Raw genomic sequence first — 135,165 nt, 5'->3', positions numbered from 1 at the left:
ATGAGAAATTCTGTTTTTCCATCGGACCCAAGCTTATATGCAACTATACATACAATACATATCAGCACATTTCAGGGCGGTAGCGTAGCATAGTGGTTAGAGCGTTGGACTAGTAACCGCGAGCTGACAAGGTACAACTCTGTCGTTCAGCCTCTGAACCCACCGTCATTGAAAATAAGATTTTTTATTTAACTGACTTGCCGAATAAAAATGGCCCGTATGCCTAAAATTAACGCAATAAACAAATAAAAATGAAATTAAATATCTATTCATGTTTATTTTCCCCCATTAAAAACACTTACATATCTGTCTAGGTTGGAACTGTTAAAATACAGTAAATCATTTAAATTCTGAACTGGAATAAACGGATTGATCACATCACACAGATGTATAACAGAAAACACACACACACAGTCCTAATGAGAGCATGTCTATTCTGGGCTTTGTTTTTGACAGTACAACACTGACTTCATGCTCAGCCTTGAAACTGTTTCTGTTCTTGTTTTCTAAGTATGTCAGAGTTGAGAACCCTGACTCACATAGGTATGTGGTGCCAAACTGGACCAGAACATCTCCTGCTTTCTCAGTCAGGTAGGAGACCACTTCCTGCTGTAGATGAGCAACCCAGAACTGTGTGAGTGTGTTTGCCTCAAAAAGCATCTTGCTTCAATCAGTTTGTTCCAGTTAAGGATAACTATTATTGTTGTATTTTAACAGCAAAATTGAGAGCATCCTGTTGAGCTGTATCACCGCCTGGTACGACAACTGCAACGCCCACAACCGCAGGACTTTCCAGAAGGTGGTGAGGTCTGCACGACGCAACACCGGGGGCAAACTACCAGCCCTCCAGGACACCTACAGCCCCCGATGTCACAGGAAGGTTCAAAATTATCATCCAGGACAACAACCAACCAAGCCACTGCCTGTTTACCCCGCTATCATCCAGAAGGCAAGGTCAGTACAGGTGCATCAAAGCTGGGACAGAGAGACTGAAAAGCAGCTTCTATCTCAAGGCCATCAGACTGTTAAACAGCCATCACTAACTGAGAGAGGCTGTTGCCTACATACAGACTTGGAATCATTGGCCACTTTAATAAATGGATCACTAGTCACTTTAATAATGCCATTTTAATCATGTTTACATATCTTGCATTACTCATCTCATATGTATATACTGTATTTTATACCATCTATTGCATCTTTGCAACAACATCTCCACCCCGCTGATCGTCAACACTGGGGCCCCACAAGGGTGCGTTCTGAGCCCTCTCCTGTACTCCCTGTTCACCCACGACTGCGTGGCCACGCACGCCTCCAACTCAATCATCAAGTTTGCGGACGACACAACAGTGTTAGGCTTGATTACCAACAACGACGAGACGGCCTACAGGGAGGAGGTGAGGGCCCTCGGAGTGTGGTGTCAGGAAAATAACCTCACACTCAACGTCAACAAAACTAAGGAGATGATTGTGGACTTCAGGAAACAGCAGAGGGAACACCCCCCTATCCACATCAATGGAACAGTAGTGGAGAGGGTAGTAAGTTTTAAGTTCCTTGGCGTACACATCACAGACAAACTGAATTGGTCCACCCACACAGACAGCATCGTGAAGAAGGCGCAGCAGCGGCTTGTCACCAAAAGCACTCACAAACTTCTACAGATGCACAATCGAGAGCATCGTGTCGGGCTGTATCACCGCCTGGTACGGCAACTGCTCCGCCCACAACCGTAAGGCTCTCCAGAGGGTAGTGAGGTCTGCACAACGCATCACCGGGGGCAAACTACCTGCCCTCCAGGACACCTACACCACCCGATGTCACAGGAAGGCCATAAAGATCATCAAGGACAACAACCACCCGAGCCACTGCCTGTTCCCCCCGCTATCATCCAGAAGGCGAGGTCAGTACAGGTGCATCAAAGCTGGGACCGAGAGACTGAAAAACAGCTTCTATCTGCCAACACACTGACTCAACTCCAGCCACTTTAATAATGAGAATTGATGTAAAATATATCACTAGCCACTTTAAACAATGCTACCTAATATAATGTTTACATACCCTACATTATTCATCTCATATGTATACGTATATACTGTACTCTATATCATCTACTGCATCCTTATGTAATACATGTATCACTAGCCACTTTAACTATGTCACTTTGTTTACATACTCATCTCATATGTATATACTGCACTCAATACCATCTACTGTATCTTGCCTTTGCCGCTCTGTACCATCACTCATTCATATATCTTATGTACATATTCTTTATCCCCTTACACTTGTGTCTATAAGGTAGTAGTTTTGGAATTGTTAGCTAGATTACTTGTTGGTTATTACTGCATTGTCGGAACTAGAAGCACAAGCATTTCGCTACACTCGCACTAACATCTGCTAACCATGTGTATGTGACAAATAAAATTTGATTTGATATCTTGTCTATGCCCGTTGTTCATCACTCATCCATATATTTATATGTATGTATACTTATTCCATCCCTTTACATAGATTTGTGTGTATTAGGTAGTTGTAGAATTGTTAAGATTACTTGTTAGATATTACTGCACTGTCTGAACTAGAAGCACAAGCATTTCGCAACACTCGCAATAACATCTGCTAACCATGTGTATGTGACCAATAAAATTGATTAGATTTGATTTGATTTGAAGCTGTAAAACTTTTTGAGGATCTGAGGACCCATGCCAAATATTTTTAGTCTCCTGAGTGGGAATAGACTTTGTCGTGCCCTCTTCACGACTGTCTTGGTGTGTTTGGACCATGATAGTTTGTTGGTGATGTGGACACCAAGGAACTTGAAGCGGTGTATTTATCTCTGTGTTTCCTGTCTCTCTGTGCCAATTCGTCTTGTATGTTTAGCCAAGTGAACCAGCGTGTTTTTCCCGTACTCCTTTTGCTATTCTCCTTTTTCTAGTCCTCCCAGTTTTGACCCTTGCCTGTTTCTGACTCTGTACCCGCCTGCCTGACCTTTCTGCCTGCCTTGACCACGAGCCTGTCTGCCACTCTGTACCTGCCTGCCTGACCTTTCTGCCTGCCTTGACCACGAGCCTGTCTGCCACTCTGGATTATTAAACATTGTAAGACTCCAACCATCTGCCTCCTGTGTCTGCATCTGGGTCTAGCCTTGTGCCCTGATAGTACAAACTGGCCATGACAGACCCAGCAGACTTGGACCAGCACCGCCACGCTGTCTCCCTGCAGGGAGCCACCATTAGGAGACATGAGGAGTTGGTACAGGGCCTTTTGGAAGGGCTCAGGTCCTTGATGGAACGCCACGACCATGGGTTAAAGGCTATTATGGAGCAAATCAGGGAGTTAGCTCAGAGACTACCTTCCACCTCTGAAAAACCCAATCACCCAGTAAGTTTTCCCCTATCTGTGTTTGTACAGCCTATCCCGGCTCCCAGAGAACCCCGCTTACCACCTCCGGAGCGATATTCGGGGAATCTTGGTACCTGCCGGGGTTTTCTTTCTCAGTGCTCGCTTATTTTTGAGCTACTGCCATCTTCGTTGCCATCAGACAGATCGAAGATAGCGTATATTATTACACTAATGTCGGGAAGGGCGCTCTCCTGGGCTACGGCAGTTTGGGAGAAACAATCTGCCATTTGTGGTCATCTGGAGGAATTCATGGCAGAAGTGAGAAAGGTATTTGAGCTTGGTATTCCCACGCAGCCTCTCTCTGTGCCCATGGATGCTAGGGCACTGGACAGCCTCTCTATAGGCCAAGTCACCCATAGTACTGTGCCCGTTCAATTACGGGTTTCTGGTAACCACAGTGAGACAATACAGTTCCTCCTCATTTCATCTCCCCATGGTCTGTTTTTGGGGGGGATTTTCCTGGCCTCTAAAGCACAATCCAATGATTGATTGGACCACAAGCTCCATCCTGGGTTGTAGCCCATTTTGCCATTCCCACTGCCCTCAAGCAGCACAGATTTCCTCAAGTTGTCTTCCTCTGGATGTTAGCAAGACTGTGGATGTCTCTGCTATCCCCACAGACTACCATGACCTCCTGGAAGTGTTCAGTAAGGCACGTGCTACTTCCCTTCCCCCACACCGTCTTTAGGATTGTGCCATTGATCTTCTCCCAGGCACTACACCAACTCGGGGTCGATTCTATTCTCTGTCTGGCCCGGAGACCAAAGCTATGGAGGAGTACATAGAGGAGTCTCTGGCCACAATGGCCCCCCTCTCGGCTCTCACCTCTCCCAAGGTACCGTTCAAATGGTCTCCAGCTGTCGACAAAGCCTTTGTGGACCTGAAGCATCGGTTCACAACAGCAGTCATCCATCTGGACCCCTAGCGTCAATTTGTGGTGGAAGTGGATGCTTCGGATGTTGGAGTTGGGCCACTACTGAAAGGAACTACGATGTTGGCAACCCGAGAACTCCTGGCGGTGAAGATGTCGTTGGAGGAGTGGAGGCACTAGCTGGAAGGAGTAGAACAGCCATTCCTGGTCTGGACTGAGTACAGCCAAGTGCCTCAACTCCAGGCAGGCACGGTGGGCCCTCCTGTTCACCAGATTTAACTTCACCATCTTCTACCACCCAGGGTCAAAGAATGTGAAGCCTGACGGCCTCTCCCGCCTATACAGTTCCTCTGCCACACCTTCGACCTCTGAAACCATTTTCCCTACCTCATGCCTTGCTGCCACTGTGGATTGAGGTATTGAGAACCTGGTCCGTGAGGCACAACGCTCCCGACCTGGACCTGAAGGGGGCCCGGCTAACCGGCTGTTAGTCCCTAATCCAGTCCGGTCCCGGGTCCTGGAATGTGCTCATTCCTCCAAGCTGACCTGTCACCCAGGGTTCGGTCGTACACTAGCCTTCCTCCGACAATGTTTCTGGTGGCCCACAATGGTCCCTAATGTCTCTGCCTTCGTCGCCGCATGTACAGTATGCTCAGAACAGGACTACACGGCAAGCTCCTTCTGGCTTCCTTCAGTCACTACCGGTCCCTCATCGTCCCTGGTCTCATATATCTCTGGACTTTGTCACTGGGCTCCCTCCATCTGATGGTAACGCTGTCATTCTGACGGTAGTCGATCGGTTCTCCAAGGCCACCCATTTCATCCCTCTCCCCAAACTACCTTCTGCCAAGGAGACGGCCCAGCTTATAGTGCAGCATGTCTTCTGGATCCATGGACTCTCGGTAGACATGGTCTCAGATCGGGGTTCTTGTCTCAGTTCTGGAAGGCGTTCTGCACCCTTATTGGGTCGTCGGCCAGTCTCTCATCCGGATTCCATCCCCAAACTAACGGTCAGTCGGAGCGAGCCAACCAAGACCTGGAGACCACCTTAAGGTACCTGGTTTCAACCAACCCCACTACCTGCAGCCGTCAACTGGTCTGGGTGGAGTATGCCCGGAACACCATTCCCAGTTCTGCCACGGGACTCACCCCATGGAGCACTTCTTTGCGAGGCATTGGAAATCCTCCCTGGTCTTTGTGGTTGAATCTGTGTTCGAAATTTACTGATCGACTTGCAGATCATTGTATGTGTGGGGTACGAAGATGTCATGTTAAACACTATTATTGTACACAGTGAGTCCATGCAACTTACTGTGACTTGTTAAGTACATTTTTACTCCTGAAATTAAATAGGCTTGCCATAATAGAGGGGTTGCGTACTTATTGACTCAAAACATTTCAGCTCTTCATTTTTAATTCATTTGTAAACAATTCCTGAAAACATAATTTCACTTTGACATTATGGGGTATTATGTGTAGGCCAGTGACACAAAATCATATTTTAATCAATTTAAAACTCCCCCTGCAGCAAGTTGTGGCAATTTTCAAACAGGTTGTGGCAAGGAGGAAACCGACGCCTTTGCAGCCTGAAGGGAGGATGTTTCATGTACTTCTTGGTCGCAGGGGGACACAAGTGTTCTGCTGATTGGGCTGAGTGCTTTGGGACGCTAGAGATTAAATGACGTTGGGGCTAGAAGTCCAGTAGAATGGTAGCCTGACTATCCATCCACACTAGTGTTTCTTATGGAGCCATTAAAAGCGCAGAGGAATTCAATTCAGGATGAGTTGTCAGGCAAGTAGAATGGAAGGAAAACAGCAGTGGGAGTATTGTAGACATGATTGTGTAGCAGCATTGGAGTCCATTCGAATTAAAGACATTCAATTCAGGAAGTGATTTGAATGAAAAATCTCAAGACTAAACAACATTAGGAAGAACTTTGCTTTTGTGGTGGAAACTTAGGTTGACAAGATTGCGGATGACTCACTTTATTATAAGCATACAAAGACACACACATACACACCGCGTGCAAACGGCTTGCGCAGTACGGGTTACAGGTTCATGTGAAACAAACCAACCCTCTTTCTATTAAATTCAAAGATCTCGGTAAACCACTCTTAAGGTGGCACTAGGAGCAGTTGAAACTCACATTAAACATGACAGGATAGGAGAAAAATATAAACTGAACTAACTGACACTTTGTGACAGTTCCTTTCCTTTTTTCTCTGACTTTGTAGCGGATTTTATTGTTGTGAAACTAAAGGTCCAACAACAACATCCCTGTCCAATAATACTTTTGTCAGTTTGTCAAAGGACTCATTTGCTGGTTATGCCTATTTGTAAACTACCTTCATCTAGTTGGACTAGACAATCTCTTTCTAAAATGATCCACCGCAATTGTTGCAACCATATTACTAGCCTGTGCAACCTCTCATATCGTCTGAGATCCCTAAAGATTGGAAAGCTGCCACGGACATCCCCTCTTCAAAGGGGGAGACACTGTAGACCCAAACTGTTACAGGCCTATATCTATCCTACCCTGCCTTTCTAAGGTCTTCGAAAGCCAAGTTAACAAACAGATCACCGGTCATTTTGAATCCCACCGTACCTTCTCCGCTATGCAATCTGGTTTCCGAGCTGGTCATGGGTGCACCTCAGCCACACTCAAGGTCCTAAATTATATCATAACCACCATCGATAAAAGACAGTACTGTGCAGTCGTCTTCATTGACCTGGCCAAGGCTTTCGACTCTCTCAATCACCACATTCTTTTCGGGAGACTCAACAGCCTTGGTTTCTCAAATGACTGCCTCGCCTGGTTCACCAACTACTTCTCAGAGTTCAGTGTGTCAAATCGGAGGGCATATGTTGTCCAGACCTCTGGCAGTCTCTATGGGGGTGCCACAGGGTTCAATTCTCAGGCTGACTCTTTTCTATGTATAAGTCAATGATGTTGCTCTTGCTACTGGTAATTCTCTGATCCACCTCTACGCAGACGACTCCGTTCTGTATACTTCTGGCCCTTCTTTGGACACTGTGCTAACAAACTTCCAGATGAGCTTCAATGGCATACAACACTCCTTCCGTGGCCTCCGACTGCACTTAAATGCAAGTAAAACTAAATGCATGCTCTTCAATCGATCGCTACCCGCCCGTCTAGCATCACTACTCTGGACGGTTCTGACTTAGAAAATGTGGACAACTACAAATACCTAGGTGTCTGGTTAGACTGTAAACTCTCCTTCCAGACTCACGTTAAGCATCTCCAATCCAATATTATATCTAGAATCGCCTTCCTACTTCGTAACAAAAACCCCTTCACTCATGCTGCTAAACATACCCTCGTAAAACTGACTATCCTACCGATCCTTGACTTCGGTGATGTCATTTATAAAATAGCCTCCAACACTCTACTTAGCAAATTGGATGTAGTCTATCACAGTGCCATCCGTTTTGACACCAAAGCCCCATATACTACCCACCATTGCGACCTGTATGCTCTTGTTGGTTGGCCCTCAGTACATATTCGTTGCCAAACCCACTGGCTCCAGGTCATCTAAGTCTTTGCTAGGTAAAGCCCCACCTTTATCTCAGCTCACTGGTCACCATAGGAGCACCCACCCGTAGCACATGCTCCAGCAGGTATATTTCACTGGTCATCCCCAAAGCCAACTCCCCCTTTGGCTGCCTTTCCTTCCAGTTCTCTGCTGCGAATGACTGGAACGAATTGCAAAAATCACTGAAGCTGGAGACTTATGTCTCCCTCACTAACTTTAAGTATCAGCTGTCAGAGCAGCTTACAAATCATTGCACCTGTACACAGCCCATCTGTAAATAGCCCACCCAACTACCTCATCCCCATGTTATTTTTTGCACCCCAGTATCTCTACTCGCAAATCTATCACTCCAGTGTTAATGTTAAATTGTAAGTATTTCCCCACTATGGCCTATTTATTGCCTTACCTCCCTAATCTTATATTTGCACACACTGTATATAGATGTTTCTATTGTTATTGACTGTATGTTTGTTTATCCCGTGTGTAACTCTGTGTTTGTGTCGCGCTGCTTTGCTTTATCTTGGCCAGGTCGCAGTTGTAAATGATGAAATAGTGAAATCAAATAAAAAAGTGAACACGCTAAATGCTGGCCTATAAATCAGTATAGTGGAATTATAAATCGATAGGTGATTATCATACTATTCCGTGGCTTGACAGTAGTTATGATTGAAATTCAGGTCACAACATCTATTACTGTTTGAAGGTCAGGGGTAGCTGTGCAGAAGCCTGTCCTAAAAGGCCATAGTGTGTGCAGGCTTTTATAGGGTGCAGCCAAGCATTAACAAACCCGATTAACTAGTTGTGAACACCATGATAAGTTGTTTATTTTTTAAATATTTTTTAAAAGTATTTCCTTCTGAAAATGATCTACATCTTGAGTGTGGGTGCAAGATGTATGGGTTGTCTGTTTCACATGAAATTGTGAATTACTTGGCACCACCATGTGGCTACTTTGTTTGACAAATACAATCATGTTTCATTCCACGCAAATCACAGGCAACTGTGTCAAGAAAGTAATAATTTACTGCATAAATCATAAAAGCAGCATTTATTCTGTTGCATTTGAAGAGCCTGTATAATTAGATAACTGAATGTAATCTGTAGCCCAATTCCAATTCTAAGCAGAAGAATTTTGTGAGGAATGGGTTGGAGAAAGGAATAGAATTGAGGCTCCCTCAAGACAAATGCATACACCAATGGTTTGAAATCCTTGAGGGGGACTGAATGCGTGCATACTCGATGAGGGAGAAACAGAATTGGGCTTGTATCACGTTCACTCCCACTCCACGGGTGGAACCTGATTTGAGCAACAAACAGACCAAAGGCTCAATGCTAGACATAAAAAATATTTGAGAAAGTAAGAATGGGTCAGACTATTCCTGTTTTTACACCACTTACAAAAACAACATTGTAAAGTGTGATCTGAAAAGGACACATACTTTACCATGAATAGCACAGTGAATGTGTCCTCAATAAATGAAAAAGCATTGTTCAATGACAGTATGGCTAAGAAAGGCAATGCACTTGTAAGAGAACTGTAGGTACATTTTGTATCATGCTAACCTACGTTTCAAAAAAAGTCATTGTAACAAACATTTAACAAGCAAACACTGTTCCAAGGTCAAACTGATGAGTCGTACCAAAAACAACTAAGGAAAGTAAAATGAGTAGTATATGAATATTCAAATAAAATGTTTAAAAACACCAGTTTTAGATCATGGAAATATCACATTAAATCCTGCTTACTGCTTTGTTATTAAAAACAAAGTAGCACTATCTTATGAAGGAAATATTACAAAGAACATTACAAAGAATCTAGTAATTACTGGAAAATATGCTATACTATGAATCAAGTGCGGTAAGTGCATTGAAAACAAAAACTGTAGGTAGTGCATAGTCTTAAGCAGGGGTTCCCAAACTCGTTCCCGGGGGCCACATTTTGGTTTACACAGCTGATTAAAATAACCAACTCGAGGTCACGCTTTGATTACTTGAATCAGCTGTGTAGTGCCCGGGCAAAAACCAAAACATGCCCCCAGGACCGAGCTTGGGAAACTCTGTTCTAAACTACAGTAGCATATAAAAACTGATACAATTCTAGATTGACAGGGAGAGCAAATCCGCTTTACACCTTTTCAGGTATTATTTATTTCACTTACACTAGATCTAGGAGCACATACTTCTTAATGAAAGCCAACATTTATTTAAAAATATTTCATTTCTTTAAAAGGTTTATAATCACTAGCTCTTGATTTAACATGGCAGAGAACCAGGACCCGTATTCACAAATAGTGCTGATCTAGGCGATATACAGTACCAGTCAAAAGTTTGGACACACCTACTCAATCAAGGGTTTTCTTTTTTTAAACTATTTTCTACACTGTAGAATAATAGTGAAGACATCAAAACTATGAAATAACACATATGGAATCATGTAGTAACCAAAATCCAGATATTTTATATTTGATATTCTTCAAATAGCCACCCTTTGCCTTGATGACAGCTTGGCACACACTTGGCATTCTCTCAATCAGTTTCATAAAGTAGTCACCTGGAATGCATTTAAATTAACAGGTGTGCCTTGTAAAAAGTGCATTTGTGGAATTTCTTTCCTTCTTAATGCGTTTGAGCCAATCAGTTGTGTTGTGACAAGGTAGGGGTGGCATACAGAAGATAGCCCTATTTGGTAAAAGACCAAGTCCATATTATGGCAAGAACAGCTCAAATAAGCGAAGAGAAACGACAGTCCATTATTACTTTAAGACATGAAGGTCAGTCAATATGAAACATTTCAAGAACTTTGAAAGTTTCTTCAAGTGCAGTCGCAAAAAACATAATGCGCTATGATGAAACTGGCTTTCATGAGGACCGCCACAGGAAAGGAAGACCCAGTTACCTCTGCTGCAGAGGATAAGTTCATTAGAGTTAACTGCACCTCAGAAATAGCAGCCAAAGTAAATGCTTCACACATCTCAACATCAACTGTTCAGAGGAGACGTGAATCAGGCCTTCATGGTTGAATTGCTGCAAATAAACCACTACTAAAGGAGACCAATAAGAAGAAGAGACGTGCTTAGGCCAAGAAACATGAGCAATGGACGGACATTAGACTGGTGGAAATCTGTCCTTTGGTCTGGAGTCCAAATTTGAGATTTTTGGTTCCAACCGCAGTGTCTTTGTGAGACGAAGAGTAGGTGAACGGATGATCTCCACATGTGGTTCCCACCGTGAAGCATGGAGGAGGTGTGATGGTGCTTTGCTGGTGACACGGTCTGTGATTTATTTAGAATTTAAGGCACACTTAACCAGCATGGCTAATGCAGCATTCTGCAGTGATACGCCATCCCATCTGGTTTTCGCTTATAGCACAATGACCCAACACACCTCCAGGCTGTGTAAGGGCTATTTGACCAAGAAGGAGAGTGATGAGCGCTGCATCAGATGACCTGGCCTCCACAATCACCCGACCTCAACCCAATTGAGATGGTTTGGGATGAATTGGACCGCAAAGTGAAGGAAATATGTGTATATGTGGGGACTCCTTCAAGACTGTTGGAAAAGCATTCCAGGCGAAGCAGTTTGAGAGAATGCCAAGAGTGGTCAAAGCTGTCATCAAGGCAAATGGTGGCTACTTTGAAGAAGCTAAAATCTAAGTTTTGGTTACTACATGATTCCATATGCGTCATTTCATCGTTTTGACATCTTCACTATTATTCTACAATGTAGAAAATAGTCTAAATAAAGACCCTTGAATGAGTAGGTGTGTCTAAACATTTGAGTGGTACTGTATGTATCATCTTATTCATTATTTTCTAAAGGGCAAAACTTGATCCTACAAAACTGATCCTAGCTCAGCCCTCCTACTCTGAGACACTTTAAATACGGGCCCAGGCCTGCATCGCAACAGTCTAAAGTCATACTGGGAATTTGCTTTCCACCCTGTCCAGTTCTTTCAGACCAGATGAAGGAAAGGAGACGAGGAAGACACTTTAGTCTATTGAGATGCTTATTTAACCTTTAGCTCACTTGGGAGCGACAGTCCTTGGCTTGTTGTAGACAAGGAAGTCTGAGATATCGTGCCACACGTTGCTGTCGTGGTAGAGGTAGTTCATGGAGGACTGCAGTGAAGGCTGCAGGGTGTGGGGGTGGTACTCGAACAGCCATAGCACGATGCCCCACACCAGGGTAGCAAACAGGGGGAAGGGGTCCCGCTTGGGCTGTGGTACAATGCCTTTCTCCACAGCCAGGCGAGACAAGGCAAACAGGATCCTAGACAGCAGGTACATGTTGATCTAGAGACGTAACAAGAAAGATCCTTTCATTAGACAAGACAACAAGGAAGTACATTTCATTAGAAATACAGTAAGGTAGAATATTGGCTAGCCTACATAAGAACAAGCTTTCTTTCGACCACTATTTTCTCTCGTAACCACTTTGAAGACTTGACATTGTGCAACAAGGTGATAACCTATCCAGATATTTTATTGGGCATGTATTGGCACTAGTAACCCAGGTTGAGTGCAGCCCTCGTGACATAAGTATTGTCAATTTATCTGGCTATTAATCTCTTGTGGAAAGACAAATATAACAAATGGGATGGGACGACTACCGAGGAACAAAATGTTCCAGTGTGCTGGTTTTGTGTCACTGGTTATTTGGACAGTTCACAACTCACCTGCACATTTAAAATTTCAGGAGTGGACATTTGGCCCATAGACTTACCTGAGACTTCAGGGAGAGGGGGAATAGAACTACCAATGAGGTTCTGGCACTTGTGCTAGTTTCATCTCTCATAACTCTTCCCCTAGATCATCATAGAGCAGTTTATGCCATGTTTTAGTTCTGGATTACCTGGCTATTGATGTTGTTGTTTTCCCCAAACACCAACCAGCCACCGAGGCAGGCGGCGAAGAAGGACTGAGATGGTAGACTCTTCCCCTGGATCCTCTCCTGTAGGGCTTGCAGTCCTTTGTACGTGAACACAAAGTAGGCGAGGTTGCGCGAGTGTTGGTACGTGGCCTTCACAATGGCTCGCAGCTTATCTTTCAGGCTGTGCATATGAAAAAGGGTGGTGGGGGGTGGGGAGCCATTGTCCATTGTTAATAGACCATTATCAATGTTTGATGCAGTTTTGATTTATTTTAGCGCTAGCTAAGGGATTTGGGAGAGTGCTTAAATGTCTTCTTACCTTCCACTTCTGAAAAGAAACGTCATGACAAGAGCATGGGGTGCCCGGATTTTTGCCCCATAACTGGAAATGAGAAATATCAGGTTCAAGGTCAGTGTCAACTGATTTACACGTGTGTGATATGGCAGGTCATCCAAACTGTATGAATCTTGAGAAAGGTCAAACCACGGAGAAAGGTCAAACCACAGTTAGGCTAACTAATGTCAAGTGTTTCAGGGTTTGATAGATAGCTACTAACTTTAGTTAACTAACAACAGCGCTAGGTCCATCTATTTGACTTTGCTTGACCATCATCATTAGCTACATAGCGAATGCTCAAAGGGCAGCTAGCTACTGTACGTTGGATAGCAATCTGTAAAATAATAGCTAACGTAGATAAGATTCTAACGAAGTGGACAAGCTAGCTAGCTGGAAATAAGCAAAGTAAGTTAGCAAGCTAGAAAGTAAGTAGCTAAGTAAACAACTCACACAGCACCATTTCGGAATCCTTTAACAACTGCAAGTGCAGCTTTATACTTTTCTTGCTGTAATATATTATTAATCGTGTACACCACAGTTTTGACTAAATCTGGACCTGCCATTTTGGGTGTCTTGAATGAATGTGACACAAACCCAAGCGTTTTAGTGCCGCGCAAATATTTTCCGTCACGGGACGAGGAATCTGCATGAAGGTTCCTATTTAAGCCTGAGGACAGCCACCAAGTTACAGTAACTGTCCAGTGTTGCCAGAGATCTATGAAATATGACCTATTTACAATATGAGAAAAATAGTTTTCCTTACAAAAAATGGTAGTTAAGTATGTTTTAAGAGCAGCTTTTCTGTGTTGGAATGTTGTGAGAGTACTCCAATAACAGAATTGTGTGGGCATATACCTGTCATTAAAAATATGAATGAGAGTACTTCTTCTCCATTTGGGTTTAATGGCGGTTGGCATCCAATACAACTGTGTTTTTCCGACTTCAAATGCGAAACTTTTTTTCCCCTCACAAATAAAAAAGAAACATCCCAAACTACACCACCCACCCCTAGCCAACTATCCATACTAGAGTTCAGGTAAATTAATCCCTTCTTGGCCCACAGGCCTGGGAGGGCGGCACTCCTTCTCCCAACATCTTCTGTAGATCCTCTGCAGTTATGTCTCGAGCATCCAGAAAACATCCTGCCGCTTTCACAATAATGGCAATTCTCTGACCTGCTTTCTACTTGCGCAGCACAATTCACGACCATTACCATGAAGGCCAAAAACCTGGATTTGTCAATGCACAGTAACATTAACTTTTTTCTGTAGATCCTCTGCAGTTATGTCTCGAGCATCCAGAAAACATCCTGCCGCTTTCACAATAATGGCAATTCTCTGACCTGCTTTCTACTTGCGCAGCACAATTCACGACCATTACCATGAAGGCCAAAAACCTGGATTTGTCAATGCACAGTAACATTAACTTTTTTCATTGGCCCTGTTATCACAGCGACAGCAGAAGCATTCCCTTTCTCTCCACCCTTCTCACTGCATATGTAACACCCGGTCCTACTCTGACTTTAGCTACCTATCTGTTTCACTTTAACCAGGATTTCTGTATTCTTGGCTTAATGACTGACTATCTTCACAGTTACTACACTGTCAGGGCTCCTCCTTCAGACATGTCTCCACTAAATGGAAACCTCCACCCCTACCACATCTCAGCTGAACCTTCCTACACACTGACCATGCCCATACTTCTGGCAGCGGAAACCCTGAAAAACATTAGGCACAAATGCTCTAACCAAATAACTCATATCCTAACATCACCCTATCAGGGAGAACCTCCAACTCAAAGCACAGCATCACGGCCAGACTTTCCTCCCTCCAGCCGCCTCGATTTCTGTTTAATCGTTGGGCTTCACACACGCCAAGAACCTTCTTTAGTTGCTAATCCTCTACACTTAGAGGCATGGTTATCACCCCCTTGAGAGGAGCTCTGCTCCGTAGACTAAAACACATTACCTCTCATTCCCTGCAGTCGACCCAAGCACAATCCCTCAGATATAAACTCAGCAAAAAAAAGAAACGTCCTTTTTTCAGGACCTTGTCTTTCAAAGATAACTCGTAAAAATCCAAATAATAGATCTTCATTTGTAAAGGGTTTAAAAACTGTTTCCCATGTTTGCTCAATGAACCATAAACAATGAATGAACATGCACCTGTTTAAGAGTATTTAAGACATCCAGCCCTGAGTAGTGAAAAGAGGTGAGGTAGACAGGTGAGGTAGACAAGCTAACTCATTCAAGGGAGTAGACCGCTGATTGGCCAGCCTATCCTCCTAAGGATGACATCATCCTCTAAGAGGAAATAGCAAGTTTGAGTTTTTTTGTCATTTCTCTAATTTGTGTTTTGGCCACAAATACGAGTATAGGAAGAGTCAACAACATTATTTGGGTATGAGTTAACAGAATATGAACTTTTAAGTGAGATTTTCACCAGACAGTTACTAAATTAATTTCAGTGTCAGATATTTGATAGCGTCTGAATTGAGGTTTTGCGGGACTTAAATCTAAAAAAAAGAAATATCACGCAAGATTGAAGTTCCAGTTGCCCATTGTTTATTTAGATTTTTTTTTCTTTACATGATAAAGATCCTTCATCTTCACATAAGAAAAAATAACTAGTATCCAACCATTAACTCACATTTATTAAAATGTTAGAGAGCTTTAACAATGAAAAATACTATCAACATGATTAGTTAACACCAACACATTTCTGTACATTTGATTCCTTTATGATCTGGGAACATGGCAATACTTTAAAAAAGAACAATAATTTAAAGTGGTTAATAAGCCGAGTAAGGCGCTATCACTTGTTATTTGTTAATAACAGCAATCTCTTCATGGCAGTGCACTATGAGGTGGTGAGCCAGAATGAGTGTGTGGTCAAGAAGTCTTGAGGATGCAGTGAAGCAATGGGATGTTGAATCGCCCTGACTTTACACCCAGTTATAAAGTGGCATCAGAGACGAGACAGCCACGGCACACAATACATGACGTTTTGAAAATATTTGTTTTTAAATGAAAAATGTGTTTCTTAATGGAAGTTCAAGGAGTCTTTCTAAAACAACCCAGACACTCACAGCTAAGACAGCCACTAGGCTGGGGTTAACACTATTTTTGTCATTCGGAAAGTATTCAGGACCCTTGACTTTTTCCAAATTTTGTTAAGTTACAGCCTTCATTTAAAATGGATTAAATTGCTTTCTCCCCCTTCATCAATCTACACACAATACCCCATAACGACAAAGCAAAAATTGGTTTAGACATTTTTTTAAATTTACAACACCCCGCCCCCCGGAAATATAACATTTACATAAGTATTCAGACCTTTTACTCAGTACTTTGTTGAAGCGCCTTTGGCAGTGATTACAGCCTCAAATCTTATTGGGTATGACGCTATACGCTTGGCACACCTGTATTTGGGGAGTTCCCCCCATTCTTCTCTGCAGATCCTCTCAAGCGGTCAGGTAGGATGGGGAGCGTCGCTGCACAGCTATTTTAAAGTCTCTCCAGAGATGTTCGATCAGGTTCAAACCCAGGCTCTGGTTAGTTCATTCAGAGACTTGTGCCCAAGTCACTCCTGCGTTGTCTTGGACCCCATTCTGAGGTCCTGAGCACTCTGGAGTAGGTTTTCATCAAGGATCTCTCTGTACTTTGCTGCATTCTTCTTTCCCTAATCCTGAAGAGTGGCTTGCATCTGGCCACTCTACGATAAAGGCCTGATTGGTGGAGTGCTGCAGAGATAGAAGAACCTTCCAGAAGGACAGCCATCTCCACAGAAGAACTCTGGAGCTCTGTCAGTGACCATCAGGTTCTTGGTCACCTCCCTTCTCCCACGATTGCTCAGTTTGGATGGGCGGCCAGCTCCAGGAAGAGTCTTGGTGGTTCCAAACTTCTGCCATTGAAGAATGATGGAGGCCACTATGTTCTTGGGGAACTTCAATGCTGCAGAATGTTTTTGGTACCCTTCCCCAAATATGTGTCAAGGCACAATCCTGTCTCAGGGCTCTACAGACAATTCCTTTGACCTCATGGCTTGGTTTTTGCTCTGATATCCACTGTCAACTCTGGGATCTTATATAGACAGTTGCGTCTCTTACCAAACCATGTCAAATCAATTGAATTTTACCACAGGTGGACTCCAATCAAGTTGTTGAAACATCTCAAAGATGATCAATGGAAACCGGATATAGCCAAGCTCAATTCCCGAGTCATAGCAAAGTGTCTGAATACTTATGTAAATAAGGTATCCGTTTATAATTTTTGTATACATTTGCTAAAATAAAAAATAAATAAAAAAGTTTTTGCTTTGTCATTATGGGGTATTGTGTGTAGATGAGAAAAATATTATTTAAACCATTTTAGAATAAGGCTGTAATGTTAGAAAATGTGGAAAAAGGGAACGGGTCTGAATACTTTCCATATGCACTGTATGTAAATTGGTGTCAAATGAATTCAAATACCAGTCACTCACGACAAGGATATTACGTGTGTCACTTGGATGCTTGATTTGACTGCAAATACACATATGTGACCTAAACATTTCTTGAAAGAAAGCTATATTTAATCTAACTTGATTATACTGCCACTGTTCTTGCGAAGAAATGCTACCGAGAGGCATGTTGAAGAAATGCCTGAGAAGCAGAGTTCACAAAAGGTCAGAAGTGGTAGATCTCATTCAATGCCAATCAACATGGTGATGTTCATCAGGTCACACGAAGGAAAAAGTTATGGAACATTTTGCGATGTGTAAAAAATCTAGAATGACAAAACTGAACCCTATAAAACTAGGGCCGCTATATATATTTCTTAGGGCTATGGGCCTGGGACATACATATAAGCACTCAGCGTCCAGTTTATTAGGTACACCCATCTAGTACCGGGTTGGACCCCTCTTTGCCACCAGAACACCCTGACTTCTCCGGGGAATTGATCCTACAAGGTGTTGGAAATGTTCAAACGTTGCTCAATTGGTATCAAGGTACCTAAGGTGTGCCTGAAAAACATTCCCCACAACATTACACCACCAGCCTGTACCGTTGACACCAGGCAGGATGGGGCCATAAACTCATGCTGCTTATGCCAAATCCTGGCTGCTATCAGCATGACGGAAAAGGAACCGGGATTCATCGGACCAGCCAATGTTTTTCCACTCCTCAATTGTCCAGTGTTGGTAATCGCTTCTCGTGTTTAGCTGATAGGAGTGGAACCCGGTGCCGTTGTCGGCTGCAATAGCCCATCCGCGACAAGGACCGACAAGTTGCGAGTTCCGAGATGCCGTTCTGTGCCATTATTTGCCTGTTTGTGGCCGGCCTGTTAGCTTGCACAATTCTTGCCATTCTCCTTCGGGCCTCTTATTAACGAGCCGTTTAGCCCACAGGACTGCCACTGACTTAATGTTCTTTATCGCACCATTCTATGTAAACCCTAGACACTGTCGTGCGTGAAAAGCCCAATCGGCACGAATGGCACCGAGGATCATACCACCCTCAAAGTCGCTGAGGTAACTCCTTTTGCCAATTCTGACGTCAAATCATTGAGCAGCTGCTCTTTAACATGGTCTCTAAGCCACACCCCTTCCACCTGTGTTAGAAGCTCAGAACAGGAAAGTCTAGGCTATATAGAAATAATGATGCTCAAATTGAAAATCAATTAACAAAATAATAAGGATTTATATCATCCTAATCGATGTGTAGATTACATCACAGATGCCAGTGTTTGGGAATTGTAACACAGCTGCATGGGATTTCTGTTAATGTGACATCCAATGGCAATGTCTGCTTCAGGTAAAACCCCATCAGCCGCTTGTGGATTTGACAGCTCCAACACAGTTCCACCTCAGACACCACCAAAACAACAGCTATGCGGGTGTCAGCTAGCACAGATATGATTTAAACTAGTCCTTAATCATTAGATCTTGGAGTTGATGATAATTCTCTATACAACAAAAAAAAGGTTTACCTTTCAGTGGGAGTGATTTTCACAAGCAGTTGTCTTATTTCTAATTCCTAAATTTACTCTTTCCTTATCGGTTGTCCTTACATTAACTTTTGACACACTGCTGACACTCCCACGTCATTAGTAACTCATTCGGTTTGCCTTAAAAATTAAAACAATGCTATTATTGTAGACAAGTACGGTCCTAATGCCGACTGTTTGGGAAAGAAAGGGTCAAATCACACAACAAACCAGGGTCATGGTCAGAAGGCACAAAAACATTCAAAGTTTTTAAAAAAAGATCAATGTTCTCCCATTCGGTGAAATATGAATACGACCCTGTTTTGCTACAACAATTTCAGGCTATACATTTTTTAAATAAAAACCTTTTCAATATTCAGGGTTGAAATCAATATGTAGATTTGATTACAACTGACTTTATAAACAAAAACTTTGGATTGAGGTAATTAATGAACGTCTGGTTTATCTATATAAAGGGCATAAACATCTGACTGTAAAACTATTGCACGCCAAAAATAAAGCTTTTCATAATGACATTCACAAAAACCCTTACCACCACAACCGTGGTGTACCAGCAAAGTAAATGTCTTAAGATTCAATATTTCATCTGGAAAGCAACGTGTTAAATCAACTAAAACACGCTAAAATGTCACAAATTGACAAGGGGACTTTTTTGAAAGAGTCAGCAGCACACAATTCTAGCATTCATTCATACACTCAACAGTCTCAGGGAGACGAAGGGGAAGAAATGAAACAGCTGACATTGTCGTGAATATCTTCCGTGATTATTAACTACTGTGGTGAAGAGGTGACAGGCAGATGTGACATGGGGAGGGAACATCCCCTCCCCTTCCTCTCTCTCTTCCCGGACACGTGGTCTGATTAGGCAGAATAAGGCAAGCTTCAACAGGGTTACACAGGTCAGGGGGTGAAAGCGGAATCATTCAGTATGAAGGGTCGTCACCATGGAGACAGTGATTCCACCTCAGGTTTGGGGGTCTGTATAACGTGGCAGAAAGGGACGCGTCTGTTAGTGCCTGTCCATCTCAAGAGAGCCAGGACCTGGGGGAAAAAGTGCAGCTGCCTGAAACCTAGACAGATCAAAGTGCGTGGAGAATGGCTCCTCATGGTGGCCATTTAGGCTGCCGTGTGTTACTACTCCTGTCCGAAGCCCTCAGTTTCCTCGATGGCAAACATCAGCTTCTCCTTCAGTTGCTCGTAGCTCTTGTAGGGGGGCAGGTCCAGTCGATTAAAGCTGGGATTACAAAATAAAACAATTACATTGTAGATAGACACATACATGGAATTAGGTCCTGTGTGGCTCAGTTGGTAAGAGCATGGCACGATTAACACCAACAAATTATGTTCTCACTGTACAGAGTTGCTTTGGATAAAAGTGTCTTAAGTGGCAGGGTAGCCTAGTGGTTAGAGTGTTGGACTAGTAACCGGAAGGTTGCAAGTTCAAACCCCTGAGCTGACAAGGTACAAATCTGTCGTTCTGCCCCTGAACAGGCAGTTAACCCACTGTTCCTAGGCCGTCATTGAAAATAAGAATTTGCTCTTAACTGACTTGCCTAGTTAAATAAAGGTAAAATAACATTTATATTTGATAACAAAATCAATAGTTCAAATACCAAGAGGAAAGGTTATTAATGACTTAATTGAAAATGACAAAGTATTGTGTGCCAGGGTCAGTTTAATGCAGACTGAGTTGACATTGAGAGGTGAACTGGCATAAACCCTCAGATATGACAGGAATTGTATGTTGATGTTCAGACAGTGAGCGTTTAGAAACGACTGCAGAGTAACTCCACTAATGAACTTACCAAGTGTGACTTCTTGGAAGCCAGTTCTCTTTGCCCACCTTCTCTATGCAGAACTTCTGTGGTCCATTACTCCCTGTAAACACAAAATGACGACATGAAAACTCTCCTCACAAATACCAAAATTCTCAATTTCTGTGACTAGAGCTGGTCCATCGATCTCTTTCAATGTCTATATCTTTCAAAATAAAAGTCCCAAAAAACATTTGTATCCTCGACTTCCATGGATTATTTGCTAGTTATCCTCCATACACTGCTCGCACTTAAACAACACAATGTAACTCCAAGTCAATCACACTTCTGTGAAATCAAACTGTCCACTTAGGAAGCAACACTGATTGACAATAAATTTCACATGCTGTTGTGCAAATGGAATAGAAAACAGGTGGAAATTATAGGCAATTAGCAAGTCACCCCCAATAAATGAGTGGTTCTGCAGGTGGTGACCACAGACCACTTCTCAGTTCCTATGCTTCCTGGCTGATGTTTTGGTCACTTTTGAATGCTGGCGGTGCTTTCACTCTAGTGGTAGCATGAGACGGAGTCTACAACCCACACAAGTGGCTCAGGTAGTGCAGCTCATCCAGGATGGCACATCAATGCGAGCTGTGGCAAGAAGGTTTGCTGTGTCGTATCCAGAGCATGGAGGCGCTACCAGGAGACAGGCCAGTACATCAGGAGACGTGGAGGAGGCCGTAGGAGGGCAACAACCCAGCAGCAGGACTGCTACCTCCTCCTTTGTGCAAGGAGGAGCACTGCCAGAGCCCTGCAAAATGACCTCCAGCAGGCCACAAATGTGCATGTGTCTGCTCAAACAGTCAGAAACAGAATCCATGAGGGTGGTATGAGGGCCCGACGTCCACAGGTGGGGGTTGTGCTTACAGCCCAACACCGTGCAGGACATTTGGCATTTGCCAGAGAACACCAATATTGGCAAATTCGCCACTGGCGCCCTGTGCTTTTCACAGATGAAAGCAGGTTCACACTGAGCACATGTGACAGACGTCACAGAGTCTGGAGACGCCGTGGAGAACGTTCTGCTGCCTGCAACATCCTCCAGCATGACCGGTTTGGCGGTGGGTCAGTCATGGTGTGGGGTGGCATTTCTTTGGGGGGCCGCACAGCCCTCCATGTGCTCGCCAGAGGTAGCCTGACTGCCATTAGGTACCGAGATGAGACCCCTTGTGAGACCATATGCTGGTGCGGTTGGCCCTGGGTTCCTCCTAATGCAAGACAATGCTAGACCTCATGTGGCTGGAGTGTGTCAGCAGTTCCTGCAAGAGGAAGGCATTGATGCTATGGACTGGGTCGCCCGTTCCCCAGACCTGAATCCAATTGAGCACATCTGGGACATCATGTCTCGCTCCATCCACCAACACAAACAGGATGCTTTAGTCCAGGTCTGGGAGGAGATCCCTCAGGAGACCATCCACCACCTCATCAAGAGCATGCCCAGGCGTTGTAGGGAGGTCATACAGGCACATGGAGGCCACACACACTACTGAGCCTCATTTTGACTTGTTTTAAGGACATTACATCAAAGTTGGATCAGCCTGTAGTGTGGTTTTCCACTCCAAATCCAGACCTCCATGGGTTGATAAATTTGATTTCCATTGATCATTTTTGTGTGATTTTGTTGTCAGCACATTCAACTATGCAAAGAAAAAAGTATTTAATAAAAATATTTCATTCATTCAGATCTAGGATGTGTTATTTTAGTGTTCCCTTTATTTTTTTGAGAAGTGTATAAAAAAAACATATGGTATATATGCGTGCTTCTACACCTGCATTGCTTGCTGTTTGGGGTTTTAGGCTGGGTTTCTGTACAGCACTTTGAGATATCAGCTGATGTACGAAGGGCTATATAAAATAAATAAATTTGAATTTGAAATAAATTTGATATGGATAGCAGAAACGGTTCTCTTACGTACCCATGAGGTCAGCGAAGCCACCCATGGGGAGCCGACAGGTGCCAGTGACAAACTGTAGCAGCCTCATGCGTTTCTCGTTGTCCATCTCCTTCACAAACTGTAAGAAGCATGTTCACATCAGAACATTTAATTGTCAAAATACGCCAAACAGTAAACACCCCTTCACGATATATCATAATTGATGAATGAAACAGTAGAGGCCTGCTGACCTGCCAGAACCAGAGGATCTGCTTGCTGCTGCGAGCATAGTGTCTGTAGATGGTGTGCCTCTGCCAGTCCACCAGGTCTATCTCCTGCATGCCACACAGCATCACCTAGTGGGGGGACCAGATATTATGTTACACCACTCTCAATGGGGAAGAATGACCAGTGAAGTCTGGGATAGAGGTTGGTCCATGCCATTTTCTGTGTAGCCACCATACGTTGCGATAAAACAGATTGAGTAAGCATGAAGTTGTGTGAGTGGTTTTCACATCTAATTTCTTCATTACAGTAACTCATTTGATCTGTGCATGAATAAACCCATGGTGTACCTCCAGTTCCTTAGCGTCAAAGTACTGCAGGTACTGCTGGGGGAGGACCTCGTTGAAGCCCTCGAAGAAGGCCTGGGTCTGCTCCTCCACACCTCTGGACAACCTCCACTCTGCCACCAGCCTGGAGGAAGCACACACACCCACACACAACACAGAATGTATCAGATAATATGCTTTCTTCTGTTGGGCAAGAAATATGTACCCACTAATTTCTAGTTGGTTTTCAAGCCTACCTGATGTATTCCTCTTTGTTCTCCTCAGTGACCAGTACGTTGCCTCCGTCCGGCTTCAGCTCGTGAGTAGTAACCTCCCCCAGGATCTCCTTGTCCACAGAGAAGAACATCTCCAGACCACACTCCTCCAGGTTGTTATCCCTGGGAGCAACCACAAGAGGGTAGATGTCATCCTCACCAGCCCCTCACCTCATCAGTTACTATCATCATCATCATCATCATTTTCTTCTCCTCTTCATCATCATTTCCTCATAGTTATAATCATCACCATCATCACTAGGATCCTCAATATTATTTGTTCATCATATTCAACATCATTATAACCCTTACCATCATCATCATCATCATCATCATATCCTAACCGACACCACCACTAAACCACCATTATAAGGGAATGCTCTCCAAATTCCCATTCCTACTTCCCATTCCCAGACTCACTTGATCCAGATGAGGGAGTTGTAGAATTCCGTGTCAATGGATTCCAGGTCCTTTAGGGCCAGGGGCTTGTTCAGGATGCGCTTGTAGAAGGGCAGGGAGAATCCCGTATCGATGAACTTCCCGTGGAACAAGGACTGTAGAGAAACATCAAGAACCAGGGATGTGATCAGCAACTAGAGTGGCATCATGAACCAGGGATGTGATCAGCAACTACAGAGTGGCATCATGAACCAGGGATGTGATCAGCAACTACAGAGTGGCATCATGAACCAGGGATGTGATCAGCAACTACAGAGTGGCATCATGAACCAGGGATGTCATCAGCAACTACAGAGTGACATCATGAACCAGGGATGTGATCAGCAACTACAGAGTGACATCATGAACCAGGGATGTAATCAGCAACTACAGTCGGCGCTGAACAAACTGAAACAGGGAGGCTCATTTTCTGTTACAACATGTTATGTTACTAGCCCTTATGAACTTGGCCCAGGCTAGTGAAGGGCCGCATTCGAATTCCCACTGAAGTCAATTTCACTTAGTCTCCCATTGACATCAATGCATGACTTAGTGAAAATTAGACTAAAGGTGGAGGTTGGTATTCACCCCATAGATAGCATTGAGGTAGGTACCATGGCGATGAAGCGTCCGATGAACTTGAAGTATTTGAGGTGGTCGGGGTTGATGTAAGAGGCAGGGTTGATCTGGAGACAGTAGTTATCCTTCCCAGCGTACTCAAACAGGCAGTACATGGGGTTCAGCACCTCATGAGACAGCAGGAAGAACCACTCCCTGACAACACACACACAATGTTTAAAAAAAATATGTTGAAAAGACTGACACACACACACACTCCTAATATGAGCTCATACTTAACCTATCAAAATAGTTAAGTTACCTTGCTACTCCTCCGTAGTCCAAGCCTTCCTCTCCAGGGAATATTATCCACAGCCTCCGTCTGAGATCTTGTGGATGAAAGCTCATTATCTTTGATGGACAAAGAGAGAGAATTGGAAACATTACAACGTTTGACTATTTTTTAACACAGCCCCAGTATTCATCCACCTTTCTGTATCACTGGTGCAAAAATAGAGTACTCAAAGTTGCTCAAAAGAAATGACAAACTATTCCTGGAAGACTAACAACTTTTTAATTAGTGTTATTTTTGTATTTATTCACAGGGCTACAAAGAGCGCAAGTTTAGTGGTGTGCCAATTCTTTTTTAAATAATATATATATATATATTATTTTTAAATCTGATATATATATATATATATATTTTTAAATAGACTCACTTGCTGGAATGAATCCTCAAAGAGGGTTTTGCGGGTGACGGTGATCTTGATGTGCTGTGGCATTGACAGTTGCTGAAAGACAAAGACTCACATTAATGGTCCCAGGAACAACAGGATTAACTCGGGGTCTTCCCTTTTGGCCAAAATGGGGAATCGTAAATTCCAATTAAGTCAAATTTTCACTTAGTTTCCCATTGACATCAATGAATCACTAAGTGAAAATTGGACCTAAGTGGGAATCACGAAGTGTCCTTAAGTGTGCACATGTTCACTTGTCTTCGTCCTTAAAAGGAAATGACGACTGGAAGAAGCCAGACCTGGGTTCAAGTACTATTTGAAAAGTCAAACACGTTAGCTGTGCTTGATTGAGCTTGACTGTTTACATTGACATGTTAGTCATTTAACAGACGCTCTTACCCAGAGACACTGACAGTTAGTGCATTCATCTTAAGATAGCTAGGTGGGATAATCACATATGCCAAGAGTGTGAAAAGCTGCCAAGAGTGTGAAAAGCTGTCATCAGGGTAAAGGGTGGCTATTTGAAGAATCTCAAATGTAAAATATATTTTGAATTGTTTAACACTTTTTTGGTTACTACATGATTCCATATGTGTTATTTCATAATTTTGATGTGTTCAATATTATTCTACCATTTAGAAAAAGTAGAAATAACTGAAAACCCTTGAGTAGGTGTTCTAAAACTGTTGACCGGTAGTGGATAAAAATATTTTTTTGGGGGGGGCTTTCCTGTTTTGCATGTTATTTTGGCATTACATGTCACATATCAGTTGGAAAACAATGTAAAAAATCGATCATTGAGTTAATAAAGCCAAATACACACATGGTCTCTTTTTTGTTTTCTTGAGTGAGGCAGCTCCAAAATGCAGACGTTTCAGCCTAGCTCAGTGCTTTCTGTGGTGGTGGGGCGAGCCAGCAGAAAATAGGAGCATTGCGCCGTGATTGGCTCAGTGTTCTGTCACTCATGGGGACACTACGTCATCGGCAAGTTTAAGTCCTTCGTTTGGGTAGATATCCAAAATGTAAGCCCTTTGGTCCTGCCAGAGTGTTAAATTACAAGTGCAGTTCCAAGAAGGCTCAAGGTCATTAGCCACAGGTAAAATGATGTCAAATCACGTTATATGTACAGTAGCTTTGATTGGACTGATCATGTCAACATTTTAGCTAGCAGTCATCATCATGAATCAAGTCAACAATCTACTGGCAAATCCCTTTTAATCCTTGTCATATGAAGAGAAATAACTAAGATAAATGATAGATAAAACGTATCGGTGCTCATTTGGCCATAAAGATTACACAAGTTGGAAATTGCAAATTCAACAATGAGTCGTTTGGAAGGAATCAGTGGCTAACTGCAACCACTAGCCTGCTATTCAATGGAGTGCCTGTGTGTGCCCCCCCCCCCCCCCCCCCCCGTTCCCACCATAAATCTAGAGAATGCTTTTATGACAAAATTTGCCCACAATTGACCGCCGTTGGACCCAAGTGAGCAAAAGTCCAAAATGTCTTGTATGCTGCTGCATAATGAAGTACTATGCAAGGGACATACAGTGAGCACCATAATTCATTGGACAGTGACAATGGTTTCATTATTTTGGTTCTGTCCTCTAGCACTTTGAGTTTGAAAGGATACAATGACAATGAGGGTGAAGTGCAGCCTGTCAGCTTTAATTTGAGTGTATTTTCATACATATCTGATGAACCGTTTAGAAATTACAGCACCTTTTGTACATGGTCCCCCCATTTTAAAGTAATACAAGTATTTGTTGAATTGGCTTCACAGATGTGTGTCGTTAGGGAGGTGTATTCATTTGTGTCATTAGTGAATGCAGTAGAGCTGTTGATGAATAGTATTGATTCTAGACTTTGCTATTGCCTTTGGAGGTTGTTGTTGGGATGTGACAACATGAGGAAGACAGCAGTGTCGATGCAAATTAAGCTGGCCGTCATAAGGCTCAGAAATGAAAATCAATCAATCAGGAACATTGCAAAAACCCTAGGCATGCCCAGGTCAACAGTTTGGTTCATCATTAACAAGAAAAAAACAACCGGTGAACTCAATTATGTCAAAAGACCCGGTAGACTCAGAAAGCACCTAAAAGAGCCCCAAGAGTTCTGGTAAAAAAGTATTGTGGACAGATGAGACAAAGAATAACATGTACCAGAGTGATGGAAAGAGGAAAGTGTGGAGAGAAAAAAGACATGCCCATGATCCAAAGCATACCGCCTCATCCATGAAACATGGTGGAGGGTGTGTTATGGCTTGGGCCTGTATGACTGCCAGTGGAACAGGCTCACTTGTCTTCATCGATGATGTGACTGCAGACAGAAGTAGAACAATGAATTCTGAAGTCTACAGAAATATTTTATCTGCTCAGATAAAACCAAATGCCTACAAACTCATTGGACGGCACATCATCATGCAACAAGACATTGACCCTAAACATACTGCTGGAGCAACGAAGGGGTTTTTGACTGGCCGAGTCAATCGGATCTGAATCCAATTGAACATGCATTTTACATGCTGAAGAAGAGACTCAAGGCAATAAGTCCCTGAAACAAGCAGGAACTGAAGATGGCTGCAGTACAGGCCTGGCAGAGCATCACCAGGGAAGATATCCAGCGTCTGGTGATGTTGATGCATCGCAGACTTCAAGCAGTCATTACATGCAAAGGATATGCAACCAAATATTAACAATGATTACTTCATTCTACATTATGTTAAACTGTCCAATGTTTTTTGATGCCCAGGAGGGGGGGGAACTATGTACAAAATATTCTATCATTTCTAAACGGTTCATCCGATATGTATGAAAATACCCTCAAATTAAAGCTGACAGTCTGCACTCCACCCTCATTGTATACTTTCAAACTCATTGCTAGAGTACAGAACCAAAATAACAAAACAAATGGTCACTGTCCAATGCATTAAGGTGCTCACTGTATGTATACTGTAGCTAAGAAAGTAATAGTAAGTGTATATTGTGTAGTAAGCTGTTAGTAGCCCATGTGCATCACCCTAATAATTTGGTATATTTTCACCTCTTAAATTCACCTAACGCTACTGTTCTGACTAAGTGGTGCACATGTAGCCTATAACCTGTTTTTGAGAAATGTTATCATCTAATATTGTAAGAGGTTTCATTGTCGGCTTAAATGCCTCTTTTATTGATCCTACGGTTCAGACTTGATGTACAGGGAAAATACTGTAAGAGCAACCCATGTTCTGCATTCTGTCGCTGTACATTTTAAAAGTGCTGAACAAACAGTTATTGACTTTGTACGTCTTAACTCGCTCATTAATGTCTTAATCGAAATTACGGAATGCCTCTTACCCGCTCATCACTCCCTTATGCCATAGTTTGTACATTTCAATTATCAGTAGAAACCACATTTGTTTAAGCAAGTCAGCCATATCAGCTATGTTCTTTAAAAAGACAATAAACAAGGCTGAATGAACTGTTTCGCTGCCAGACAAAGCCTCACTGATAGTCAGGTGTAGCGGTGGTAAGGATTCACTCCATTGTGCTGGAAAGAAAGCTCAGCTGTTGGGACAGTTTTATGTTGGCCCGAACAGTTTGTGGGCACCACTTGTCACCATTATAGTGCAATTAAAGTATTGTTTAGTGTTGTGTAGAGGCTTTGCTGGCATGCATCTAAACATTTTTTTTTCGGTTTGCCCCACCAAAATGTACCTGCTAGAATAGCCACTGCATTCCTCAATCCTCCTTTTAAATGCGGAAAGAATGCACTTGGAAGTGTATACTTCAGGGGAATTAGGACAGATAAGACTGCATTTTCAAAAGGCAGAGGTGGTTCTCAGGACATAGTGTACAACACAAAGCTAGGGTACAGGGTGTGTAGGGTACGTACCTGACACCAGAACCTGAAGTACTGCACTTTGGCTTTGAAGTCCCTGACGTAGGTGATCTGAGGCCCATTTTCACTGAGAAGAAAGCATGAAATACATGAGTTTGTTGACAATGACATTTGTTTATGTGCTTATCTGATGGGTCTCACTGGAGTAAATAACATTCAACATATTTTGAGTGATACAATTAGGTGGGTGAGTGGATGGCACAATGGTGTGTGTGTCTGTGCACCTGGGATATATATATCTTTTTTTAATCCTTTGGACTGTAAGCGTACGTGCAAGAGTGAGTTAGCGCGTAAGTGAGATAGTGAGTGAGTAGTGGGCTGGAGGGCCAGCAACCAAAGGGTCACTGGGAGTCAGTGAGTGAGTGCACACGACTCACAGGGAGGATTTGCCTGTGCGAGGGTCGATGTAGGTGGTGGTTCTCCTGTTGTGGTCCACAAAGTAGGGGATGCCGTCCACAGTGAACCTCATCTCCCAGCCTTCAGGTAGAGGCTTGTCATTAAGCAGCCTACACCAACACACACACACACACACACACTTATTTACAGGGCACCGACAGTCATACAAGAGCCGTTATTTACAGTCAGTATTTGGGTTGTTTGTTTGGAAGTGAAACTGACCCTTGCGTCCGTGGGTCCTCCCACTGGGTCATCCGCGATGTGTGGTGAACAAAATATACCCTGCCGTTGGTGTCTGTTCGCTTCTCTGCAGTAGACATCAAAACAAACCGCAAGAACGAGACTTAGAATCCTGCATCATGCCACACAAAGATTCCATTACAGTTATACATTTACAAAGTGGATTAAGAGCCTCCCGAGTGGCACAGCGGTCAAAGGCACAGATGGCAGCTTCCCTACAGATCCGGGTTTGATCCCGGGCTGTGTCGCAGCCGGCCGCGTCCAGGAGACGGCGTATAAATGGCCCAGCGTCGTACGAGTTAAGGGTGGGTTTGGCCAGCTGGGTAGTCCTTGTCCCATCGTGCTCTAGTGACTCCTTGTGGCGGCCAGGCACATGCACGCTGACACGGTGGCCAGGTGTACGGTGTTTCCTCAGACAGATTGGTGCGGCTGGCTTCCGGGTTAAGTGGGCATTGTGTCAAAAAGCAGTGTGGATTGGTGGAATCGTATTTCGGAAGAGCCATGGCTCTCAACCTTCGCCTCTCCCGAGTCGGTACGGGAGTTGCAGCGTTGAGACAAGACTAACTACCAATTGGATATCATGAAATTGGGGAGAAGAAAAACTGATAAAAAGTACCGTAGCAAAGTTGCAAAACATTATTTTATTTTTTGCTTCGGAAATTAGAGTTTCTATTGGCCAAATTCTGATAGGTCTCTCGCCATTTCATTGCGGTTGGTTTCTAGTAGCCTCTGCAGAGTCCCTAACAACCAGATGTTCCGGTTTTCAGGGGAAATGGTAGACTTCCGCTTTTGGATGTTTACAAGGTGACACTTCATCCAAACTCCTCCTCCACATTTACTGGATTGGTTGAAGAGTGCAGAACCTCACAACAGTTTATTTTTCTTCTGGTCTTGACCAGTATGTAGGGGATCTAGTTTCAGGAGTTTATTTTACGCCTGTTACGTTAGGTTGGTTTTCTAGTGAATCCACCTCTGGAGACACCTCATAATTTTTGTACATGTGACACCAGTGTTACAGTAAAGCCAAAGAGTGTAGGAGCAGTTGCTAACTAACTGGAAGTCATTGTAGCTAGTAAGCTAACTAACCTGGCTAACTGTGGGGGAAAATAAATTACTTATACAGTAGCTGTGTCATGACGTGGCCCTTTCTGGGTATAGATCGTGGCATCCCCCTCTCTCCCCTACACCCAGGTTCTGTTATCTCATGTCGTAAATTCCTGGAGCAGACCCATGCAGTATAGAGAGAGAGTAGAACAAAGGAACTTCTTCTACATCACAGAACTTGAGAACTGAACAATATCCATGTTTTGGACAATGTGTTTCCGTTTTGTTTCATGTGTGACCCAGCCACATTACCATAACTGTTTATACAGGTGCCTCCGTTATGAGGATTGTGTCTAATTATTCCATAAAATGAATGAGTAAAGATGAAACTATTTGTGAAATGGTGTAATGTGATGTTAAACCGTTAATGTGAGAATTGTATTCCCTTAAAGTTTAACTAAGTCATTGGCCCGCTCCCATGAGCACAGACATGATCTGGCTCATTGGACAGCCCTTTTCTAATGTTACGAATAAAAACCCCTCCTGAAGAAATCCTCTTTAGACCACGTGTACCTCGATGGACACCGAGGGGGCACAGGTTGAGTTCAGACAACGAAAACATCAGTATAAGCTAAGGTTGTAATGGGTGTTGAATTCCTAACCAAACCACGTGGAGCATTGGCTACACGGCGGGAAATGGTTCACCTCTGAGACTATCGATCCTGACAGAATAAGAGCAAATCTTAGATACTAATTACTAGTCTGCAGCTAGAAATTATGTCAACCTGTGATGCGAAGACTGACATCCGCCAAAACATTTATCCTATAACAACATTTCTGAATGGTACTCTGAAGTATCCATTCTAACCAGGAAAGGCTTCAAGGAAGCAGAGAGAGAGACGCTCGGATGAACTTTCCAACAGAAAGATGGACGATTCCAACAGAGATCCCGACGACACACTGAGCGTAAATATATATTGATTACAATTATTCACGAATAAGTCAGCGTTCATGTGCAAAGGATTAGCATTTCAATTAATATAATTATCAACTGTGTAGTGACTCCTTTTGTCTTTCCCAACCTTTTCAGTCCACATCTACTTCCCTTTGTCCACCAAGCCGTCATATTGGCATAGCCCACCTCCCCTATCATTTCCTTGTAACCATATCTGCTGTTTGTTTATGCATTTCTGTGATAATTTAGTTAGAAAATAAATGATTAATACAAATGATGTATGGATGATTTCATAGCAAAGGCTGGGTTCGTGCAGATAACCAACAATTTACAACGTTTGGAATGAGACTAATGTGAGGTAAAGAATAATTAATTAATTAGAAGACTAATTGATCAGATGTTAAAATATCTGAAGAGTTATATTAGGAAAATTATAACTTTGTAATCTGAAGATTTTCCTTGGTGCCCCGACTTCCTAGTTAATTACATTTACATGATTAGTTTAATCACGTAATAATAATTACAGAGAATTGATTTGATAAAATAACAGTCTTCACTTTAATGATGCCAAAGACACGACATTAGTTATCTAATCACACATGACGCTGCCACAAACTGGCAAGACGTTTCTACAAATGTTTACATTGTGACGTCTCCACTTTCGGAGCGTATTGACAGTGGAAAACGCGTTGTGGTGGATCGTGCTACTTACCCCAGCCATGTGGCAGCGGCCCAAGCGGGTCAAACTCTTTGTTTGCTGCGGCTATTTGCTGATCCTGGAGCTACAATGGAGAAACAAGGAGGTTAAATGAACTGCGCTTACGTGTGTTGAATAATGCTTCTTTACAATGATATACAGTGGTCTTATAAGGTAGCTAATCACAGATTAATAAGTGATTAGATAGCTGAAAGCAAGGTCACCATGCTAGAACTTCCACCAACCCAACCAGTTCAGAACTGTGATTCCTTCAAGGGAGGATTCATTTCTGTTGGACTACTTATTTTAAGTATTCCAAGGAGGCATGGGCTAGAGGGAGTATCCACAATATATCTTATACCAGTCATTACTTTTCAAATCAGTGGCCCATTCCCAAAAATATAGACCCTACGCCTCCGTCCCTAGAGCATACTCCCTCCTATACACTTGTGGAGATCTGAGATGATGTAACAGCTGTAGGCAATTTGTTAATAGTTCCAATTTGCCAATCTGTTAGGCCAGGTGGATCTAAGGCAAGGTTGTTCTAAGGCCAGGTAATTCTAAGGCCAGGTAATTCTAAGGCCAGGTAATTCTAAGGCCAGGTAATTCTAAGGCCAGGTAGTTCTAAGGCCAGGTTGTTCTAAGGCCAGGTTGTTCTAAGGCCAGGTTGTTCTAAGGCCAGGTTGTTCTAAGGCCAGGTTGTTCTAAGGCCAGGTTGTTCTAAGGCCAGGTTGTTCTAAGGCCAAGTTTCACCATATTGCTTATACCTGTCAAATCATCTCACATCTCCACAAGTGCATAGAGACTAGGGGTCAATATGGGATTAGACTAGTGCAGTTTGGGAGGAAGGGGAGAGAATTGGGACGTAGCCCATGTCTTACCCCGAATATGAACCTCTGGTTGAACTGCTGCATGGCCCCCTGCAGCTGGCTGCGCTGGTGCTGCCACTCCTCAAAGTTACGCACCGACTCCTGCGTAGGGCGCTGCCACGTGGTGGTCCGGCTGATGTGGTCCACGAAGTACACCCTGCCCATTGGGTCCACTCGCCGCTCCCACCTACATGGGACAGAAGAGGGAAGGTTCTACTTCTCCATGATGATTGATGACGGCCCTGTGTGAATACTTTAAAAAGGAATCATTTCTCACAAAAAAAACTAAAAGATCTGAACTGGTGAGAATGGTGAAAGTAATAGGGTGGTAACCTTGCTTATACCTATCCAATCACATATATATCTACACTTCTCTTGAGGAAACAGCAGGAGGCATTTCTGCACTATTTCAATAGGGCCGATATTCCTCTAGGGGAGGCAGCGTGTAGTGTAAAGAAATCCAGGGCCTTCGGTCTTCAGAAGGATGTGCACAAAAATGGCACGGTTAAGTTTGATGTCACGTATCACTCGGTCCGAGAGAACAGGTACCGTGCAGGGTTTCTCGTGACAGCAAACTATAGTGACATCAACTTTGTGCAGGTGCTCTCATTGAAACCCATTTAACACAAAGAATTTGACATTGTACCATGTAAAACTATAATACAGAGTATGATACGCATTAGTTAACATATTCCAAAACACATTGGTTCATTTTTAAAGAGTAGAATTAGTGATAAACTACTGACATATGAAAACAAAACATATAGTATATGAATTACGAACTAAGGATTTGATGAATAAATTATTTTGTTACCCAGAGGGGAGAGAATCGGGTCGGTTCCATGACGTCCTCTTTTCAATGTGATCCACGTAATACATGCGCCCATTCTGGTCCACCCTCTGCTCCCAGCTTCAGACAAAACACAGAACAGTCAGCAACTACATTTGAAGGGCACCAGTCTTGCACAAATGTTATCTTAACACCTAAATAAATGTTAAGTTCCTCATTAAAATAATTGCAAGTACATTAATTGAATTGATTCAATTACACAGAATATTTCTACTAGTAACTAATGTGCACCAAGTTTTACTATTAATACGAACTATTAGTAACTACCCACCGTAGGTATTCTACAATAGACATACTGACCCTTATGTAACAGACTAACACTGCCTAGACTAACGCTGCCTAGAATAACAGAGTAATGCCGACTAGACTAATGCTGCCTAGACTAACAGAGTAATGCCGACTAACGCTGCCTAGACTAACAGAGTAATGCCGACTAGACTAACACTGCCTAGACTAACGCTGCCTAGACTAACGCTGCCTAGACTAACGCTGCCTAGACTAACGCTGCCTAGACTAACGCTGCCTAGACTAACGCTGCCTAGACTAACAGAGTAATGCCGACTAGACTAACAGAGTAATGCTGACTAAACTAACACTGCCTAGACTAACCGAGTAATGCCGACCGGACAAATGCCGACTAGACTAACACTGCCTAGACTAACAGAGTAATGCCGACCAGACAAATGCAGACTAGACGAACACTGCCTAGACTAACTCTGCCTAGACTAACAGAGTAATGCCGACTAGACTAACTCTGCCTAGACTAACAGAGTAATGCCGACCAGACTAATGCAGACTAGACGAACACTGCCTAGACTAACACTGCCTAGACTAACAGATAAATGCCGACTAGACTAACACTGCCTAGACTAACAGAGTAATGCCGACTAGACTAACACTGCCTAGACTAACTCTGCCTAGACTAACAGAGTAATGCCGACCAGACAAATGCAGACTAGACGAACACTGCCTAGACTAACAACAGACTAATGCCGACTAGACTAACAGTGCCTAGACTAACAGCCTAACATTGCCTAAGACTCGGGATGAGGAGGGCTTTTAGAGGGTGGAATAGTGGGGACCAATTGGAGGTTTACTTAGTAGCAATGCAAATATCATGGTACAGCTATATAGGCACTCAATCATCATGTTACTTTTTAAAATGGTACGTTTACAAACATATATTTTTGATAAATAGAATTGAAAGTTGTGTCTCAGTTTGGTAAGTGGTGAAATAAGTATAGCCAGTTACAATTGTAATGGCCTAGCAGATAATAAGAAAAGACGATCAGTATTTACCTGGCTAAAACAAAAGGAATAAAATATCTATTGTTTACAGGAAACCCATTCAACAATTTTAGATGAAGTTTTGTGGAAAAAGGACTGGGGGGTGGGATATATTTATCCCATGGGCAAAGAAATTCAAAAGGAGTGATGGTTTTAATTGACAGTAATCTTGATCCAAATGTGCAAATTGTCCAAACAGATCCTCAAGGTAGATGGATTATTTTAAACATGTTATTGGACAATAAACAGATATGGCTTATTAACCTATACGGTCTGAATAATGATGATCCAAGCTTCTTTGACAATATATCTAAGAATTTATCAACTCTACAAGCAACACTAGACTATTATTATGGTGGGAGATATTAATACGGTCTTAAATACCTCTATGGACCGGAAAGGAAATCACACTACAAACTATCACCCTCAGGCACTTAAGGAAATCATGAATGTCATGGATATATTGGAATTAGTGGATATATGGAGACTTAACTACCCTGACCTAGTGAGATATACATGGTGGAGGCTTAATCAAGCTAGTCGTCTTGACTGCTTTCTTATGCCATTCTCTCTATTCCATTCTCTCTGGCACCAAAAGTTTAAAACGTGTTGATAGGGGACAGAATGCGGTCGGATCATCACATAATTGGCATATATATTACTCTTACAAAATTTCCACGTAGGCAAGGATATTGGAAATTTAAATCAAAGTCTACTAGATGATACATTGTTTAGAACTAGAACTGAAGAATTTATAACTGACTTTTCAGACATAACAGGTACAGCAGATTACCTTATTGTATGGGACACTTAAGTGTGCCTTTAGAGGCCATGCAATTCAGTACTCATCTATAAAACAAAAGCAATTTAGATCAAAAGATTCCATATTAACAAAGGAAATTGAAGGACTAACAGTACAGTTAGATAGCAACAAAAACTGTACCATAGAGGCACAGAATAAGTTAGAGGAAAAACACAAAGAAATGGAGGAACTTATTCAAGAAAGATCCAGTGTAATATATTATAAAAATAAAGCGAACTGGATGGAATATGAGGAAAAATGCACCAAATTATTTTTCAATCTTCAATATAGAAATGCTACCAAAAAAATTATTAAAACTTGTTACAAATGATGGAGTCACGCATGATTCACCAAATGAATGATGGAGTCTGGCATGATTCACCAAATGAATGATGGAGTCACGCATGATTCACCAAATGAATGATGGAGTCTGGCATGATTCACCAAATGAATGATGGAGTCTGGCATGATTCACCAAATGAATGATGGAGTCTGGCATGATTCACCAAATGAATGATGGAGTCTGGCATGATTCACCAAATGAATGATGGAGTCTGGCATGATTCACCAAATGAATGATGGAGTCTGGCATGATTCACCAAATGAATGATGGAGTCTGGCATGATTCACCAAATGAATGATGGAGTCTGGCATGATTCACCAAATGAATGATGGAGTCTGGCATGATTCACCAAATGAATGATGGAGTCTGGCATGATTCACCAAATGAATGATGGAGTCTGGCATGATTCACCAAATGAATGATGGAGTCTGGCATGATTCACCAAATGAATGATGGAGTCTGGCATGATTCACCAAATGAATGATGGAGTCTGGCATGATTCACCAAATGAATGATGGAGTCTGGCATGATTCACCAAATGAATGATGGAGTCTGGCATGATTCACCAAATGAATGATGGAGTCTGGCATGATTCACCAAATGAATGATGGAGTCTGGCATGATTCACCAAATGAATGATGGAGTCTGGCATGATTCACCAAATGAATGATGGAGTCTGGCATGATTCACCAAATGAATGATGGAGTCTGCGTCCATGAATGATGGAGTCTGGCATGATTCACCAAATGAATGATGGAGTCTGGCATGATTCACCAAATGAATGATGGAGTCTGGCATGATTCACCAAATGAATGATGGAGTCTGGCATGATTCACCAAATGAATGATGGAGTCTGGCATGATTCACCAAATGAATGATGGAGTCTGGCATGATTCACCAAATGAATGATGGAGTCTGGCATGATTCACCAAATGAATGATGGAGTCTGGCATGATTCACCAAATGAATGATGGAGTCTGGCATGATTCACCAAATGAATGATGGAGTCTGGCATGATTCACCAAATGAATGATGGAGTCTGGCATGATTCACCAAATGAATGATGGAGTCTGGCATGATTCACCAAATGAATGATGGAGTCTGGCATGATTCACCAAATGAATGATGGAGTCTGGCATGATTCACCAAATGAATGATGGAGTCTGGCATGATTCACCAAATGAATGATGGAGTCTGGCATGATTCACCAAATGAATGATGGAGTCTGGCATGATTCACCAAATGAATGATGGAGTCTGGCATGATTCACCAAATGAATGATGGAGTCTGGCATGATTCACCAAATGAATGATGGAGTCTGGCATGATTCACCAAATGAATGATGGAGTCTGGCATGATTCACCAAATGAATGATGGAGTCTGGCATGATTCACCAAATGAATGATGGAGTCTGGCATGATTCACCAAATGAATGATGGAGTCTGGCATGATTCACCAAATGAATGATGGAGTCTGGCATGATTCACCAAATGAATGATGGAGTCTGGCATGATTCACCAAATGAATGATGGAGTCTGGCATGATTCACCAAATGAATGATGGAGTCTGCATGATTCACCAATGAATGATGGAGTCTGGCATGATTCACCAAATGGAATGATGGAGTCTGGCATGATTCACCAAATGAATGATGGAGTCTGGCATGATTCACCAAAGAATGATGGAGTCTGGCATGATTTCACCATGAATGATGGTCTGGCATGATTCACCAAATGAATGATGGAGTCTGGCATGATTCACCAAAATGAATGATGGAGTCTGGCATGATTCACCAAATGAATGATGGAGTCTGGCATGATTCACCAAATGAATGATGGAGTCCTGGCTAGTCTGGCATGATTCACCAAATGAATGATGGAGTCTGGCATGATTCACCAAATGAATGATGGAGTCTGGCATGATTCACCAATGAATGATGGAGTCTGGCATGATTCACCAAATGAATGATGGAGTCTGGCATGATTCACCAAATGAATGATGGAGTCTGGCATGATTCACCAAATGAATGATGGAGTCTGGCATGATTCACCAAATGAATGATGGAGTCTGGCATGATTCACCAAATGAATGATGGAGTCTGGCATGATTCACCAAATGAATGATGGAGTCTGGCATGATTCACCAAATGAATGGATGGAGTCTGGCATGATTCACCAAAATGAATGATGGAGTCTGTCGGCCTGATTCACCAATGAATGATGGAGTCTGGCATGATTCACCAAATGAATGATGGAGTCTGGCATGATTCACCAAATGAATGATGGAGTCTGGCATGATTCACCAAATGAATGATGGAGTCTGGCATGATTCACCAAATGAATGATGGAGTCTGGCATGATTCACCAAATGAATGATGGAGTCTGGCATGATTCACCAAATGAATGATGGAGTCTGGCATGATTCACCAAATGAATGATGGAGTCTGGCATGATTCACCAAATGAATGATGGAGTCTGGCATGATTCACCAAATGAATGATGGAGTCTGGCATGATTCACCAAATGAATGATGGAGTCTGGCATGATTCACCAAATGAATGATGGAGTCTGGCATGATTCACCAAATGAATGATGGAGTCTGGCATGATTCACCAAATGAATGATGGAGTCTGGCATGATTCACCAAATGAATGATGGAGTCTGGCATGATTCACCAAATGAATGATGGAGTCTGGCATGATTCACCAAATGAATGATGGAGTCTGGCATGATTCACCAAATGAATGATGGAGTCTGGCATGATTCACCAAATGAATGATGGAGTCTGGCATGATTCACCAAATGAATGATGGAGTCTGGCATGATTCACCAAATGAATGATGGAGTCTGGCATGATTCACCAAATGAATGATGGAGTCTGGCATGATTCACCAAATGAATGATGGAGTCTGGCATGATTCACCAAATGAATGATGGAGTCTGGCATGATTCACCAAATGAATGATGGAGTCTGGCATGATTCACCAAATGAATGATGGAGTCTGGCATGATTCACCAAATGAATGATGGAGTCTGGCATGATTCACCAAATGAATGATGGAGTCTGGCATGATTCACCAAATGAATGATGGAGTCTGGCATGATTCACCAAATGAATGATGGAGTCTGGCATGATTCACCAAATGAATGATGGAGTCTGGCATGATTCACCAAATGAATGATGGAGTCTGGCATGATTCACCAAATGAATGATGGAGTCTGGCATGATTCACCAAATGAATGATGGAGTCTGGCATGATTCACCAAATGAATGATGGAGTCTGGCATGATTCACCAAATGAATGATGGAGTCTGGCATGATTCACCAAATGAATGATGGAGTCTGGCATGATTCACCAAATGATATTTTGAAAGAGGAAGTAAAGTACTTTGGGAATATGTTTTCATTTCAGACTCCTCCATCTCCACTAACTGAAACTAATTGTATGTTTTTTTCTCCTAATAATAATGTCAAATTAATATCTGTACAGAAAGACTCAAGTGAAGGCCAAATTACAGAGGAGGAACTTCTTGGTGCAATTTAAGCCTTTAAGGATGGGAAAACTCCAGGGCTGGATGGCATACCAGTGGAAGTATACAAAACCTTTTTTTGATGTACTCAAAGGACCATTATTAGCATGTTTAACCACTCCTATATACATGGTAGATTATCAGACACGCAACAAGAAGGTCTGATATCATTATTACCGAAACAGGACCCAAATGGTATATATAAAGATCCAGTCCATTTAAAAAAATGGAGACCTCTTACACTTCAGTGTTGCAATGCAGAAATCCTAGCAAAGTGCATAGCGCTTAGAATTAAAAAGGTATTGTCATATTATTCATCCTAATCAGACAGGTTTTTTGCATGGACAATACATTGGAGATAATATAAGACTGGAAGTACTGGAAACAATAGAATACTATGAAATATCAGGGACACCAGGCCTGGTTTTCATAGCTGATTTTGAAAAGGCTTTTGATAAAGTACAACTGGAGTTTATATACAAATGCCTAGAATATTTTAATTTTGGGGAATCTCTTATAAAATAGGTTAAAATTATGTATAGTAAACCTAGGTGTAAAATAGTAAATAATGGCTACATCTCAGAAAGTTTAAAACTATCTAGAGGATTAAAACAAGGTTGTCCACTATCGGCATATCTATTCATTATTGGCATCGAAATGTTAGCTGTTAAAATTAGATTAAACAATAATATTAAGGGATTAGAAATCCATGTCTTAAAAACGAAGGTGTCATTGTACGCTGATGATTCATGTTTTCTTTTAAAACCACAATTAGAATCTCTCCACAGCCTCATAGAGGATCTAGATACTTTTGCTATCCTCTCTGGATTAAAACCACACAAAAAAAATTGCTAATTTCACATTACCATGTAGTTTACCAATTAAGTGGTCTGATGGAGATGTGGACATACTCAGTATACCAATCCCAAAAGAAAGAAATTCTCACTCCAGTAAATTTGTATAGAAATTTAGCAAAAATAGATAAGCTCTTGCTACCATGGAAAGGAAAATACCTGTCTATTTGTAGAAAAATCACCCTGATGAACTCTTTAGTCATATCACAGTTGACCTATTTGCTTATGGTTTTGCCTACACCTAGTGACCTGTTTTTTAAAAATGTTATGAACAAAAAAGATTATATTTGATTTAGAATGGCAAGCCAGACAAAATTAAAAGGGCCTATTTGTATAACGAATATGAATTTGGAGGGCAGAAATGATTAAATATTAAAGCATTAGACCTCTCACTAAAGGCATCAGTCATACAACAGTTATACTTAAATCCAAACTGGTTCTCTAGTAAATTGGTAAGAATGTCTCATCCTGTGTTCAAGAAGGGCCTTTTCCCCTTTATTCAGATTACACCTGCTCACTTTCAGTTGTTTGAAAAGGAAATCATCTCCAAATCATGATTATTTTTTAAACAAGCCTCAGAAAGTTGGTTGCAATTTCAGTTTAATCCACCTGAAAAGGCAGAACAAATAATACAACAAATAGTGGTTAAACTCAAATACTAATTTATTTAAAAAAAACATTTTTTGAGGGAATTTAAAAAAAAAAAGGTATAATTTTAGTGAATGATATCATAAATAGGACTGGTGGAGTTGTCACACATACAGCTAACACAGACATATGGAAATGAGGAGGCAGTCATTAGATAATTTATTTTGGTATTGTCCATATGTAGCTCATTTTTGGTCACAGGTCCAGGAATGGCTTAAGAATTGCAACATTTGCCTAGAACTAACGCTGCAGATCGCAATACTAGGTGATTTGAAAAGCCATAGTTAATCAATCAATAATATAATAATTATTTATTTATTTATAATTTACAATCTGTAAAAGCTATGAGAATAGAAAAGGTTCAATTATTTTGTGAAGCACCACAGCACAGTTGAAAAATATATGGCCAATAGAAACCCAAAATGGATGATGTTGAGAGATAGCTGGGAGGGGTTGAATGGAGCTGAAGGGTCTAATAGCAAGATAACCAATGCAAAACATACAGGGTCTGTAAAATGTTTATAGATTCAGAACTGTTGTGAAATAGCACAGTTACAAATAGAAATCAAACTGGATGGACATCAGAAATAGAGGAAGGACTAAAAACAAACAAAATATAACTATTGTAAAATAGATTGTGTCTGTAAAATGTGTAAAAGATGTATAAACTGAAGGTAGAAGCCTAAGTGTTATAGTTTATTAGTTTACTCCAATTGGGGGAAGGGTGGTAGAGTTTGGGGGGAATAATAAAGGTATATTCTTAAAAAAGTATGTATATCTATATAGGTATGTGTATGTATATATACAGTGAGGGGAAAATAGTATTTGATCCCCTGATGATTTTGTACATTTGCCCACAAACAAAAGAATTATCCGTCTATAATTTTAATGGTAGGTGTGGCCAATGGCACGGTTGTAGAGGCCCTCTTGGCCACAGAAAGAGAATGTTACAGTTTTATAGCTAATGTCATGTGGCTGAGAGAAATTGCAGTTTCAAAGCTAATCTCCTTCAATTCTACACATTTTGCCATGTCTAATGCTATCTGAGTGATTAAAACATTAAAAGAACATAACAATTACATTGTTTGAATTTCAGATTATCCCTGACTGTCTAGTTTTTATTTTGGTGATTGTTAATTCTCAGATCTTATTTAAAAATATATTGCTTCAGTATCTTTTCTACATACTTTATATCTGGTTTTAGTTTAAGTTTGCATCCTGTTTAACCATCCTGAAAATGTACATAAAATATAAATACAAGTGATTCCATACATTGAAACTCGTTAGGTGGAGTTTGCCTTCTCCCCCTCTCTCTCCAGTCTAGTTATGGCTTTAAAAAGTTCAGGAGGAAAGATTTGCTTAACAAGTCACAAAATAAGTTGCATGGACTCACTGTGTGTGCAATGATAATTGTTTAACATGATTTTTGAATGACTACCTCATGGTGACGTTATAAATTACACTTTGGATGGTGTATCAATACACCCAGTCACTACAAAGATACAGGCGTTGTTTCTAACTCAGATGCCAGAGATCTGCTCAGGGATTTAATGGCTGTGATGGGAGAGAACTGAGGATGAATCATCAACATTGTAGTTACTCCACAATATTAACCTAACTATTAACCTAACCTAACTGAAGCCTGTACGGAATACAAATATTCCAAAACATACATCCTGTTTGCAACAGGGCACTAAATACTGCAATAAATGCGGCAAAGCAATGAACATTTTGTCCTGAATACAAAGTGTTATGTTTGGGGCAAATCCAAAACATCACCGAGTACCAATCTCCATATTTTCAACCATAGTGGTGGCTGCATTGTGTTATGGTTAAGCACTGGGCAGTTGCGCTGCTAAATGCATACAGGGGAAAACACTGCAACCTTAAAGCTCACATTAGCACAATGCAGGATATACAGCATGGGGATATATTGTAGGATACATACAGAAGGCTATATAGGGCATACAGTCAACTCCACACACATTAAAACCCATGAATGACACCAAAGACCCCCTACCTACATACACATGACGCTAAAGACCTAACCAAACCGACATGTACATATTACCTCATTCAATCACCCCAACTACCTCACATCCCAGTACACTGACTCAATACTCCTTGTATATAGCCTGTATAAAGTATATTATTGTGTTACTAGTTTCTGTTGATCTAATTGTTCATTGTCATACTTTAACTGCATTGTTGGGAAAGGGCTCGTAAGTCAGCATTTCACAGTAAAGTCTACACTTGTTGTATTCGGCGCATGTAACAAATACAATTGGATATGAAGACAAACACATGCGCACATTTTCAATGGACAGGCTGGTCAGGGCTCTGTCGGATTGATTGGGAGCGTTCTTTTTTTACTTGCTCATGATACACATCTGGTTAGGAGCCTAGTCCACTTACCCCGGTGGCAGTGGGCCGTTGCTGACAGGGCCGAGTTGGGGGAGCCCTCCGGCTGGGGGTGCCCCAATGGCTTCCGGTCCGCTGGTTGCCTGTGGGGGCGAGCCCCCGCCTGAAGCCGGGGGCTCGCTCACGTCGCTGGGAGTGGAGCTGCTAGAGGACGCTGGAGGAGAAAAGGTTAGCTATGGTCTTGGGGTGGAGCTGCTGGAGGAGGTTCGACGAGACAGAGGAGAATAGTTAGCTGCGGTTGCTAGTTGAAGACGGTATAGACGAAGGAGAGCTTAGCTGTGGTCGCTAGTAGGAGATGCTAATGAGAAGCTGCTAAATAAGGCGAATGCTTTTAGACTGCATATCTGTGTTGAATAGCATATCTGTGTTGAATAGCATATCTGTGTTGAATAGCATATCTGTGTTGCATAGCATATCTGTGTTGCATAGCATATCTGTGTTGAATAGCATATCTGGATGGCACTTCATTACATTCCACAAAATGGCTTGAAAACATGAACGGTTCATTACATGAAGGCAATAGATGGACCTGGCATTAGCACATCAACACACGAAAGGAATGTCTTTCAATAGTTCTGTCAGAGACCTCTATGGTTATCTATTGTATTACTATAGTATTGTGGTATTTTATATTGTATTATTATGGAATTGCTAGGTTATGTCTAGGGCCTTTCTTAGCGTGGTGCCCACCTGGGGAGGCGGCTGGTCTGCGAGGGGTGGGTGGAGGAGGACGAGCAGGTCTGGGGGGGCGTGTGGACTTGGTGCCCCCTGGGGATGGGGCAGGAGACCCCGTGCAGTTGATCTCGTGGCCACTGGGGATGATCACCCAGTCCTCTGTAGAGTCACTGGAAGGTGACGTGTCTCTGCTGGACCTGGCGGGTATGACATCACCAAAAGTCTAAATAAATTGCATGCAGCACACAGTCAATTACTTTTTGTTTGCCGTTTTGGTTGTAGGTAGTGCCTCCTACTTTTTGGTGGTCAAAACGTTTTATCTACTACTGCTACCACTGCTACCACCATCATTACTACTACTGCTACCACTGCTACCATCATCATTACTACTACTGCTACCACTACTACCATCATCATTACTACTACTACCACCCCCACTAGTACTTTTATTTTACAATACACACATACCGGAGGATCACATCACTGACATCAGCAAACATGACACTACAAAACTTAATCTGATCAAAAAACATTTATGAACACAATATAAGTATTTACATACTGTCAAGAGTTATCATGAAAAATAAAAAATGTTCACCCCCTTCTTCCTTACCAAGAAAGTACATTGCTTAGGATCAATAATTGATCCTAAAGTCCTTTGATAAGATCTTTGCAATCAGCAAGCAGTTCTCTGGACATCCCAGTGCCGAGACAGTTGCAATGTTTTTTGTAAAACGATATATTAATAAAAATCGGGAAAAATGCAATTAACATCGATTTAAACTTGACATATCGGTGCCCGTCTCTAGTATTCACAATGGACAGAAGATATGCTAGTGTGACTGAGTAATATCATAAAAGTATTTTGCCTACTCACACTAAATCTCCCCCCCCAAAAAAAAGTAAAGTATTCACTCAGAGAACTTACAGAAGACATACAATATAGTATTAATAAAACATGATACCTGTTGCCTCCATCTTCGTTCTGCCTCACGTCCCTGTTGGGAGCAGTAGCTGCTGAAAAAGAAAACCATCAAGCATTCAAACCCAAACAGAATACAACTCATCTAGTGAAATGTATTAATCACATCATCCTCAATTGGGATCGGCGCGACTACTTGAGTACTCAAAGGTTTGTACTCAAAATGTACAAATGCAACTATTTAGCAGGTTACATTTATAAGCATTGACAAAATGAACAACAACAAAAAATGTGCTTATTGCTTGTGGAGTACGTCAAGTGCAGTAGTAAAATGATGTACAATGTCCCTTTCAGTTGCATCCGAAAAAAACTGTAATTGGAATAACCAATAGTATACACCAAACATTTTTGCCTCAAACACAGACACTTTACCCTGCCCATCCCTAATCCTCACCATGGTCTCTCTCTGCAGAGGCAAAGGTCTCTGGGTCCACCTGCACGCCATCCAGACAGATGGACAGGTCTCCCACCACATCTGTGTTGTCCTGGTCTGAACACAGCTGTAAGATCTGCACCACCTCAGAGACTGACAGACATACAGACACACAGAAAGACAGACACACGCATAGATGCTAGTTTATAAACAAAGAGTGTAAACATGGATGGATCAGCTTGAATTCTAGCCTTGGTGTATCCCGTCTAATATCAGAAATATAACTTGTGTTCCTGAAAAGCGATGGCTGGGATAACATGCACGATATGCATGTATTGACCATCTACACAGAGTATAGCAAACATTAGCAACACCTTCCTAATATTGAGTTGCACCCCCTTTTGCCCTCAGAACAGCCTCAATTCGTTGAGGCATAGACTCTACAAGGTGTCAAAATAGTTTTACAGGGATGCTGGCCCATGTTGACTCCAATGTTTCCCAGTTAGCTGCATATCCTTTGGGTGGTGGGCCATTCTTGATAAACACGGGAAATGGTGGAGTGTGACAAACCGGTGCGCCTGGCACCTATTACCATATCCTGTTCAAAGGCACTTCAATCTTTTGTCTTGCCCATTGACCCTCTGAATGGCACACAATCCATGTCTCAATAGTATCAAGACTTAAAAATCCTTCTTTAACCTCTCTGATTGAAGTGGATTTAACAAGTGACATCAATAAGGGATCAAAGCTTTCACCTGGTCAGTCTTTTATCGAAAGAGCAGGTGTTCCTAATGATTTGTACACTCAGTGAATATTATTATTTAAATCAGTAGCATATTTGGTCACCCTCATAGGAGGTGCACTTCTGTGTGTCTTTGACCCCTGATTGTAGTGCAGGAATTCATGAATATATCTTTGAGGGTCACATGGGCAGCACGTCGACCATGACTGAAAGGACTCATTCTATTGGCAAAGTAAGCCCATTCACATGCTTGAGTTAAAAGTCAAGAGCCGCCTCTAAGTCCAGCTGAGGCGAGAGCCGCCTCTAAGTCCAGCTGAGGCGAGAGCCGCCTCTAAGTCCAGCTGAGGCGAGAGCCGCCTCTAATTCCAGCTGAGGCGAGAGCCGCCTCTAATTCCAGCTGAGGCGAGAGCCGCCTCTAATTCCAGCTGAGGCGAGAGCCGTCTCACAAAGAATACCAGACATGAAGTAGTGGATTAGAGCAGGAGTGTTAAACTCTTCCGTGGAGGGCAGAGTGTCCTGGTTGTTGTTAGTTATTTTCAATGCGTGTCCAATTAAGACCTAGGTGAGAGGAGTTCTTAACTTTAGAAAACTTTGTGATCAAATGCACATCCTTAAAGAAACGTAGGTGCTGGGCTAAGGAAGTACTGCAACAAAAAACAGGTTGAGGACCTGGTGAAGATCGAAACGTTGTCAATAAACTGCTTACTGGGCGCTGTACTGCGGCTACCCTCTGCTCCAGCCTCTACAACCTAGTGTGTGTTTTTATATATATATATATATATATATATATATATATATATATATATATATATATATATATATATATATATATATATATATATATATATATATATATATATATATATTTAAGCAACAAGACCCGAGGGGGTGTGGTATATGGCCAACATACCACGGCTAAGGGCTGTTCTTAAGCACGACGCAAAGCAGAGTGCCCATACACAGCCCTTAGCCGTGGTATATTGGCCATATACCACAAACCCCTGAGGTGCCTTATTGCTATTATAAACTGGTTACCAACATAATTAGAGCAGGAAAAACAAATGGTTGTGTCATACCCTGGGTATACCACAGCTGTCAGTCAATCAGCATTCATGGTTCAAACCACCCAGTTTATAAATATATATTCAAACCACCCAGGGATTGGGAAAAAAGCAGAAGACACATTTCTATCTAGTATGGATTAATAAAGTATACCTTATCTACCTGTATCTTAAAGGTGATAATTGGGAGCAAATTCAGAGCGCGGGACACTTGTGGAATATTCTATTCAAGTGAGAGAGACTGTCATTTCTTCAAACAATTATCTTTAAACAATATCGATTAATTATGGCACTAATGAAACCAGTCAGCCCAACAGCTGAGCAACCTAACTGAAAATGAAAAAGAAAACTGATACTATATAGGCCCGAAAAATGCTTAGTCCGACTGGTTCCATCTCCCACAAGCCACCTTGGTTATCTACACAGGATGGTGTTTTACCCCCAACCCGGCTTATTTTCCCAGATGCCAGGAAGAAGAGACAATGAGGCATTGTTCTAAACTCTTCCAGGCTCTCTATCGCGGGTCACACACACACACACACACACACATCATCTTGTCTATGGAACGCCCGTATTTAGGTTTTTATCACCATCTCTAGCAGACTAACTGCAGGAAGATAGTGGAAAGCATCTCTTTACAGAAACACAGAATTAAACAGAACAGAAATGTCTTCCTATTAATATCAAACAAACCAGGTAAACACGTAATTTTTCTATCACACACTCGTGTTACCTATATTCAGTTAGCAGCCACTGCTAAATCGCCGCTGCTATTTTTCTACTATTTCTTCAACTTCCTTCAAATTGAAATAACAAAATTGCACTATCCCTTTAAGATTAGAGTAACAGTACAACATACACAAAAGTATGTGGACATCCCATCAAATTAGTGGATTAAGCTATTTCAGCCACACCCATTGCTGGCAGGTGTATACAATCGAGCACACAGTCATGCAATCTCCATAGACAAACATTGGCAGTAGAATGGCCTCGCTGAAGAGCTCAGTGACTTTCAAAGTGGCACCGTCATAGGATGCCACATTTCCAACAAGACAGTTCTTCAAATTTCTGCCCTGCTAGAGCTGCCCTGGTCAACTGTAAGTGCTGTTATTATGAATTGGAAATGTCTAGGAGCAACAACGGCACAGCCTGAAGTGGTAGGCTACACAAACTCACAGAATGGGACCGTCGAGTGCTGAAGGGCGGAAAAATAGTCTGTCCTCCGTTGCAAAACTTACTACAGAGTTCCAAACTTTCTCTGGAAACAACGTCAGCACAATAACGGTTTGTCAGCAGCTTCATGAAATGGGATTCCATGGCACGGCAAGCCTAAGATCACCAATGCACAATGCCAAGCGTCAGCTGGAGTGGTGTAAAGCGCGCCGCCATTGGACTCTGGAGCAGTGGAAACAAACTCCATATCAATGACCATGATTTTGGAATGAGATGTTCGACGAGCAAGTGTCCACATACTTTTGGCCATGTAGTGTATAGTAAAAAGTGGCGTGAATGAGAGCCAACGCTTGCTCTTCATCTCCCTGCAGTGCAGTGGCACGCATCAGTTATATTTCAGAGGACTATTTGTAAATATGATAACCACTTACTGCAAAGCTCTTGTATATGTTGTTATACACTTTTCCGCTATCAAAAAGGTCACAGAGATTTCATATAATCACATTTAATACTACCTGCTCCGTGCCTCATCAGGAGAAGAAAATGAACTCACGTTTCATATTATTGGACTTGAGGGTTTCACTCATGTCCAATGTGGCCACGCCCAATAGGAAGTCGGCCTTCAGCGTCTGATGACTCCATACCCGGAAAATGAGCTTACTGAAAGGTGTGACAATTCTGTGTAGAGGGTGGAAAACATTTGTTTATGGTTTCACTACTGTACTTAGTAGGCTATACAACAATAGAGGAGACGACGACATGCAATTCTTGGTGACAGGGCTAAACAATTACACTATTATAAAGGAATGAGTTAATCACATAAACAATAACGAGATCACCGTGGGCCAGTTTCCCAGATACGGATTACACCTACGGACTAAGAAGCACTTTCCATGGAGAATCTCTGAGCATGCGTATTAGTCCAAGACTATGAATGAGAAATGCACTATAGGCCTATATGCAAAATAAATATACATGCGAATATAAATTTGTCAGAGGAAGGCGGTGTCAGAGGTAGGCCTTAAAAATAGTCAAAAACTCCAGCCAGCCAAGTCAAAGTATGTTCTCTCTGCTACCGCACGGCAAGAAGTCCCAGAGCGCCAAGTTGGGACCTGAACAGCTTCTACCCCCAAGCCTTAAGACTGCTGAACAGTTCATCAAAATGTCTACCCGGACTATCTGCATTGACCTCCGGAATTGTGTTATATCTATATATTATTTTGCATTGACATTCTTGCACTGGCTCTATACACACACACACTGGACCCCACCCACACACACTACATAAACTCACACATAAAGACATGCATATTGACGACACCACACACACACACACACACACACACACCACACACACACACCAGTTTATTATGTATCCCATTGCCTTGTCACTTTATCCCTACCTACATGTACATATTACCTCAACTACCTTGTACCCCTGCACAGTGACTCAATTACTGGTACTCCTTGTATATAGCCTCATTACTGTTATTTTATTATGTTAATACTTCGATTTTGTTAGCTAATCTCTTTTTACTACATTGTTGGGAAAGGGCTCATAATTAAGCATTTCACGGTCAAGTCCACACCTGTTGTATTCGGCGCAAGTGACAAATAACATTTGACTTGAAATGTAAATAGGTATTACCGTAGCTACTTACACTGTGAGTGACTGCTTCCATTTGGGGGTGTGGGTGTTGTTGCATTTCTCCGTCTTCTTCGATTGGTCGTCCACAGCCACCTCCACGTACGGACTGGGGCCAAACCAGTTCTTTTTGTTCTCCTTCAGTTTGGCCGACAGAACTGCATGCCATAATATACACAAATCACGTCATGGTAAGAGATTCTAGTTAACACTGTTATAAGTCACGGAAGTTAGCCATAGAAATAAACCACAGAACGGAAATGTGAGATCCATGTTCACATTGCCTCATTGACCCATCACTGTAGCCTAAGCACTACCTCTGTTTAGAATGATTCTTTAGCCTAGTTGGTTTACTGTACATCCTACTATGTTTGTTATTGATATATATTTCAACCACTGAAAAAATAAGAAAATAAAGTTATTCTATTCCATCTATTCCATTCATACTCTATAAATACTTGATGAATTCGCAGTCTGTACCATCAGCTAGGCCTATAGAGAACAAGCACCCGCCAGTCCCATTAAAAAGCGCATTCTACAGCTTCGGGTGTCAGTGGCTTATTATTTAATTTAGGATTATTAGTAGAATCCCGATTATCTGAAGCCATGATGACAGCTTCTTCCTGAGGTCCGCCACATAATGAAAAAGACAAAATAGTAAGGTCAAAACTCACCAGTGACTTGAAGTTGTGCCTTCATAGTTCAGCCATTAACAATGCAGCATGCTTTGGCTATGACATGAACTGCAAAGAAAGAAAAACATGACATCACATGTAAACATTAAGAGACAAGAAACAAGGCTATAGCACAGGTGTCCTGGTTTACATAAGGGTTTATCTATAGTACAAGTTTCCTGGTTTACATCCTACTGTACCCAATGGAATGTTTAAATAGACTCCTGCACTTATGCCTATAACACTATAACAAACCCATGGAGACTTAAGCAAAACAAGGAAGTAAAATGCTAACACTGAGCATTTTGCTGTACAGAGAGTAGCCTTGGCATACAAATATGGCTACTCAACTGCCTTGTTGTTGTTCTACAATAGAGCTGGGATACTGGTTGAGAAGCCATGTGGTGGTAACAGCTAAATCAGAAGGACAGGAAAAATGTAATCCCTCCTGGATTACCAGATTACATAAACTGGTACATCATGAGTCAGCGATAGTTTCAGACCCTGGTTGGTGTCAATGGTTAGCAGTTAGACCTAGGGGCTCATAGGTAACTGAGTTACAGACTATGGGTCCCTGTATAAAAAAATAAAAATAAATAAATAAATAAATAAATAAACTATGCCATTTGGGATTATAGATGACATTATAGCCTAGATTATGTAAACATAGGCATATGTAGGTAGCCTAATGTTGTTGAGCAGTCTAAAAGCTATTCAAGTATTTTAGCTAGATTACTAACATCTCCTCTGTCTACTCACTAAGCAGAGTTGTGTGCAAAACAGAGCAAAGATAATTCAAAGAAGTAGATTTAATTTAGGTTCAGGAAACCTGTTTTTTTTTACATAATAAGAAATGAAAATGTAGGTAGTTCCTCGGCATACACATCACAGACAAACTGAATTGGTCCACCCACACAGACAGCATCGTGAAGAAGGCGCAGCAGCGCCTCTTCAACCTCAGGAGGCTAAAGAAATTCACAAACTTCTACAGATGCACAATCGAGAGCATCCTGTCGGGCTGGATCACCGCCTGGTACGGCAACTGCTCCGCCCACAACCGTAAGGTTCTCCAGAGGGTAGTGAGGTCTGCACAACGCATCACCGGGGGCAAACTACCTGCCCTCCAGGACACCTACACCACCCGATGTCACAGGAAGGCCATAAAGATCATCAAGGACAACAACCACCCGAGCCATTGCCTGTTCACCCCGCTATCATCCAGAAGGCGAGGTCAGTACAGGTGCATCAAAGCAGGGACCGAGAGACTGAAAAACAGCTTCTATCTCAAGGCCATCAGACTGTTAAACCACCACCACTAACATTGAGTGGCTGCTGCCAACACACGGACTCAACTCCAGCCACTTTAATAATGGCAATTGATGGGAATTTATGTAAAATATATCACTGGTCACTTTAAACAATGCTACTTAATATAATGTGTACATACCCTACATTATTCATCTCATATGTATATACTGTACTCTATATCATCTACTGCATCTTTATGTAATACATGTATCACTAGCCACTTTAACACTTTAAACTATGCCACTTTGTTTACATACTCATCTCATATGTATATACTGTACTCGATACCATCTACTGCATCTTTCCTATGCCGTTCTGTACCATCACTCATTCATATCTTTATGTACATAATCTTTATCCCTTTACACTTGTGTGTATAAGGTAGTAGTTTTGGAATTGTTAGGTTCGATTACTTGTTGGTTATTACTGCATTGTCGGAACTAGAAGCACAAGCATTTCGCTACACTCGCATTAACATCTGCTAACCATGTGTATGTGACAAATACATTAGATTTGAAATGCATGCGCATGCGACTTTCTAAGGCAATTGTCAGATTTAGCCTAAAGTAGCCTTGTCATCGAGGGTTGGCCAGTTTGGTCATCTGCATGGCGTAACCATGTAAAACCAGTGTAAACTTGCAATCTGCTAACTGTGTCAACAAGTTAATTAATGTCTAATAATATAGCATGGGTACTGTCCACACCACTGAAACAATCATTGCAAAGTAAAAAAAAAATATATATATATATTTTACCTTTATTTAACCAGGCAGGCCAGTTGAGAACAAGTTCTCATTTACAACTGCAACTTGGCCAAGATAAAGCAAAGCAGTGCGACAAAACAACACAGAGTAACAAACAAATGTACTGTCAATAACACAATAGAAACATCTATGTACAGTGTGTGCAAATGTAGAAGAGTAGGGAGGTAAGGCAATAAATAGGCCATAGAGGCAAAATAATTACAATTTAGCATTTACACTGGAGTGACAGACATGCAGATGATGTGCAAGTAGAGCTACTGGGGTGCAAAAGAGCAAGATGATAAGTAACAATATGGGGATGAGGTAGTTGGGTGTGCCATTTACACATTGGCTGTGTAGAGGTACAGTATAACGTAATTATACTGGTGCATAGAGTTGTATGGTTTGTTTAACTTTGCAATCATTCGTTTTTGATTGGCATACATTTTAAAGTAAAAAATCTGAGTCTGCATCTGTTACAATGGAATTGCCCTAAAGCAGGTTGGAGCAGTCTAAAAAAATCCTATATCTGTTAATCATCAATGCAGTGATCGCGAATTGAAAATAATGTAGGAAAACAATGACAAATGTATAGGATATTGCAATAAAACCGAAATGCTTTAGACTAAATGTTAATGCCTGTTTGATAACATGTTTGGAATGACAATGGGTCCCACAGGGACCAGAACAAGATTGTCTCAAAATAGGGCTGTCCCCCTCACCTCATTTATTTACTAGCTACTGTAACCTGATTAATTGCTTGATTCAAGGCAATGACTCTTCCCTTGGTTTCTTAACTACCCCACAACCACGGTCAATTAAGTCAAGCTCAGAAGCTACCACAAATTCCATAACTGCAAACAGTAAATCTGACATTACATAAATCAGCTAGCTACTGCTCTTAACCACTCAAACGCTGACTAGTAAATTTGCTAGGTATTGTTTGTTTTAGGGAATAGGTAGCTAGCTTGCTAGCTAATCCATGTTTGTGTGCAAGGTCTAATATGTTTGTATTTTGCTAGCTAGCTAATGTTAGCTATCTACGTTTAGTAGTAAAAGTATTTTAGCTACCTAGCTGCCCTGTACGTAGCTAGCTATTCTTTCAATACATTCAAAAATCATAAAAGGTAGCTAACACAATTTATAAATTACTTCTACATGGAAAGGGAGCGACATAAATGGGAAATGGCAAGAGAAAATTGACAGGGAAGATTTCAATAACAATCCCAGGACGCTGAAAGGAGGCCAAACAACAAGCTAGTAACTTACCTAGCTAAATCCACATAGCAGCTAACTGTAACAACTCTGGTAGCTATCTAGCTGTTAGCTTCACAACATAAAACAATCACTAGTTAACTACACTCTTGATGTGCATAACTATCTTAATAATTAACTACTTGGTCAGTAGGATGTGTCGTGAAGGTTTTCTCGCTTTGAATATCGATGTCACTTAGGGTAGCTAACGTTAGCTAGCTCACCTATCTAACCATCTACGGATATCTTTGAAAATGGACAATTCCTCCATATAAAACGAGTGGATTACATCTTACCCATATCCGAGGGCAACAAATGTTTCTGTAAATGTCCTTCTTACGCCCACCAAGGAATGTGGATGGTAAAAAACGTCTCAGAAAAACTAAAAAGCTGTATAACAAGTACCACTCGGTCTGTATTTCTTCCTGACCGTGTCATGTGACTAACGTCACAGGCTGCGTCTAGAAACCACAGACAGAAGGGGTAAACCCATATACGTCACGGTTGCTATAAAACGGAAGGTTCCGTTTAGAAAGTTTTCTCATCACCAAATATGGTACTGAGAGGAAGTCTTGTCGAGAGAACTGGTAAACAGAGGATGGAACTAGGTGATACTGGGTGACATTCTGCTAATTTTCTCATCTATGAAACATTTGATCTCAATGCACAGTGCACTACGTTTTATAGACATGACACTTTGCCAAAGTTTGAAAATATTGCGTTGTTTGGAGTGCAACGTCGAATTGAGTTTCTGCACATGCGAACTTCACAGATAAAGCGTTCCCCTTCTGAAATATGCAAATACCTAATTCAACGAGACAATGGGATCTCGCTAGCGTGTGCTTGGCCTGTTTCCCCCACAAATGCTTCATTTGCTTCCACTGTAAACGACACAGGTTAACTATCTTGGGTCAGTTATAAATATCTTTGACGTAGTAGGCCAAGTATATAGACAGGAATAGTAATGGCGTCTTTTTGTAGGCACTTACTCCGCTATGGTTCTTTGGACAATGCCTATGAATACAATTTATGGTGATTTTGTAATGTTTTTAGATAAACGCCGAAAATAAGGTATGTGGTAAACACAGGCTTATGAGAGTTTATACGTTTTGTTCTATGAGATTATCTTCATCAGCTAACTACACTTTCAGAATTTGTAAGATGTTTTTGTAATAATAAAAACAAACGATAAAGCCTTCATAATTCACAAAGGTAATGTTAACTGACTGCTATTATCTCATAGAACAAAACGTATAAGATCTCCTAAGCCTGTGTTCACCTCAGACCTTATTTTCAGCCTATGGTAATTTATTTCAGGGTTTTAGGAGTACAAGCTGGCCTGCTCTATTGCATTTTATGTAAGGGGCCGTTCGACATCGCAGCCGACTTTAAAGGAGAGTTGGGACTGAAAGATCTACAGATCTTGCACCCTAAATAACTATTCAATATTTTTGCCGATTAGTCAGTCACAATTTACCCATGATACATCAAGGTTGTGATGCACCCGAGCACCAATCATTTCAAGAAATTTGAAATTCCCTCCCAAAATATAAATACCCCAAAATATTTTGATACATTGAAACAAAATGTGGGAGATTTTAAAAAGTGTGTGAGTGTGTGACAGGGCACAGACCATAATTTAGTTAGTGTTTCCCCTGGGACTAGGGGTGAACATGTAAAATGTATAAAATAGCTTTTGTCACCAAAAGTCCAGTGCAGAGTTTGTGAGGTGTTTGCTGTGCAAGTGTATTTGTGTGAGAGCAACCATTTTAAGGGCTGTCTTGAAGAAAATTGTTTGGTGATCAATTGTACTAAGAATGTAGGCTATGTGTTGAGCTTAATCACCAATGTTAGTTTATTAAAGTTTGACAGTATTCACTGTTATCTATATTAAACACTTTTTTTCTCTTTTATCTTCCCATTGTTATGTAGCGACCATTAACCTAACAGCTAGTGACCTTGTCAAGAGGTTCGGACCTCTTGGTGTAGCAGTTGAGGTGTTGGCTAGAAAGTTACTTGACCTGGGTTTGAGTCCAGGTTGGGGCTACCTCCTGAATTCATTACATTGGAAGCAGAAGCAGGATGGTGCCTGTGACATCATTAGAGAGGCTTATTGACGAGAAGGATTTGGTATAGAGAAGAGTGGGGATATGTTCTGCCAAAGGAAGGGGGTAATGTTTTTAATGTAAACTTTATTTAACTAGGCAAGTCAGTTAAGAACAAATTCTTATTTACAATGACGGCCTACCCCGGCCAAACCTAGGCGACGCTGGGCCAATTGTGTGCCGCCCTATAATAGGACTCCCAATCACGGTCGGATGCGATACACTGAGATGCAGTGCCTTAGACCGCTGCTCCACTCAGGAGCCTGAGTAATGTAGCAACCTTAATCCAAAACATAGGACCTCATCATGAGGTCAGGACCTTTTGGTTTAAAAGGTTAAGGTGTTAGCTTGAGAGTTTCCGGACCTGGGTTTGAATAACAGCCGGGGCTACCCCCGAATTTGCTGCAGTATTATTAGCTACCCTTACAAAAAAGATTGCAGTCAGAGTCCTGCAAATTACTGCGTCCAAAATAATGCAATGTAACTGCACTTCAACTGCAGTTATTCTGAAAGAACTGCATCCAAAAAGACCACAGTTACTGCACCTTTACTGCTGTTTCAAAACTGCCATCTTTTTTAAGGGTATAGCAAAGATTTTTTATAACTAACCAAAGATAGCCTGTTGTTTCCAATGGGAACAAATGAGATCCTATTGCCGCGTTCTAGCATATATTTGCATATTTCCGTTAGGGAACGCCTACTCTGTGAAGTGCGCGTGTAGTATAACTAAATTCGCCCCTTCTAAACAATGCAATTCTTTTTTTTACTTTGGCAAAGTGTAACATCTGCAAAACTTTCTCCACTCTGTTTGTAACAAATTTTTGTTTGGGGTAACAGAAAACTGTATTGAGATCAAGGTTGCTGGATCAAATCTGTCGTTCTGCCCCTGAGCAAGGCAGTTAACCCACTGTTTCCTAGTAGGCCGTCATTGTATATAAGCATTTTTTCATAACTGATTTGCGTAGTTAAATAAAGGTAAAACAAATAATTAATCAAAGAGAACATTTAAAAAACCAAAATCCTTCTCGCTCCATTTTATACTCTCGGCCATCGGGCTTCCTCTTATCACCAAATTTGGTAGTGAGTGGAAATGTCAACCGGATGCTTACATTTTTACGTCCGGTGAAATATCTGTCTCATTGTTCTGTGGGCATAGTCTATCATCACCAGCAGATGGCAATGTCAGGCACAATACATGGCTGATACACCTTTATAAGGGGAAGTGAAATAAATGTACATGCATTTCCTTTATTTTCAAGAAAATCTGTGTTTTGAGGTGAAATATGCAATTCATATTTAAATAAATGTAACCTATATGTAGAAGTAGTCCTAATTGTAATCCCATCCAACATCTGCATTGTAGGTTTATCAATTGTATTCTCTAATTTAGTTTGATATCGCCTGATTCTACTATTTTATAAGATGTATCTTGTAAAATGATGTTAATGCGCCACTTGGTATTTTTTCCTTCTCTTGCCTAGGAGGGATGCTCAACGAAGACACTGACCAATCAGCTCTCGAGAAGGTGGGTTACCTACCGCAGAAAGTTGCAGAGCGACATCACTGTTGGAGCACGATTGCTTCGGTTTGACTACACAGGGCGACACTTTTGAACACCCCCCCCCAAAAACGGCATTTTCGAGCTATTAAAAGAAGCAGGTGTGTACAAGTTGGCTATACAACATCTTCCAAAATATTCAGAGATGTTGGCGTGCACGGAGATGATCACCATGTGCCTTCAGTCGGCAAAACAGAAGCACCTTCGCGCTCAGCAGCAGCCACTGCGTAGCCACGTTAATGGACTTCCAATTTTCAAAGATGTAAGTAATCTCGTCTTCGCGCTGATTGTTTCTGATAGCAGTGCGCGGATCTATCAAGAAATTGAAATGATTTATTTACCTTTGAATGGTGTATATTCATTTAGGCTACAAGCATCTATATTTAGAAAGAAGGTAGCTAAATATGTATAGTTTCCCATTTCACATACACAATACAGAGCAATATTGTAAGCATGCATAACAACTATTGGGAATATTTTAAGTGTGTGTGTGTGTGTGTGTGTGTGTGTGAGAGAGAGAGAGACTGTGTGTGTTTGAGGGATATAGGGAGAGGTACAGCTGCTGCCTCTGCATGATAAATTAAGCCTTCTCAGCTGGAGTGATTTTGGGACACACACACACACACACACACACACACCCTGTGGTAGGACAGAAAAGACTTGAGGCCAGTGTGTACAGTACAGTACTTTGCTGCAGAGATACTACTGGTGCGCGGGTCAGCTGTTTGTTCAGGCACCCGCACCTGCATTTGCTAATAGCACCTGCATTTGCTAATAACCCATCCGCAACCCCCGACAATATGTGATAAAGGGAAAATCTGAGGCCCACACCTGACCCTAAACCGCTAATATAGAAAATCAGCTGAAGGCTACAGTCAGAGACAATATTTTGACGGGGGGTGCAGGATTTTGTGTTGTTGCCTGATTTAGATGCGTTTCTGCTTATACTGTAATTTCCAACATTTTGGTAAGCTATTTGTTAGTCAACTTGTCTATAATTATATACTTGCAGCTTCTCTTCTGTCAATATATGTTGCCCTAGAACAGCATTTCCCAAACTCAGTCCTGACCTAGAATACTAAATAAACCCTTGCTCAACAGAATAATGTCATAAATTGATAGAACGAATGCTTCAATCAAAGGTGCTTCTTTAGGAACCGGGGATAAAATGCACTAATAAAAAAAAAAAAACGGGAAATGTTCAACAGACGTCATTTTGACCCGGTTGTAAGGAAATAGAAAGCTGTGAAAACGACCCAACGTGTTTCTAAGCTTTCAGTTGGGCTTGGGTGCATATTTTATGTGGTTGAAATACTATCAGTTGGGCTTGGGTGCATATTCTATGTGGTTGAAATACTATCAGTTGGGCTTGGGTGCATATTTTATGTGGTTGAAATACTATCAGTTGGGCTTGGGTGCATATTTTATGTGGTTGAAATACTATCAGTTGGGCTTGGGTGCATATTTTATGTGGTTGAAATACTGTCAGCTTTTATGATGCTGATAAAACCACCTCTACAGACGGTCTCAAACTGCACATTCACATTCTCTCAAGATGCTGAAAGAAATAAATCATATTTCTCCACTCCTGTTCCTGTGTCAAAATGTTGCCTACATTTGGTGTAGGCCTATCATTTCACTGCAATAACTGCTTAATTCTGCAGGAGTTAATATTAAGGCTGTGAGAGGTTATAGGACTACATGTTGGACAGGGAGCGTCGCTGCACAGAAATGTTCAGGTCTCTCCAGAGATGTTCGATCGGGTTCAAGTCCGGGCTCTGGCTGGGCCACTCAAGGACATTCAGAGACTTGTCACGAAGTCACTCCTGCGTTGTCTTGGCTGTGTGCTTAGGATCGTTGTCCTGTTGGAAAGTGAACCTTCGCCCCAGTCTGAGGTCTTGAGCACTCTGGAGGAGGTTTTCATCAAGGATCTCTCTGCACTTTGCTCCTTTCATCTTTCCCTCGATTCTGACTAGTTTCCCAGCCCATGCCGCTGAAAAACATCCCCACAGCATAATTCTGCCACCACCATGCTTCACTGTAGGGATGGTGTCAGGTTTCCTCCAGATGTGATGCTTGGCATTCTGACCAAAGAGTTCAATCTTGGTTTCATCAGACCAGAGAATATTGTTTCTCATGCTCGTGAGAGTCCTTTAGGTGCCGTTTGTAAAACTCCAAGCAGGCTGTCATGTGCCTTTTACTGAGGAGTTTCTTCCGTCTGGCCACTCTACAATAAAGGCCTGATTGGTGGAGTGCTGCAGAGATGGTTGTCCTTCTGGAAGGTTCTCACATCTCCACAGAGGAACTCCGGAGCTCTGTCAGTGACCATCAGGTTCTTGGTCACCTCTTTGACCAAGACCATTCCCCGATTGCTCAGTTTGGCTGGGCGGCCAGCTCTAGGAAGAGTCTTGGTGGTTCCAAACTTATTCCATTTAAGAATGATGGAGGCCACTGTGTTCTTTCCAAATCAATTGAATTTACCACAGGTAGACTCCGATCAAGTTGTAGAAACATCTCAAGGATGATCAATGGAAACAGAATGCTATGAGACTTGAAATTGAGCTCAGGTGCAAAGGATCTGAATACTTATGTAAATAAAGTACAGTTGAAGTGGGAAGTTTACATACACCTTAGCCAAATACATTTAAACTCAGTTTTTCACAATTCCTGACATTTAATCCCAGTAAAAATCCCCTGTCTTGTCAGTTAGGATCACCACTTTATTTTAAGAAGGAGAAATGTCAGAATAATAGTAGAGAGAATTATTTATTTCAGCTTTTATTTCTTTCATCACATTCCCAGTGGGTCAGAAGTTTACATACACTCAATTAGTATTTGGTAGCATTGCCTTTAAATTGTTTAACTTGGGTCAAATGTTTCAGTTAGCCTTCCGCAAGCTTTTGGTCCATTCCTCCTGACAGAGCTGGTGTAACTGAGTCAGGTTTGTAGGCCTCCTTGCTCACACATGCTTTTTCAGTTCTATGGGATTAAGATCAGGGCTTTGTGATGGCCACTCCAATACCTTGACTTTGTTATCCTTAAGCCATTTTGCCACAACGTTGGAAGTATGCTTGGGGTCATTGTCCATTTGGAGGACCCATGTGCGATCAAGCTTTAACTTCCTGACTGATGTCTTGAGATGTTGCTTCAATATATCCACATAATTTTCCAACCTCATGATGCCATCTATTTCTGTGAAGTGCACCAGTCCCTCCTGTAGCAAAGCACCCACACAACATGATGCTGCCACCCCCTGTGCTTCACGGTTGGGATGGTGTTCTTCGGGTTGCAAGCATCCCCCTTTTTCTTCCAAACATAACAATGGTCAATATGGCCAAACAGTTATTTTTTTGTTTCATCAGACCAGAGGACATTTGTCCAAAAAGTAAAAGCTTTGTCCCCATGTACAGTTGCAAACCGTAGTCTGGCTTTTTTATGGCGGTTTTGGAGCAGTGGCTTCTTCCTTGCTGAGCAGCCTTTCAGGTTATGTCGATTTAGGACTCGTTTTACTGTGGATATAGATACTTTTTTACTTGTTTCCTCCAGCATCTTCACAAGGTCATTTGCTGCTGTTCTGGGATTGATTTGTACTTTTCGCACCAATGTACGTTCATCTCTAGGAGACAGGACACATCTCCTTCCTGAGCGGTATGACAGCTGCGTGGTCCCATGGTGTTTATACTTGCGTACTATCGTTTGTACAGATGAACGTGGTACCTTCAGGCATTTAGAAATTGCTCCCAAGGATGAACCAGACTTGTGGAGGTCTACATTTTTTTTTCTGAGGTCTTGGCTGATTTCCTTTGATTTTCCCCATGATTTTCCAGTCTAGCAAGAGTCACTGAGTTTGAAGGTATGCCTTCATCCACAGGTACACCTTCAATTAACTCAAATGATGTAAATTAGCCTGCCAGAAGCTTCTAAAGCCATGACATCATTTTCTGGAATTTTCCAAGCTGTTTAAAGATACAGTGCCTTACGAAAGTATTCGGCCCCCTTGAACTTTGCGACCTTTTGCCACATTTCAGGCTTCAAACATAAAGATATTAAACTGTATTTTTTTTGTGAAGAATCAACAAGTGGGACACAATCATGAAGTGGAACGACATTTATTGTATATTTCAAACTTTAACAAATCAAAAACTGAAATTGGGAGTGCAAAATTATTCAGCCCCCTTAAGTTAATACTTTGTAGCGCCACCTTTTGCTGCGATTACAGCTGTAAGTCGCTTGGGGTATGTCTCTATCAGTTTTGCACATCGAGAGACTGAAATTCTTTCCCATTCCTCCTTGCAAAACAGCTCGAGCTCAGTGAGGTTGGATGGAGAGCATTTGTGAACAGCAGTTTTCAGTTCTTTCCACAGATTCTCGATTGGATTCAGGTCTGGACTTTGACTTGGCCATTCTAACACCTGGATATGTTTATTTTTGAACCCTTCCATTGTAGATTTTGCTTTATGTTTTGGATCATTGTCTTGTTGGAAGACAAATCTCCGTCCCAGTCTCAGGTCTTTTGCAGACTCCATCAGGTTTTCTTCCAGAATGGTCCTGTATTTGGCTCCATCCATTTTCCCATCAATTTTAACCATGTTCCCTGTCCCTGCTGAAGAAAAGCAGGCCCAAACCATGGTGCTGCCACCACCATGTTTGACAGTGGGGATGGTGTGTTCAGGGTGATGAGCTGTGTTGCTTTTACGCCAAACATAATGTTTTGCATTGTTGCCAAAAAGTTCAATTTTGGTTTCATCTGACCAGAGCACCTTCTTCCACATGTTTGGTGTGTCTCCCAGGTGGCTTGTGGCAAACTTTAAACGACACTTTTTATGGATATCTTCAAGAAATGGCTTTCTTCTTGCCACTCTTCCATAAAGGCCAGATGTGCAATATACGACTGATTGTTGTCCTATGGACAGAGTCTCCCACCTCAGCTGTAGATCTCTGCAGTTCATCCAGAGTGATCATGGGCCTCTTGGCTGCATCTCTGATCAGTCTTCTCCTTGTATGAGCTGAAAGTTTAGAGGGATGGCCAGGTTTTGGTAGATTTGCAGTGGTCTGATACTCCTTCCATTTCAATATTATCGCTTGCACAGTGCTCCTTGGGATGTTTAAAGCTTGGGAAATCTTTTTGTATCCAAATCCGGCTTTAAACTTCTTCACAACAGTATCTCGGACCTGCCTGGTGGGTTCCTTGTTCTTCATGATGCTCTCTGAGCTTTTAACAGACCTCTGAGACTATCACAGTGCAGGTGCATTTATACGGAGACTTGATTACACACAGGTGGATTGTATTTATCATCATTAGTCATTTAGGTCAACATTGGATCATTCAGAGATCCTCACTGAACTTCTGGAGAGAGTTTGCTGCACTGAAGGTAAATCAGTTTTTGATTTGTTAAAAAAGTTTGAAATATCCAATAAATGTCTTTCCACTTCATGATTGTGTCCCACTTGTTGTTGATTCTTCACAAAAAAATACAGTTTTATATCTTTATGTTTTGAAGCCTGAAATGTGGCAAAAGGTCGCAAAGTTCAAGGGGGCCGAATACTTTCGCAAGGCACTGTACATTAAGTTGACTGTATATAAACTTCTGACCTACTGGAATTGTGATACAGTCAATTATAAGTGAAATAATTTGTCTGTAAACAATTGTTGGAAAAATTACTTGCCAAAACTATAATTTGTTAACAAGAAATTTGTAGGGTGGTTGAAAAACGAGTTTTAATGACTCCAACCAAAGTGTATGTAAACTTCCGACTTCAACTGTATTTCAGTTTTACATTTTTTATAAATCTGTAGAAATTTATAAAAAACAGTTTTTCGCCTATTATGGGGTATTGTGTGTAGATTGATGATGACAATTTTTATTTAATCAATTTTAGAATAAGGCTGTAACGAAATGTGCAAAAAGGGAAGGGGTCTGAATACTTTCCGAATGCGCTGTATATATGTTGTTTTTGAAGGATCACTGCTTCCGTTGAGTGTCAACAACTCTGACAATCCCTTTGTACCTACTGTAGGCATGCACGAAAAGCTGTTTCAGGCAGAGCTTGACGCAATCAGAGATTTGAAGCAATTATGCAAAAGCTCCCTAGGAAGACTGCTAACATCCCAAAGTATCCCTTTAAATACTAACAAACTGAAGCATCATGGGGTTTTCTATTGTCTGACAATCATGCATCCCTTGTTGGTTTGATTGTGAAAAGCTGTTTCTGCAGAGCTTGACGCAATCAGAGATTTGAAGCAATTATGGAAAAGCTCCCTTGAAAGACTTCTGTTTACATCGGCTTGTAGAGTAACCTTGAGTACTAACACACTGAAGCTCGTTGTTTCTATTGTCGATTGTACTGCATTGTTGGGTTGGATGTTGTTGTTTTTTTTTTTTTGGTTGGTTGGTTTATTTGTTTGTTTGTTTCATGATCATTACAGTGAGTCAGCATCTGTTCATTTGTGGATATCTCATTGATATACTGTAACACACTGACGTTCTGAGGTTTCTAACGTCTAGTTTTTATTGGATTCCTTGTTAGTTTCTTTGTTTCATCACAGTGAGTTGGGATCGGTTCATCGTGGATCATATCTTATTTATGTGACAGCAGCAATGCACTAACCTCAGGGAGAATAATGCATGCAGATAAATAAAAATCTATTACCTTTGCCATCATCTCCTTGTTTAAATTGCAGCTCAGAAGAGATTTATAGAGATGCGTGCACTCCTGAGTCCTACCTGACAATACATACAGATGAACTTAGTGAATGGGAAATAGATTTTCTATCACCCTCGAGAGATAAACAACCCAAACAGCGTGAGAGAATGTTTGGCTAATTAATTAGGTTGATACGTGGGTGAGCTGATATGAATATATTACAAGTCTAAATCGTTCTGAGATATTTTGCCCTTGGAAATGTGTCATCTTATATGGCATTAGAAAATGTTAGCCTGTAACGAAGCCAAGGTTTATAAGTGGCGAAGCGAGCTACAATATGAAGTATTACAGTAACAAGCTAAATAGTTTCAAGATATGCTGGCATATACTGTATTTTTCCCTTGGCAACATACAAAAGTCACAGTCTATGATAGCAATTGAAATTCATGCGAGTGTGAAGCTGTGCATAATGAAATTCTTATTTGTTATCTGAACACAACACTGCAGGCCAGACATAATCACGGTCTAAACTCCAATCTGAACACAGTAGGATACACCCTCAGATCTCAACTGCTTAAATTAAGCAGAAGTAGATGGAGAAGGATGACGCTTCAAAAGATTTCTCATCTGAAGGTTGATGTCTTCTTCATTGACTGTGTATAGAATATGGGAGGTGTGGGTGTGTGTGTGTTTCCTTCCACTGAAAAACCATATGAGACAGTGAAGGTGATTATCCTCAGTCACTTACGGTGAAGGAGATCATCCTCAAGTCACTTGGGCACCTATTTAGACTATTTCAACCTGAGGTCTGACCTGAGGCCGGTCTCCTTCTCCCAACCTGAGGCCGGTCTCCTTCTCCCAACCTGAGGCCGGTCTCCTTCTCCCAACCTGAGGCCGGTCTCCTTCTCCTTATTGAAAACCGTGTCAAAAGGACACCTGGTTCTTACTGGCTTAACACCTGCTGACATGCCATCTGAAACAGAGACGCTCTGGGAAGCAAGGCTGACCTTTTATCTGCACATTGTAAATGATGCATTATCCTCTCAGAACACTGGAGTAAAATACTGGGCCGTGCAACTTAGACAATCTCAGAGCTGTCTAGGAGCAAATGCCAAGTAGATCATGTTTAGACAGATAGGAGAATGTGTGCGGCCAGTTATATTTAATAGGCTTCTTTCATACATTTTCTTTCAATCCTGAGGTAGTAGACAGGAAAGCGCATTTCAGCTGACGGCAATATACACGTGTTCCTTTCACTATCAAGTTTTCATTGAAGTGTAAAAAATATGTCTTCAGATCCCAATTTCTTGTGTCATCTTTCATTCAGACAAGCAAAATGAATAATGGGAATGTATTTCGATCATAGTAAACACAGGAGTACGACTTATCGGCCAGTCAAATCTAATCAAACCAAATTTCATTTGTCAGATGCGCCGAATACAACAGGTGTTTTATTTATTTTTATTTTACCTTTATTTAATTAGGCAAGATCAGTTAAGAACAAATTCTTATTTTCAATGACGGCCTAGGAACAGTGGGTTAACTGCCTGTTCAGGGGCAGAACGACAGATTTGTACCTTGTCAGCTCGGGGGTTTGAACTTGTAACCTTCCGGTTACTAGTCCACCGCTCTAACCACTAGGCTACCCTGCTGTACCAGGAATTTCTTACTTACAAGCCCATAATCTTGATTCTAGCCATCCCGGATCCGGGATCGTGAATACAGCCTCAAGCTCATTACCATAACGCAACGTTAACTATTCATGAAAATCGCAAATGAAATTAAATAAGCATAGCCTTTTGTTAACAACACTGTCATCTCAGATTTTCAAAATATGCTTTTCAACCATAGCAAAACAAGCATTTGTGTAAGATTACTGATAGCTAGCGTAGCATTTAGCGTAGCATTCAGCATGCAACATTTTCACAAAAACAAGAAAAGCATTCAAATAAAATCATTTACTTATGAAGAACTTCAGATGTTTTCAATGAGGAGACTCTCAGTTAGATATCAAATGTTCAGTTTGTCCAAAAAGATTCTTTGTGTAGGAGAAATCGCTCCGTTTTGTACATCACGTTTGGCTACCAAAAAAAAAAAACGCCAAACTTTTTCCAAATTAATTCCATAATATCGACTGAAACATGGTAAACGTTGTTTAGAATCAAACCTCAAGGTGTTTTTCACATCTCTTCGATGATATATCGTTCGTGGAAGTCTCCTCTCTCCCCTGAATCACATGGATGAATGCGTGCAGCTTGGAGATTACGCACCAATTTCGACAAAGGACACCGGGCGTACACCTGGTAAATGTAGTCTCTTATGGCCAATCTTCCAATGATATGCCTACAAATATGTCACAATGCTGCAGACACCTTGGGCAAACGGCAGAAAGCGTAGGCTCGTTCAGGGCACATTCACAGCCATATAAGGAGACAATGGAAAACAGAGCCTCAAATTCTGCTCATTTCCTGTTTGAAGTTTCATCTTGGTTTCGCCTGTAGCATCAGTTCTGTGGCACTCACAGATAATATCTTTGCAGTTTTGCAAACGTCAGAGTTTTCTTTCCAAAGCTGTCAATTATATGCATAGTCGAGCATCTTTTCGTGACAAAATATCTTGTTTAAAATGGGAACGTTTTTTTATCCATAAATTAAAAGAGCGCCCCCTATATCCAAGAAGTTAACTCTTAAAGATCTCCACAGATTGGTGTCCCACCTACTGGATGGTTGAGCAAATGTGCGCTAATGTGATTAGTATGACGTTGTAACGAAGGAAGGAACAGTGATGCCAAAACATTGGTAAATACCCATTAAATTGCTGGGAGATTATATATGGAGTGTGCGACTTTCTTTATTTTGATAGTTTATAGTTGTAAGTAACAAGGACATTTCCCAGGATATAGAGACATCTTCTGTGGGCAGAAAGCTTACATTCTTGTTAATCTAACTGCACTGTCCAATTTACAGTAGCTATTACAGTGAAAACATACCATGCTATTGTTTGAGGAGAGTCCACAGTTATGTACTTGAAAATGTGTATATATAGACCAATTAGTCATATTTGGGCAGACTTGATACAACATTTTGAACAGAAATGCAATGGTTCATTGGATCAGTCTAACACCTTGCACATACACTGCTGCCATCTAGTGTCCATAATATAAATTGCACCTAGAGTCCTAAGTCAGATAATGGCCTTTCTTTTGCATTTCAAAGATGATGGAACAAAAAAATGCTTTTTTTCTTTGTATTATCTTTTACCAGATCTAATGTCTTATGTTTTCCTACATTAATTCCACATACTTCAAAGTGTTTCCTTTCAAATGGTATCAAGAATATGCATTTTATGTGAAAATTTAAAAAAATGTGTCCGATCCTTAAGAGGTTTTAACCAACAATGCAGGTTTAAGAAAATATTTACAAAATAAACTAAAAGTTTTTTTATTTTATTAAAGTAACGCAATAAAATAACAATAACGAGGCAATATACAGGGAGTACCGGTACAGAGTCAATTTCCGGGGGTACAGGTTAGTCGAGGTAATTTGTACATGTAGGTAGGGGTAAATTGATAAGACAATAAATAGCGAGTAGTAACAGTGTAAAAACAAAGGGTTGGGGGGGTGGGTGTCAGTGCAAATAGTCCAGGTGGCCATTTTGATAGATTTTTCAGCAGTCTTATGGCTTGGGGGTAGAAACTGTTAAGGAGCCTTTTGGACCTAGACTTGGCGCTCCAGTATTGCTTGCCGTGCGGTAGCAGAGAGAACAGTCTGACTTGGGTGACTGGGATCTTTGACCATTTTTTGGGGCCTTCCTCTAACATCGCCTAGAATAGAAGTCCTGGATGGCAGGAAGCTTTGCCCCAGTGAAATACTGGGCTGTACGCACTACCCCCTGTAGCGCCTTACGATTGGATGCCGAGCAGTTGCCATACCAGGCGGTGATGCAACCGGTCAGGATGCTCTCGATGGTGCAGCTGTATAATTTTTTTTAGGATTTGGGGACCCATGCCAAATCCTTTCAGTCTCCTGAGGGGGAAAAGGCGTTGTCGTGCCCTCTTCACGACTGTCTTAGGGTGTTTGGACCATGATAGTTTGTTGTTGATGTGGATACCAAGGAACTTGAAACTCTCGACCCCCTACAATATAGCCCCGTCAATGTGAATGGGGGCGTGTTCTGATCCACTTACAGAGGGAGGTGTTTAGTTCCAGGGTCCTTAGCTTAGTAATGAACTTCGTGGGCACTATGGTGTTGAACGCTGAGCTGTAGTCAATGAACAGCATTCTCACATAGGTGTTCCTTTTGTCCAGGTGGGAAAGGGCAGTGTGGAGTGCGATTGAGATTGCATCATCTGTGGATCTGTTGGGGCGGTATGCGAATTGGAGTGGGTCTAGCGTTTCCGGGATGATGGTGTTGATGTGAGCCCTGACCAGCCTTTCAAAGCACTTCATGGCTATTGACGTGAGTGCTAAGCTTTCTTGGGTGCAGGGACTATGGTGGTCCACTTGAAACATGTACGGTACCAGTCACACCTACTCATTTCAGGGTTTTTCTTTATTCTTACTATTTTCTACATTGTAGAATGATAGGTAAAACATCAAAACTATGAAATAACACATATGGAATCAAAATATTTTATGTTTGAGATTCTTCAAAGTAGCCACCCTTTGCCTTGATGATTTTTTTGCACACTCTTGGCATTCTCTTGGCATTCTCTCTTGCTCACATCGGCTACGGACAGAGTGATCACACAGTCGTCCGGAACAGCTGGTGCTCTCATGCATGCTTCAGTGTAGCTTGCCTCGAAGCGAACATAAAAGGCATTTAGCCGTTCTGGTAGGCTCGCGTCACTGGGCTGCTCGCGGCTGGGTTTCCCTTTGTAGCCAGTAGTAGTTTTCAAGCCCTGCCACATCCGACGAGCATCAGAGCCGGTGTAGTAGGATTCAACCTTAATCCTGTATTGACGCTTTGACTGTTTGATGGTTTGTCTGAGGGCATAGAGGGATTACTTATAAGTGTCTGGATTAGAGTCCCGCTCCTTGAAAGCGGCAGCTCTAGCCTTTAGCTCGGTGAGAATGTTTCCTGTAATCCATGGCTTCTGGATTGGATATGTACATATGGTCACTGAGGGGACGACATCGTCGATGTACTTATTGATGAAGCCGTTGACTGAGGTGGTTTACTCCTCAATGCCATTGTATGAATCCAAGAACATATTCCAGTCTGCGCTAGCAAAACAGTCCTGTAGTTTAGCATCCTCGTCATCTGACCACTTCTGTATTGAGCGAGTCACTGGTACTTCCTGATTTTAGTTTTTGCTTGTTAGCAGGAATCAGGAGGATAGCATTATGGTCAGATTTGCCAAATGGAGTGTGAGGGAGAGCTTTATGCGTCTCTGTGTGTGGAGTAAAGGTGGTCTAAAGTGTTTCCCTCTTGTTGCACATGTGAGATGCTGGTGTAAATTAGGTGAAACTGATTTAAGTTTGCCTGCATTACAGTGCCGCTTCTGAATGAACATTTTCTTGTTTGCTTATGGCCTTATACAGCTCATTGAGTGCGGTCTTAGTGCCAGCATCGGTTTGTGGTGGTAAATAGACGGCTACTAAAAATACAGATGAAAACCCTCTTGGTAGATAGTGTGGTCTACAGCTTATCATAAGGTACTCTACCTCAGGCGAGCATTACCTTGAGACTTCCTTAATATTAGAGATTGCGCACCAGCTGTTATTGACAAACACCACCACCTCTCATCTTACCCGACGTAGCTGTTCTGTCCTGCCAATGCACGGAAAACCCTACCAACTTCCACGACAATGTGAAACATAAGATATTACAGTTTTTAATGTCCCGTTGGTAGGATAGTCTCGAACGGATCTCATCCACTTTATTTTTCATTGATTGCATGTTGGCTAATCGAACGGATGGGTTACACACTCTCTAACGAGTTCTCACAAAGCACCCGGATCTCAGCCCCCTGTATCTTTTGTCTTTTCATCATGCGAATGTCGGGAATTTGGCCCTGGCATAGGAGAAACGGTATATCCTTCGCATCAGACTCATTAAAGAAAAAGTATTTGTCCAGTTCGAGGTGAGTCATCGCTGTTCTGACATCCAGAACCTATTTTTGGTCATAAGAGACGGTAGCAGCAACATTATGTACAAAATAAGTTACAATGTGAAAAAACACACAAAATAGCACAATTGGTTTTGTAACAGTAAAACAGCAGCCATCCCCTCCAGCGCCATTATGATCAGACATCCGTCCAAAGTAGAACAAATTAGTGTTTGATTATTGTTCATACTATTTGACACGGTCAACTGGTCTGGGGCTATATACGTTACAAATGGACATTGACAGCATTTTTTTTTTACAACGTCATATTTTGCTCCAAATCAATAACTTGAAGTAGCATGATATAGGTTAATTAAGTAATTGAAAGAAAAATATGTGATTATTTAGTAGCCCAGTGGTTATAAGCATGGCTATTTGGGCATATCATGTGAAATCAGGCCTCATGTGAAATCATTGTCAAAAGCGCAAGAGAAACTGTTGCATGTACAGATGTCGGATCTTAATTTGAGCCAGTTTGGAAATGTGAATTATTATGTGGATTATAGTTCATGGACATTTTTTGTAGGGGTTGACACATTTGACACAAGTTGGAAATGTCAGAGTGGAAATTACAAACTTCAGAAGCCTTTTTAAACCTCAAATACACTACATGTTTTAAATGTCCTGCATTTCAGGAAAGTTCTCCTGCAACAGTGGTGCAAGTCACTTTGCTGTTAACTCTTAACTGGTTAGGAGGTGCTCTAAGTGTCTGTTGACAAGGACTATTATGCTTAAAATGGCTTCATGCATAGCTTTTATTTCTACCCATAGGAGTAGAATGTCTCTACTCTTAGCGCTTATGATCAATTGTCTACTCTGAGGCGCTTTGTGGACACAGCCCCTGATGTCTAAGGCCATTAGTCTTCACTTATCCCAAGTGATGGAGAAATCAGTTTGAGGATGAGCAATTGCTTGCCAAATGTAATAGATTGAGTTAGTTTTGATTTGTTCACAAGGTAATCCTATGACTATGACTAAATGCCCAGACAAGTGGATGTACACATTTCTCTGTATGCTTGTTTCCTTGTTATGTTACCTCATTCAAAAAGGATTAGAATAGCCTGCCTATGAAATGCTCTATGGGCATAAAAGATGACCAGAGCTCCTGGGAACTGTCTTTTTGATGAATTACCCTGATTTGAAATAGCTTTTAGAGAAAGCCTATTGTGACGCTTTGTTAAAAGCTCTACCTAAAATGTTTCCCTTTTTATTTCAGATTTTCCGCCGTGCTGACAAGAATGGTGAGTAGACAACAACTCTACTTGTCAAGCGATGATTCATTTTGTCTCATGCGAATTTGTCGTTTTCTCATTCACCCTATTCCATTTCTAAAGTATCGTCCTCACACAGGATACCATTTATGGGGGAATATGCAGTTGTTGTTATGTTTTGTTCAATCAAAAAGCCAAATGACTCGCATGAAGGAAACAAGTGAGCCTCAAGTGAGGCTTTTCTCTCTTCACACTTCAGTGCGTCCCACTTTCCTTGCCCAATTAAAACCCTGGCAAGGAGGAGGAATATTGCTTTGACTGCAGAAAATGTGTCTTGGAAACAATGTAGGCTACAGTAGCTTACTATCAGACATTCTGTTGAGTTGGTACAGAAACCAATCAATTGGAATGGAAGTCTATTCTCATGATGGCATTTGAATAAAGGTTTGAATTTCATATGTAGAGCCAACTTCTCTCCATGAAATACTGATTGGTGAACAATTACTGGTAATCCAATCAAAGCTAGTCCAATCACAGCTAATCCATTCATAACACAGGAGTGTTTCCTGGCCAGGTCACATGATCAGGGAAAAAACGTCTGGGCTCTATCTCAATTTGTCTTTCCACAATTCCTCACATCATATCTCCTAACCTCCTTCTCAGCCATATGGAAAAGAAGGTTCAAGTCCCCCCCTCAAACCTTCTTCAATATGTTTTGAAATTTGATAGTTTGGTCTGGGATGCTATTGAATATATTGATGCTGCAGTATTAACTGTGGTATATGGGCAATGAATATTGGTTAAAGGGGCAATCTGGGATTGGTACATACAGTACCAGTCAAAAGTTTGGACACACATACTCATTCAAGGGTTTTTCTTTATTTTTACTATTTTCTGCATTGTAGAATACTAGTGAAGACATCAAAACTATGAAATAACACATGGAATCATCTAGTAACCAAAAAAGTGTTAAACAAATCAACATATATTTTATATTATACCTTGATGACAGCATTGCACATTTTTGGCATTCTCTCAACCAGCTTTTCCAACTGTCTTGAAGGAGTTCCCACATATGCTGAGCACTTGTTGGATACATTTCCTTCACTCTGTGGTCCAACTCATCCCAAACCATCTCCAAGGTCAGGTGATTGTGGAGGCCAGGTCATCTGATGCAGCGCTCATCACTCTCCTTATTGGTCAAATAGCCCTTACACAGCCTGGAGGTTGAAAAACAAATGATAGTGGGACTAAGTGCAAACCAGATGGGATGGTGTATCACTGCAGAATGCTGTGGTAGCCATGCTGGTTAAGTTCGCCTTGAATTCTAAATAAATCACTGACAGTGTCACCAGCAAAGCACCCCCACACCATCACACCTCCTCCTCTATGCTTCACTGTGGAAACCACACATGCGGAGATCATCAGCTCACCAACTCTGTGTCTCACAAAGACACTGCGGTTGGAACCAAAATCTCACATTTGGACTCATCAGACCAAAAGACAGATTTCCACCAGTCTAATGTCCATTGCTCGTGTTTCTTGGCCCTTGCACATCTCTTCTTCATATTGGTGCCCTTTTGTACTGGTTTCTTTGCAGCAATTTGACCATGAAGGCCTGATTTATGCAGTCTTCTCTAACAGTTGATGTTGAGATGTGTCTGTTACTTGAACTATGTGAAGCATTTATTTGGGCTGCAATTTCTGAGGCTGGTAACTCTAATGAACTTATCCTCTGCAACAGAGGTAGGTCTTCCTTTACTGTGGTGGTCCTCATGAGAGCCAGTTTCATTATAGCGCTTGATGGTTTTTGCAACTGCACAAGTTCTTGACATTTTCCAGATTGAGTGGCCTTCATGTCTTAAAGTAATAATGGACTGTTGTTTCTCTTTGCTTATTTGAGCTGTTCTTGCCATAATAAGGACTTGGTATTTTACCAAATAGGGATATCTTCTGTATACCACCCCTACCTTGTCACAACACAACTGATTGACTCAAACGCATTAAGAAGGAATGAAATTCCGCTATTTAACTTTTAACAAGGTACACCTGTTAATTGAAATGCATTCCAGGTGACTACCTCATGAAGCTGGTTGAGAGAATGCCAAGCGTGCCATAAAATATATTTTCATGTGTTAGTATGTTTGAGTGCACATTTAGCCCACTGCTTAAATAATTTGTTCGTAACACTTACATTTCACTCAGAATGCCGAATATTCAATCAATTAATAACATTTGTTTTATAACGTCCTCTTTACATCAGCAGTTGTCACAAAGTGCTATACAGATACCCAGCATAAAACCCCAAAGGGAAAGCAATGCAGAAGCACAGTGGCTAGGAAATACTCCCTAGAAGGCAGGAACCTAGGAAGAAACCTAGAAAGGAACCAGGCTCGAGGGGTGGCAAGTCCTCTTCTGGCTGTGCAGGGTGGAGATTTGTCTGTTCGAGTGAGTGTCGTCGAAATGTATCATTATTTCTCACTGTCAGAGGATGAATGTCTTATGGACTCTGCAACAGTGGCGCTCTCGGCTTGGCCTTGAAGACTGTTGTCTGTAGGAGTATGCTGAGGTTACACCTAGTCGCTGTTTTAACATTGTGTCTGTTTTAACATTTTAGAATTGGGGTAGGGAAGCTGCTCCTAGATCAGTACGTAGGGGAAACTTCACACCCGACGTGTTGAATGTATGTCTCCCATAGGTTTTATTACATAACACCAACAGCTGTGTCAACTAATAGCTGTCATCCGCCTATTCGATTGATGTCTTTTCATCAATAAAATTACAACAACATGTCAATCTGGATGTCCTTATGAAGACTTTCCCTCACATCTCCAAGCATAGCAATAATGTAATATAATTACATATGAGTAAATTGACGAGTAAATTGAATGGTGGGAGGAATGAGTCAGGACAATATTATTCGAAAGCTACTTCTCTGCTATGCCACATGTTCCTGCTCTGCAAAATGACATCTTATTACTTTGGCCAGATTCAACAGTCCACCAGATGCTAACCTCAACTCAATCTCTGTATCTGTCTCTCTCCCCTTCTCTCTCTCGCTCTCTCCCCTTCCTTCCTTCCTTCCTTCCTCTCTCTCTCTCCATTCTACATGTTCCCATCCCTTTCGCTCCCTCTCTCTTATCCCCCTCTTTCTTTGTCAACTGTGGAAAGAGAGAGGAAAGAGACAGACTTTCAGCGAGGCTTACTGGTACTGTTGTTGTGCACGCTTTGTGGGCATCTGTTGATGTAATCTGACAGGGCAGATTGGAGGGAGGGTGAATGTATGGCCATTGGAAAGTAGTGAGAGGAGGAGAGTGGCCAGGCTTGATAGGCATCGTTCTGACTAAGATGGAGCTTGAGTCACTCCCTGATTTAGCTGGAGGCTAAAATGACAGGACAGTTAAATCATAGCTTATGTAGGACCAGGATTTTTTCCCTAACCATATTTAGGGCCAGGAGGTTTTCCTAACCGTAGTCAGGTCATCATGTATACTGTAGGTTTCATAAATTGACAAGCAGGGCACTGTTAATTTAAGCACAATCAAGCCATGACAGGTGTAATATTATCATCTTACAATGAGTGTTACACAATGTTCCAAAGGCCTTGTGTTAGTTCCTGTATCACTGATATAATTAAATATAATGAAAGTTGAAATGGTGCCAAGTCAGAGTAAGAGAGTATGAACTGCACAATACAGTGAAAGATAAGGCAATGATCTACAGATCCAGTCACAAGGGATTGCGGTCTTCTGTCAAGTAAGGTACATTCCCATTGAGGACTTTCATCCCACAACAGGCGACTCAATCGCTTTTCCTTCATTCTGACACATCAGTAATAATGGATGAAATAAGCCGTAGGCATGGCAATAATATGCTCCTCTAGGTCGTCCTGGAACGACCTAGAAGAGCAACACATTTTAGTAAGCCATTTGAACTCAGAACTGTCAGAGAAGTGAACAAGCTCCCAGTAGACACCATTAGGCTACCAAAGAGCAAGGCATCAAATCTGGTGGCTTGACAGCGAAACTTGGGAGGTCTCCAATCCCCTCATCGAAATGAAAGAAGGTCAGAGTCAGATGATGAAGGCACGTACAGTGGGGCAAAAAAGTATTTAGTCAGCCACCAATTGAGCAAGTTATCTCACTTAAAAAGATAAGAGAGGCCTGTAATTTTCATCATAGGTACACTTCAACTATGACAGACAAAATGAGAAAAGAAATCCAGAAAATCACATTTTAGGATTTTTTTAATGAATTTATTTGCAAATTATGGTGTAAAAAAGGTATTTGGTCAATAACAAAAGTTTATCTCAATACCTTGTTATATACCCTTTGTTGGCAATGACAGAGGTCAAACGTTTTCTGTAAGTCTTCACGTGGTTTTCACACACTGTTGCTGGTATTTTGGCCCATTCCTCCATGCAGATCTCCTCTAGAGCAGTGATGTTTTGGGGCTGTTGCTGGGCAACACGGACTTTCAACTCCCTCCAAAGATTTTCTATGGGGTTGAGATCTGGAGACTGGCTAGGCCACTCCAGGACCTTGAAATGCTTCTTACGAAGCCACTCCTTTGTGGCCCGGGCGGTGTGTTTGGGATCATTGTCATGCTGAAAGACCCAGCCACGTATCATCTTCAATGCCCTTGCTGATGGAAGGAGGTTTTCACTCAAAATCTCACGATACATGGCCCCAATCATTCTTTCCTTTACACGGATCAGTCGTCCTGGTCCCTTTGCAGAAAAACAGCCCCAAAGCATGATGTTTCCACCCCCATGCTTCACAGTAGGTATGGCGTTCTTTGGATGCAACTCAGCATTCTTTGTCCTCCAAACACGACAAGTTTTTACCAAAAGGTTATATTTTGGTTTCATCTGACCATATGACATTCTCCCAATCTTCTTCTGGATCATCCAAATGCTCTCTAGCAAACTTCAGACGGGCCTGGACATGTACTGGCTTAAGCAGGGGGACACATCTGGCACTGCAGTCCCTGGCGGCGTAGTGTGTTACTGATGGTAGGCTTTGTTACTTTGGTCCCAGCTCTCTGCAGGTCATTCACTAGGTTCCCCCGTGTGGTTCTGGGATTTTTGCTCACCGTTCTTTTGATCATTTTGACCACATGGGGTGAGATCTTGCGTGGAGCCCCAGATCGAGGGAGATTATCAGTTGTCTTGCATGTCTTCCATTTCCTAATAATTGCTCCCACAGTTGATTTCTTCAAACCAAGCTGCTTACCTATTGCAGATTCAGTCTTCCCAGCCTGGTGCAGGTCTACAATTTGGTTTCTGGTGTCCTTTGACAGCTCTTTGGTCTTGGCCATAGTGGAGTTTGGAGTGTGACTGTTTGAGGTTGTGGACAGGTGTCTTTTTATACTGATAACAAGTTCAAACAGGTGCCATTAATACAGGTAACGAGTGGAGGACAGAGGAGCCTCTTAAAGAATAAGTTACAGGTCTGTGAGAGCCAGAAATCTTGCTTGTTTGTAGGTGACCAAATACTTATTTTCCACCATAATTTGCAAATAAATTCATAAAAAATCCTACAATGTGATTTTCTGGATTTTTCTTTCTCATTTTGTCTGTCATAGTTGAAGTGTACCTATGATGAAAATTACAGGCCTCATCTTTTTAAGTGGGAGAACTTGCACAATTGGTGGCTGACTAAATACTTTTTTGCCCCACTGTATATTATCTACAACAACATGTACGAGAACAAGCTCTCCTAGAACAACAGGTACTAGAACAGCATCTCCTAGAACAGCATCTCCTAGAACAGCATCTCCTAGAACAGCATCTCCTAGAACAGCATCTCCTAGAACAGCATCTCCTAGAACAGCATCTCCTAGAACAGCATCTCCTAGAACAGCATCTCCTAGAACAGCATCTCCTGGAACAGCATGTCCTGGAACAACATGTCCTGGAACAACATGTCCTGGAACAATATCTCCATGAACAACATGTACTGGAACAACATCTCCTAGAACATCATGTGCTGGAACAACATCTCCTAGAAGATCATGTGCTGGAACAACATCTACTAGAACAACATGTACTGGAACAACATGTACTGGAACAACATCTCATGGAACAACCTCTACTAGAACAACATCTCATGGAACAACCTCTACTAGAACAACATGTACTGGTACTGCAACAACCTCTCTCATGGAACAACCTCTACTAGAACAACATGTACTGGTACTGGAACAACATGTACTGGAACAACATGTACTGGAACAACATCTCATGGAACAACCTCTACTAGAACAACATGTACTGCAACAACATGTACTGGTACTGCAACAACATGTACTGGTACTGCAACAACATGTACTGGTACTGCAACAACATGTACTGCAACAACATCTCCTGCAACAACATCTCCTGCAACAACATGTACTAGAACAACATCTACTAAAACATCATGTACTGGAACTGGAACAACATCTACTGGAACAACCTCTACTAGAACAACATGTACTGGTACTGCAACAACATGTACTGCAACAACATGTACTGCAACAACATGTACTGCAACACCATGTACTGCAACAACATGTACTGCAACACCATGTACTGCAACACCATGTACTGCAACACCATGTACTGCAACACCATGTACTGCAACACCATGTACTGCAACACCATGTACTGCAACAACATGTACTGCAACACCATGTACTGCAACACCATGTACTGCAACACCATGTACTGCAACACCATGTACTGCAACACCATGTACTGCAACAACATGTACTAGAACAACATGTACTGCAACAACATGTACTAGAACAACATGTACTGCAACAACATGTACTGCAACAACATGTACTGCAACAACATGTACTGCAACAACATGTACTAGAACAACATGTACTGCAACAACATGTACTGCAACAACATGTACTGCAACAACATGTACTAGAACAACATGTACTGCAACAACATGTACTAGAACAACATGTACTGCAACATGTACTGCAACAACATGTACTAGAACAACATGTACTGCAACAACATGTACTGCAACATGTACTAGAACAACATGTACTGCAACAACATGTACTGCAACAACATGTACTGCAACAACATGTACTGCAACAACATGTACTGCAACAACATGTACTGCAACAACATGTACTAGAACAACATGTACTGCAACAACATGTACTGCAACAACATGTACTAGAACAACATGTACTGCAACAACATGTACTGCAACAACATGTACTAGAACAACATGTACTGCAACAACATGTACTGCAACAACATGTACTGCAACAACATGTACTGCAACAACATGTACTAGAACAACATGTACTGCAACAACATGTACTAGAACAACATCTACTAGAACATCATGTACTGGAACTGGAACAACATGTACAAGAACAACATGTACTGGAACAACATGTACTAGAACAACATCTACTAGAACATCATGTACTGGAATTGGAACAACATGTACTGGAACAACACTTACTGGAACAACATGTACTAGATTAAGTGTGTTTCCTATTATTTGATCCTGTTTTTGAAACGTAGCCACCTGTGGCTGACATTTTGAAAAAAATAACTATAAAAAAGTGCAGACAGCCTCCCATTGTTTTCTAGATCAAGCATCACAATGTTGTACCATATTTCCTGCATATCTACTTCGTATTATAACCCTAAGCCTGGTCTTCTTACTGCTGATCTGCACAAAGCCACTGACTGCATCAGGTAGGACCGCTTTGAACAAAGAACCTTTTCATTATGTAAAAATGTCCCTCTTCCTATTACCACAACGAAGTTGTAAGCGATGTCTTTGGATCTGTTTGATGCAGCTTGTATATAAGTGTATTAGCCGTTTGGTTGGGTCATCGTTAGCTATTTCAGGTGAAAGGAGGTCGCGGTAAAGGCCTTGCATCATCCTCCCAGCCAGCGCATTACAAATTCAGAACAGCCATGATGAGGTCTGAGACAGATCCTAGCCAAACAGATGGTCCTCAAATTTGCCCTTGAAATGAGGCGAATCAACTGTCTGGAACTTCTGGCATATTGAATTATATTCATTGTTACCTTGTCGTGTGCAATTTGTCCAGATTGGCCTGATTATTTGGGCAGTTTGCTGGAAAGCAGCTCTGACAGTTATTTTTGATTGTTTGGATCATAGACATAGAATCATTCTGACTTCTATGGTTTGTGTATGGTTTGCCCTTTCAGATTTTGAGTCACAAATGGCACCATATTCCCTATATAGTGCACTACTTTTAACCAGAGCTTCATAGGCCCTGGTCAAACGTAGTGCACTATATAGGGAACCGGATGCCATTTTGGGACATAGCCAAAGTGTTATAAATCCGCTGATGACTTCCTTCTGTCCTTCAGCACGCCAGGTCTGGCTAACCGGCTGCTGGCTCCAACGTTTGTCTGTCTAGTTCTCCTGCCAAGCGACAGATTGACACCAGGAATATGTTTGTCACAAATCAGACAACTAAGGGCACTAAGGCAACTAAGGGCACTGAGCTCTTCCTGTACCTTATGCTAGTGCTTAGTACAAAATGTAACAAACATCAACAACTGCCACTTGTGGTTGTATTCAGCAAAGTCATCGAATGCGTTCCAAATGGCACCCTATTCTCACTTTAGTGCACTACTTTTGACCAGTGCCCATATGACTGGGTGCCATTTGGTACAAAGCATTTGAAGCTATGATGTAGGCCAGTTCTATTTCTTCCAGACCTGGGTTCAAATAGTATTTGTTTTATATCAAATACTTTAAGCTGCTCTTGATTGAGCTTGCATGTATGCAACCAATGGGAACCCAAACCATCTGGCTCTCAATGCAGGTCAATTAAACAGTCAAAAAGGTTTGATTTCCTTTTGGCCATGTGTCTCAGTCAAGGATGCACAGTAAACTGTGGTCTTGTGTTGTCTTTTCAGATGACGGAAAACTGTCATTTGATGAGTTCAATGCTTATTTTGCCGACGGGATTCTCACCACTGAGGAGTTGCAGGAGCTCTTCTACTCCATAGACGGAAGGCAGAATAAGTATGTTCCCTCTCTGCAACATACATGGTTTCTAATATGGTTTGTAACATGGTTTGTAACATGGTTTGTATAACATGGTTTGTATAACATTGATTAGATTAAAGGAACACATAGCACAGGCACATTTACAATTCCTGAACATGCAGACTCCTTGTATGCTCGAAGTGTTTTGCAGAACTAAGCAACAACAGAGTAGATGGTGGATAATCAGAATCATTACGATTTTGTGTAATTTACCATGCATAGACCACATTTTTTTATGCTGTGTTATACTTCCCACGATAAAAGAAATCCCTCACTTGGTAATGACAACATGTAAAAGACTGTTGAGCATCAGTGTAATATAGCAACAACAACAGAGACAGTTTTTTAAAAACAACTGAACCATGAATTACAGTTTCTCCTGGCCTACAGAGTACTTTTAGGGTGAGGAACCACCTAATATCAAGTTATAAATCCTGAACTTCCCCTTTAAAAGCCTTTCTCTCCTGAAGTGGCAAAAGTTTAAAGTTCCATTGTTTAAGCCTGTTGACTTGATTGCCTTTGGCAGTATGGAAATGTAGATTCATTGAGCACTTTACAACTTGCTCCCCCAACGTGAACAATTTCACATTATAACATTTAAAGTCCAAGCAAGCCCTTGTTATGGAGATGAGCTTGTCCTTCAAAGTCCCTGCAGCTTAGCTGAACAAATAGAGAAACACACACAGAGCACTCCTCGCAAACGCCGCAGGCCAGGATTCTCCCAGACTTCTCTCAAAGTAATGAATACTTCTGAACATTCTGTTCAATTTTGGGATTATGTTAATGCTTATGTTAATGAACACACAGCTGGAATGCCAAGGACATCTTCCTGCCACAGTGAAGATCAGTGTTACTCTTCTAGTGAAAACACATTAGCAGCTACAAGCTAATTCCCTTGAAGTGACAAAGGGCATCGCAGCTTTCAAAAGGGGGGATTTTAGCATCAACAATGATAAATTACAGTGGAAGGTAATAGGTGCAATGCAGGTTGCACATTCCAATTACACAAGTCATTAACCAGGTTTACTTTTGCTCTTAATTTGGCCGTCCAAGCCGAGCCAATAAAAGGCTAGCAAATGCCAGCAGGGAAGATGCTTTTATAGGTGCATATATTAGGCTAATATTAATGACAGCATGTTAAGTGGTTATCTTTTAGGCGGTTGTTTCTGCCCAGCCATCCATTTCAGCCTAGAGAATTCTGACTTCAAAAGTTCAAATATTGTTCAACAATGTTGGCTCCAATTAACATGGAAATTGCATTTCCAGAGAGGGGTTCAAATCAAATAGATTTATATAGCCCTTCGTACATCAGCTGATATCTCAAAGTGCTGTACAGAAACCCAGCCTAAAACCCCAAATAGCAAGCAATGCAGGTGTAGAAGCACGGTGGCTAGGAAAAACTCCCTAGAAAGGCCAAAACCAAGGAAGAAACCTAGAGAGGAACCAGGCTATGAGGGGTGGCCAGTCCTCTTCTGACTGTGCCGGGTGGAGATTATAACAGAACATGGCCAAGATGTTCAAATGTTCATAAATTACCAGCATGGTCAAGTAATAATAATCACATTAGTTGTCGAGGGTGCAGCAAGTCAGCACCTCAGGAGTAAATGTCAGTTGGCTTTTCATAGCCGATCATTAAGAGTATCTCTACCACTCCTGCTGTCTCTAGAGAGTTGAAAACAGCATGTCTGGGACAGGTAGCACGTCCGGTGAACAGGTCAGGATTCCATAGCCGCAGGCAGAACAGTTGAAACTGGAGCAGCAGCACGGCCAGGTGGACTGGGGACAGCAAGGAGTCCTCATGCTAGGTAGTCCTGAGGCATGGTCCTAAGGTTCAGGTCCTCCGAGAGAGAGAAAGAAAGAGAGAATTAGAGAGAGCATCCTTAAATTCGCACAGGACACCGGATAAGACAGGAGAAGTACTCCAGATATAACAAACTGACCCTAGCCCCCCGACACATAAACTATTGCAGCATAAATACTGGAGGCTGAGACAGGAGTGGTCAGGAGACACTGTGGCCCCATCTGATGATTCCCCCGGACAGGGCCAAACAGGAAGGATATAACCCCACCCACTTTGCCAAAACACAGCCCCCACACCACTAGAGGGGTATCTTCAACCACCAACTTAACATCCTGAGACAAGGCCGAGTATAGCCCACAAAGATCTCCGCCACGGCACAACCCAAGGGGGGAGCGCCAACCCAGACAGGAAGATCACATCAGTGACTCAACCCACTCAAGTGACGCACCCTTCCTAGGGACGGCATGAAAGAGCACCAGTAAGCCAGTGACTCAGCCCCTGTAATAGGGTTAGAGGCAGAGAATCCCAGTGGAAAGAGGGGAACCGGCCAGGCAGAGACAGCAAGGGCGGTTCGTTTCTCCAGAGCCTTTCCGTTCACCTTCACACCTTCCGTTCACCTGGGCCAGACTACACTCAATCATAGGACTTACTGAAGAGTCTGCGTCTCTCACATGGGTAGGCAGACCATTCCATAAAAATTTAGCTCTATAGGAGAAAGCCCTGCCTCCAGCTGTTTGCTTAGAAATTCTAGGGACAATTAGGAGGCCTGTGTCTTGTGACCGTAGCGTACATGTAGGTATGTACGGCAGGACCAAATCAGAGAGATGGGTAGGAGCAAGCCCATGTAATGCTTTGTAGGTTAGCAGTAAAACCTTGAAATCAGCCCTTAACAGGAGCCAGTGTAGGGAGGCTAGCACTGGAGTAATATAATCAATTTTTGGGGTTTTAGTCAGGATTCTAGCAGCCGTATTTAGTACTAACTGAAGTTTATTTAGTGCCTTATCCGGGTAGCCGGAAAGTAGAGCATTGCAGTAGTCTAACCTAGAAGTAACAAAAGCGTGGATAAATTTTTCTGCATAATTTTTGGACAGAAAGTTTCTGATTTTTGCAATGTTACGTAGATGGAAAAAAGCTGTCCTTGAAACAGTCTTGATATGTTCGTCAAAAGAGAGATCAGGGTCCAGAGTAACGCCGAGGTCCTTCACAGTTTTATTTGAGACGACTGTACAACCATTAAGATTAATTATCAGATTCAACAGAAGATCTCTTTGTTTCTTTGGACCTAGAACAAGCATCTTTGTTTTGTCCAAGTTTAAAAGTAGAACGTTTGCAGCCACCCACTTCCTTATGTCTGAAATACACACTTCTAGCGAGGGCAATTTTGGGGCTTCACCATGTTTCATTGAAATGTACAGCTGTGTGTCATCCGCATAGCAGTGAAAGTTAACATTGTTTTCGAATGACATCCCCAAGAGGTAAAATATATAGTGAAAACAATAGTGGTCCTAAAACGGAACCTTGAGGAACACCGAAAATTACAGTTGATTTGTCAGAGGACAAACCGTTCACAGAGACAAACTGATATCTTTCCAACAGATAAGATCTAAACCAGGCCGTGTAGACCAATTTGGGTTGCCAATCTCTCCAAAAGAATGTGCTGATCGATGGTGTCAAAAGCAGCACTAAGGTCTAGGAGCACTAAGGTCTAGGAGCACGAGAACAGATGTAGAGCCTCAGTCTGATGCCATTAAAAGGTCATCTCCCACCTTCATAAGGGCAGTCTCAGTGCTATGATGGGGTCTAAAACCAGACTGAAGCATTTCGTATACATTGTTTGTCTTCAGGAAGGCAGTGAGTTGCTGCTAACAGCCTTTTCTAAATATTTTGAGAGGAATGGAAGATTCGCTATAGGCCGATAGTTTTTTATATTTTCTGGGTCAAGGTTTGGCTTTTTCAAGAGAGGCTTTATTACTGCCACTTTTAGTGAGTTTGGTACACATCCGGTGGATAGAGAGACGTTTATTATGGTCATCATAGGAGGCCCAAGCACAGGAAGTAGCTCTTTCAGTAGTTTAGTTGGAATAGGGTCCAGTATGCAGCTTGAAGGATTAGAGGCCATGATTATTTTCATCATTGTGTCAAGAGATATAGTACTAATAGATATAGTTCACATTTCTTTAATCAAAGTCTGTAGGCTTCAATCAGACACTATGAGTGAAAAAGTGTGAGGTGAATTCATCGTACTCCTACGATGAACAAGGATTCTGTTTTTCCAAGATGATTAGGAAGAAAGCATTGTAACTGGCACATTTTATTAACTTTTATTGAGCTTATTAATTCCTGAAAGTTTTACAGTACATGGGGTTTATGGCACCCGACGTGCTTCCATGACATAAATGATTCAATTAACTCTCTTTCTTTCCCCTCTTTTTCTTTTCTGCTACATTGTAGCAACCTAGACACTGACAAGCTTTCAGGTGAGTGTTGGGCCTACTGTCTGTGTTAATGTGGCCTATCCTTTCTTCACATTAACCCTGCAATCTACCCAATGTACTTCCAGTTAAGCATTGGTCTTACCTGTGGAGCTTTTGTGCTCAACCATGCTATGTCAGTATTTTATTGTTGTGATAGGCTGTCAAACATTAGCATAATCTTCCTCGTTATTGTCATCACATCACCATTCTCATCTTCAACATCCGCATCATCGCTGATCATCATCTGTTATTATCAGTCTGGGTATAAACTGTAACCTGACAGACATCTAGATCTCCAGCATATGGAGGTGAGTGGCAGATGGTCTGGAAAGCCAAGGAATAGTACAAAGACATGTAAACACTCACTTCCGAGAATAAATCTGCTGCATAATTTATTGAATGGCAAAAGCGTCAGTCGTGCAGCAGCTTGACGTCAGGTTGAAGTTAACTATCTCTCATCACTGTAAGTGCCTTCGCTGCGTCATCTTGGAGTTAGTCCAATGGACATCGGTCAATGTCTGCTTCATAGGTGAAGGAAATCCAGGACACTCTTTGATTGGTGAAAGTTAAAATGTCCTGATTCATTTGACATTACCATGGTCACGTATGACTACAGTTGCATTACTATGGTCAAGTGTGACTACAGTTGACATTATCATGGTCAAGTGTGACTACAGATGACATTATCATGGTCAAGTGTGACTACAGTTGACATTATCATGGTCAAGTGTGACTACAGTTGGCACACTGACACACTTCATTAAGCGTTTTGGCTTAAAGGTCGACTTTGGGCAAAAATGCAAAAAATAAACTGCATGACTGATCAGTGCACCATAATACCAGGTCATTTAATGCTTAAAAACGAATTATATGAATAAGATATTTGGCTACAGAAGTTCCATTTCTTACCAATCTCTACAGCTTCTGTCCAAAATCAAATCAGGTGACAGGACATCAACACATATTTTTATTTAACTAGGCAAGTCGGTTGAGAACAAATTCTTATTTACAATGATGGACGACACTGGGCCATTTGTGCGCCGCCCTATGGGACTCCCAATAAAGGCCGGATGTGATGCCTCTAGCCTGAGATGCAGTGCTTTAGACCACTGCACCGCCTGGGAGCCCAATGTTTTAATGTCACATACACAAGTACAGTGAAATGTCTTTCTTGCATATTCAAATCCCAACAATGCAATAATCAATAACAATGTATTACTAGAAAAAAAAACACGAGAAATGTGAAGATGTATTAAGAACACAATAACTAAGTAAGCATACTATATACAGGTTCAGTTCCAATACTATATTAACAATGTGCATGGATACTGAAGTGATGGAGGTAGATATGTATTGAATAAGGGGACTAGGCATCAGGATATAAGATAAACACATACGCTGAGCTTGTATGTAAGTGGGTGTTTGTAGTCAGTATAAATGTATGTACATGTTATGTGTGAGTGAGTAAATGATAGAGTATGAGTGTGTAGGGACCTGTGAGTGTAGGAACCTGTGAGTGTGCATAGAGACAAAAATGAAAATGTCAATAAGGATACAAGATTGATTTAGGTAGTTCGTGTAGCTATTTTGTTAGCTCTTTATCAGTGTTATTGCTTGGGATAGAAGCTGTTCAAGAGCCTGTTGGTGCCAGACTTGATGCACCGGTACCGCTTGCCGTGCGGAAGCAGAGGGAATAGTCTGACTTGAGTGGTTGTCTAATGATTTTCCGGGCCTTCCTACCACACCGCCTGATATAGATGTCCTGGATGGCAGGGAGCTCGGCCCCAGTAATGTACTGGTCTGTCCCCACCACACTCTCTAGCGCCCTGCGATCAAAGACGGTGCTATCGCCGCACTAGGCAGTGATGCAGCCAGTCAATATGCTCTCAATGGTGCAGCTGTAGAACCTTTTAAAGATTTGAGGGCCCATGCCAAACTTTTTCAACCTCCTGAGGGGAAGAGGTCTTCTTCGCGACTGTGTGCGTATTTAGACCATTTTAAGTCTTTAGTGTTTTGGACACCGAGGAACTTGAAGCGGTCTACCTGCTCCACTGCAGCCCCGTCGATGTGGATTGTGGCGTGCTTGCTCCTTTGTTTCCTGTAGTACACAATCAGCTCTTTGGTCTTGCTGACGTTGAGGGAGAGGTTGAAGCACACACCCCTGTGGAGCCCCTGTGTTAAGGGTCAGCGTGCCGGAGGTGATTTTATCTACCCTCACCACCTGGGGGCGGCCCGTCAGGAAGTCCAGGAACCAGTTGCAGAGGGAGGTGTTCAGACCTAGAGTCCTATACTTGGTGATGAGTTTTGAAGGGAACATGGTGTTGAACGCTGAGCTGTAGTCCATGAACAGCACTCTCACATAGGTATTCCTCTTATCTAGGTAGGTGAGGGCAGTGTGGATAGCAATTGAGATTGCGTCATCTATGGATCTGTTGGGGCGGTATGCAAATTGGAGTGGATCTAGGGTGTCTGGGATGATGGAGTTAATGTGTGCCATAACCAGCCTCTCAAAGCACTTCATGATTACAGATGTGAGTGCTACAGGGCAATAGTCATTGTGGCATGAAGCCTTAGATTTCTTGGGAACAGGAATGATGATGGTCATCTTAAACATGTAGAGATTACAGACTGGGACAAGGAGAGGTTGTTCTGCAGCTGTTCTGCATATCCTCTGAGAACGGCCCCGCGGCCTTGCGTGGGTTGACCTGATTTAAAGATCTTTTTCATCTCGGCCTCGAAGAGCGAGATGACCAAATCATCTGGGTCGGTGACGGTACTCACACCCAGCATGCTGTTGTTGTCAATGCATAAAATGCATTGACTTTGTCTGGTAGAGCGGCATCATTGGGCAGATCAAAGTTGGGTCTTCCTTTTTGTAATCCGTAATGGACTGTAGCCCCTGCCACTTGAGGCAGGCGTCAGAGACTGTGTAATATGATACCACTTTATTCCTATATTGTCCTTTTGCTCGTTTGATGACTCTGCAGAGTTATAGCGGGACTTCTTGTGCTTATTCCTGTCCTTGGCCATAGCCTCAGGGTTGTCTACGAAAGCTCTGTATGTGGTATTCCTGTCCTTGGCCATAGCCTCAGGGTTGTCTACGAAAGCTCTGTATGTGGTATTCCTGTCCTTGGCCATAGCCTCAGGGTTGTCTACGAAAGCTCTGTATGTGGTATTCCTGTCCTTGGCCATAGCCTCAGGGTTGTCTACGAAAGCTCTGTATGTGGTAGTCCTGTCCTTGGCCATATCCCCAGGGTTGTCTACGATGGCTCTGTATGTGGTAGTCCTGTCCTTTTAATTTAGCTCCAACCTCAGTGTTAATCCAGGGCTTTTGATTGGGGAAGCAGCTAACCCTCACGGCTGGGACAACGTCGTCGATACTGGATAGCTAAAGTGGCTAGCTTTGCTAATGAACTGACTACGTCGGCAGTGGCGCCCATGACCACACATTGACGAACCACCAACGGCACACCACATTTCTGTTTGAAAATGTAGATGAGGGGTGAGCTTGGACAGTTTTTCGGGACCAAAGTCGACCTTTAATTACTTTTCCGACTTTATAAGTGGTTATAACAGTTTATCCAATCAATGTCTACTCTTGTGTTTCAGAATGTACCATTCTATTTGGTTCTTTGATCAGTCAATACATTTTTCAGAGACAGATCAAAGATGTCATTATCAGGGAAAACTCTTGCGATATCATGCACATTAGATATCCAACTGAATTTTTATGTTTATACCTTACTGTACAGTATAAGAAACTGGTGAGTCTATGTTAAATAAACAAATGTTTGCTTATTTCAGATTACTTTGCTCAACACTTGGGGGAGTATATGAATGTCCTCTCTGCTCTGGAAACCCTAAACGTCGCCATCTTGAAGGCCATGGACAAAACTAAAGAGGTAAACCTTTGTGTGAACTATTTTGAGACATCATACCCATCCATGCTCAAGGGTTACTGTCAAATAGATGAGTGAATTCAAAAATACTTAGAAAATATACCCTTCTTTCCTCTGCACCTTGAAGTAATCACTGATGTAACAGGATTGCATAGGTGAAAGCAAGAGTTCACAGCTTGGTAACTGTGGGCCACAGAATATACTCTATACCTACAGTGCTTAGTGAAAGTCTACCCCGTATCTTTTCAAGTACTGTGGTGGCAGCATCACGTTATCGGTATGCTTGTCACCGGCAGGTACTGGGGACTTTGTCAGGACTTTGTCAGGACTTTGTCAGGTTCAAAATAAATATGAAAGGAGCATAGCCCAGATAAAAAGTGAGAGAGAATCCTACCTCAGTCTTCTGAATACCTGACGATGGGATAGTTTTTTATTTTTCAGAGGGACAATACACACATTGTTATGCCAAAGACACACCAGAATGGCTTTCCAAGAGGTGTTGAGTGTTCCTGAATAGTCTCAGACCCGACTTAAATTTGTGTGAAAATCAGTGAGGTTTGAATATTGCTGTCCATCAATGATTCCCAACCAAATGTACTAATCTTGAGCAATTTTGACAAAAACAATGGATTCCTGTCCTTATGTTGCCCTAAGATTTGTGCAAATTTGGTAGAATCTTATTCAAAATTATTGACAGCTGTAATGGCTTCCAAAGGTGCCGCTACCAAGTATTAACTCATGGGTGTGAAGACATACTCAATTAAGATATCTCCGTTTTTTTTTTCTCATAAATGTTCTATAATTTGGCTTTTACTTTGGAAGTGTGCAGTAGCTTGTGTAGATCAATACATTTAAAAAATGAATTTAATAAAAATAAAATAAACTCAAATTGAAGGCAGCAAAATATGAAAACTGTGCAAAGGGTGTGTAGACTTTCACTAGGTACTGTATGTTTTGTATTATGAACTGTAAATGCTACACAGTCCATTGAATGGGAGCTATATAATATATTCTATAGGGTATAGATAAAGCCAGCTGAATATACCTTACGATATAGGTTACAGAATATACCTTATGTAGAATATACAGTGCATTTGGAAAGTATTCAGACCCCTCCCCTTTTTACACATTTTGTTACGTTACAGCCTTATTCTAGAATGTATAAATAAAACCTTTTCCTCATACAGTTTTGCAAATTTATTAAACAAAAACTGAAATACCTTATTTATAGAAGTATTCAGACCCTTTGCTATGAGACTCGAAATTGAGCTCAGGCGCATCCTATTTCCATTGATCATGCTTGAGATGTTCCTACAATTTGATTGGAGTCCACCTGTGGTAAATTCAATTGATTGGACATGATTTGGAAAGGCACACACCTGGCTATATACTGTACCTTACGATATAGGCTACAAAATGTACCCTACCTATGTTTTGTATTAGCATTAAACACTCCACAGTCCATGGACTGAGGGCTAGTTTCCCTCCATTCAGCTGATTCATGACTTTGAGACGAAACGGCTCCCCAGCACAGATGGAGGCAATCTAGTGTGCCTCATAAAAATGATGAGTCAAGCAACAATATTGGTGTAGGAATAGTCCAGCCACGCAGATCTGCATTCATTAGCATCATATTATGGTCTATATAATGCTTTTTTTTATAGCTGAGACATTTTATCGAGCTTCCCAGAGCCCATACAGGAACATTGGGAAGCTGGCTAGCTAACTGTAGAGTTTTGCAGTGCACAGTCAGCCCTTCCCATTGTGGCTAAAGAGGGAAGATGTAAAAGGAATTGTATGGCCAAGTGCTTGATGGGATTCCTAAGTCACCCATTGTAGCAAATGTACAGTATATACACTGAATAAAAATATAAACGCCACATGCAAAAATGTCAAAGATTTTACTAAGTTACAGTTCATATAAGGTAATCAGTCAATTGAACTAAATTCATTAGACACTAATCTATGGATTTCACGTGACCGGGAAAACAGATATACAGTGCCTTGCGAAAGTATTCGGCCCCCTTGAACTTTGCGACCTTTTGCCACGTTTCAGGCTTCAAACATAAAGATATAAAACTGTATTTTTTTGTGAAGATTCAACAACAAGTGGGACACAATCATGAAGTGGAACGACATTTATTGGATATTTCAAACTTTTTTAACAAATCAAAAACTTAAAAATTGGGCGTGCAAAATTATTCAGCCCCTTTACTTTCAGTGCAGCAAACTCTCTCCAGAAGTTCAGTGAGGATCTCTGAATGATCCAATGTTGACCTAAATGACTAATGATGATAAATACAATCCACCTGTGTGTAATCAAGTCTCCGTATAAATGCACCTGCACTGTGATAGTCTCAGAGGTCCGTTAAAAGCGCAGAGAGCATCATGAAGAACAAGGAACACACCAGGCAGGTCCGAGATACTGTTGTGAAGAAGTTTAAAGCCGGATTTGGATACAAAAAGATTTCCCAAGCTTTAAACATCCCAAGGAGCACTGTGCAAGCGATAATATTGAAATGGAAGGAGTATCAAACCACTGCAAATCTACCAAGACCTGGCCGTCCCTCTAAACTTTCAGCTCATACAAGGAGAAGACTGATCAGAGATGCAGCCAAGAGGCCCATGATCACTCTGGATGAACTGCAGAGATCTACAGCTGAGGTGGGAGACTCTGTCCATAGGACAACAATCAGTCGTATATTGCACAAATCTGGCCTTTATGGAAGAGTGGCAAGAAGAAAGCCATTTCTTAAAGATATCCATAAAAAGTGTCGGTTAAAGTTTGCCACAAGCCACCTGGGAGACACACCAAACATGTGGAAGAAGGTGCTCTGGTCAGATGAAACCAAAATTGAACTTTTTGGCAACAATGCAAAACGTTATGTTTGGCGTAAAAGCAACACAGCGCATCACCCTGAACACACCATCCCCACTGTCAAACATGGTGGTGGCAGCATCATGGTTTGGGCCTGATTTTCTTCAGCAGGGACAGGGAAGATGGTTAAAATTGATGGGAAGATGGATGGAGCCAAATACAGGACCATTCTGGAAGAACCTGATGGAGTCTGCAAAAGACCTGAGATTGGGATGGAGATTTGTCTTCCAACAAGACAATGATCCAAAACATAAAGCAAAATCTACAATGGAATGGTTAAAAAATAAACATATCCAGGTGTTAGAATGGCCAAGTCAAAGTCCAGACCTGAATCCAATTGAGAATCTGTGGAAAGAACTGAAAACTGCTGTTCACAAATGCTCTCCATCCAACCTCACTGAGCTCGAGCTGTTTTGCAAGGAGGAATGGGAAAAGATTTCAGTCTCTCGATGTGCAAAACTGATAGAGACATACCCCAAATGACTTACAGCTGTAATCGCAGCAAAAGGTGTCGCTACAAAGTATTAACTTAAGGGGGCTGAATAATTTTGCACGCCCAATTTTTCAGTTTTTGATTTGTTAAAAAAGTTTGAAATATCCAATAAATGTCGTTCCACTTCATGATTGTGTCCCACTTGTTGTTGAATCTTCACAAAAAAATACAGTTTTATATCTTTATGTTTGAAGCCTGAAATGTGGTAAAAGGTCGCAAAGTTCAAGGGGGCCGAATACTTTCGCAAGGCACTGTATCTGTTGGTCACAGGTATCTTTAAAAAAAGGTAGGGGTGTGGATCAGAAAATCAGTCAGTACCTGGTGTGACCACCATTTGCCTCATGCAGCGCGACACATCTCCTTCACATAGAGTTGATCAGGCTGTTGATTGTGGCCTGTGGAATGTTGTCCCACTCCTCTTCAATGGTTATGCGGAGTTGCTAGATATTTGCGGGAACAGGAACAAGGTGTCATACAGGTCGATCCAGATCGTCACAAACATGCGCCATGGAAGAACTGGTACATTTTCAGCTTTCGGGAATTGTGTACAGATCCTTGAGACATGGCCGTGCATTATGATGCTGAAACATGAGGTGATGGCGGCGGATGAATGGCACGACAATGGGTCTCGTGATCTTGTCACGGTATCTCTGTGCATTCAAATTGCCATCGATAAAATTCAATTGTGTCTGTAGCTTATGCCTGCCTATACCATAACCCTACTGTAACCATGGGTCACTCTGTTCATGATGCCATACATGCTGTCTGCCATCTGCCCGGTACAGTTAACTGGGATTCATCCATGAAGAGCACACTGCTCCAGCATGCCAGTGGCCCTCTAAGGTGAGTATTTGCCCACTGATGTCGGTTACGACGCCGAACTGCAGTCAGGTCAAGACCCTGGTGATTACGCCGAGCACGTAGATGAGCTTCCCTGAGACGTTTCTGACAGTTTTGCAAACCCACAGTATCATCAGCTGTCCAGGTGGCTGGTCTGAGACAATCCCGCAGGTGAATAAGGTGGATGTGGAGGTCCTGGGCTGGTATGGTTACACGTGGTCTGTGTTTGAGGCCGGTTGGACATACTGCCAAATTCTCTAAAACGATGTTGGAGGTGGCTTATGGTAGAGAAATTAACGTTCAATTCTCTGGCAACAGCTCTGGTAGACATTCCTGCAATTAGCATGCCAATTGCACTCTCCCTCAACTTGAGACATTTGTTTTATTGTGATGTGAAAAAAACTGCACTTTTTGGAGTGGCTGTTTATTGACCCCCAGCACAAGGTGCACTTCCGGCGCCGACAGAGATGGAAACTATGCAGTTTTTTGTTTTTTTACGTGTTATTTCTTACACTAGTACCCCAGGTCATCTTAGGTTTCATCACATACAGCCGAGAAGAACTACTGAATATAAGATCAGCGTCAACTCACCACCAGTACGACCAAGAATATGTTTTTCGCGATGCGGATCCTGTGTTCTGTCCTACAACCAGCGCCACGGGATGGTTCCCATGCAGCGACCCAAAAAAACGACTCAGAAAAAGAGGGAAACGAAGCGGTCTTCTGGTCAGACTCCGGAGACGGGCACATCGTGCACCACTCCCTAGCATTCTTCCTGCCAATGTCCAGTCTCTTGACAACAAGGTTGATGAAATCCGAGCAAGGGTAGCATTCCAGAGGGACATCAGAGACTGTAACGTTCTCTGTTTCACGGAAACGTGGCTCACTGGAGAGACGCAATCCGAAGCGGTGCAGCCAGCGGGTTTCTCCACGCATCGCGCGGACAGAAACGAACATCTTTCTGGTAAGAAGAGGGGCGGGGGCGTATGCCTTATGGCCAACGTGACATGGTGTGATGAAAGAAACATACAGGAACTCAAATCCTTCTGTTAACCTGATTTTAGAATTCCTCACAATCAAATGTAGACCGCATTATCTACCAAGAGAATTCTCTTCGATTATAATCACAGCCGTATATATCCCCCCCCAAGCAGACACATCGATGGCTCTGAACGAACTTTATTTAACTCTCTGCAAACTGGAAACGATTTATCCGGAGGCTGCATTCATTGTAGCTGGGGATTTTAACAAGGCTAATCTGAAAACAAGACTCCCTAAATTTTATCAGCATATCGATTGCGCAACCAGGGGTGGAAAGACCCTGGATCATTGTTACTCTAACTTCCGCGACGCATATAAGGCCCTGCCCCGCCCCCCTTTCGGAAAAGCTGACCACGACTCCATTTTGTTGATCCCTGCCTACAGACAGAAACTAAAACAAGAAGCTCCCACGCTGAGGTCTGTCCAACGCTGGTCCGACCAAGCTGACTCCACACTCCAAGACTGCTTCCATCACGTGGACTGGGAGATGTTTCGTATTGCGTCAGCCAACAACATTGACGAATACGCTGATTCGGTGTGCGAGTTCATTAGAACGTGCGTTGAAGATGTCGTTCCCATAGCAACGATTAAAACATTCCCCAACCAGAAACCGTGGATTGATGGCAGCATTCGTGTGGAACTGAAGGCGCGAACCACTGCTTTTAATCAGGGCAAGGTGTCTGGTAACATGACTGAATACAAACAGTGCAGCTATTCCCTCCGCAAGGCTATCAAACAAGCTAAGCGCCAGTACAGAGACAAAGTAGAATCTCAATTCAACGGCTCAGACACAAGAGGCATGTGGCAGGGTCTACAGTCAATCACGGACTACAGGAAGAAACCCAGCCCAGTCACGGACCAGGATGTCTTGCTCCCAGGCAGACTAAACAACCTTTTTGCCCGCTTTGAGGACAATACAGTGCCACTGACACGGCCTGCAACGAAAACATGCGGTCTCTCCTTCACTGCAGCCGAAGTGAGTAAGACATTTAAACGTGTTAACCCTCGCAAGGCTGCAGGCCCAGACGGCATCCCCAGCCGCGCCCTCAGAGCATGCGCAGACCAGCTGGCCGGTGTGTTTACGGACATATTCAACCAATCCCTATACCAGTCTGCTGTTCCCACATGCTCCAAGAGGGCCACCATTGTTCCTGTTCCCAAGAAAGCTAAGGTACCTGAGCTAAACGACTACCGCCCCGTAGCACTCACATCCGTCATCATGAAGTGCTTTGAGAGACTAGTCAAGGACCATATCACCTCCACCCTACCTGACACCCTTGACCCACTCCAATTTGCTTACCGCCCAAATAGGTCCACAGACGATGCAATCTCAACCACACTGCACACTGCCCTAACCCATCTGGACAAGAGGAATACCTATGTGAGAATGCTGTTCATCGACTACAGCTCGGCATTCAACACCATAGTACCCTCCAAGCTCGTCATCAAGCTCGAGACCCTGGGTCTCGACCCCGCCCTGTGCAACTGGGTACTGGACTTCCTGACGGGCCGCCCCCAGGTGGTGAGGGTAGGCAACAACATCTCCTCCCCGCTGATCCTCAACACTGGGGCCCCACAAGGGTGCGTTCTGAGCCCTCTCCTGTACTCCCTGTTCACCCACGACTGCGTGGCCACGCACGCCTCCAACTCAATCATCAAGTTTGCGGACGACACAACAGTGGTAGGCTTGATTACCAACAACGACGAGACGGCCTACAGGGAGGAGGTGAGGGCCCTCGGAGTGTGGTGTCAGGAAAATAACCTCACACTCAACGTCAACAAAACTAAGGAGATGATTGTGGACTTCAGGAAACAGCAGAGGGAACACCCCCTATCCACATCGATGGAACAGTAGTGGAGAGGGTAGCAAGTTTTAAGTTCCTCGGCATACACATCACAGACAAACTGAATTGGTCCACTCACACAGACAGCATCGTGAAGAAGGCGCAGCAGCGCCTCTTCAACCTCAGGAGGCTGAAGAAATTCGGCTTGTCACCAAAAGCACTCACAAACTTCTACAGATGCACAATCGAGAGCATCCTGGCGGGCTGTATCACCGCCTGGTATGGCAACTGCACCGCCCTCAACCGTAAGGCTCTCCAGAGGGTAGTGAGGTCTGCACAACGCATCACCGGGGGCAAACTACCTGCCCTCCAGGACACCTACACCACCCGATGCTACAGGAAGGCCATAAAGATCATCAAGGACATCAACCACCCGAGCCACTGCCTGTTCACCCCGCTGTCATCCAGAAGGCGAGGTCAGTACAGGTGCATCAAAGCTGGGACCGAGAGACTGAAAAACAGCTTCTATCTCAAGGCCATCAGACTGTTAAACAGCCACCACTAACATTGAGTGGCTACTGCCAACACACTGTCAATGCCACTGACTCTACTCCAGCCACTTTAATCATGGGAATTGATGGGAAATGATGTAAATATATCACTAGCCACTTTAAACAATGCTACCTTATATAATGTTACTTACCCTACATTATTCATCTCATATGCATACGTAGATACTGTACTCTATATCATCGACTGCATCCTTATGTAATACATGTATCACTAGCCACTTTAACTATGCCACTTTGTTTACATACTCATCTCATATGTATATACTGTACTCGATACCATCTACTGCATCTTTCCTATGCCGTTCTGTACCATCACTCATTCATATCTTTATGTACATAATCTTTATCCCTTTACACTTGTGTGTATAAGGTAGTAGTTTTGGAATTGTTAGGTTCGATTACTTGTTGGTTATTACTGCATTGTCGGAACTAGAAGCACAAGCATTTCGCTACACTCGCATTAACATCTGCTAACCATGTGTATGTGACAAATAAATTTGATTTGATTTTGTAATGATCATGCTGTTTAATTAGCTTCTTGATATGCCACACCTGTCAGATGGATTTTCATATCAAAGGAGAAATGCTAACTAACAGGGATGTAAACAAATTTGTACACAAAATTTGAGAGGAATAAGCTTTTTGTGGATATGGAACTGTTCTGAGATCTTTTATTTCAACTCATGAAACATGGGAACAACACTTCACATCCTGCATTTATATTTTTGTTCAGTGTATATCTCCCCGACACACGATTTTACCACTGCACATTGTCAGTGTTTCAGTCAGGTTTCCTTCATGATACACCAGAGGTTATATAGTGCCTTCAGAAAGTATTCACACCCCTTGACTTTTTCCACATTTTGTTATGTTACAAAGTGGGATTAAAATGGATTTGTCTTTTTTTTTTGTTAACGATCTACACAAAATGTCGAACTGGAAGAAAAATTCTAACATTTGTTAAAATATACACTACCATTCAAAAGTTTGGGGTCACTTAGAAATGCCCTTGTTATTGAAAGAAAAGCACATTTTTTGTCCATTTAAAATAACATCAAATTGATCAGAAATACAGTGTAGACATTGTTAATGTTGTAAATTACTTTTGCACCTGGAAACTGAAGATGTTTTTTATGGAATATCTACATAGGCGTACAGAGGCCCATTATCAGCAACCATCACTCCTATGTTCCAATGGCACGTTGTGTTAGCTAATCCAAGTTTATAATTTTAAAAGGCTAATTGATCATCAGAAAACCATTTTGCAATTATGTTAGCACAGCTGAAAACTGTTGTACTGATTAAAGTAGCAATACAACTGGCCTTCTTTAGACTAGTTGAGTATCTGGAGCATCAGCATTTGTGGGTTCGATTACAGGCTCAAAATGGAACAAATAACTTTCTTCTGAAACTCGTCAGTCTATTCTTGTTCTGAGAAATGAAGGCTATTCCATGTGAGAAATTGCCAAGAAACTGAAGATCTCGTACAACGCTGTGTACTACTCCATTCACAGAACAGCGCAAACTGTCTCTAACCAGAATAGAAAGAGGAGTGGGAGGCCCCAGTGCACAACTGAGCAAGCGGACAAGTACATTAGAGTGTCTAGTTTGAGAAACAGACGCCTCACAAGTCCTCAACTGGCGGCTTCATTAAAAAGTACACGCAAAACACCAGTCTCAATGTCAACAGTGAAGAGGCGACTCCGGGAAGAAAAAGCCATATTTCAGACTGGACAATAAAAATAAAATATTAAGATGGGCAAAAGACTACAGCCACTGGACAGAAGAACTCTGCCTAGAAGGCCAGCATCCCGGAGATGCCTCTTCACTGTTGACGTTGAGACTGGTGTTTTGCGGGTATTATTTAATGAAGCTGCCAGTTGAGGACTTGTGAGGCGTCTGTTTCTCAAATGTGCTTTTCTTTCAAAAACAAGGACTTTTCTAAGTGACCCCAAACTTTTGAACGGTAGTGTATATAAAAATAAAACACTAAAATACAGTATCTTGATTAGATACTGTAAGCATTCAACCCCCAATACATGTTAGAATCACGTTTGGCAGCAATTACAGCTGTGAGTCTTTCATAGTAAGTCTCTAAGAGCTTGCCACAGCTGGATTGTGCAACATTTGCTCATTATTCTTTCCTAAATTATTCAAGCTCTGTCAAATTGGTTGTTGATCATTGCTAGGCAACCATTTTCAAAACTGTAACTCTGCTACTCCGGAACATTCTCTGTCTTCTTGGTATGCAACTCCAGTGTAGATGTGGCCTTGTGTTTTAGGTTATTTTCCTGCTGAAAGGTGAATTAATCTCCCAGTGAATCACACCAGCCTTCACTTTGGCTCCCCATTCTGTCCAGCTCAGGCGTTCGGTGTCGCCTTCCTTCTAGCTTCTGCCGAACCTGCTGCTGGTAAATGCCCTTCACTCTCCTAGTTTTTCCTGAGTGCTTTATCATTTTGCACTATCGCAGTGACTTTGATTTAGCTTTCAAAGTATTAGTAGCCATATTATAAGATCAACATTTGCAAAACAACTAGTTTTCATAACTCTGAATATCCTTGTAATTTTTGTCCAAAATGAAAAGGCCTGCTGTCGTACAAGGTTAGTAGCTGCATTTTACGATATATACATGGTTTCCGGATACTTCCGTAAAGCCCAGCTCATTGGTTATCTAGCTAGCTTTGTTTGATCCCGGTTGGTGCTTATTTGACAAAGATATAGCCGTTCAAGTGATGGCCGCCGGCATCGTCGGCGTGCCATGAAGGCTTCGCTCTCTGACCAAATATGGTGTCCTATAGGATATACTACACCCCTAATGATATAGCGAAGTCTTGTTATGTTCTAGGATCTCTGAGGAATACATACGAACGTGATTTCACTTGTTGATACAACGTTTAGGGTGAGATTTTCACAGATTCCTTTCTTTGCAAATTGAACGAGTGGAAATAGAAAATCAATTGTGCAAGCTATATGGACCTTTTTTAGGATATGAAAAATGATTTTTTTTTCTAACAAAACAACACTTCACGGTATCTCTGGAACCCTTTGGATGATAAATCAGAGCAAGATTTCAGAATGTAAGTACACATTTCACCTTCAGTGGTGAATTTATCAAACCTATCGCGGTGAAAAGTGTTTTGTTAGGAGCTCTCCTCAAACAATAGCATGGCATTCTTTTTGCAGTAATAGCTAGTGTAAATTGGACAGTGCAGTTATATTAAATTCCTGTTAAGCTTTCAGCCGATATAAGACACTTATATGTACCGATATTTGTTGTTTCTCTGAAATCTGCGATCTTGACATAACACGCTGCACGATTTACAACTGTCTCGTAGACGCGATGCCGATCCTTAATGATGACAAGCATACCCATAACATGAAACCACCACAATGCTTGAGGGTAGGCAACAACACATACGCCACACTGACCCTCAACACGGGGGCCCCTTAGGGGTGCGTGCTTAGTCCCTTCGTGTACTCCCTGTTCACCCAAGACTACATGGCTGCGCACGACTCCAACAACATCATTAAGTTTGCAGATGCACGACGGTGGTAGGCCTGATAACCGACGATGATGAGACCGGCTACAGGGATCACTGCTCGACTGAGGGACCTTACAGATAATTGGATGTGCGGGGTACAGAGATGAGGTAGTCATTCAAAAATCATGAGTCCATGCTTATTATGTGACCTGTTAAGCACATTACTCCTGAACGTGTTTAGGCTTGCCATTACAAAGGGGTTGAATACTTATTGACTCGACATTTCAGTTTTTAACTTTGAACTAATATGTAAAAAATATCAAAAAACAATTCTACTTTGACATTATGGGGTTTTGTGTGTAGACCAGTTACAAAACAAATCTAAATGTAATCAATGTTTAATTAAGGCTGTAACACAACAAAATGTGGACAAAATAAAGGGGTGTGAATACTTTATGAAGGCCCTGTAAATGGCCTTACATTTCAGTGATGCCTTCATATGCCAGCTATATGTTTTTGGATTTATATAGTTAATTATTGCATACACGTTTTCTACAGATAGGAATAGGTGAGAAACTAAGTAGACCTACCTTGGTTCGTAAAGGACATATTAAAAACTCCAATACAAGGTGCCTTTTCTTTCAGTTGCCTATTTATTATCTTTATGGTTGATATTATCCAAAAAGAAAAATGTGAAGACTATGACAAAAATCAACATGTTGGACAAACCTTGGAGTCTGGGATCTAAAGATCATGGTCATTTGGTTGAATCTATTGTAAAACTTTATTTCAAGGTGTGTGTCACGCCCTGACCTTAGAGACGTTTTATTTCTCTATTTGGTTAGGTCAGGGTGTGATTAGGGTGGGCATTCTATGTTTCCTATTTCTTTGTTTTTGGCCGAGTGAGGTTCCCAATCAGAGGCAGCTTTCTATTGCTGTCTCTGATTGGGAATCATACTTAGGTAGCTTTTTTCCCACCTGTATTTTGTGGGTAGTTATTTTCTGTTTAGTGTCTGAACCTGACAGAACTGTTTTTTGTTTTTTCACTTTGTTCGAGTGTTTTTGAGTAATAAAGAATCATGAACACTTACCACGCTGCGTTTTGTCCATGCCTTCCGACGAGAGACGTTACAGTGTGACTATACATTTCTTACAAACCACAATTCATTCATTTGTTCACCATTTGTAAGCTGTTGTAAATTATTGTCAATTGTCAATGTATTTTTTTACATTTGTAAGTAACTGTTGTATTTAGGCAACAAACTATTTTATGAATGAGACCAGATTTCAATGATTAGCCAACTGTACAATAATAAGAAGACTTTAATATCAGACATTAAAAGAAAGTATTATCGAATCTACCTCAAGAAGATAACTTTTTTTCTTTCTTATCTGTGACGGAGACGTATATTAGCCAGCCCAGGAATCAGTGAAGCACATCAGTGAAGGAAGGAGAAAACCCAGCTATCCCTGTTAGAAAAAGAGGGCTTTTACTGCATAATTATGCACCCTGACACAATTAAAGCCCCATTCATTCATGCACTTTCTTATTCACTGTCAGAAGGAAATCCATAGAGGTTTTCACTAGCGATTGTTAGCAGCTGTACTCTGTCATAAATGTCATCACCAAGGCCCTAGACTAGAATTCCCCCATGGTATTAATCAACAGTAGCAAGGGTAGCCTCCTAAATTGCACCCTATTCACCATATAGGGCACTACTTTTGACCATTGCTCATAGGGCTTTAATAAGGGTCAAAAGTAGTGCACTATGTAGGGAATAGCGTGCCTTTTGGGACACTACTAGGTTGTCATTGTACATTCTAGTGGGGTGCTCCACTACAATTACTCCATTAACCATCCTGCACCATTCCTCTAGGTCGGCTTAAATTACAGTCTTGTTACGACGAGTCTCCCACTAGTTAAAGATGGAATAGATGTTTTCTTTTTTTAATGAAAACCGTTCAATATTTGAAATGGCTAAGAATCATGCATGCTGTGAAACATAGCGATTGAATTGGAGTAAAACATCTTATGAGCTTTCACCCTTATCTCTTGATGCTGTAGCTGTCGTGAGCATAACAGCTTTTAGAATGAATTAGGGTTTTCCGAATAAAGGTTGCCAACCTGTTCCCTCTCGCTCCCTTTCTCTCTTACTCCCCTCCTGTGTCTCCCCACCCCTGCTCCCCTCTCCCCCACCTTTCCCTACCTATCCTCTGCCCACTCTTCTACCCCCTCTCTCCCACCCCTCCTACTCTCCTCTATCCCCATCTCCTCTCCCCCATCTCTCCCTCGTTAGGAGTACCAGGGCTCCTCTGTGCTGGGACAGTTTGTGACCCGCTTCATGCTGAGGGAGACCTCCAGCCAGCTGCTCTCTCTTCAAATGTCCCTGCAGTGTGCCATGGAGGCTGTGGAGGAGCAAAGCAGCCCTGCACCGTGAGTCACTAGGGCTCAACACACCTAAAGACTATGGCAGCACCATACTACTGAATACCCAGTCTCAAATACACAACAGCACCTCAGGAATCAACACCACACCAGCTGCACCTCACTACTTTAAAAAACTATGAAATTACCTCACCTCTCAACACCATTCCAGCCACAAAGTCACTACTAAATAATTCTGTAGCGGTATTGTTAGCGAGGGGCAGCACATGGTGAAAGCACACCACCACATTACTAAATACTATGGCACCACCTCATTACTAAATACTATGGAACCACCTCACTACTAAATACTATGGCACTACCTCATTACTAAATACTATGGCACCACCTCATTCCTAAATACTATGGAACCACCTCATTACTAAACACTGGAACCACCTCACTACTAAATACTATGGCACCACCTCATTACTAAACATTATGGCACCACCTCGTTACTAAATACTATTGAACCACCTCATTACTAAACACTATGGCACCATCTCACTACTAAATACTATGGCACCACCTCATTACTAAACATTATGGCACCACCTCGTTACTAAATACTATGGCACTACCTCATTACTAAATACTATGGCACCACCTCATTATTAAATACTCTGGCGCCACCTCATTACTAAATACCAAGGCACCACCTCATTACTAAATACTATGGCACCACCGCATTACTAAATACTATGGCGCCTCCTTTCTGTTCATCTGTGGTAGTCCTCTATGCGCTACAGTGCCCTTTGGGGCTGCTAACTGGCCCAGCAGTAGAAGTGTCCCAGTCATACACTCCTTCTGCTCTGTCAGCGGGACAGGCAGGCACACAGAGTCTTAACCTGCTGGAGAAAACAATGTTTCTCCATCCATCTACTCTGTCACACAAATGCACACACAGAGACACCCACAGACTCAGATGCACATGCACACACAATTTACTCTGTTACACACATACATAAACACACACACTTAATCTATGAATGGTTAGGGTCAGCCCTGAGCAGTCAACACCATGTCCTCCACTTCCCAGCGGGATAATTACAATGTTGGGCTTGTCATTTGGAATTGGAACTATCCACAAAATCGCTTTCACCCTTCTTTGTTGTGTTTTGGTTGGACCAATGTACTGCTGCTGCCTACCGTCTACTGCTGCTACCATTTATTGCTGCTACTGTCTACTGCTGCTATGTCTATTGCTACTACTGCCTACTGATGCTACCTTCTACTGTCTGATTCTACTGTCTACTGCTGCTTCCGCCTGCTGCTGCTACTGGCTTCTACTGCTACTGTCTACTGCTGCTACGTCTATTGCTACTACTGCCTACTGATGCTACCTTCTACTGTCTGATGCTACCGTCTACTGTCTACTTGCTGCTACTGGCTTCTACTGCTACTGTCTACTGCTGCTTCCGCCTACTGCTGCTACCGTCTGCTGCTGCTACTGCTGCTCCAGTCTACTGTCTACTGATGCTACTGCCTACCGTTTACTGCTGCTATCGCCTGCTCCTGCTTCCGTCTACTACTGCTACCGTCTACTGCTGCTACCGCCTACTGCTACCATCTGCTACCACTGCTGCTCCAGTCTACTGTCTACTGATGCTACTGCCTACAGTTTACTGCTGCTATCGCCTACTACTGCTACCGCCTACTGCTGCTACCGCCTACTGCTGCTACCGCCTACTGCTGCTACTGCCTACTGCTGCTATCGCCTGCTCCTGCTTCCGTCTACTGCTGCTATCGCCTACTGCTGCTACTGCCTACTGCTGCTATCGCCTGCTCCTGCTTCCGTCTACTGCTGCTTCCGTCTACTGCTGCTTCCGTCTACTGCTGCTTCCGTCTACTGCTGCTTCCGTCTACTGCTGCTACTGCCTACTGCTGCTATCACCTGCTCCTGCTTCCGTCTACTGCTGCTACTGCCTACTGCTGCTATCGCCTGCTCCTGCTTCCGTCTACTGCTGCTTCCGTCTACTGCTGCTTCCGTCTACTGCTGCTTCCGTCTACTGCTGCTTCCGTCTACTGCTGCTTCCGTCTACTGCTGCTTCCGTCTACTGCTGCTACCGTCTACTGCTGCTACCGTCTACTGCTGCTACCGTCTACTGCTGCTACCGTCTACTGCTGCTACCGTCTACTGCTGCTACCGTCTACTGCTGATACCGTCTACTGCTGCTACCGTCTACTGCTGCTACCGTCTACTGCTGCTACCGTCTACTGCTGCTACCGTCTACTGCTGATACCGTCTACTGCTGATACCGTCTACTGCTGATACCGCCTACTGCTGTTACCGTCTACTGCTGTTACCGTCTACTGCTGTTACCGTCTACTGCTGCTACCGTCTACTGCTGCTACCGTCTACTGCTGCTACCGTCTACTGCTGCTACCGTCTACTGCTGCTACCGCCTGCTGCTGCTACTGTCTGCTGCTGCTACCGTCTACTGTGTACTGCTGCTACCGCCTACTGCTGCTACCGCCTGCTGCTGCTACCGCTTACTGCTGCTACCGCCTACTGCTGCTATCGCCTGCTTCCGTCTACTGCTGCTTCCGTCTACTGCTGCTTCCGTCTACTGCTGCTTCCGTCTACTGCTGCTTCCGTCTACTGCTGCTTCCGTCTACTGCTGCTTCCGTCTACTGCTGCTTCCGTCTACTGCTGCTTCCGTCTACTGCTGCTTCCGTCTACTGCTGCTTCCGTCTACTGCTGATACTGTCTACTGCTGATACTGTCTACTGCTGATTCTGTCTACTGCTGATTCTGTCTACTGCTGATTCTGTCTACTGCTGCTACCGCCTACTGCTGCTACCGCCTACTGCTGCTACCATCTACTGTCTACTGCTGCTACCGCCTACTGCTGCTACCGCCTTCTGCTGCTACCGCCTTCTGCTGCTACCGTCTACTGCTGCTACGATCTACTGTCTACTGCCGCCTACTGCTGCTACCGCCTACTGCTGCTACCGCCTACTGCTGCTACCGCCTACTGCTGCTACTGCCTACTGCTGCTACTGCCTACTGCTGCTATCGCCTGCTCCTGCTTCCGTCTACTGCTGCTTCCGTCTACTGCTGCTTCCGTCTACTGCTGCTTCCGTCTACTGCTGCTTCCGTCTACTGCTGCTTCCGTCTACTGCTGCTACTGCCTACTGCTGCTATCACCTGCTCCTGCTTCCGTCTACTGCTGCTATCGCCTACTGCTGCTTCCGTCTACTGCTGATACTGCCTACTGCTGCTACCGTCTACTGCTGCTACTGTCTACTGCTGCTACCGTCTACTGCTGCTACCGTCTACTGCTGCTACCGTCTACTGCTGCTACCGTCTACTGCTGCTACCGTCTACTGCTGCTACCGTCTACTGCTGCTACCGTCTACTGCTGCTACCGTCTACTGCTGCTACCGTCTACTGCTGCTACCGTCTACTGCTGATACCGTCTACTGCTGATACCGTCTACTGCTGATACCGTCTACTGCTGATACCGTCTACTGCTGATACCGTCTACTGCTGATACCGTCTACTGCTGATACCGTCTACTGCTGATACCGTCTACTGCTGATACTGCCTACTGCTGATACCGTCTACTGCTGATACCGTCTACTGCTGATACCGTCTACTGCTGCTACCGCCTGCTGCTGCTACCGCCTGCTGCTGCTACCGTCTACTGTGTACTGCTGCTACCGCCTGCCGCTGCTACCGCCTACTGCTGCTACTGCCTACTGCTGCTATCGCCTGCTTCCGTCTACTGCTGCTTCCGTCTACTGCTGCTTCCGCCTACTGCTGCTTCCGTCTACTGCTGCTTCCGTCTACTGCTGCTTCCGTCTTCTGCTGCTTCCGTCTACTGCTGCTTCCGTCTACTGCTGCTTCCGTCTACTGCTGCTTCCGTCTACTGCTGCTACCGTCTACTGCTGTTACCGTCTACTGCTGCTACCGTCTACTGCTGCTACCGTCTACTGCTGATACCGTCTACTGCTGATACCGTCTGCTGCTGATACCGCCTGCTGCTGATACCGCCTACTGCTGCTACCGCCTGCTGCTGATACCGCCTACTGCTGCTACCGCCTACTGCTGCTACTGCCTACTGCTGCTATCGCCTGCTTCCGTCTACTGCTGCTTCCGTCTACTGCTGCTTCCGTCTACTGCTGCTTCCGTCTACTGCTGCTTCCGTCTACTGCTGCTTCCGTCTACTGCTGCTTCCGTCTTCTGCTGCTTCCGTCTGCTGCTTCCGTCTGCTGCTTCCGTCTGCTGCTGCTTCCGTCTTCTGCTGCTTCCGTCTGCTGCTTCCGTCTGCTGCTTCCGTCTACTGCTGCTTCCGTCTACTGCTGCTTCCGTCTACTGCTGCTTCCGTCTACTGCTGCTTCCGTCTACTGCTGCTTCCGTCTACTGCTGATTCCGTCTACTGCTGCTACCGCCTACTGCTGCTACCATCTACTGTCTACTGCTGCTACCGCCTACTGCTGCTACCGCCTTCTGCTGCTACCGCCTTCTGCTGCTACCGTCTACTGCTGCTACGATCTACTGTCTACTGCCGTCTACCGCTGCTACCGCCTACTGCTGCTACGGCCTGCTGCTGCTGCTACGGCCTACTGCTGCTACCACCTACTGGTGCTACCGCCTACCGTCTGCTGCTGCTACCATCTACTGCTGCCTCTCCTCCACTGACCTGATGACCCTCTACTGCTTGACGCCTACAGTCTACCGCCTACTACTACTACCGTCTACTGCCTACCGTCTACTACTACTACCACCGTCTACTGCCTACCGTCTACTGCCTACTGCCTACCGTCTACTGCCTACCGTCTACTGCCTACCGTCTACTGCCTACCGTCTACCGTCTACTGCCTACCGTCTACTGCCTACCGTCTACTGCCTACCGTCTACTGCCTACCGTCTACTGCCTACCGTCTACTTTCTACTGCCTACCGTCTACTACTACTACCACCGTCTACTGTCTACCGTCTACTGCCTACCGTCTAGTCTACTGCCTACCGTCTACAGTCTACTGCCTACCGTCTACTGCCTACCGTCTACAGTCTACTGCCTACCGTCTACTACTACTACCACCGTCTACTGCCTACCGACTACTTTCTACTGCCTACCGACTACTGCCTACCGTCTACTGCCTACAGACTACTTTCTACTGCCTACCGACTACTTTCTACTGTCTACTGTCTACTGCCTAGCGTCTACTGTCTACTGCCTACCGTCTACTACTACTACCACCGTCACCTGCCTACCGACTACTGCCTACCGTCTACTGCCTACCGACTACTGCCTACCGTCTACTTTCTACTGCCTACCGACTACTGTCTACTGCCTACCGTCTACTGCATACCGTCTACTGCCTACTGTCTACTGCCTACCGACTACTTTCTACTGCCTACCGTCTACTTTCTACCGCCTACCGTCTACTGCCTACCGACTACTTTCTACTGCCTACCGTCTACTGTCTACTGCCTATCGACTACTTTCTACCGTCTACTGCCTACCGTCTACTGCCTACTGTCTACCGTCTGTCTACTACTACTACCACCGTCTACTGCCTACCGACTACTGCCTACCGTCTACCTTCTACTGTCTACTGCCTACCGACTACTACCACCGTCTACTTTCTACTGCCTACCGTCTACTTTCTACTGCCTACCGTCTACTGTCTACTGCCTACCGTCTACTGTCTACTGCCTACCGACTAATTTCTACTGCCTATCGACTACTTTCTACCGCCTACCGTCTACTGCCTACCGTCTACTGCCTACCGTCTACTGCCTACCATCTACTGTCTACCGTCTACTGTCTACTACTACTACCACCGTCTACTGCCTACCGACTACTTTCTACTGCCTACCGTCTACTTTCTACTGCCTACCGACTACTGCCTACCGTCTACTACCTACTGCCTACCGTCTACTGCCTACCGTCTACTGCCTACCGTCTACTGCCTACCGTCTACTGCCTACCGTCTACTGTCTACCGTCTACTGTCTACCGTCTACTACTACTACCACAGTCTACTGCCTACCGACTACTTTCTACTGCCTACCGACTACTGCCTACCGTCTACTTTCTACTGCCTACCGACTACTGCCTACCGTCTACTGTCTACTGCCTACCGTCTACTGTCTACTGCCTACTGTCTACCGTCTACTGCCTACCGTCTACTACTACTGCCTACCGTCTACTGCCTACCGTCTACTGCCTACCGACTACTGCCTACCATCTACTTTCTACTGTCTACTGCCTACCGACTACTGCCTACCGTCTACTGTCTACTGCCTACCGTCTACTGTCTACTGCCTACCGTCTACTTTCTACTGCCTACCGTCTACTTTCTACTGCCTACTGCCTACCGACTACTGCCTACCGTCTACTTTCTACTGCCTACCGACTACTGCCTACCGTCTACTTTCTACTGCCTACCGACTACTGTCTACTGCCTACCGTCTACTTTCTACTGCCTACCGTCTACTTTCTACTGCCTACCGTCTACTGTCTACCGTCTACTACTACTACCACAGTCTACTGCCTACCGACTACTTTCTACTGCCTACCGACTACTTTCTACTGCCTACCGACTACTTTCTACTGCCTACCGACTACTTTCTACTGCCTACCGTCTACTTTCTACTGCCTACCGTCTACTTTCTACTGCCTACCGTCTACTTTCTACTGCCTACCGTCTACTGCCTACCGACTACTGCCTACCGTCTACTTTCTACTGCCTACCGACTACTGTCTACTGTCTACTGCCTACTGTCTACTGCCTACCGACTACTTTCTACTGCCTACCGTCTACTGTCTACTGCCTATCGACTACTTTCTACCGCCTACCGTCTACTGCCTACCGACTACTTTCTACTGCCTACCGTCTACTGTCTACTGCCTACCGACTACTTTCTACTGCCTACCGTCTACTGTCTACTGCCTATCGACTACTTTCTACCGCCTACCGTCTACTGCCTACCGTCTACTGCCTACTGTCTACCGTCTGTCTACTACTACTACCACCGTCTACTGCCTACCGACTACTGCCTACCGTCTACTTTCTACTGTCTACTGCCTACCGACTACTACCACCGTCTACTTTCTACTGCCTACCGTCTACTTTCTACTGCCTACCGTCTACTGTCTACTGCCTACCGACTAATTTCTACTGCCTATTGACTACTTTCTACCGCCTACCGTCTACTGCCTACCGTCTACTGCCTACCGTCTACTGCCTACCATCTACTGTCTACTGTCTACTACTACTACCACCGTCTACTGCCTACCGACTACTTTCTACTGCCTACCGACTACTGCCTACCGTCTACTTTCTACTGCCTACCGACTACTGGCTACCGTCTACTGCCTACTGTCTACCGTCTACTGCCTACCGTCTACTGCCTACCGTCTACTGCCTACCGTCTACTGTCTACCGTCTACTGTCTACTGTCTACTACTACTACCACAGTCTACTGCCTACCGACTACTTTCTACTGCCTACCGACTACTGCCTACCGTCTACTTTCTACTGCCTACCGACTACTTTCTACTGCCTACCGACTACTGCCTACCGTCTACTTTCTACTGCCTACCGACTACTGCCTACTGTCTACCGTCTACTGCCTACCGTCTACTGTCTACTGCCTACCGTCTACTACTACTGCCTACCGTCTACTACTACTTCCTACCGTCTACTGCCTACCGACTACTGCCTACCGTCTACTTTCTACTGCCTACCGTCTACTGCCTACCGTCTACTGTCTACTGCCTACCGACTACTGCCTACCGTCTACTTTCTACTGCCTACTGCCTACCGACTACTGCCTACCGTCTACTTTCTACTGCCTACCGACTACTGCCTACCGTCTACTTTCTACTGCCTACCGACTACTGTCTACTGCCTACCGTCTACTTTCTACTGCCTACCGTCTACTTTCTACTGCCTACCGTCTACTGTCTACTGCCTACCGTCTACTGTCTACTGCCTACCGACTACCGTCTACTGCCTACCGTCTACTGTCTACCGTCTACTACTACTACCACCGTCTACTGCCTACCGACTACTTTCTACTGCCTACCGACTACTTTCTACTGCCTACCGACTACTTTCTACTGCCTACCGTCTACTTTCTACTGCCTACCGTCTACTTTCTACTGCCTACCGACTACTGCCTACCGTCTGTCTACTGCCTACCGTCTACTGTCTACTGCCTACCGTCTACTGCCTACCGTCTACTACTACTACCACCATCTACTGCCTACCGTCTACTGCCTACTGCCTACCGACTACTGCCTACCGTCTACTTCTACTGCCTACCGACTACTGCCTACCGTCTACTTTCTACTGTCTACCGACTACTGTCTACTGCATACCGTCTACTTTCTACTGCCTACCGACTACTTTCTACTGCCTACCGTCTACTGTCTACTGCCTACCGTCAACTGCCTACCGTCTACTTACTACTGCCTACCGTCTACTGTCTACTGCCTACCGACTACTTTCTACTGCCTGTCTACTACCTACCGTCTACTGCCTACCGCCTACTGCCTACCGTCTACTGTCTACTGTCTACCGTCTACTGTCTACTGCCTACCGTCTACTACTACTACCACCGTCTACTGCCTACCGTCTGCTGTCTACTGCCTACCGACTACTGCCTACCGTCTACTGCCTACCATCTACTGCCTACCGTCTACTGTCTACCGTCTACTGTCTACTGCCTACCGTCTACTACTACTACCACCGTCTACTGCCTACTGCCTACCGTCTACCGTCTACTGCCTACCGTCTACTGCCTACCATCTACTGTCTACCGTCTACTGTCTACCGCCTACCGTCTACTGCCTACCGTCTACTGCCTACCGTCTACTGCCTACCGTCTACTGTCTACTGCCTACCGTCTACTACTACTACCACCGTCTACTGCCTACTGCCTACCGTCTACTGCCTACCGTCTACCGTCTACTGCCTACCGTCTACTGCCTACCGTCTACTGCCTACCGTCTACTGTCTACCGTCTACTGCCTACCGTCTACCGCCTACCGTCTACTGTCTACCGTCTACCGTCTACTGCCTACCGTCTACTGCCTACCATCTACTGTCTACCGTCTACTGTCTACTACTACTGCCTACCGTCTACTGCCTACCGACTACTTTCTACTGCCTACCGACTACTGCCTACCGTCTACTTTCTACTGCCTACCGACTACTGCCTACCGTCTACTTTCTACTGCCTACCGACTACTGTCTACTGCCTACCGACTACTTTCTACTGCCTACCGACTACTTTCTACTGCCTACCGACTACTTTCTACTGCCTACCGTCTACTGTCTACTGCCTACCGTCTACTGCCTACCGTCTACTTTCTACTGCCTACCGTCTGTCTACTGCCTACCGTCTACTGTCTACTGCCTACCGTCTACTACTACTACCACCGTCTACTGCCTACCGTCTACTGCCTACTGCCTACCGACTACTGCCTACCATCTACTTTCTACTGCCTACCGACTACTGCCTACCGTCTACTTTCTACTGTCTACCGACTACTGTCTACTGCCTACCGTCTACTTTCTACTGCCTACCGACTACTTTCTACTGCCTACCGACTACTTTCTACTGCCTACCGTCTACTGTCTACTGCCTACCGTCTACTTTCTACTGCCTACCGTCTACTGTCTACTGCCTACCGACTACTTTCTACTGCCTACTGTCTACTACCTACCGTCTACTGCCTACCGTCTACTGCCTACTGCCTACCGTCTACTGTCTACCGTCAACTGTCTAACGTCTACTGTCTACTGCCTACCGTCTACTACTACTACCACCGTCTACTGCCTACCGTCTGCTGTCTACTGCCTACCGTCTACTGCCTACCGTCTACTGCCTACCGTCTACTGCCTACCGTCTACTGTCTACTGCCTACTGCCTACCGTCTACTTCTACTACCACCGTCTACTGCCTACTGCCTACCGTCTACTGCCTACCGTCTACCGTCTACTGTCTACCGTCTACTGTCTACCGTCTACTGTCTACCGTCTACTGCCTACGGTCTACTGCCTACCGTCTACTTTCTACTGCCTACCGTCTACTACTACTACCACCGTCTACTGTCTACCGTCTACTGCCTACCGTCTACAGTCTACTGCCTACCGTCTACAGTCTACTGCCTACCGTCTACTGCCTACCGTCTACAGTCTACTGCCTACCGTCTACTACTACTACCACCGTCTACTGCCTACCGACTACTTTCTACTGCCTACCGACTACTGCCTACCGTCTACTGCCTACCGACTACTTTCTACTGCCTACCGACTACTTTCTACTGCCTACTGTCTACTGCCTAGCGTCTACTGTCTACTGCCTACCGTCTACTGTCTACTGCCTACCGTCTACTACTACTACCACCGTCTACTGCCTACCGACTACTGCCTACCGTCTACTGCCTACCGACTACTGCCTACCGTCTACTTTCTACTGCCTACCGACTACTGTCTACTGCCTACCGTCTACTGCCTACCGTCTACTGCCTACTGTCTACTGCCTACCGACTACTTTCTACTGCCTACCGTCTACTTTCTACCGCCTACCGTCTACTGCCTACCGACTACTTTCTACTGCCTACCGTCTACTGTCTACTGCCTATCGACTACTTTCTACCGCCTACCGTCTACTGCCTACCGTCTACTGCCTACTGTCTACCGTCTGTCTACTACTACTACCACCGTCTACTGCCTACCGACTACTGCCTACCGTCTACCTTCTACTGTCTACTGCCTACCGACTACTACCACCGTCTACTTTCTACTGCCTACCGTCTACTTTCTACTGCCTACCGTCTACTGTCTACTGCCTACCGACTAATTTCTACTGCCTATCGACTACTGCCTACCGTCTACTTTCTACTGTCTACCGACTACTGTCTACTGCCTACCGTCTACTTTCTACTGCCTACCGACTACTTTCTACTGCCTACCGACTACTTTCTACTGCCTACCGTCTACTGTCTACTGCCTACCGTCTACTGCCTACCGTCTACTTTCTACTGCCTACCGTCTACTGTCTACTGCCTACCGACTACTTTCTACTGCCTACTGTCTACTACCTACCGTCTACTGCCTACCGTCTACTGCCTACTGCCTACCGTCTACTGTCTACCGTCAACTGTCTAACGTCTACTGTCTACTGCCTACCGTCTACTACTACTACCACCGTCTACTGCCTACCGTCTGCTGTCTACTGCCTACCGTCTACTGCCTACCGTCTACTGCCTACCGTCTACTGTCTACTGCCTACTGCCTACCGTCTACTTCTACTACCACCGTCTACTGCCTACTGCCTACCGTCTACTGCCTACCGTCTACCGTCTACTGTCTACTGTCTACCGTCTACTGTCTACCGTCTACTGTCTACCGTCTACTGCCTACCGTCTACTGCCTACGGTCTACTGCCTACCGTCTACTTTCTACTGCCTACCGTCTACTACTACTACCACCGTCTACTGTCTACCGTCTACTGCCTACCGTCTACAGTCTACTGCCTACCGTCTACAGTCTACTGCCTACCGTCTACTGCCTACCGTCTACAGTCTACTGCCTACCGTCTACTACTACTACCACCGTCTACTGCCTACCGACTACTTTCTACTGCCTACCGACTACTGCCTACCGTCTACTGCCTACCGACTACTTTCTACTGCCTACCGACTACTTTCTACTGCCTACTGTCTACTGCCTAGCGTCTACTGTCTACTGCCTACCGTCTACTGTCTACTGCCTACCGTCTACTACTACTACCACCGTCTACTGCCTACCGACTACTGCCTACCGTCTACTGCCTACCGACTACTGCCTACCGTCTACTTTCTACTGCCTACCGACTACTGTCTACTGCCTACCGTCTACTGCCTACCATCTACTGCCTACTGTCTACTGCCTACCGACTACTTTCTACTGCCTACCGTCTACTTTCTACCGCCTACCGTCTACTGCCTACCGACTACTTTCTACTGCCTACCGTCTACTGTCTACTGCCTATCGACTACTTTCTACCGCCTACCGTCTACTGCCTACCGTCTACTGCCTACTGTCTACCGTCTGTCTACTACTACTACCACCGTCTACTGCCTACCGACTACTGCCTACCGTCTACCTTCTACTGTCTACTGCCTACCGACTACTACCACCGTCTACTTTCTACTGCCTACCGTCTACTTTCTACTGCCTACCGTCTACTGTCTACTGCCTACCGACTAATTTCTACTGCCTATCGACTACTTTCTACCGTCTACTGCCTACCGTCTACTGCCTACCGTCTACTGCCTACCATCTACTGTCTACCGTCTACTGTCTACTACTACTACCACCGTCTACTGCCTACCGACTACTTTCTACTGCCTACCGTCTACTTTCTACTGCCTACCGACTACTGCCTACCGTCTACTACCTACTGTCTACCGTCTACTGCCTACCGTCTACTGCCTACCGTCTACTGCCTACCGTCTACTGCCTACCGTCTACTGTCTACCGTCTACTGTCTACCGTCTACTACTACTACCACAGTCTACTGCCTACCGACTACTTTCTACTGCCTACCGACTACTGCCTACCGTCTACTTTCTACTGCCTACCGACTACTGCCTACCGTCTACTGTCTACTGCCTACCGTCTACTGTCTACTGTCTACCGTCTACTGCCTACCGTCTACTACTACTGCCTACCGTCTACTGCCTACCGACTACTGCCTACCATCTACTTTCTACTGTCTACTGTCTACTGCCTACCGACTACTGCCTACCGTCTACTGTCTACTGCCTACCGTCTACTGTCTACTGCCTACCGTCTACTTTCTACTGCCTACCGTCTACTTTCTACTGCCTACTGCCTACCGACTACTGCCTACCGTCTACTTTCTACTGCCTACCGACTACTGCCTACCGTCTACTTTCTACTGCCTACCGTCTACTTTCTACTGCCTACCGTCTACTTTCTACTGCCTACCGTCTACTTTCTACTGCCTACCGTCTACTGTCTACCGTCTACTACTACTACCACAGTCTACTGCCTACCGACTACTTTCTACTGCCTACCGACTACTTTCTACTGCCTACCGACTACTTTCTACTGCCTACCGTCTACTTTCTACTGCCTACCGTCTACTTTCTACTGCCTACCGTCTACTTTCTACTGCCTACCGTCTACTGCCTACCGACTACTGCCTACCGTCTACTTTCTACTGCCTACCGACTACTGTCTACTGCCTACTGTCTACTGCCTACCGACTACTTTCTACTGCCTACCGTCTACTGTCTACTGCCTATCGACTACTTTCTACCGCCTACCGTCTACTGCCTACCGACTACTTTCTACTGCCTACCGTCTACTGTCTACTGCCTACCGACTACTTACTACTTTCTACTGCCTACCGTCTACTGTCTACTGCCTATCGACTACTTTCTACCGCCTACCGTCTACTGCCTACCGTCTACTGCCTACTGTCTACCGTCTGTCTACTACTACTACCACCGTCTACTGCCTACCGACTACTGCCTACCGTCTACTTTCTACTGTCTACTGCCTACCGACTACTACCACCGTCTACTTTCTACTGCCTACCGTCTACTTTCTACTGTCTACTGCCTACCGACTAATTTCTACTGCCTATCGACTACTTTCTACCGCCTACCGTCTACTGCCTACCGTCTACTGCCTACCGTCTACTGCCTACCATCTACTGTCTACTGTCTACTACTACTACCACCGTCTACTGCCTACCGACTACTTTCTACTGCCTACCGACTACTGCCTACCGTCTACTTTCTACTGCCTACCGACTACTGGCTACCGTCTACTACCTACTGCCTACCGTCTACTGCCTACCGTCTACTGCCTACCGTCTACTGTCTACCGTCTACTGTCTACTGTCTACCGTCTACTACTACTACCACAGTCTACTGCCTACCGACTACTTTCTACTACCTACCGACTACTGCCTACCGTCTACTTTCTACTGCCTACCGACTACTTTCTACTGCCTACCGACTACTGCCTACCGTCTACTTTCTACTGCCTACTGCCTACTGTCTACCGTCTACTGCCTACCGTCTACTGTCTACTGCCTACCGTCTACTACTACTGCCTACCGTCTACTGTCTACTGCCTACCGTCTACTACTACTGCCTACCGTCTACTACTACTGCCTACCGTCTACTGCCTACCGACTACTGCCTACCGTCTACTTTCTACTGCCTACCGTCTACTGTCTACTGCCTACCGACTACTGCCTACTGTCTACTGCCTACCGTCTACTGTCTACTGCCTACCGACTACTGCCTACCGTCTACTTTCTACTGCCTACTGCCTACCGACTACTGCCTACCGTCTACTTTCTACTGCCTACCGACTACTGCCTACCGTCTACTTTCTACTGCCTACCGACTACTGTCTACTGCCTACCGTCTACTTTCTACTGCCTACCGTCTACTTTCTACTGCCTACTGTCTACTGCCTACCGACTACCGTCTACTGCCTACCGTCTACTGTCTACCGTCTACTACTACTACCACCGTCTACTGCCTACCGACTACTTTCTACTGCCTACCGACTACTTTCTACTGCCTACCGTCTACTTTCTACTGCCTACCGTCTACTTTCTACTGCCTACCGACTACTGCCTACCGTCTGTCTACTGCCTACCGTCTACTGTCTACTGCCTACCGTCTACTGTCTACTGCCTACCGTCTACTACTACTACCACCGTCTACTGCCTACCGTCTACTGCCTACCGACTACTGCCTACCGTCTACTTTCTACTGCCTACCGACTACTGCCTACCGTCTACTTTCTACTGTCTACCGACTACTGTCTACTGCCTACCGTCTACTTTCTACTGCCTACCGACTACTTTCTACTGCCTACCGTCTACTGTCTACTGCCTACCGTCAACTGCCTACCGTCTACTTACTACTGCCTACCGTCTACTGTCTACTGCCTACCGACTACTTTCTACTGCCTGTCTACTACCTACCGTCTACTGCCTACCGCCTACTGCCTACCGTCTACTGTCTACCGTCTACTGTCTACCGTCTACTGTCTACTGCCTACCGTCTACTACTACTACCACCGTCTACTGCCTACCGTCTGCTGTCTACTGCCTACCGACTACTGCCTACCGTCTACTGCCTACCATCTACTGCCTACCGTCTACTGTCTACCGTCTACTGTCTACTGCCTACCGTCTACTACTACTACCACCGTCTACTGCCTACCGTCTACTGCCTACCGTCTACCGTCTACTGCCTACCGTCTACTGCCTACCGTCTACTGCCTACCGTCTACTGCCTACCGTCTACTGTCTACCGCCTACCGTCTACTGCCTACCGTCTACTGCCTACCGTCTACTGCCTACCGTCTACTGTCTACTGCCTACCGTCTACTACTACTACCACCGTCTACTGCCTACTGCCTACCGTCTACTGCCTACCGTCTACTGCCTACCGTCTACTGCCTACCGTCTACTGTCTACCGTCTACTGTCTACCGTCTACTGCCTACCGCCTACCGTCTACCGTCTACTGTCTACCGTCTACTGCCTACCGTCTACTGCCTACCATCTACTGTCTACCGTCTACTGTCTACTACTACTGCCTACCGTCTACTGCCTACCGTCTACTTTCTACTGCCTACCGACTACTGTCTACTGCCTACCGTCTACTTTCTACTGCCTACCGACTACTTTCTACTGCCTACCGACTACTTTCTACTGCCTACCGTCTGTCTACTGCCTACCGTCTACTGCCTACCGTCTACTGCCTACCGTCTGTCTACTGCCTACCGTCTACTGTCTACTGCCTACCGTCTACTGTCTACTGCCTACCGTCTACTACTACTACCACCGTCTACTGCCTACCGTCTACTGCCTACTGCCTACCGACTACTGCCTACCATCTACTTTCTACTGCCTACCGACTACTGCCTACCGTCTACTTTCTACTGTCTACCGACTACTGTCTACTGCCTACCGTCTACTTTCTACTGCCTACCGACTACTTTCTACTGCCTACCGACTACTTTCTACTGCCTACCGTCTACTGTCTACTGCCTACCGTCTACTGCCTACCGTCTACTTTCTACTGCCTACCGTCTACTGTCTACTGCCTACCGACTACTTTCTACTGCCTACCGTCTACTACCTACCGTCTACTGCCTACCGTCTACTGCCTACTGCCTACCGTCTACTGTCTACCGTCAACTGTCTAACGTCTACTGTCTACTGCCTACCGTCTACTACTACTACCACCGTCTACTGCCTACCGTCTGCTGTCTACTGACTACTGCCTACCGTCTACTGCCTACCGTCTACTGTCTACTGCCTACTGCCTACCGTCTACTTCTACTACCACCGTCTACTGCCTACTGCCTACCGTCTACTGCCTACCGTCTACCGTCTACTGTCTACCGTCTACTGTCTACCGTCTACTGTCTACCGTCTACTGCCTACCGTCTACCGTCTACCGTCTACTGCCTACTGTCTACTGCCTACTGTCTACCGCCTACTGCCTACCGACTACTGCCTACCGACTACTGCCTACCGACTACTGCCTACCGACTACTGCCTACCGACTACTGCCTACCGTCTACTGCCTACCGTCTACTGCCTACCGTCTACTGCCTACCGTCTACTGCCTACCGTCTACTGCCTACCGTCTACTGCCTACCGTCTACTGCCTACCGTCTACTGCCTACCGTCTACTGCCTACCGTCTACTGTCTACCGTCTACTGTCTACTGCCTACCGTCTACTACTACCACCAAATCAAATCAAATTTATTTATATAGCCCTTCGTACATCAGCTGATATCTCAAAGTGCTGTACAGAAACCCAGCCTAAAAACCCCAAACAGCAAGCAATGCAGGTGTAGAAGCACGGTGGCTAGGAAAAACTCCCTAGAAAGGCCAATACCTAGGAAGAAACCTAGAGAGGAACCAGGCTATGTGGGGTGGCCAGTCCTCTTCTGGCTGTGCCGGGTGGAGATTATAACAGAACATGGCCAAGATGTTCAAATGTTCATAAATGACCAGCATGGTCAAATAATAATAAGGCAGAACAGTTGAAACTGGAGCAGCAGCACAGTCAGGTGGAAGTTGAAACTGGAGCAGCAGCATGGCCAGGTGGACTGGGGACAGCAAGGAGTCATCATGTCAGGTAGTCCTGGGGCATGGTCCTAGGGCTCAGGTCCTCCGAGAGAAAGAAAGAGAGAAGGAGAGAATTAGAGAACGCACACTTAGATTCACACAGGACACCGAATAGGACAGGAGAAGTACTCCAGATATAACAAACTGACCCCAGCCCCCCGACACATAAACTACTGCAGCATAAATACTGGAGGCTGAGACAGGAGGGGTCAGGAGACACTGTGGCACCATCCGAGGACACCCCCGGACAGGGCCAAACAGGAAGGATATAACCCCACCCACTTTGCCAAAGCACAGCCCCCACACCACTAGAGGGATATCTTCAACCACCAACTTACCATCCTGAGACAAGGCTGAGTATAGCCCACAAAGATCTCCGCCACGGCACAACCCAAGGGGGGGGCGCCAACCCAGACAGGATGACCACAACAGTGAATCAAACCACTCAGGTGACGCACCCCCTCCAGGGACGGCATGAGAGAGCCCCAGCAAGCCAGTGACTCAGCCCCTGTAATAGGGTTAGAGGCAGAGAATCCCAGTGGAAAGAGGGGAACCGGCCAGGCAGAGACAGCAAGGGCGGTTCGTTGCTCCAGAGCCTTTCCGTTCACCTTCCCACTCCATCATATGACCCACTGAAGAGATGAGTCTTCAGTAAAGACTTAAAGGTTGAGACCGAGTTTGCGTCTCTGACATGGGTAGGCAGACTGTTCCATAAAAATGGAGCTCTATAGGAGAAAGCCCTGCCTCCAGCTGTTTGCTTAGAAATTCTAGGGACAATTAGGAGGCCTGCGTCTTGTGACCGTAGCGTACGTGTAGGTATGTACGGCAGGACCAAATCAGAGAGATAGGTATGAGCAAGCCCATGTAATGCTTTGTAGGTTAGCAGTAAAACCTTGAAATCAGCCCTTGCTTTGACAGGAAGCCAGTGTAGAGAGGCTAGCACTGGAGTAATATGATCAAATTTTTTGGTTCTAGTCAGGATTCTAGCAGCCGTATTTAGCACTAACTGAAGTTTATTTAGTGCTTTATCCGGGTAGCCGGAAAATAGAGCATTGCAGTAGTCTAACCTAGAAGTGACAAAAGCATGGATTAATTTTTCTGAATCATTTTTGGACCGAAAGTTTCTGATTTTTGCAATGTTACGTAGATGGAAAAAAGCTGTCCTCGAAATGGTCTTGATATGTTCTTCAAAAGAGAGATCAGGGTCCAGAGTAACGCCGAGGTCCTTCACAGTTTTATTTGAGACGACTGTACAACCATTAAGATTAATTGTCAGATTCAACAGAAGATCTCTTTGTTTCTTGGGACCTAGAACAAGCATCTCTGTTTTGTCCGAGTTTAATAGTAGAAAGTTTGCAGCCATCCACTTCCTTATGTCTGAAACACATGCTTCTAGCGAGGGCAATTTTGGGGCTTCACCATGTTTCATTGAAATGTACAGCTGTGTGTCATCCGCATAGCAGTGAAAGTTTACATTATGTTTTCGAATAACATCCCCAAGAGGTAAAATATATAGTGAAAACAATAGTGGTCCTAAAACGGAACCTTGAGGAACACCGAAATTTACAGTTGATTTGTCAGAGGACAAACCATTCACAGAGACAAACTGATATCTTTCCGACAGATAAGATCTAAACCAGGCCAGAACATGTCCGTGTAGACCAATTTGGGTTTCCAATCTCTCCAAAAGAATGTGGTGATCGATGGTATCAAAAGCAGCACTAAGGTCTAGGAGCACGAGGACAGATGCAGAGCCTCGGTCCGATGCCATTAAAATGTCATTTACCACCTTCACAAGTGCCGTCTCGGTGCTATGATGGGGTCTAAAACCAGACTGAAGCATTTCGTATACATTGTTTGTCTTCAGGAAGGCAGTGAGTTGCTGCGCAACAGCCTTCTCTAAAATTTTTGAGAGGAATGGAAGATTCGATATAGGCCGATAGTTTTTTATATTTTCTGGGTCAAGGTTTGGCTTTTTCAAGAGAGGCTTTATTACTGCCACTTTTAGTGAGTTTGGTACACATCCAGTGGATAGAGAGCCGTTTATTATGTTCAACATAGGAGGGCCAAGCACAGGAAGCAGCTCTTTCAGTAGTTTAGTTGGAATAGGGTCCAGTATGCAGCTTGAAGGTTTAGAGGCCATGATTATTTTCATCATTGTGTCAAGAGATATAGTACTACACTTGAGCGTCTCTCTTGATCCTAGGTCCTGGCAGAGTTGTGCAGACTCAGGACAACTGAGGTTTGGAGGAATACGCAGGTTTAAAGAGGAGTCCGTAATTTGCTTTCTAATAATCATAATCTTTTCCTCAAAGAAGTTCATGAATTTATCACTGCTAAAAGTGAAAGTCATCCTCTCTTGGGGAATGCTGCTTTTTAGTTAGCTTTGCGACAGTATCAAAAAGGAATTTCGGATTGTTCTTATTTTCCTCAATTAAGTTAGAAAAATAGGATGATCGAGCAGCAGTAAGGGCTCTACGGTACTGCACGGTACCGTCCTTCCAAGCTAGTCGGAAGACTTCCAGTTTGGTGTGGCGCCATTTCCGTTCCAATTTCTGGAAGCTTGCTTCAGAGCTCGGGTATTTTCTGTGTACCAGGGAGCTAGTTTCTTATGAGACATTTTTTTTGTTTTTAGGGGTGCAACTGCATCTAGGGTATTGCGCAAGGTTAAATTGAGATCCTCAGTTAGGTGGTTAACTGATTTTTGTCCTCTGGCGTCCTTGGGTAGGCAGAGGGAGTCTGGAAGGGCATCAAGGAATCTTTGTGTTGTCTGTGAATTTATAGCACGACTTTTGATGTTCCTTGGTTGGGGTCTAAGCAGATTATTTGTTGCAATTGCAAACGTAATAAAATGGTGGTCCGATAGCCCAGGATTATGAGGAAAAACATTAAGATCCACCACATTTATTCCATGGGACAAAACTAGGTCCAGCGTATGACTGTGACAGTGAGTGGGTCCAGAGACATGTTGGACAAAACCCACTGAGTCGATGATGGCTCCGAAAGCCTTTTGGAGTGGGTCTGTGGACTTTTCCATGTGAATATTAAAGTCACCAAAGATTAGAATATTATCTGCTATGACTACAAGGTCCGATAGGAATTCAGGGAACTCAGTGAGAAACGCTGTATATGGCCCAGGAGGCCTGTAAACAGTAGCTATAAAAAGTGATTGAGTAGGCTGCATAGATTTCATGACTAGAAGCTCAAAAGACGAAAACGTCATTTTTTTTTTTGTAAATTGAAATTTGCTATCGTAAATGTTAGCAACACCTCCGCCTTTGCGGGATGCACGGGGGATATGGTCACTAGTGTAGCCAGGAGGTGAGGCCTCATTTAAAACAGTAAATTCATCAGGCTTAAGCCATGTTTCAGTCAGGCCAATCACATCAAGATTATGATCAGTGATTAGTTCATTGACTATAATTGCCGACTACTGCCTACCGTCTACTGCCTACCGTCTACTGCCTACCGTCTACTGTCTACTGCCTACCGACTACTGCCTACCGTCTACCGACTACTGCCTACCGTCTACTGCCTACCGTCTACTGTCTACTGTCTACTGCCTACCGACTACTGCCTACCATCTACCGACTACTGCCTACCGTCTACTGCCTACCGTCTACTGTCTACTGTCTACCGTCTACTGTCTACTGCCTACCGTCTACTGTCTACTGTCTACCGACTACTGCCTACCGTTTACCGACTACTGCCTACCGACTACTGCCTACCGTCTACTGTCTACTGCCTACTGTCTACTGCCTACCGTCTACTGTCTACCGTCTACCGTCTACTGCCTACCGACTACTGCGTACCGTCTACTGTCTACCATCTACTGTCTACTACCACCGACTACTTTCTACTGCCTACCGACTACTTTCTACTGCCTACCGACTACTTTCTACTGCCTACCGACTACTTTCTACTGCCTACCGTCTACTTTCTACTGCCTACCGACTACTGCCTACCGTCTACTTTCTACTGCCTACCGACTACTGCCTACCGTCTACTTTCTACTGCCTACCGACTACTGTCTACCGTCTACTGTCTACTGCCTACCGACTACTTTCTACTGCCTACTGTCTACTTTCTACTGCCTACTTTCTACTGCCTACCGACTACTTTCTACCGCCTACTTTCTGCTGCCTACCATCTACCATCATCATTCTCCACTATTCTCTTCTTCTCTGAATGTTATTCCTCCTCTCTTCGTTCCCTATGACCAGTGCCATCCCTCCCTTTCTCACCTCTCTGACAGTCATTTTGATGTTTATTCCTCTTCCTTTTCTGGTTCTGTCTGTTTTCAGGAGAGAGGTGAAGGTGGTGGAGCATCCCTCGGCGCAGAGGAACAGCAGGCGATGTGGCCGCAAGGTTCAGAAGAACATGTGCCTCTCCCCCACCGACCCCTACTCAGGCATTCTCACTACAGGTAATACCAATGCTTAATCCACACAATCCTGTGTGGCTCAGTTGGTAAGAGTGTGTCTGTTACGTAAGCCTCTTGGAGAAGGGAACGCAACACCCCGCTACGTCTCAACTCCCCGTGGAGTGAAAAAGTAACAACGCCAGGGTTCTGAGTTTGATTCCCGCCAGTGTCAACAAAATTGCACTCACTGTTGTAAGTTGATATAAACAAACCTGTCTTCTAAATGATGTTGTTGTGGTTATTGAAAAGTAAAAATACTATTTTAGGTTTGGGGTTAGGAGTTATGGTTAGGGGTTTGGGAAAATGTGATTTTGAATGGGAACATATTTTTACTCCCCAGAAAATCCTGACAAGTAAAGGAAACGTGTGTGTGTTTCTTAGGAGTCACCATGGAGACTGATGACCACTGGTGCTCCCAGATCAACAGGCTCCAGTTGCTATTGGACAAGCTGGAGTGGCAGGTACTGGACTGTCCTGGGGATATCTCATCCTGACAACCTGAATACCTCTTGCTCTGTGCTGCTCATTCCTTTAACCGGTTCTTGCCTTTAAATCCCTATGCTCTCTCTGTCTGTCATTCTTTTACTCCCTAAGCCCTTTCTTTCGCCTGCCTGCCTATCTGTATGACTGTCTCGTTTGTCAATCAAGAGGAACCTGTACTGCAATATCAGAGCTATTCCTAACCTGCAGCACGTACTGTAGTGCAATATCAATCGTCACCTCACAGCCTCTCATTCCCTTTGCAGTGAGCTATTTCACCTTTAGGTTCAACTTCATACTCTACTTTAATATGATAGCTTATATTGCTCTTTCTCATGATTTAATGGAAATAGAGGGTTCTAAATGTGTGGGCAGGGGTTGAAATAAACTCTTGTCAGAATGTTTGTCAATGATACAATGTATTGGATAATTATATTATATACCGTGCATGAGATAATTATATTATAGTCAGACCTAGGTTCAAGTAGTATTTGTTTTCTTTCAGATAGTTTGAGCATTTGAATGAGCCACATGGGTGTGGTTTACACTTTTGGGATTTTTCCATTGGTTCCATTCCATCAGGAAAGCTCTGTCAAGCAGAGCTAAAGTATTTAAAAGAAAACACACGGGCCTCCCGAGTGGTGCGGCGGTCTAAGGCACTGCATCGCAGTGCTTGAGGCATCACTACAGACCTGGGTTTGATCCCAGGCTGTGTCACAACCGGCCGTGACTGGGAGTCCCATAGGGCAGCGCACAATTGGCCCAGCGTCGTCCAAGTTAGGGAAGGGTTTGGCCGGAGGGGCTTTATTTGGCTCATCTTGCCCTACGACTCCTTGTGGTGGGCCGGGTGCCTGCAGGCTGGCCTCTGGGTTAAGCAGGCGGGTGTTAAGAAGTGCAGTTTGCTTGGGTCATGTTTTGTAGGATGCATGCCTCAACCTTCGCCTCCCGAGCCTGTTGGGGAGTTGCAGCAATGGGACAAGATCAAAATTGGGGAGAAAAAAAAGGAGAAATACTCAACAAACAAAAAACAGAAAAGAAAACACCCTTCTTGAACTCAATGAGTTTGAGCTTTTCCCATTTTATAAGTAGGTTTTTAACTCTTTTTTTTTCAGAGTCCAAAACTGGAACCCCTGAAAGAAGATACACTGGCCAGTACATATAAATCTGTGAGTGATGATTGTCGTTACTCTAAATTCAATTCAGTTCAATACAACTTTATTAATACTCTTAGGGGCACCTTGGGCCACAGGGTGTCATTGGAGTTTAACAGCACAGTTATCCAATGAAAGTACACTTTAAAAGTTTAATGTTTTTTTTAAGTCAGGGTAATTCAGGATTTTACGTTGACACGTTTTTTACAGTGAGAGCTTCAGTTTCACTGTTCCATTTTCCATGATCCATCTTGTTTTTGATTTTCAAAGCAGAACGCACAACGCGCAACCAAATGAATTCACATAGCATCCGCCCTTGGGTGACTGTACTCAGAAAACCTCCAGACTCTCAATTTCATCATTCACACATTGAGCTTCCCCTCACAGGCACAAAAAAACACTCCCCCATCTGCTCCTCAAACCTGCGTCTGTCTTTGTAGGAGCCCAGCTGTTGCCTATAGCTCAGATGTAGGAGCTCAGAGGAGTGTTTGATGTCGTCCCTCAAACACCTTACTGTTCTTGTCTTTCTTGCACGAGCACTTTTCTTACTAGCACTGGTTTAGCTGATAGCTGCTTTCTGAAAGATATGATTGATATGTTTTTGTTACCTACCTACTGTATGTCACCAAAGCCCCATATACTACCCACCATTGCGACCTGTACGCTCTCGTTGGCTGGCCCTCGCTTCATACTCGTCGCCAAACCCACTGGCTCCATGTCATCTACAAGACCCTGCTAGGTAAAGTCCCCCCTTATCTCAGCTCGCTGGTCACCATAGCATCTCCCACCTGTAGCACACGCTCCAGCAGGTATATCTCTCTAGTCACCCCCAAAACCAATTATTTCTTTGGCCGCCTCTCCTTCCAGTTCTCTGCTGCCAATGACTGGAACGAACTACAAAAATCTCTGAAACTGGAAACACTTATCTCCCTCACTAGCTTTAAGCACCAACTGTCAGAGCAGCTCACTGATTACTGCACCTGTACATAGCCCACCTATAATTTGGCCCAAACAACTACCTCTTTCCCAACTGTATTTAATTTTATTTAATTAATTAATTTTGCTCCTTTGCACCCCATTATTTTTTATTTCTACTTTGCACATTCTTCCATTGCAAAACTACCATTCCAGTATTTTACTTGCTATATTGTATCTACTTTGCCATCATGGCCTTTTTTGCCTTTACCTCCCTTCTCACCTCATTTGCTCACATTGTATATAGACTTGTTTATACTGCATTATTGACTGTATGTTTGTTTTTACTCCATGTGTAACTCTGTGTCGTTTTATCTGTCGAACTGCTTTGCTTTATCTTGGCCAGGTCGCAATTTTAAATGAGAACTTGTTCTCAACTTGCCTACCTGGTTAAATAAAGGTAAATAAATAAAATAAATAAATGTTGAAGCCTAATGTATACCTTATGTACGCAACGCAAGAAGGCAATTAGCTACTCAAAATAGCAATCTTGCGTACTTGCTTCAATGTATAAATTGCAGGGCTGCACCTATGTTTGTTGAGCAAATATGAGCCGTTACCATTTTACACAGCTAATTGAAGTTATTGCATTGTGTACTCTGTAGGATATAAAAAAGGCTTATTAGGATAGTGTGACATTTTGGCAATTTTAGCCCTTTGTTCTACTGACAAAGTCAACTAACCTAGCCATTTTTACTACATACCCAGAGACAACTAACCTAGCCCTTTTTACTACATACCCAGAGACAACTAACCTAGCCCTTTTTACTACATACCCAGAGACAACTAACCTAGCCCTTTTTACTACATACCCAGAGTCAGATGAACTCATGGATACCATTTTTATGTCTCTGTGTGCAGTTTGAAGGAAACTTAAGGTTGTTTCTAGAGCCATTTCTAACTAATAGCTGATGATCGTGGACTACAGGAAAAGGAGGGCCGAACAGGCCCCCATTAACATCGATGGGGTTGTAATGGAGTTGGTCGAGAGTTTCAAGTTCCTTGGTGTCCACATCAGGAACAAACTAACATGGTCCAAACACACCAAGACAGTCGTGAAGAGGGCACTACAATGCCTTTTCCCCTTCAGGAGACTGAAAAGATTTGGCATGGGTCCCCAGATCCTCAAACATTTCTACAGTTGCACCATCGAGAGCATCCTGACCAGTTGCATCACCGCCTGGTATGGCAACTGCTTGGCATCCGACCGTAAGGCGCTACAGAGGGTAGTGCATCACTGTGGCCAAGCTTTCTGCCATCCGGCTCCTACATACTAGGCAGTGTCAGAGGAAGGCCCAAAAAATTGTAAAAGATTCCAGCAACCCTAGTCATAGACCGTTCTCTCTGAAAACCACACGGCAAGCGGCACCGGAGCGACAAGTCTAGGTCCAAAAGGCTTAACAGTTTATACCCCCAAGCCATAATACTGCTGAACAATTAATCAAATGGCCACCCGGACTATTTACATTGACCCCCCCCCCCCCCTTTGGTTTTACGCTGCTGCTACTCGGTGTTTATTATCTATACATAGTCACTTTACCCCTTTACAAATTACCTCGACTAACCTGTACCCCCACATTGACTCGGTGCAAGTACCCCCCTGTATATAGCCTCATTATTATTTTATTGTGTTACTTTTTTATTTTAAAAAAATTACTTTAGTTTATTTTGTCAACTCTATTTCTTGAACTGTCTTGGTTGGTTAAGGCCTTGTAAGTAAGCATTCCACGGTAGGTCTAAACCTGTTTGTATTTGGCGCATGTGACAAATAACATTTGATTTAATAAGAGTGTTTACCAAATGTATGTAAATGATGTATTTCTTTGTGGCGTCCGTGCCAACAGAACATCCTGCTGGTGCAGAGGCAGATGTTGGCAACGGAGGAGGACCTTGATAAGTTCCAGAGGGTACTCAAGAGCTACGTGGACGCCACATCCAACCACAGCGACAACTTGCAGTAAGTGAAATCAAAGTGATAGAGAGTTACCTGGCTTTGATCCCAAAGCACAGTGGCTTGGCACAGGGCAGTGCAGGGCACACGACTCGCCGCCAAGTGATTCACCTGACCTGGCCTGTAACAATGAAACTAAGGCCCAGAGTTTCTTTTTTTTTTAAAGTATCCTTTATTTACAAAAATTCTTATTTACAATGACGGCCTCCCCCGGCGATGCTGGGCCAACAGCCGGATGTGTTACAGCCCAGAATCAAGCCAGGGACTGTAGTGACGCCTCTTGCACTGAGATGCAGTGCCTTACACTGCTGTGCCACTCGGGAGCCCAGTTCTTCCTGGTTCTTCCTGGTCAGATCACATTGGCAGGAAAAGCCTATTCCTAGATGATAGAAAATGTGTCATCAATAAGATTGTTCTATTTGCTTCCCAACTATGGGATTCCTAAGAATTAGTTAAATGTACTTTTTCAAAGGAAATATTAATTGATCGATTTTCCTGTTAATTTAAAAATCAACAGACACAGTTATGCATCATGATGGATTTGTGCCCATTTAATTCAAATTAGATCTTATTGCTTTGGCCTGATTGACGCACTCTACCAGATGCTAATTTCAACACTCTCGGTCTCTTTCTGTCTCTCCTCCCTCCCGCTCTCTCTCTCTGTCAGTGTGTCTATCCAGAAGCTCCCAGGGAAGTCGTGCTTCATAATATATGAGTTTTGGCAGGATCGTATCTCCTGGATGAGGTGGGTCTGTAGTGTGTGTGTGTGTGTGTGTAACGCTGTAAAGCTGCTCATTTCTTTCCTCCTCTGATGATGAGCAGATGGCCCATCTCTAATATCATGATACACACGCAACCTGTATCTCAGGGTTGATTTAAACACACGCAACCTGTGTCTCAGGGTTGATTCAAACACACCAACCTGTTTCTCAGGGTTGATAGTCACTTCCTCCTCTGATGATGAGCAGATGGCCCATCTCTAATATCATGATACACACGCAACCTGTATCTCAGGGTTGATTTAAACACACGCAACCTGTGTCTCAGGGTTGATTCAAACACACCAACCTGTTTCTCAGGGTTGATAGTCACTTCCTCCTCTGATGATGAGCAGATGGCCCATCTCTAATATCATGATACACACGCAACCTGTATCTCAGGGTTGATTTAAACACACGCAACCTGTGTCTCAGGGTTGATTCAAACACACCAACCTGTTTCTCAGGGTTGATAGTCACTTCCTCCTCTGATGATGAGCAGATGGCCCATCTCTAATATCATGATACACACCAACCTGTTTCTCAGGGTTGATTTAAACACACGCAACCTGTGTCTCAGGGTTGATTCAAACACACCAACCTGTTTCTCAGGGTTGATAGTCACTTCCTCCTCTGATGGTGAGCAGATGGCCCATCTCTAATATCATGATACACACCAACCTGTTTCTCAGGGTTGATTTAAACACACCAATATGTACAGTGTAGATCAGACTGACACAGTCATATTTGTTCAACATCTTAACATTCAGTATGATTACATTCTAATTCTCATAAATACATGTGCATATATTTAGTGCAAAGAGACTAGGAATATCAGTCCAAACATATTAGTTGTATTGTGTAATGTGGTTTACTAACCAAGCCTTTCTCCTATCCGATTATGTCTTACTGTCATGTCACAGGTCTATTGATTGTTGCTGTGTTCCTGTCCTCCCTAGCTACCTGCAGTCCGATGCCAGTAAGAATTTCCAGCGCTGTGTCATTGATATGCTGGAGGATCCCAAGCTTGTGTCTACCATGCTGCTCCCAGGTGTGTGTGTGTGTGTGTTACAATCTATACCTTCCTATAATCAAATCAAATTTTATGTCACATACACATGGTTAGCAGATGTTATTGCGAGTGTAGCAAAATGCTTGTGCTTCTAGTTCCGACCATGCAGTAATATCTAGGAATTAATACCAATATGTACATAAAAATATATGAATGAGTGATGTCCGAACAGCATAGGCAAGACGCAGTAGATGGTATAGAGTACAGTATATACATATGAGATGAGTAATGTAGGGTATGTAAACATTATATAAAGTGTCATTGTTTAAAGTGGCTAGTGATACATGTATTACATTAATTTTTCCATTATTAAGCCAGCAGCATACCACCCTGCATACCACTGCTGGCTTGCTTCTGAAGCTAAGCAGGCTTGGTCCTGGTCAGTTCCTTGATGGGAGACCAGATGCTGCTGGAAGGGGTGTTGGAGGGCCAGTAGGAGGCACTCTTTCCTCTGGTCTAAAAAAATGTCCCAATTCCCCATGGCAGTGTTTGGGGACACTGCCCTGTATAGGGTGCCATCTTTCGGATGGGATGTTAAATGGGTGTCCTGACTCTCTGTGGTCATTAAAGATCCCATGGCACTTATTGTAAGAGTAGGGGTGTTAACCCTGGTGTCCTGGCTAAATTCCCAATCTGACCCTCAAATCATCACGGTCACCTAATAATCCCCAGTTTACAATTGGCTCATTCATCCCCCTCCTCTCCCCTGTTACTATTCCCCAGGTCGTTGCTGCAAATGAGAACGTGTTCTCAGTCAATTTACCTGGTAAAATAACGGATTTTTAAAAAAGTGTCTAGAGTTGAGTCAGTATGTTGGCAGCAGCCACTCAATGTTAGTACAGTGTCACTTGTGTTTTCTTGAAAATGTATGCTTTGAACATTATTGCTCACCCCCCCCCAAAAATACATACACATTTCAAATGTAAAATGTTGCATTGAGGCAAATGCATAATTTCACACTGGTCTTTGAGCGATTTACATTGGCTTATGAAAATACAAAATGATGATTTTGAGATAGCAGTTTAAGCCATCCAAAAGGGAACACAACTTACCTTCTATGGATACGTATCAGAAAGCAGACCTGGGTTCAAATACTATTTCAAATCCTTCAAATACTTTTAGCATTTGCATTAGCCCGCCTGGAGAGCCAGGGATTTGCAAATATTCTTTTGGTTACTACATTGTGCCAGGCAAGCTCAATCAAGCCCAGCAAAAGTATTTTTAACCCAGATTTGCTAGAAATGACATGTTATTTACCCATTTATCCCCAGCTCAAGTAGAACTCCTCTCTTTTCCCCCTAGCATCCTGGTGGATCATGACTAACAACTAGCAACAGACCACAGAACACCATATCTCCTGCTCGCCCTCAAACACACGACACAACCCCCAAGACAAGAGATTGAAAAGGCATCCAAGTGTTTCTGTGCGCACACAGAACACTGCGTTACTACAGCATCGTTCTGCAACACATTTGTTATGTACCGTTAACTAATACTGGTCATTACCATAATGCGCTGTTTCTCAACAACAAAAAGGGGGTGAGGAAAAGCAGCCAAATGTATAGACATGAAAGCGATTCTTTGCATTGTAAAAGCCAATGGCGACGCTTTTGAAGCTCTCACTCCGAATCCATGCTAGAATCGATCACGTGGCTTGAATCAAACGATTCCAGTTTAGTCACTGCATTTTCATTCCTGACAGCAATAGAGACGCATCATACAGTTACTGCAATGTGATACACTACATGCTTTTTAATGACTACTTGCTATAACTTGCTTACACTTAAGTAGAATTTGAAGAGAACGACTGGAGCTCGCTGTTTAAAATGCATGCAGACCAGCGTTTGACCGAGCCTCAGAAATGAGTTGCTTTGCATTCTCAATGCGTAACCTACAGATAACTTATTTCCTTAGATAGGAACCAATATGTGATGTGTTTCAAATGCTGAATGGTTCCTACTCTAGTCGGGGGAGGGGGGGGGGGGGGGGGGGTAGTTGCACCCTGCTGCTGTCTTATTGTTATATAAGGGATCCCTTGCAATGGAATCCTTCTATTGTTAGGTTTACTAGTGGTTTGAGTTACGTTGCCTGTCTTTAAAGGAGTTTGTCCCAGATAATTGACCTCTTTTAAAGAAAGTATGTATCTATTAAGCCTATAAAGGAGGATACTTTGCAATGAGATTTCTTTGTGTGTCACCTTCTCAAGACATAGCTATCATAGGACGGTACTTTTCCCCCTATTTTTCCATAGTTAACTTTACTTAAGAGAATCAGTCATGTGCAGATGGATGTGTTGTCATTGTGCTTTTGTTGTTAATGAAGTATCTTTTCCATGTAGAAATTCAACATATTCACTTTAATAAAAGTTAATGGCCAGTCAGCTTACTCGACTCTGTTTTGAATTTATAAGTGTACAGGTAAGAACACAAAAGGGTTCTTCAGAGTTCTCCCATGGGCATCTTTTTTTCTTAGTGTGTACTGTCAATGAAATGTTATTACTTCAAACCTATTCACTACAAAGTATTTTAAAGTCCACTATATCTGCAAAAGACATTTATCAATTTAATTTCATGAGGTTTTGGCTTGTGTCGAGCAAAGCACTTTCTTCCTATTTTGTAGACTTCTCGACTAAAAAAACAATTCATCTTAGCCCCATGAATAATGGTTTCTCAGACACGGGTGACAAGACAGCGAAAGAAGCAACTCCCTTTGCATAGAAATGAAGATGGCTGGGAAAGAGCTCAACAAAACCCCCTGTCTCTACTTGACAGTGAAATTAGTGTAAGTGTCTCTCTGTTGCAATCATCGTCAAGTGCTTGATGCTGAGAGGCGGTGTGGTTATTGAGTCCAATATATGGTATATGGAGAGAGGCTTGAGGAGATCGATTGAGCGCAAACCTGTAGGACCGGTTTCCCGGACACAGATTAAGAAGATGAAGCATGTTCAATAGAGATTCTCCATTCTATGTGCTTTTTACTCCATCCGTCCCATAGAGATACGATACGACGAGGTGCTTTTTACTCCATCCGTCCCGTAGAGATACGATACGACGAGGTGCTTTTTACTCCATCCGTCCCGTAGAGATACGATACGACGAGGTGCTTTTTACTCCATCCGTCCCATAGAGATACGATACGACAAGGTGCTTTTTACTCCATCCGTCCCATAGAGATACGATACGACGAGGTGCTTTTTACTCCATCTGTCCCATAGAGATACGATACGACGAGGTGCTTTTTACTCCATCCGTCCCATAGAGATACGATATGACGAGGTGCTTTTTACTCCATCCGTCCCATAGAGATACGATACTACGAGGTGCTTTTTACTCCATCCGTCCCATAGAGATACGATACGACGAGGTGCTTTTTACTCCATCCGTCCCATAGAGATACGATACGACGAGGTGCTTTTTATTCCATCTGTCCCATAGAGATACGATACTACGAGGGACTGGTTTTCCGGACACAGATTAAGCCTAGTCCTGGATTAAAAAACAAACTCTTTCTAAAATGTTTTTTAATTAGGCTCATACCTTTGCTGGGATTGTGTGTGTGTGTGTGTGTGTGTGTGTGTGTGTGTGTGTGTGTGTGTGTGTGTGTGTGTGTGTGTACTGTATGCATGTGAAGTAAGATCATAATGTTAGAAACCTATGCTGCACTACAAAGGCAAAACATAGTAGCTATGGATTTGGTGAAAAATCTTTGACCTGTGGTAATACCAGGTATATTATCTAATTAATGTGGTATTAAGGTTCCTGACACAAGAACAAACCAGTTGATCAGAACATGGCGTATCAGAAATTGCTATCTGTCTAGACAAATTAAGACATTTTTTGTTAGTGTATTTTGCCTTCTGTAGGGCCGTTTTGGGCATTCAGAATGCAGGTTGCCCTTCAGAATGCAGGTTGCCCTTCAGAATGCAGGTTGCCCTTCAGAATGCAGGTTGCCCTTCGACATCATGTTACTCCACAATAACCTGTAGAGTGTAGTTAATCAAGACCCTTATATTTCCTCTACATAACAGGTTAATCCTCCACAATCATAACTAGCATTTCTGTACTTTAAATTCTACACTTACAATGTCAATCGTGTGTACTACATCAGTTG

General features: G+C 43.3%; 3 protein-coding genes across 6 annotated transcripts; 1 reads left to right on the top strand and 2 right to left on the bottom strand.

Annotated features, from left to right (window-relative positions):
* Positions 1 to 11,528: 11,528 nt before the first annotated feature.
* On the bottom strand, positions 11,529 to 13,655 carry pxmp4 (peroxisomal membrane protein 4). The gene is made up of 4 exons (XM_020482280.2): positions 13,485 to 13,655; positions 13,017 to 13,079; positions 12,680 to 12,878; positions 11,529 to 12,120 (listed from the first exon to the last, which is right to left on the bottom strand). The coding sequence occupies exons 1-4, from the start codon at positions 13,595 to 13,597 to the stop codon at positions 11,851 to 11,853; spliced, it is 645 nt and encodes a 214-aa protein (XP_020337869.1). The 5' UTR covers positions 13,598 to 13,655; the 3' UTR covers positions 11,529 to 11,850.
* Positions 13,656 to 15,574: 1,919 nt separating this feature from the next.
* Positions 15,575 to 55,160, bottom strand: LOC109891655 (E3 ubiquitin-protein ligase Itchy-like). 2 transcript variants are annotated; one of them, XM_031825681.1, is made up of 24 exons: positions 55,012 to 55,160; positions 51,411 to 51,479; positions 50,753 to 50,894; positions 49,645 to 49,769; positions 46,137 to 46,268; positions 45,726 to 45,777; positions 44,776 to 44,957; positions 44,080 to 44,239; positions 34,165 to 34,260; positions 33,363 to 33,537; positions 32,497 to 32,566; positions 29,768 to 29,852; positions 29,527 to 29,655; positions 29,144 to 29,216; positions 25,253 to 25,324; positions 24,856 to 24,944; positions 24,590 to 24,749; positions 23,958 to 24,091; positions 23,520 to 23,660; positions 23,287 to 23,407; positions 22,963 to 23,067; positions 22,754 to 22,850; positions 20,826 to 20,898; positions 15,575 to 20,254 (listed from the first exon to the last, which is right to left on the bottom strand). In XM_031825681.1, exons 2-24 carry the CDS (start codon positions 51,433 to 51,435, stop codon positions 20,155 to 20,157), a joined length of 2,538 nt encoding a protein of 845 aa, XP_031681541.1. In that variant the 5' UTR covers positions 51,436 to 51,479; positions 55,012 to 55,160; the 3' UTR covers positions 15,575 to 20,154. The 2 variants fall into 2 exon arrangements, with proteins under 2 accessions (XP_031681541.1, XP_031681542.1); XM_031825682.1 differs by having other exon boundaries at positions 45,726 to 45,774.
* A 68-nt stretch (positions 55,161 to 55,228) lies between these two features.
* On the top strand, positions 55,229 to 133,435 carry necab3 (N-terminal EF-hand calcium binding protein 3). Of its 3 annotated transcripts, XM_020483949.2 has the most exons (14): positions 55,229 to 55,323; positions 58,302 to 58,345; positions 72,349 to 72,373; positions 81,267 to 81,375; positions 85,652 to 85,677; positions 89,479 to 89,576; positions 102,962 to 103,098; positions 124,550 to 124,671; positions 125,050 to 125,129; positions 126,261 to 126,314; positions 129,119 to 129,231; positions 129,893 to 129,970; positions 130,943 to 131,034; positions 132,358 to 133,435. In XM_020483949.2, exons 1-14 carry the CDS (start codon positions 55,269 to 55,271, stop codon positions 132,384 to 132,386), a joined length of 1,062 nt encoding a protein of 353 aa, XP_020339538.2. In that variant the 5' UTR covers positions 55,229 to 55,268; the 3' UTR covers positions 132,387 to 133,435. The 3 variants fall into 3 exon arrangements, with proteins under 3 accessions (XP_020339538.2, XP_031681539.1, XP_031681540.1); XM_031825679.1 differs by lacking the exon at positions 55,229 to 55,323 and having other exon boundaries at positions 58,322 to 58,640; XM_031825680.1 differs by lacking the exons at positions 55,229 to 55,323; positions 58,302 to 58,345; positions 126,261 to 126,314 and adding an exon at positions 58,352 to 58,640.
* Positions 133,436 to 135,165: the final 1,730 nt, after the last annotated feature.

This window comes from Oncorhynchus kisutch, linkage group LG5 (genome assembly GCF_002021735.2).
Source record: "Oncorhynchus kisutch isolate 150728-3 linkage group LG5, Okis_V2, whole genome shotgun sequence".
NCBI classification, from domain to species: domain Eukaryota; kingdom Metazoa; phylum Chordata; class Actinopteri; order Salmoniformes; family Salmonidae; genus Oncorhynchus; species Oncorhynchus kisutch.
Note: the sequence above shows the minus strand (reverse complement) of the source record. Positions and strands in the feature narration are given on the sequence as shown.

Excerpts from the sequence above, each read along its gene's own strand:
- LOC109891655 (XM_031825681.1), bottom strand. The coding sequence starts at position 51,435 with ATGAAGGCACAACTTCAAGTCACTG. Across the intron at positions 46,269-49,644 it reads CAAGTCCAATAATATGAAAC|TCTCTGAGGTGGTGCAGATC; the intron begins GTGAGTTCATTT and ends TATGTCTGTCAG. Across the intron at positions 20,899-22,753 it reads TGGCTTCGCTGACCTCATGG|GGAGTAATGGACCACAGAAG; the intron begins GTACGTAAGAGA and ends TTGTGTTTACAG.
- necab3 (XM_031825679.1), top strand. The coding sequence starts at position 58,524 with ATGTTGGCGTGCACGGAGATGATCACCATGTGCCTTCAGTCGGCAAAA. Across the intron at positions 103,099-124,549 it reads GAGCAAAGCAGCCCTGCACC|GAGAGAGGTGAAGGTGGTGG; the intron begins GTGAGTCACTAG and ends GTCTGTTTTCAG. Across the intron at positions 124,672-125,049 it reads CTCAGGCATTCTCACTACAG|GAGTCACCATGGAGACTGAT; the intron begins GTAATACCAATG and ends TGTGTTTCTTAG.
- pxmp4 (XM_020482280.2), bottom strand. The coding sequence starts at position 13,597 with ATGGCAGGTCCAGATTTAGTCAAAACTGTGGTGTACACGATTAATAAT. Across the intron at positions 13,080-13,484 it reads GGATTCCGAAATGGTGCTGT|TTATGGGGCAAAAATCCGGG; the intron begins GTGAGTTGTTTA and ends TCTCATTTCCAG. Across the intron at positions 12,879-13,016 it reads TTTCTTTTCAGAAGTGGAAG|CCTGAAAGATAAGCTGCGAG; the intron begins GTAAGAAGACAT and ends TCATATGCACAG.